Raw genomic sequence first — 144179 nt, 5'->3', positions numbered from 1 at the left:
AACATTCAGAAAAAATTTGTGAACATTTTAGGAGTTTTAAAGAGGAGGCATCCATCCTGGGACATCTCCTTCGACTTTTTTCCCCCTATTTCTTTAACAATTCATAACTACTATAAGGAAGCATACCATGGTGGAATTGTGGGCATTTTGAACACAACTACTGATCCACTTCATTTGTTAGGTGACTCAGAAAGCTGTGAGTTTAAAAAACAGTCCAGTCTAACACACAATCTTCCCTGCCACATACGCTATATGATCAAATGAATCCAATGATGTTAGGAGTCTCTCTGTTGGATCCGGACGCTATGTAGCAAGCCTGGGTAGTGGCAGTATAGATCGGGTTCCTGAATAAGGACATAACCTTATGCATTAAACAGTAAATATTCTCAAAATTTCTCCAGTAGCTCTGGCCACTATAGATTGTCACTAACTCTTCTGCATTACCACTTAGCAGAGATTGTATCTGGCCAGCATCTGAACTAGCCTTATGATGAATTGTACTTCCCACTCATCCCAAAACATGAGGCTCCATATAATAGGATAGCAGCCAGATATGGAAAGCATGAAGGATTGGAATGATGCCGGGACATACCACATTAACTACTTTTTTCATATCACTTCTGATTCTCGACCTCATCTGTTTCTCTCCAGCCCCCTCTGCAAACCAGGTCAGCACAACTTTGTGTAATCTCCTAGTTGATAGCGCTTTATTTCAAGTTCATGCTATACTCATTTAACCTCCTCTCTTAAGAGTTCTTGGCTGATTCTATAGTGTCAAATTGGAAGGAACTGATTCTGTTCACATGATGAACAAGTTAGAAGTACAAGAGAGTTGATAAGCCATTAGGCAACCATTTAAACAATAAAGGATAGTAGTAAGTTAGTAGAAAACTACTTTCCTTATCCCCCTCACCAAAAGACAATCCTGAAAACCATTTTGTATGGTTTTTCAGAACCCCATAGATTGACACAACCAATCAACAGAGACTATCTTGAAAACTCATTTTTGCAAAATTAGTAAAAAAAAAAAAAATACCCTTTTGGGGGGCACCTGTGGTTCAGTCAGTTAAGCCTCTAACTCTTGATTTCAGCTCAGGTCATCATCTCAACATGGTGAGATCAAGCCCTTATCAGGTCTCCACACTCAGTGGGGAGCCTGCCTGAAACTCTCCCTCTCTCTCTGTCCCTTCCCCCACTTAGATGTGCACACTCTCTCTCTAAATTAAATAAATAAATCTTGGGGCACCTGGGCCACTCAGTTGTTAAGCGTCTGCCTTCAGCTCAGGTCATGATCCCAGGGTCCTGGGATCCAGCCCCTCACTGGACTCCCTGCTTGATGGGAAGCCTGCTTCTCCCTTTCCCACTCCTCCTGCTTGTGTTCCCTCTCTCACTGTATCTGTCTCTGTCAAATAAATAAATAAAATCTTTTAAAAATTAAAATAAATAAACAAATCTTTAAAAAAATACACTTTAAATCAATTGAGAGCAAATTGCTGACATGACCTTCTATTATCCCCAAATGTTTAAATGAGGATTCTGTCAAACAATGACATTCTCTTACATAAGCACAATAGAATCATCAACACTGAGTGCTAAATATTGATCCATTACTGTATCAATAGTAATACTGATATACTGATACATTATTATACTGATGCATTACTTCATCAATATAGGGACATTTTTTTAACCAATTATCTATATAATTTTTTAATAGCAAAAAATCCACTTTTAGTCACCATGATTTTTTCCATCATCTTCAGTCTAGAATAGTTGGTCTTTCCCTGACTTATAACTTTGACTTGTTTAAATATTATAGACTAGTTATTTTGGAGAATGTCCAGCAGTTTAGGTTTGTTTAATTTTTCCTCATGATTAAATTCTTGTTATGCACTTGGGAGAGACTTTCATAGAAGAGATCTATTCCTTTTATTGCATCTTATCAGGTAGTACACGACTGTGATTTGTCTCATTGTTATGTTAACATCAATCATTTGATTAAAGTTGTGTTTGCCTAGTTTCTTCGATCTACAGTTATTGTTTTTACCTCTTTGTAATTAATAAGTCTTTTGTGGGAAAGTGTTTTGAAACTATGTAAATATCCCATTTATAAAAACTCTTGCCCCACTAGTCTTGGCATCTATTAATGTTTATTATGTTTATTATGACAGTTTCCTAACAATTATTTTCTAATTTTAATTCCATAATTTCTAGTAAAGGTACTTGTTAACTTCCAGTTGTAAAGAAAAATCTTTCTTCTTTCTGCCTTCCTTTCTTCCTTCCTGTCTCCCTCCCTTTCTCTCTCTCAGATTCCTATTTTATTCAAACGGTTATAATCCATTAATACTGTTATATATTTTAATGTTCAAATGATCCCAGATTTTGTAAGTGGGCACCCCTTCTGACTGACTTTTGTGTCTTTTCAGTATGTCTCATCATTCTTTTAGCAGTTTTTATTACTTCTTTTTAAAAGATTTTATTTACATATTTGAGAGAGAGCAAGCTAGAGAGAGAGAAAGAGCATGAGCAGGGAACCTGTGGGGCTCAATCCGAGGGTCCTGAGATCATAACCCGAGACAAAGGCAGAAGCTCAACAAACTGAGCCACACAGGCACCCCCTTTTAGCACTTTTTAAATTTCGGTCACAACAAGGTATTCCAGGCTCATGTTATACTTTCTCTGACCAAGCTTTGTCCTCCAAGAATTGCCACTTCCAAGAAATTTCATGGCATCATGTTCCGGTATCTCCATCTAAGTGCTCTATAGCTCTAGAGAAGAAAGTCATACTTTTCCCATTGTGGAAAAGTTGTTCAAAATTAAAATTTGCAAAGTATATGTTATTCAGACTTTTAAATTTACATACATTAAAATTCACACTGTTGTGTGAACAGTTCTATGAATTTTGATAAATACATGCATGCGTAATCACCACTATAATCAAGCTATGGTAAAATTCCAAGCCCCCTCCCTTGCGCTATTCCCTACATTTGAACCCTTCCTTTATTCTTAACTACTGGTAACTAATAATGTATCCTCCACATTTAAATTTTGCCATTTTTGGAATCTCATATGAAAGAAATAGTAGAATTCATGATCTTCTACTGACATCTTTTGCTCAATGTCATCAGTTCCTTTTCTTTGCTGAGTAACATCCCTTTATATGAATGTGCCACATTTTGTTTTTCCATTTCTCCCCTGACAGACATTTAGCCTGTTTCCAGTTTGTGCTATTACAAATAAAGCTGCTATAAATACGTGCAGGCAGGTTTTGTGTGAATGTAAAACTACTGAACGCTTTTCCAAAGTGATTATACTATTTTGCATTTCACTGGGAACGTAGGACAGTTTAAGTTGCTCTACATCCCTGCCAGCACTTGAAATTGTTACTTTTAATTTGTATTTTATAGTTATGCTATGAGTAACTCATTTTTTATTTAATTTACATTTTTCTGATAAACTGATATTGAACATAACGTAGCATAATTTCATGCAGAGCAGATGTTCTTCATGGTAATTATTCTCACTTAGTAATTTGATTTGGACCTGAAATATCAGTTTCTCCACAAGGATAAAGTGGACTTCTATTGTAGTTCTGGTGATTCTGATCCCACATGCCTTAAATGCGAACAGCATCCTTGCAATCTCCACGTTAAAAATCACTGGCCCCAAAAGTAAGAAAGGGGTAAAAGTTGGGTGAAGGTATAAATACACATGGAGGTAGAATAAAGGGGATTGCAAAAATTAAACTGTCATGACGTTTATGTATACTCTCAAGTAAAAAGTGGGGTCTTCTGTTCAAAATGAAATGTAAAGGTATTTTTTTTTTTTTATAACAGAGAGATTTTATTTTATTATGGAAATCCTTATCTATCCTTTGCCTTTCTTTCTTTAGTGGATGGAAGTGTGAAGTAACATCAGACAGAGCATTTTATAAGAATTTTATTGCTTTAGTACAATTGGATGAACCAAGATTGCCTGCAAACCCATCTATAATGGTAAAAGCAAGCCAGTTTCAGTCCACAGTTTTTAAGTGGAAATTTGCCAGTTAATTGTCTTCGAATGGTTTTGGCATTGGCTTTTAACCTGTTGGCTATTTTTTGTGTGAGAACAACTTCACAGGTATTGCTCTTTGATAGTATGACATATACAACCTATCCAAGATTCTGACGGGCAGGAATGATCTCAGCAGCCTCATGACCTTCTGTTTAAACAGCGAAGTTGTAGCAAAATGTGTTTGTTTTCCTCAGGAGCATCAAAGTATATAAGGACATTATTTTTTAATTAAATCTCTGAATCTCAAAAAAAAAATAGTAGAGGGAGCACACTTGATGCTAAAGAATTATCAGTAGACTATATAGACTTGTTGATAATGCAAATCTCACGAATAGGGAGAGCTGCCAATTTCCAAATAGAGAATAGCTCGTGTTTGGGACCAACTGGGTAAATAGTGTCTATATAGATGTTGACTTTTCAAGTTAATTTTAGTAATGGAAACTATCTTTGCATTGCAATGTCTGGTTTCCTTTTCAAACAATTTAACCATCCTCATCAGTGCTGACAGCCACAGTAGTATAGTTTCTATAGCAAATACAATTTTTGAAGCCTTGTTCATTTCTTCTTCTTGACCTATCCCTTTTTTTTTTTTTTTAAACTGTTACCTAACACAACTGGTAATTAGTAACTATATACAGCTTTGGTTTTGTTAGATGGTAGATATTGTTAACATTGTATTCTACTTGTGTTAACTATCATACTTTATTCTAAAATGGTGGGCCAGTTCTGGAAAAACAAAGAAAACTAGATAGCTAGTAAGATTTTATATCAAACAATTGTAGGTTAGAAAAACTGAATCACACCAGAGGAGTTTCAAATCATGGAAAAATAGAAAAATAATCTAGCAGCATGAATTTTTTTACGTATCAAGAATCATGTAGGAACAGGGCTCTGGCCAATGATTACTTCCCTTCTCCAAAGATAATGCAAATGACATCTATTTACTGACTGAATAAAATGTCCCCTTCAAGTCCTTTCCAGTTTTTGTTTTTTTCCCCCCCTTTACACTAAGGCTTATGGGCAAATTCACATAATGGTAGTGGAACCATTCGTCAGGATGTGAACTTAAATGAAGGAGAAGGACATCAGATAGGAACATGGCATTTCCTAATTCATCTTAATTATGAAATATAAGCCCAAACAATGCTTATTTGTTCATAATTTCAATCCCTGTTACTATCATATTTCCACTCTAGGTTAATTTCCATACATATATTTTTAAAGAAAATATTGCTTATAAAGTGTTGTCATTTTATCATGTTCAGTATTCTAGAAAGATTCAATGTCTAGAAAGTTGCATTAATCAGTGCAGCCATGGCTTTTCTTAGAACTTTGTGATATGTTAACCTTATACACAATTTGCACAATGTGGAAATGACATATCTTGTTCTTATTTCAATATTAATATGATTAGAATTAATTAAAATACTACAATTGTCTCGTAAGTTGTGCTTTTCACCTATACCAGGAGTCCAAAACACATTTTGTCAAAAACTTCCTCCAGAGAACAAAAAATATAAACACAAATCAAATGCATTATTTTAGAAGATTTCATGTGTTATAGCCAAATACACTACAGCAAAGTGATGCTTTTTCCTGCTAAATTTAATACAAATGCTGACCATCAATGGTGGGAGTCTACCTCTTCTGATGTATTATGCAATTACATTGATGGATGGTTAATTGAGTCACTGTGGCAGACCATATGTTTACTCATGACCTGAATGTCATTGGTCAGGTTATAGCTTCACATTGCTGACCTATAAGCATGTACCACCTTGAAAAATACCTGTTTTAAATTTAAATTACAGTTTTAAAATATCTATAGAAAAATAAATTAATAGTTTTATCATCAGAAGTTTGCACACAATTGTTTTCATCACCAAGATGACTTAGACTGTGCTTGTTACATGGCTTAAAACCACCAGTAAATGCAATAGGATTTTTGTGTGAATGATGAAATTGTCTCAGTTTAGGTGTTCCGTGATATTTACAGAAACTTCACTTGAACTTTCATGAATGTATATGTATGGAACTATTTAGAGAACATTCAGTTTTCTGGACAAATGTCTACTAGTAAAGAAAAAATGCTGGGAAAATGGACCTGGGTTAGAATTCTTGACCACTGAACTTCTATAAACTACTTAAGTCACCTTTCAGTGAATTTGATTCTGGGTTATGATTATCATCTATTATTGGCAATTTTGAAAAGGAAGAGAGAGTTCCAAATTCTCATGTATCCTTTACATAATTCTATGTGAATACTAATAATGCCCCATATCATTACACTTATCTTCTATCTTGGAAAGAACTATGATTTTTCAAGTCAATTTCTTAGACAACCCTTTATTATGTGCAATCTGTCTTGAGTCTATTAAGACAAAAAACAGAAAAAAAAAAAGCCTCTGTTTCATGGAATAATCAAAATTCATTTGTATCACATGAGGATGGCCCCCCGCAAATATTCACCCTCTAGTATATACACCCTAAGATTGTGAATTCTAATTCTAATTATCCATTCCGATAATTAGATTAATTTATATGTCACAGCTGACTTTAAAAAAGGGAGATATTCTGGGGTGAGCCTGACCTAATCAGCTGAGCCCTTAAAAATGACCAGCCTGGGCGGCTCAGTGGGTTAAGGCCTCTGCCTTTGGCTCAGGTCATGATCTCAGGGTCCTGGGATCAAGCCCTGCTTCGGGCTCTCTGCTCAGCGGGGAGCCTGCTTCCCTTCCTCTCTCTCTCTGCCTGCCTCTCTGCCTACTTGTGATCTCTGTCAAATAAATAAAATCTTAAAAAAAAAAAAAAATGACCAGGCTTTTTCTGAAGTCAGAGATTCAGAGTGTGAAAAGGATTTGATATGAGAGGGATTCTCTTATGGTGGCTGTGAAGTTACAGGGAACCATAAGAGAAGGAATGCAAACAGCTTCTATGAGCAGAGTGACCCCCAATAATAGTCCCCCCCCAAAAAAGTTCTTCAATACTACAAACACAATAAGTTGAATTCTTCCCATAACCCGAATGAAATTGAAAGGGATCCTACCTGAGACCCTCCAGATGAGAACTCAGGTTGGTTAATACTTTGATTTCAGCCTTAGAATGGATGAATTTTTTACCAGGACCCGTGAGTGAATTCTGTACCCATCACTCTGTGCCTGGATTCATTAACAAAAGGGTATTGTTTTATGTCACTAACTTTGTGAAAATTTGTCACACAGTGATAGGAAACTAATATAAACCATACTTGTAAGCAAGAGAGTCATTCTTAAAGGCTAGTGCAAATATAAAAAGATATACATGTTTATGAATAAAATACTCACAGGTCCTAGTTGGCACACGAGAGCTGTGTATCTTTATAATATTGCTGTGACTGGCAACTGTGGTAAGTATTTTAGTAAAACACTTCCTTGAACCATGATTGCTATTTTTAACTATTTGGATTTTGAGAGTCAGAATAAATACTTCTGCTTATTTATCAAAAGGACATAAAATACCTTCTATATTTGTGTGAGCTGTTTTGCATATTTTCTCTCCAAACCAATGATTTTTAAAGCTATTTAAATTTCTCAAATATTTTAAGGTAAATATTATTAGACTTTTATGTCGATGTGGTAGGACAGGTATCTAAGCCATGCTGCTTTATCCGTGACACGTCTTTGATGATTCATCCCGCCTGACAAGTAACTGTCTGCTTTTAAGCTCTTTGGTTTGCATCAACACTGAGATGAAATGAGACTTGAACAACGTACACTATTGAAGCAAAATATCATACAATCATTGCATTGTTAGAAAAATAAAGCTTTGTAATGGACAAAAAATAGCTAATGGAGCAGGATCTTTGATTCAATCATTGATTTTCACACAAAGTATCCAGAGTGAACTTAAATATTCTTTGTCCGATGACTTTGACCTATAACAAAAAAAAGAGGACTCCTCTCTGCTGTATAATTTTTAGGGCTACCTTGAGAAAGATTATGATAATGTACACACAATAAAATTGTCGACAATGGTTGAGTCTTGTAATTGTGAACTACCTTCAAGGAGGCTGCCTTGAAGATGAGAACTAACAGTGTCTTCATTTTGATTAGCTTACCTTTTCAAGTGTTCTGCTAGGAACCTCTATCACACAAATAGAAGCAAGAACTTTATTATCATCACTATAGCAACTGCAGGGAAATTTATTTCAAAACAGTCGGCTACCTCAAAATTTTTTCAGGATGGAAAGGAGAGCAGATGATAGGTAACATTTTAATTCATTTTAAAAATTGTTCAGGGATCTGAAATAGTTCAGTGTCTCTGACAAGGGCAAGATAGTCCAGTTTCTTTACAATTTGTTTTTGTTTCAGTAATAACAAGTCATATGTATATCTGCGTACATGCATAAGTTAATTTGAAATTGCTTTATGAATTAATTTTCAGCATCTCTTCCACAATTTTGAAAGTGGCTTACAAAACTGTTATAAGGAATAGTTTTATATGCATCATTCAAAATGTGAGTATGTCACTAAACAATACTTTCTCTGGGAATTATTATATTTTAATTAAAAACATACCAAATATTCTTATATGTGGGCAATTGGAAAAAAACACTATCTTCCTTGCCTTGTACAAGAATCATCACAATTCCAGGGCTGGCTTATTCAATATGCTGTGCTCCCTCTTAAATTTCTGTGCAAGGAAATGCTCTTGTTCTCACTACCATATCTTTGCATTTCTCTAAACTTTTTCAGGAACATGCATAGTTCAAAGTTGCTGACAATCTGCATTTAAAATAAGATGATCATAGAGTAGGGGCTGCCTGGGCAATTTTTAACCTTTATGTCTTCGCTGGAGCCAGAGTTCTGAGAACTTCCTTTATAATGGCCTTTTAAAAATGCCTTTCTGGACTGATAGGACTTACTTTTTAAGTACTCCTCTCGTACTTTAACTGAAAAAGACATGACAAGATTTCAGGATTTCCTGAAATGCATTGTTATGCATGAATTATGCACATTCGTAGGATGGCATGGCTGCCTTTGGGCTTCCCATTTCCAGCTTTACTCATGACCGAGGAAACAAGTCCTCTGCAAAATACAGGGAGGCTGGGTGCTTTATGAGACAGACTATGATATGCATCCATTCTCCAAGCTTTCATAATCTCTGTGTGAATGGTACTCGTGGAATTAAATCTTGTAAGTGTGTAAAATTATACTGTAAAGAACAATAAAAAGATAAGAATATGCTTGCAGTAAACCATTAAAATGATGCATGGATTATTTGTGAAAGAGCTTATTGGTACTTTAAAATCTAAAGTTGATTTTCCATGTTCATTACTTTCTTTTATTGTAGAATCAATTGAATGAAACATCTGGTGTTTATATGTATTTATATATATACACACACACACACATACACACACATGCATAAATACACTATAAATAGATATAGACACATATTTATGACATTAGAGTTATAAGTTCAATATTGAATTTATCTATTTAAAAAGAATGACTATATGTTTGGTAACAATGTGTTTTTAAAGCCTTCTCTTAAAAAACCTGATTAAGTCAATTAATTCTATAACTAACTATGGGAGAATTTCACTGTGCTTTTACTGCAGTCTTTTATCACAAAATCGGTTTTCAATAAAATTCTCCTATCTATGCTATATACAATTTCCATCAATATTCTTTGGAACTAGATATTAAGGTAAGAAGTAAATATGTGACTAATAATATTTAGAAATATTAAACCATATTTTTCCACTCTGAATATCGTTTTTCTTTAAGGGAGTGCTACCCCATCAAATTAGTATGAACATTGGGATGGCACTAGCTATTTGATAATTATATTATTTATATTACTTGATGAAAGTGGTTTTCCTATAATGGAAATAAATGCAGTGTATATGTAGAAAATACCTGAACTTTTAAACATGTGAACATTTATGTAGATGTTTATTTCAAACTCTAGGCCTTCTTCATTAAAATATATATATTTTTAAATTGATTAAGCATAAATTGTTTTGTTTAAAAGTTAAAATTTTGGCGGCTGCCAGTAGATGGCATTCTGGTTTCTGTAAGAGATGTTTATTTAGGAATGGGCTCTTTCTTTGGAAGAAGGAAAAAGAAACTGTGACAATAGGATTCTGATTGGAATGGTGATTAGGCCTTCTTGAGAATACAGTAGCCATTCTAAAAACAATTAAGTCTCAAACCATGTTTCTTTTATTAAGTTAGTTTACCAATCTCCACCAGTTTGTTAACTCTAAAGTTGTGATTTAGATAAATTTAATGTAATTTTACTGAATAAAATTTTAATTAAAATATAATGTTACATTGGTTCTAAGTAAACTAGTGATAATGGTGTTTTAGCTTCATTCAGAGCATTGTAATCAATGATTTAATTTAAGCCAAACTCTATTTTATTGCCTACTGGCCCAAACTCATACATACTAGCATCAGTTAGTCATGAATGACCACATGATCCAATTTTCTTTTTGTAAAAATTATCGATCTTAAATTAACTTCCTCCAAACAAAAAACATAGCCTAATATAGTCTCCTGCATACAGCAGATGATTATTAGGTGTTAAATAGATAAACAAAAAAATACATTTAGAACTCACTAGGGTAGTGTTGCTCGATTTATTTGTAAAATTACATAAATTGAAGGTCCTCAAAAACCTCTTTATAAGAAAATCAAATATCCAACATGGACAATGGATTTCTACTCTTTCCTAGGAAGATTTCCCTTAACTCTTACAATACTTAGAAGATAATTGAACTTATATTTATATAAGCAGCTTCTTTGTACAATATCATCTTCAGTAGTTACATGATTTGTCTCAGTTCTGCATAGGTGAAGAATTAAACCCCATGAGCACTAAAAAATAATAATAGTAAAAGAAATTATTTATTTCCAACGTGTTTAAAAATACCTAAAACCCAACAAATTTAAAGCCATTAAGATAACCTTTTTGCACACTATGACAAGAGAATAAAAAATAATTTCTTAAAGAAATTAAAAAGTGCAAAAAAGATCAGGATAGAAGATTATTCAAAATAGCAACCATCCGGGTGCCTGGGTGGCTCAGTGGGTTAAAGCCTCTGCCTTCGGCTCAGGTCGTGATCCCAGGGTCCTGGAATCGAGCCCCTCATCGGACTCTCTGCTCAGCAGGGAGCCTGCTTCCTCCTCTCTCTCTGCCTGCCTCTCTGCCTACTTGTGATCTTTGTCTGTCAAATAAATAAATAAAATCTTTAAAAAAAAAAAACAAACAAAATAGCAACCATTTTCTAAATACTGTATTATTCTTTAAATCTACAAATAAATATTTAATATAATAATTGCAAAAAAAATCTTTTTACCCAAACAGTCCTCCTTAGAAATATGCAGTAAAGTACTTTGGTAGTTTATATATACTGAGCAATTGAAAGGTAATTAAAGGGTTTTTAAAAAAATTTAGACATTTTATTAATTCTGAAAAATGCAAATGATATTCCATGTTAGGAGGAAGAACTAATTCATTCCACTTAATACTTCGAATTTCTGATGCTGCCTATAGAGTTTCCAAGGCTATTGATTTCTCTGAATCACTCTTAGATACTTCCACTACAGAAAGTTGAGAAGCATGGACATCTCTGGTTGTCTGTACAATTCAAAATGGCAGATACTTTGCTATTGTAAGTAAGAATCTATTTAAAACAGGATTATTTTAATTCATATAGTGTCAGCAAGTGTATCCATTTTTGATGGCCTTGCTTAAAAGCCATTTCTTCCAAAAATTCCCTGATACCTTAAGTCAGAAGTTACATTTCTTAGTCTCAATTCTCATAGCATTTTATGTCAATTTGTAATATCGTTCTATTTTTTAAAAAAGTTTGCATTATTTTCATGTATGTGTTTTCTATATCTATTAAATAAATTCCTGAGAGGAATTTTCATTAGTGATTTCCTCACAATGCCTTTTATGTACTGGGCCCTCAAACATTATTATCAAGTTTATAATGAAAACTTCTGCATAAGTACAATAATTTTTTTTAATTAAGTGTATAAAGTCAACAAATATGAATAAGATGAATAAAAGTACATAAATAAGGATTTAAGATAGCCTGTATGGGAACAATGAAGATTAAACTTATTCCCTGGGGAATGGCATATTACAAAGGTTTTATTTTTGGAGGTTCATCAGTATTATTTTCCCCGGTGGCTTTTGTTTCATTCTAGATCAGGATCTCAACAGTGAATGCCCACGTAGATATTCTGGTAGCTTTAAAAATCAGTATCAGTTCCTGTGATTCAACCCTAGAATTTCTAATTTGATATGTTTCACTTTGGCCCTTCCATCTAGATTATTTAAAACTGCCCCCTATGTGATTAAAATATTTAGGTGGAGGAGAGAGCCACCAGTAGAATAGTATACCAGACAAAGTCTAACTATGGGGTATGATCCTATGGATTCTTCCTTTAAATAGAGAGCTAGTTGAAGAGGATTTTTCAATATAATTATGTACCCAAGACAATCTTTACTATGAACAACTCTGAAATTTGTTATTTAAAAACTCATTCACACACTTCACAAGACTTGTTTGAATTGTGAGATAGTCTCTGGAGGAAATATTGCTTGAAATAGATATTTCCTCATACAGAGGGATTCATGTAGGGTTTAACAAACTAAGGACTTCATTTAAAATTCCTATTCTATATGGGGTCAAGCTTGTACTTAGGCAAGAGCACGTTTCCCCATTCATAAAGAGAGGGTTATCATCCTTTTTCATAGGATTGCTATGAGGTTTGTGTTACAGGGAATTGTTTGTCAAATAATTAGTTTGCAAGTAAGCCTTTCAGAGGTTCTGTTATAATTAGCTCTTCAGATTGCTAGCATTATAATCACTGCTGCCTTGGATCCTGCCTGGGATCCAAGGGATCCTGTTATTCTCTTATTTTGGTTCTTATTTAAATTTTATATCTTACCTTCTAAACTTCATCTTTGAAAATGTCTTGCAGTATTCTCCAGGGTAAATTAGAATCATCCAATCTGTTATTTTCTTTCATCACCTCTCTTTCAAGGTTGCTTATGGTGGATTGCAGAAGTGATCCAGTTCCCTGAACTTGATTCTATCTGCTTGCTTTGCAACAGAAATTCGTTCCAGTCATGGACAAAATGATATTTCTCCATGATCAGCACTTTGAGTTTTTTTGTATCTTTGACTTGCTCTGACCAAAGAACATGTATCAGGTGTTTGTGTCAGTCCCAGCCAAGGCCTTTAGAACCCTAGGAGCTTCTGACTGCTCTCTAGACATTCTTTCCTTGCTGGGAGAGAGAGCCCACACATGTGGGCTGTGAAGAACCAACATGGACAGGAGAAAGTAAATGCTGAGTGCACTTGGAACTCCTTGAATTATGAATGCACTTCTCAAATTGTTAAACCATGAAAGAAAAAAGCCCAAAAAGCCAATAGCAGAATGGGCAAAAGTATGAACAGATAATTAATTCATAGATATGCATTATTTTAAGTCCATGAAAAGTATTGATCCTCACTTATAAATTAGAGAAATGTGAATTGGAACTACACTCACCTATCATTTCTCATCTATCACATTGATGAGAATCAAAAAGTATGACAACACATTCTCTTGGTGAGGTTATATGGGAAGAGATACTCTCTTCTACTGTTGGGGGAAAACAAATTGGTAAATAAAATTAAAAGGAAAATTGGAAATATCTAACAATGTTACTTAAGCACTCACCTTTTAGCAAAGTACTTTTATTTCTAGTAGTTTATCCTGAAGATACATCTCTGAAAATACGGAATGCATATGTCAAGGTTATTCACTGTATTCTTTATAGTTTTGAAATATTGAAAACAAACAAAATGTTCATATAAAACAAAGTAATTGATTGAACTGTGGAAATATCATTACACTGAAAAAATGACAAATATTTTTTGAACTGATATGGAATGATTAATAGGATATATTATTAAATGAAGGAAGGAAGAAACAAGAGTATCTTCAATATGCTAGCTTTCCATAAAAGATTATGAGGAAGCTGATCCTTACTAAATTGTACACATCCTATAAAACCTCTATAATTAAAACATACGGTACTGGTACATGGCAAGATGAACATCAGTGGAATAGAATGCAAAGTTCAGAATTCAAACAGATACACATGGAAGTTTAGTAAGTGATAAAAATCATCCTCTCATAGATCTAATTTTTTTTTAAAGATTTTATTTATTTATTTGACAGACAGAGATCACAAGTAGGCAGAGAGGCAGGCAGAGAGAGCGGAGGAAGCAGGCTCCCCACTGAGCAGAGGGCCCCACGCGGGGCTTGATCCCAGGACCCTGGTATCATGACCTGAGCTGAATGCAGAGGCCTTAACCCACTGAGCCACCCAGGCGCCCCTCATAGATCTAATTTTTAATAAATTGCTCTGGGACATAGATTCTGCACATTCATACAAAAAGAAACACAGGCAAGATAAGCAACATGATTAAGATTTGTTCCCCACAGGAAGAAGTGGGCATAGAGTAGAGAAGGAAGAGGAAGGGAATTGAGTGAGAGATGGGGAAATGACACTTTTCTGAGTGTCCATTTTTATGAAGTTCTGATTTTTAGAACCATGTCAGTATTTTACATAGTTAAAAATAGATCCATAGAATGAGCAAAAATTGGAGGATGTGAAAGAAAAAATATGGAATATAAACTGAAATAAATAAGCCTACGGATATTTCAAGTGAGTATCTTCTATACCGTAAAGATGAGAAGAGGTAGTACTCGGGAAGAATGAACTTAAATAACTTTGGAATAGCATGTTGACTATGGAACTGAAGACTGAAGACAAATCAAATTATAAATGTTGTACTCTAGTCTATAGGTGTTTATCACAGGAGTATGAGTTGACAATTCTGAAACCACTTTTTGTGAACTCTGGGTCTGAGAAAATAAGTAAATACATTTGGATAGTAAGAAACAGGCTGCTTTCGTAGGGAAAGGAAGTTAGCACTAAGTAAAAGGGGAAGATGAGAATGAATCCATTGTTGTTGGAATACCAGTATGAACTATTTGACCTTTAAAGAATGTATACATATATAAGGAAATACTAAAGCTTGTCTTAAATCACTAATTAAGTTTGGTGCTGCAAATAATGACTTTAGATCCCACATGCACATTTTTAATATTTATGATAAAGCTCTCCTAGAATCTCCTCAAGTAGGGAAATGGATTAATATCACAAGGGATGGATAATCACTTACTCTTGTTCCAAAAGAGACCTACTGGGTTCAGATCTGTTCACTAGTACTTTGCTGCCTACGCAGGGACGCATGGACTTGTAGTTCGTTACTAAAGCAGAATCATGGGTCCTCTCCCCGATCTCCTAAATCAGAACCTCTATTCTAACAGTTCATACGCACTTTAAAGATGGTGAAGGATTGCTGCAGAGGCGGTGAAGCTCAAAAATCCACAGAAATAGTCTTATAGACTTAAACATTATTGATCATCTTTTACCTATTAGGCATATATCTTATATGTTCAGCCACAGTGGGCAACCTGAAGTCAACATGAATTAAGCACATTTTAGAAAGTCAACAGCATTTTATTAGCAACCATAATAATTTTCTAAAATCTTAATACTACTAATAAACAAAAACTATCTTTTGCTTCTTAAAAATCAGCAAATACACTACCCTCTGTTCTCCTGTCTTCATGACCTAGCTAAATTGTGAATCCAAGTTTGAATTATGATAAAATGTTTTGAAAAATATATTCTGTTAAAAATAATGTGATGCATCTCCTTTGAAAAGATTCTTCATTTGATATTAATACCATTATCTTTGTTTTTGTTTTTGCTAGGACGATACACACACACACACACACACACACACACACACATATCTATGTGTGTTTATATATATATGTATTTAGACAAATCGTACAAACCAATTTAAGGATTTTGACAGGAAATAGAGAGCTCCTGAGGTCTATTGACATTGATGGTAAAGGTTAGGTTGGAGTGTAGCTGTTGATTCCAAACTAGAGTACCCTTTTTCTCATTATCCATCTGAAGATGTGGTTTCATATTGACCAGCTGGTAATTGAGTCTGAGAAGGCTTAAATTAGTTATTTCATGTAATAACCTATGTTGAAAGTCCCTGTTACCAACTGTTTTCCTTGTGACTAGTCCTTCAAAACAATAAACCAATTAGTTGAGTCCGTAGTGAGGGCTGTAACTCAGTCTTTTAATATGAGTTGGTGACATAAAGCTCACTTACATATTTGAATTATACAGTTGATTAGTGGAGAAATAAATACATTTCCCCACATAAAGAGTGTTTTTTTAAGTGTTACTATTTTTGAATTCATACTTATACTTCTGATTATTTGGTAAGGTTTATGACCAGAATATAATTTCTAAGGGAATTTACCAAATATACTTCCTACTCTCCTTTTTCCAATCTTATCAAAATCATTAATTTTCATTGGATAGTTTTGTAAATTCAAGATTAAATAACCTCTTTTAACACCTTAATTTCTACTTGAAAATTGATGTCCTGGACTTTTATATCTAAGACTCAATTTTGCTTTTTTTTTTTTTTTTTTTTTTTTTTCTGAATCTCCAGACATCTACCCTCCAACCCTCTATGAGTAAAAAGAGAACACAAACATTCATTCTGTCATTTGATTTTCATAGATTTAGATGAGCAAATCTGGCTATGGAAGAGGTTATCAAAGGCCTTTTCTACCAAATGCTGTTTGCAGCTAACCTATGCAAAATTCCATTAAAGCCCTGGCAAGTAGAAAAAAATGTAATAATTTCAAATGAAATCTTTTCCAAGATATTCTAGTCCTTGAGGAAAGGGAAGTTTGTTACAAGCAGACTTTAGAAAGAAAGGACTTAAAACGCTAAATTTTTCAACAGCAAATATGTTGTGGCTCAAATGGACTGAAATTTTTACTGGGTCTTAATTAAGCATCAAATCTCAGTAGTGTTGTCATTTGTCCAGATATTTGTTTCTTGTCACAAATTAATTTAGGAAGACAATGGTAAATGAAATGCAAGTTTTCTGGTATATCAAAGACTTCAAGCTCTGTTCTTTTTGCTTCACATGCTAAGATCTTTTACTCCTTACCCTACATTAAGCCTGTAGACCTTTGTGCTAACACTTAGGACTTCTTTGTAATGAGAATTTTGAGTCATTTAATATGGATATAGTTACAGGTATGAATGAAGTAAAGCAAATAAGCATCCCTCATTTGAAAGACTAAAAAGAGAACATACCTACTTAGAATAACAGAGGCAAAAGACATGGAAGACAAGGTGAGATCTTTTGATTCAACCAGTTCTCCATTTAAATCCTGGTCCCAGAATATCTATGCTAAGCAACTTGGTATAAGTTACCAACCTTTCTGATCTTCAGATTCATTGTCAGTACAATGTGGATATTATCAGATGTGATACTAATCACTTTTGAAGACTTTGAACTTACGGACATAGGAGGCCAGTAACTCCTCAAGCCATTCTCAACCTTGGGCTGGAACAAATATTACTCCTGTAGTTGCTGCAACAGAAGGTGGTGTGGGAATCTTGGGAAGGTACCGGGGTATTTGAAGCAGTGGGTATTGGAAGTGGGTATTGGAAGCAATCTCCCCAATACACTGGGGAGAAATTTTGGAACAACAGCTATTTACCAACCAGTAAAAGAACTAAACCAGTAAAGAACTAAATAGTATTTAAATTGGTATATAAGAGAATAATGCCCCTTCTGTTTATTGTGATGAGCACATGGGGGTAACACATATATAAAATAGTTCATAAAAGTGGATTGATAAATCTGGGGTAAGAATAAAATGCCAAGGGACGCCTGGGTGGCTCAGTTGGTTAAGCAACTGCCTTCGGCTCAGGTCATGATCCCAAGGTCCTGGGATCGAGTCTCGCATCGGGCTCCTTGCTCGGCAGGGAGCCTGCTTCTCTTGCTGCCTCTGCCTGCCTCTCTGCCTGCTTGTGTGTACTCTCTCTCTCTCTCTCTGGAAAAAAAAAAAAAAAAGAATAAAATGCCAAATAAAATAAAAAACAGAAGAGAAAAGGAAGAAATTCATATTTAGTAGAAAATTCTAGCCAGAATCAACATTAAGACAAAATTCCTACACATTTTAGAGTCTATTTAGTTTGTTCATCAATGAAAACAAATCAATGGTAATATTCAAATATAAAGACTGTTAAGAACTGTGAAGGGTTTGAGATTTTGTCCTACTTGAAAGCCAATAAATTAAACTGCCACGGTTTTAGGGAGGCTGATGGTAGACAGGTGAGCACTGGGTCAGAGCACAAAGATATTATTACCCCTGGTCCAGTGAGCAGCAGGAGCACTGGCACGTTTGTTTCAGTACCCATTGTCCTGAGGTCACATGAGGAAATGTCGGGGGGGGGGGCCCTGATTAAAACCTACATGCCACATAGTTGCATTACAAAAGAATTCTGAGTTTAGGTCAAACGAATCTTTTAAAATGAGTAAGAAACTTACCGGCACTTTTCTCAGGAGGCAGACACTATCTCCATCTTCAAAAACTGTTCCTTATATAAACATCCTTGAAAAGATAATCTGGAATAAAGGGTAATCAGTTTTCCTGTTGACAAGATGTGTAAAAACAGAGATTCATGAAGAATTGGCTCCCCCCCAAATTGGAAATTTTCCTTCACTTATATTTGTTTGAACTATTGTAGATATGTTACAAAGTGATTCAAGGAAGGTGTAAAATCAAGTATATTGTTAAAGTCTTTATTTTATAAGCATTTTAGACTTGCAGAAAGAGAATGAAGGTAAAATAGAGATTTCCTGTATTCCCCATGCCTGTTTTCCCCTATTATTACTATCATCTAATATGATGGTTAGTTTGTTACAATTAATGAGACAATATAGATGTTATTATTAATAAAAGACTATATTTAATTCCGATTTCCTTGATTTCTACCTAAGTCTCTTTTTGTTCTAAGATCCCATTCAGGATACCACATTGCATTTAGTCCTCATGTCTTCTTAGGCAGCTCTTGCCTGTGATAGTTTCTCCGACTTCCCTCATTTTTGATGACCTTGACAGTTTTGAGGAGTACTGGTAAGGTATTTTGTTGAATGTTCTTCCGTCGAGATTTGTCTGATGTTTTCCTCATAATTAGACGAAGGTTACGTGTTCTTGGAAGGGAGACCACAGAAGTAAAGTGTCATTTTTATCACTTCAATGTACTCACTATCATCATATCAAGGAACATATTGTCAATCTGACTTAGCACTGGAGATATTAGTCTTGATCACCTGGCTGAGATATTGTGTGTCAGATTTCTCCATTGTAAAGTCACTGTTTTTGTCTTTTTTTTTCTTTTTCATATCATTCTTTTCAGAAGGAAAGCATTATGCCTAGCCCATACTTAATGGAGTGGAGAGTTATGCTACATCTCCTTTACATTAGAGTGTGTACATAAATAAATTTAGAATTCTGTAAGATTTGCCTATTCTCCCTCATTTATTTGTTTGCTCAACCACTTGTTTATATAACTATGGACTCGGAGATTTATTTTATAGTGAAGGTTATAACCCAATATGATTTCATTTATTTTTTTGCTCCAGTTTTGGCCATTGGTAGCTCTTTCAGTTGGCTCCAGTATCCCTTTGACACATTTCTTTTATTATGTGTGTGTTTATACTTCTTTCTTTTCTTATTTTTTTTTTAAGATTTTTATTTATTTATTTGAGAGAGAGACAGTGAGAGAGAGCATGAGAGGGGAGAAGCAGACGCCTTGTGGAGCTGGGAGCCCGATGTGGGGCTCCATGTGGGACAAGATCCACAGACTCCCGGATCATGACCTGAGCTGAAGTTAGTTGCCTAATCAACTGAGCCACCCAGGCGCCCATACACTTCCTTATTTTCTGACACTACGAGGGCTCCAGGCTTATTTTGTGTATCTCCCACCCTATTCTAGAAGTTCTCCAAGGAGCCTTTTTTTGTTTGTTTGTTTGTTTTCCATTGGAGAATAGTAATAAAAACTGTATCTGGGTACTAGGTGTGTTAATTATGAGGTGTAATATTAATATCTAGAGTTGTATCCAGCCATTCTCAGCTGACAGTTCAAGGAAACACATGTGTGTATGCCAACCCCTGTATATTCACAAATCAATAAGTATTTCTATATGTAACCATCTGAATGCATATTAAACAAAACATGAGTTCATACTATTGACTACAACTCTAATCCATTAAACATGGATCATTCTAACTTCATAGAACACTTGCTTATATGGAACCTCCCAGTGAATAATTTGACTCCCATCATTAACTACATTTACTTATTGTTCAGTTTGATACTTATATAGCCAGTGACAGAATAGGGAACACATACTTCTGTGGGAAACAACTTTTATCAACTGAGAGTTCAGTGCTTAGTACCCTTGTCTTTACCTTTAATCTTACCATTTCCAATTAATTCCAAACTTACTTTGGCCAACACCTCCCCTCCCCCCATCCTTTTCAGTGAAGGGTTTTTTTTTTTTCCACATATTTGTGATACAGTTATTTTGTTTGTCACATTTTTATTCCATCCTAGGAGCTCCTGATGTCCAAAATGATACTTATTTAAACTTGCATATATTAAGGTTCACTCTTTGTGATGAAAAGTTCTATGGTTGTTGACAAATTCATAGTGTCATCTATTTGACATTACAGAATTACAAAAAAAAAGTTTCACCAGCCTAAAAAATCATTTGTACTTCACCTATTTAAACTTTTATTTCTCCCCTAAAGTCCTAATAACTACTGAGCTTTTTACCATGTCCATTGTTTTGCCTTTTGCAGAATATCATATGTTATGTAGACTTTATACACAGGCTTCGTTCACCTAGCGATGAACACTTTAAGATTCACCAACATCTTCTTGTGACGTGATAGATCATTTCTTGTTACCACTGATAAATTGGTAAACTTTCAATGTAGTTGTGGCATTTTTAATTTCCACTAGCAATGAATAAAATTTCCTGTTGTTCTACATTTTCACCAGCATTTCTTTCCTTTAATTTTAGCAATTCTAACATGGATTTTTAGAGAATTATTTATTAACCTTTTAATATTTAGAGGATCACTAGATCAGTACTGATGAACCTTCTTTCATTCCGGATTTTGCTAATTTATGCCTTCTCACTTTTTTCTTAGCCTACCTATATGTACATTGATTTCGTTCTTTACTTCATAGAACAGATCTTGGTTGTGTTGATTTTTTCTTTTTGTTGTTGTTATTTTTTTTTGTTTTCAATATCATTGATTTCTGCTCTAATTATAAATATTTTCTTTTCCTTGTTTTAGATTTAAATGGCTAATTTCATTATGATCTGAGAACATATTTTGTATGATTTTTATTCTTATATATTTCTATAACTGAATTTTATCATCCAGAATGTGGCCTATCTTGGTTAAAATGCTTCACGTAAGCTCAAGAGGAATGCATATTTTTGTTGTTGAATGGAGTATTACATAAATGTCTCTTCCTTTATTTATGTCAATCTGAATTTTGGTGTATATCATTTTACTTCTGCCTGAAGAATTTCTTTTAACATTTTGCAAGGACATCTGGTGGTAATGAATTTTCTGTTTTTAGCTGTCAGAGAAAAGTTTTATTTTGTCTTCACATTATAGAATGATTTTTCAGAGTATATAATGTAGGTTGTTGGGTTTTTTCTTTAAATAGTTTAAATATTTTAGCTCTTTTTTTTGTTGCTTGTGTGGTTTCTGGTAAGAAATTCACTGTAATTCTCATTTTTGTTACTTTATATAAAGTAGTTTTCTTTTCCTCTGGATTCTTTCAAGATTTTCTTTTGTCTTTGATTTTCTGCAGTTTGAACATTTCCTTTTCTTAGAATTTCCATCTTTCTGCTTTCATTATCTATTCTAATGTATTTTCAATTTTTTTCCTTAGACACTTTAGAATTTAATCAGTTATTTTAAATTCTGTCTGACAATTTTATCATCTGTGTCATGTCTGAGTCTGGTTATGATAATTTTTTCTCTCTTTAGACTCCTTCCTTCCTTCCTTCCTTCCTTTCTTCCTTCTTTCCTTCCTCTCTCTTTCTTTCTCTTTCTCCCTTTTTGCATTTGGCATAACTTGAAATTTTTCATTGAAAGATGGATATTGTATATTGGGTATTAGGAACTGAGTTTAATAGGTGTTAGTGTGAGGATTTATTTCTGTCTGCTTAGGAGTTGAGCTGTGTTTAATATTTATTGTAGCTATAAGTGCCAAAAGCTCTAGCGTCCTTTCCATCTCCCCTCTTGTCTTCTCTGAGTACTCCCCTTCAGAAAGAATTTGTACCTGGAGCTCTTTCAGATGCAAGCCACTATTGCCATTTCAGAGCCTGGCTTATGTAGTGGTTATATATGGAAGAGGGGAAGTTTTGTATAATCTTCTGATTAAATCACAATTTTCTGTGGTCTTTTTTCTTTGCACTGTGACCTACAGAAGTGTTTCTCCATTCTTGTAGCTTTTTATCTCAGATCATGGAGGAAGCAAGAGGGGGTTGGAGCTGAAAAAGTGATTTTCCTCCAGGTAACAAATCTCTAGCAAAGGCTTTTATTCTAGGTATAGGCATTTATTATGGGGAATGTGCGGCCATATTTTGCAATGATTACTCTTCACCTTCTTCTGTCAGAGCCACAACAACATCTGTCTTGTATCTTCACTGGGAATCCCTTATTCCTAAATGGTATGGTGCCTGGATGATGAACCCCCCCAAAGTGTGTGTGCTGGGGGGGAGGGGGACAACACTATAGCTCCAAGGAGTTTCTCATTTTTATGCTGTTCTATAGTTACCAGCAATTCATCCAAATTGCCAGTTAAGTACTCCTAGTACTTTATGTTTCTAGTAGGTACTTCCACTTTAGATAAGCATATTTTTGCTATCCCTCTGAACCTATCTATCTCTCTAGATTGGGTAATGTTTTGCCCTACAACCTCAGTTCTCTGATTGGTGTCAGAAAAGTTGTTGATTTTCATTTAGTTCAGTTTTTTTTTCCTTGTTTTAAGGACAGAGTGACGATTTCTAAGCTTTCTACATGTCAGAGTTAAAAGGAGAAGTAAAATATTATATTTTTCAGATACAAGTATCAGCGAAACATTAGGTCACAGTTAACAAATTGTGATAGTATATGATATATTGATGGCTGGGGGAAGTGAGAAAATGAGGATCATCATCATCATCATCATCAAAACTCTACAGAAGAAGGAACTGTAATATGACTCTTCTAAATTATCATGAAATGATGAGATGGGGAAAATAAGTTAGAATAGCTCTCTTTGTGTCATATCTTTTCTTAAGTAAGAAGCCCTCACCTCCTGTAAAGGAAGACTTCTGAAAAGAAATGTCAGTCAAGACCTTCATAAAAGCAGTTCCTCCAGCCAAAGGAATTTTACAAAAGCATTTTGTATATTTTCTATGTATGTAAAACTCATTCTCTTTCTTGAAGGTACAGTTTTGCAAAGGATATAAATGAAGGTCTAAGTGAGTCTTAGGAGAGAATTTGTGAGCTTGGCATACTGGTTTTAATCATTGAGTTGAGATATGGTTTTCCAGTTCAGTCGAATTTGATTTTCCCCAAAACTTGGTTTTCATTTTTTATCTTCTCCCTCTGAGGTTTTTTTTTCTTTTTATCCTCTGAATCCTTATGTCTAACAATGTGCTATTGCTACCTTCCTTAATCATATTTGTCAACCCTTCTCTTGTATGTAATTTTTCTGTAGGTATTCCTAATGTTTATGTATTTATTTGAAGAATTTCCAACTTCCTTTTTGAATTTTCAACTCAGTGTGTTACCTAGCATACTTCATAAACTAAAGGTGTAAGATACCATTACATAAAAATTCTTTGGGTCCTCTGCCCATTATTGAATATTCAATTAAAAAACTAGCCCAAAATCCAATAATGTATAATAAGAATTATATACCATGACAAAGGGAGATTTGTTCCACATATATAAGGCTGGTTCAGGATTTAACAATCAATATAATCCAAAATATCAAAAGGCTAAAGAAGAAAAATCAAGTGATTGTGTTAATTGATACAGACAAAGCATTACACAATCCAACACACCATCATAATGAAAATTCTCAGCAAATTTGGAATAATAATAAATTTCTTGACTTGATAAAGAGCATCTACAAAAAGCCTATAAACTAACATCATTCTTTCTTTTTTTTTTTTAAAGATTTTATTTATTTATTTGACAGAGAGAGAGAGAGAGAGAGATCAAGAGTAGGCAGAGAGGCAGGCAGAGAGAGAGGGGGAAGCAGGCTCTCTGCCAAGCAGAGAGCCTGATGTGGGGCTTGATCCCAGGACCCTGAGACCTTGACCTGAGCCGAAGGCAGAGGTTTAACCCACTGAGCCACCCAGGCGCCCCAAACTAACATCATTCTTAATAGTGATGGACCATTACCATAATGTTAGTTGGATGTTTTCCACTAAATTGAGAACAAGACATGAATATTTTCTCTTATCTCCCTTAACATTGCACTGGAAATCCTAGTTGGTGAAATAAGATAAGAAAAAAAAAAAACATATTGGCTGAAGAGGAAGAAATAAAAATATCTTTATTACAGATGAGATGACTGTGTATTGTAATCTTAAGAAATTTACAAAAAATGCTGAAACTAATAAGCAAATATGTCTAGTTAGCAGGATACTAGGTTACTATACAATAACATATGGAAAAACAAAAGACATGGAATAGCTAACATATTATTGATGAAGGAAAGCTCACATTATCTGATTTAAAGATTTAAAATAAGCTACAGTAATCAAGACAATGTAGCACTGGTGAAAGAACAAGCACATAGATAACAGAACAAAATAGCACAGAAATAGAGTCATATAAATAGAGCCAATTGATCTTTGAAAAAGTAGAAAAGGCAGTTCAATAGAAAAATGACATTTTTTAACAAATGGTACAATTTTTCCAAATCCTCACTGACACTTGTCATCCCCCCCACCTTTGTATAATTGTATAGCCATCTTAGCAGGTACAAAGTAGTATCTCATTGGGGTTTTATTCACATTTCCCTAACGAGTAAGGATGTTGAGCATCTTTATATGTGCTTTTGGCCATTTATGTATCTTCTTTGGGGAAACATCTATTCAAGTCTGCCCATATTTTAATTGTGTCTTTGACCTTTTATTGAATTGTTAGAATTCTTTATATACTCTGGATACTAGATTCTTATCAAATATACAGTTTGCAAATATTTTCTGCCACTCTGTAGGTTGCTTTTTCACTGTCTTGATAATGTTCTTTCATGGGCAAAGGTTTTGAATTTTGATGAAGTCTCATTTATCTATATTTTTCCCTTGTTTTGTTCAGAAATAAAAGAAATAAAACCACAAAACTCTTAAAAGAAAACATAGGGGCAAATCTTAATGACCATGAACTTGTCGAGGAATTCTTTTTTTTAATTATTAAATTATTTATTAATTTTTTATTATTATTAACAAATTTGTTATTTAGATTCAGCATCTAATCCTCCATTTTATCCATCTGTATGCCATATTTTTAAATGAATATTTTTCTTTTGTTTATGGGATCCAACCAATAATTGTTCCATGGTGACACCAGTGTGGTGAAATAGGAACTTTCTAGAAATCTCAGATTTGCTGATTATGTGACCTCCACTAAGGACAGATATTCAAAGAAACCATCAGCCCTTAAGGAGTCAACATTGCCATAGGGCACCCAGGTAAAGGAACACTTATAAAACATTTTGATCAATGGTATAAAAGAGGCTTCTTCTAGTGTCTTTTCTCCCACCACCTACATATATTTTGTTGTGAACCCTGTTCTTTCCACATACTCCTTCTCTTCAGGGATTCCAATTTTCCCTGGTGAATCCTGCCTTCCCTGTCATTTGAAGTAACCAGGTTTGGCAAAGAATTCTTAGAGATAAATTCAAAAGCATGAAATTCTAGAAACATATTTCCCTAAATACTAAACTTTGCTTTCTTTACTCAGTGAGACTTCCAACTCTGATTTTCTATATTCTTCTTGTCCTGACTTGAGAAATTGTCTCTAGTCAGAGAATTAGGTTCACTTCACCTCAGAAAAAAGATTCACCTCACTTTTTTTTTTTTTTTCCTTTCTAGTTAGCCAAGGGAAACCAAATTGCACAACAGCATTTCTCCATGAGTGGAAGCAAGATTTATAATTTTTTTCTGTTGCTAAACAAATAAATTTTACAAAGAAAGTTTTCCTAAATTTTTTTCTGAAATTTAAATGTTCAGAAATAACAAGGAATTTTCTTTATAAACCAATTTAGAAATCAGTTCTGAATCATATTTTTAATAGTCAGAAAAATCCCAATTTTATAACTTAAAATTATTGCGATCCCATTATCACAACAATTATCAATACTGTCAGTAATGGTGTTTCTTTGGAAAACCTTAAAAGCTTTTCACGGTTTATATCATTTGTTACATTTTGCAGGTGAAAAACTTATAATACATAAGGTTAAATCAAATTATTGTTACAAGTACAAATGTAATTAGCCAATGGACTTCAAATCTTTCATGCAAGCCTCATAATTGATTCACCTATCCATTCAGCAAATATTTATTATACTTATTCAAACTTTCCATGAATAATCTCTACTTTTATTTCTTAGACTCAGATTTGCTTCCTACATACTGCCATTTTTTTTTTTTCATCTGGTTCCAGCAATTGGCTGGATTTGTTGCTTTTACCTGCTTTGCAAATCTCTGAGTGCTACGTGACTATTGCCAGCATGAAAAACTTTTAACTCCCTTCTTTTCTCCTCCATTATTTTTCTCCAAACACAATTACTTTTTGCTTTGACAAACACAAATACTTTTTTGCTTTGCTGTTAAGAAGCAATACAGGAGATTTCTTTTCAGTGGAGTAGTTATAACATTTGCTAATTTTATAAGCTAATTGAGGAAGACTCAAATTAGTTACCCATAAGAGAGTCATATTCCTTTCTTCTTCTTCTTTTTTTTAATAGATTTTAATTTATTTACTTGACAGACAGAGATCACAAGTAGTCAGAGAGACAGGCAGAGAGAGGAGGAAGCAGGCTCCCTGCTGAGCAGAGAGCCCGATGCGGGGGCTTGATCCCAGGACCCTGAGATCATGACCTGAGCTGAAGGCAGAGGCTTAACCCACTGAGCCACCCAGGCGCCCCATATTCCTTTCTTCTTGATTCGGTCTATTATGCAAACTGGAAAGTGGAAATATCAGTCTCAGAGTCCCTTACAGCTATACATTTTCTTATAGTTAGACATGTACAGTGAACTGCAAACACAAGCCATAAAGTGGCTCTTATGGGGAAAAATTTTTTTTTTAAAGTAAAGAGATACCATTGGAACTTTCAACCTTTGCTTTACTGATTGTCTTGTTTTGCCTGTTTGGTTTTGAGATAGGGACTTCATGCCTGGAGTGTGGCAACCATCCTACAACCATGAAGTAAGAAGCATTAAGACAATGTTTAAATTCCATGAGTGATGATTCAGAAATGTAAGACAGCCTGGATCGGATCACTGACCCTGGGTCCTTGAGCAGGTGTATCTTAGGGGCTGCTTACATTTGAGTTTTAAAGTGAGATGGATAATGATTTCAGCCATCACTACTTATATTCTTTTGCTTTCAGTAAAATGAATTTGTATCTGATTCAAATCTATTCTCTATTTCACAATTTCTGACTGCCTTATATAACAGAAGATCCTACTGGCACTTTTACTGTGGGAATAGAAATTTATTCAAACCCTCACTTCTAGGAAAGGATACATTAATTCATTCCCTTAAGTAGGAGACACTCAGGACAGAATAGATGAGTAACCCCATATGTCACAGAACTTCTAACAAGTTCAAGGAATAATACTTTTTAGGGTGTTTCTAATAGAGTGTTATCTATTTTTTTAAGGTTTTTTTTTTTTTTTTTTTTTTGAGAGAGAGAGAGAGAAAGAAAGAGTGGGAAGAGAGAGGCAGAGAGAGGGGAGGAGAGGAACTTTAGGAGACTTCTGTGCTGAGCACAGGCCCCATGTGGGGCTAGATGTGAGGCTTGATATGGACCTCGCCCGCAGGGCTCAATCCCAGGACCCTGAGATCACAACCTGAGCTGAAACCAAGAGTCAGACCCTAACTGACTGTGCCACACAGGCGACCCCAGAGTGCATCTTTCTAGACCACTAGTCAATAAAAATCTACAGTAAGTGTTTGTTGATTCGTTGCTGCCTTTCTCTTTCAAATTTTAAATATCTGAGATGGATTTGGTACAATATTGTTCCCATAGTTACCTAACTTATTAACTTTATTTAATTTAACAAATTTAGAAGGAGGAGGATTCTTCCTAAATTTCTTTAACATGAAGAGCTGTAAAGGGAATTGATGAACCATCATTTCTATTTCTTCACTAAGGGATTCTGTTTAAAAGACTCTCCAATCATACCATCTTAAACATACCATGCCAAGCTTTGATATTTATTAGCTCCGTGATTTTAGACAAGCAATTAAATTTTACCAAGTCTCAACTTATTTTCCTTTACCATGTGGGTAACTTATATCAGTGCCATAAAGTTGCAGGAATTAAATGGAGCAGTAAGTGTTTATGCTTAGTTCAGTGCCCAATACAATTTAGATTTTTTTTTTTTTTTACAAATTTGATCTTAATTCATGATGGCTATTGTTACTTTTAGTGTTAATTATTATTCAGCACTTTAGATTGTGGCGTGCTGTTATTTCAAATTACTTTCTTAATTTGTATTAGCCACCAAAGTCAGGTTGGTCAAAATTATATTAACCCACAAAAGACCTTCCCTTACATATATGTAGACAAAGCTGCATTTGTTTAACACAGTATGGAGTGACTATTTATTAATATCCAGCTAATCACATTGTAGATGACATGGTCAGAACAATATGCAAATCAGTGGGTACCAATATACTTACAGGATTTGGACCATGCACATAACTTCCACTAATCTGGCTCAGTTTATGATTATGATAATGATTCTTATCACATTTATGATTCCATATATGTGATAAGAATTTAGTTTTCACGAACTGAATGACAGACCATTTGAATAGCCTGATGTGGAGTCCCGTTATCAATCCATTATTAAAACCTTTAGAGGTATATGCATTAACATTAAAAAGAGGCTTGAAGCTTCCACATCTCAAAGTTTCATGTTGTTACGTTGTATATTAGTTTGCCAAGGCTGCCATAACAAAGTACTGCAAACGGGGTGGCTCAAACAACAGAAATTTATTTTCCTACAATCCTTGAAATTATATGATTTTAGAAATCCAAGATCAAGGTGTTGGCAGGTTTGGTTTCTTCTGAGGCCTCTCTCCTTGGCTTACAGATAACCATCCCCTCTGTATCTTCACCTGGGCTTCCTTCTCTGTATTTCTGCATCCCAGTCTCATCTTACTAACCACGTCTGTCATACTGGGTTAGGGGCCACATTAATGATCTCATTTTGTCATCTCTTTAAAGATCTTATCTCCAAATACAATAGCTTTCTGAGATCTAGATGCTAGGATTTCAACGTATGAATTTTGGGAGGATAAAATTCAGCCCATGACATATGGGTATTAGATTGTGAAATAGTGGATCCAGAATGGAACATTGCCTGACTTTATAGGTTCAGAACTTTGATTCATTAAGTGAATTAAATCATTATTAATTCTAATGGGTTTCTAATTGGAAAAAAATAAAGAAAAGATGGCATCGCTATAATAGTCGATAGATTTCCTTTGAAAGTATCTAATAGCTTGCTTTAAAAATCATCTGCAGACCTTAATTTTTAAATTAATGCTGTAATGCTTTGAGAATTCTTATTCTCTTTGCATGGTCACAAAATGGATAACAAATTCAAAAGTATGGCTTAGGTAGTTAGAAACACTTACTTTGAAATTTATGCAAAGCTGAGAACATTTGAACACCTTGTCTGTGGATTTGTAGAACCTAATGGAAACTGTCATTTATTTTCTTTAAGATTAAAGGTTAATTTTTTAAACTAAATTTCTAATCATAAGCTTGCTACTGTTTTATATTTTTGCTTAACTTTTTCTTCTCTTTTTATTGCATCTCTGAAAATGTGATTTAGGTAAATTCCTATTTATCACAATTATTATCATCTGAGTACCAGTAGAATTATTCTTTAGCAGATGATAATATTTATAATAATTGATTATGTGCCAGTTTATGTATACATAGTGTATGAGGAAGCCATTGAAAGCACAATATTTATTTTCCTTGTCTAATGTGCCATAGTGTTAACAATTGGAATGCTAAAAAAAAAAGAGAGAGAGAGAGAGCGAGAAGGAGAGAGAGAAAGAGTAATGTTTGCTGGGGCGCAGGGAACTGTTCCCCAGAGGCTCACACAGAATAGCATGTGATAACTTCCAAGGAAGCATTTGAATAGTAGCAAGATTTTCTTTAATGTCTGCGCAGTTGTAATACAAATTAGCTAAAAATAACAAAATGTATAAATGTATTCTAGACTCTCGTTGCATCTATTTTCTCCCATACGTATTTTTTGGAAAGTTACTTTCCTCTAGTAGATGTGTACGATGCATAATTATGTATTTATATATTTGTTGCATAAGCATGCTCGGCTTTACAAGTTTTCACATTAGCTGGTTATGTAACACAGCATGCCATTTTGTCCTTTGTTGAAAATTTCCAGAGGTTTATGTTGTTTTCCATAAATGAATTAGGAAACCCCAGAAAATTGGTTACTGAAATTGAAATGGGATTGGTAGGATCCATTCTGAACCCTGCCTTTCGGTGTTTACCTCAAAGCGTGCTTGTGTGTTTGCTTGATTTACATTTAGCAATATCTAAGTGCAAATAGTAATCATACACCAAAGTAAACGGGACTATACGCAATTGCTCCCTCCGTTTCTTCAATTGCAGCGGCAATCCCATAGATTCCCATCTTGACAGGTAGCATAATTAGAAAATTCTCTTTGTCTTATTAAATGTGACTCTTCTCAATAGAATTCACTTCATTGCCAGCAAAGAACAGAAAATATACTTCAAATCTAAAATGGGAAATCAAGGGGGACTGTTTTATTTTTATCTGTCTTTGTGCAAGCGACATTATTATCAAAGGATATTGTAATGCTGCAAATGTACTTTGGGGATTTAAATCACGCATTAGCCTGGAAAGCAAAAAGTGCTGTAGGGCCCATGCAATATATTTTCTCATTAATCTGATTGAAAGATTATCCTTCCTATAGCTATGAAAAGTCTAATACTCATATATCCATCTTCTCTGCTAGTAAAATTCAGCTTTGTGCAAAGTCATTGTCTCTTGTGTCGGGGGTCCAGCACTTTTCTTCTCACGGCATAAGCCCATCTGTATTAAAATAAATTCAGAGCAGGCCGCCATTTCATGCACACATTTTGATTATTTCATAAGCTGCTGTGGAAAATGGAAGTATCAGCAAGTCATGCAGTTTCCTGGTAATGTAATGCTGTCATTACCTCAGTGGTCATGTGAAAAAGTTTAGCTGTACTGTCTTTGACAAATGTTCAGCAAGTCAAAACAGTGCATTTAAATGAAATGCAGATATGAATGAGCCATTATTGCAATCACAACTCTAGCTTTGAAATTATCTTATATGAATATATACACTTCCTCTGTGACCTGACATTTGCAATACATAACTAGCTGCGCATTTGCTCTCTTGCCACTCGCCCCGCCTCCTTTCTCCACATACATCCTCCAGATTCAGAATGGAGGAAGGGGGTTGTGATCAGAGGCTGCGTGCGATAGTAATTGAAGACACTCCTGATGATTTCATGCAATCAGAGAGGCACATTATTTGTTATGAAAATTAAGTAAAGAAACAAAGCAGATTTATAGATTGCTTTGCTATGGTCAATACCTCTACCAAAGATTAGCAAATCTTCACGAACAAGCCCATCAAACACCAAACCAAAACAGAAAGAAAGAAAGAAAGAAAGAAAGAAAGAGAAGGAAGGAAGGAAAGAAGAAACCCAAGCACTTATGTGCTTTTCCACATAAGAGACTCACTGGAAATTTTGTATAACCTTCGTCGTAACTTGCAGCACTTTGTGATTTCAAGTTTTAATGAAACTACAGAAAATGTCTTAAACTGAATGATTTTTATTCAGAGCACTTTGAGTGCTGATACCATGAACAGTATAGATGGCTCCAGCCATAACTGTCACACAGATAATATTCTTTTATGCCCCAAGACACCAAGATGTACTGTAGATAACCAAAAGAAATAAGCTTCACCATCACTAATCTGCAGCTTTGAAACTATAGCTTTTGCATGGTTAAGAGAAGGTAAAATCACCTACCAGTGTAATAAGAGAAGACATTTCAAAACTGAACAGGACCTGGAAAAATTAAGGCTTTCATATTTATTTGTAATCCATATGCACCATGGATCAAATCGTCCATATCCTATTTTATGTGTTTATGTATGACAATTGGAAATGCAAAATGAGCTGGGGCCTTTACATTCCCCCAGGACACTTTTGCTAATGTAGTGAAATGAAAATCTAAGCAGTATTTGGCCTTGTGTTTCCTTCAGAGGTTAACTTTGGAGATCTTAAGTGTGTTCTTATGACTGGATTTGTAATGTATGTAGCAGATTAGAGGGTATTATGATATTCAGATGCACCACCCGAACAGTATTAAAAAAAAAAAAAATGCTGTCTGTATTTTTCTGACCCAGCAAATATTTCTTGAGGGCTTTTTACATGGATAAAATTGAATCTTACATTCTCATTGCATAATGTGACTTATCAACTACTTTCTGTATGTGTGAGCCTGGGGTTTGGTGAACACAAATCATAACCAAAGTTTGATGAACACCTTCTATAAAGCTAAAATACTGGATCCATAAAAAGAGCATAATTAGTTTTATGTCTCAAAGTACATTTTGGGGTGAAATACATCATTTCATATCACAATGGAATGCATGTTTACTGGCAAGAAAAATAGTATTCCTTGGTACTCGTTCATGAGGAAAAAAATGAAATATAAAACCAAAATAAATTTTGAAATACCCAACGTATTTATTCTTACTTAATTTAAATGGTTGTTTTGCATATTCAGTTTGGAAATCTCAAATCAGAAATTCTTGCATTTGAGAATACAGGCTGACATTCAAGACTCACGGAAACAGAGACAAAAATAATGATAAGCCAAATATCTTGAGAATTGGACAGTACAATAAAATCATTTTCTCATTATTTGTTCTAAGAATGTGATGGGTTTCTAGGGAAAAGAAAAATTCTCCTTGAAAATGTAGAGCCAGATACACACTTTTTTTAATCGAATACAAGAACTATCAATACTAATCTGTTAATTTGTGCCCCAAAATGCAATCATATTGTTGGGACAAAAACACAATGCATTCAGGAAGCTATTAAACGCACAGCAGTATTTGAAATCGAACCACAGTGACTTGTTGTTACGGCATGCTGACATTATTGGTTCTTGTATATAGTTACATAATGATCTCTGAAGCCGGCTTTAAAAACTGTTCTATAAAACCAGTTAACAGATGTCAAAATCTGACTACAGAGTCAACTTTCTAAGATACCTTAAAACTACATTTAAGAACCCTTTTCCAGGGTAAAAAATAAAAATCCAAAACCAAAATGTTACAGTATTTTCTCTCTCTAAAGTTACTCTGTGGCATAGTAGACCCTTTTGCCTTTTATTTCCAGTTTATTGTAGATGCCATCATCAATGGTCATTGACCTAAAAAACATGCACCACTGAAATTATGTCCATGTCAGAAACACACATGCACACACACACACACACACACACACATTCTTTGTTATGATTTTTCTCTATCAGCATTAACTGATACAGCATACATTGTTTATTCTGTGTGAAAAATTATATCTTGTTATAGAAAGTCTGTAACATTTCACATATGCAAAAGACAATTTAATCAGAAATCACTTTATCCATAACATAATCATTCTTTTATGGACATATCTCATATCATACTAGCATCTGCTGTGAACATCATCTCATAGTATAAAAGAATACAGCATGTATGGTATCAGGGCATCCGGTAATATTGTGGACAAATATTTGTTCATTATTTGCTAACTCCAAGGAAACTCTGTGGCTTCAAATTGCACAAGGATGAAGTGAGAATGAAATTATGCTGAAAATAATTAAACATTCTCCTCTCCTGTCCAGTTTCTATATAAAACAACTTGCACATCAGTATACATACAGAAAAGAGTCATTTTCAATGCTTTTGCATATTTCTCAAATAAAGAAGATGGCATCTAGCAAATGGAATTGCTACAGTAAAACCACTTTTTGTTCTGCAAAAGCCTTTGCTTTTGTAATTGTAAATGAAGCTGTTTCATCTGGTTTCTATGCTGCTGTTCCTACTCTTGCAGCTCAGGGCAATACAAATGATTAGTTGCCTGATTCCAGATTCATATAGGCTCAACTATGAGAACTAGACTCCAGCATTTAAATGACTGAACTGATGTGAGCACATAAACCATTCCAGACCATTTATACAAATGGAACCGGCCAGGCATTTTATCAAATCTCCTATTACAGAGAATAGCCCTGTATCAACGCCATGCACTTTTGTTTTTTGCTTGCACAAAATATCGGGGTGTGCTCTCTGGTCATTTTTTTTATTTTTAAAAAGTTTTGACATAAATATCCCTGCAAATAATATTTTCAGATCCCAGTCTCAAGTGGTCAAAGCTCCATGTTTCAGTCAGTTGCCCTTCAGTGAAGAGGTCTCTATAAGAAACGTTTCCCTCAAAGGAAACCATCCTTTCCTGTAAATTAAGTTTCTGAGGAGTTTCCCTGGAATACAAAAAATGTGGACTTCAAATGAGCTCAACAGATAGAATTTACATATAAAAATCAATCATTCTATTTTGGGATGAACATCCAAATTACCTGCTTAAGCTTTCACATTTGTAATTTCATATTCCTAAAGAGTTTGAAATGTCAGAGAATACTCTCCAAATCCTCATTTCTACCTTTCACCAGAAGGTCTAAGATGTCAGTTTGAAAAATTGCAGGAACTGTATGAAGTTTTGCCAAAAATTTTAACACCTAATTTAAACAGCCTGCTAAATTAGCACTATTGAAATTTAGACGTTAATACTATGGTTTATGGGCTTGAGATTCTGACTCCCTGAAGTTACAGAATAGTAACTGAGCAATAATATACGTAGACAAGACTAGAAAGAAGTAACGCTGAGTTTTGTAAGCCACCCAGGCAAATCAGAGTCCCCTTCCTTGTGAAAATAAACACTGCACAACATGAATAACAATGAACAACCACACAACAATAATAAAATGGGGAGAACTGCTCTTATGAAGGTTTATAAGAAAAAATAAGAATGAGGCCTGATTTTATTAACTGAGATGAGATGACAAATAGTTCCATATTTGGAAAAGCTTTAAAAAAATTATTTTGAGCAGGTTTAGGTTCACAGCAAAATTGAAGGAAAGGTACAGGGAATTCCCACATATTCCCTACCCCTTTCCTCCACATCTTAGCTTCTTCCATTACCAACACATCTCACTAGAGTGATACATTTGTTAAAATTGATCAGTCTACATTGACACATCATACAGTCCACAGATTAATCAGGGTTCACTCTTGGGGCTCTACCTTCTATGGGTCTGGGCAAAGTACAATGATGTGTGTCCATTATAATATTTTATAGAGTATTTTCCCTGCCCTACAATCCTAGAGGTCTCAGATAATTGTTCTAATAATCATTTTTTCACTTTAACTGTAGGATCATGCCTAACAATATTATGCAACATGCCTGTGGGTGGTAAGCTAGAATAATGGACAACAAGGCTCTTCCTTGAAGCTTTTCCTGGTACTCTGTCTAAATTTAGACAGTTCTTTGTGCTTCCATAGCATCGTCTACTTACTGCTAGCATAAAAGTCATCACATTTGGAGTATTGGTTCCTGCCTATGCCACAACTCACCATCCTCCCCAGCCCCCAACCCATTAACTAGGCAATAAAACCATTGACTGTAAAGTTTGTGTTCTTTATCTCCGTACCATGCAAACTGCACTTTGCAGTTTGGGCTTAGAAGGGCTCAGTACATGTCTGAATCAATCAATAAGAATTGATTGTATCGAAAGTATTGAAAATCAAAAATTCACTGTGCGACCTTATGCCTGTGTTGTCCTAGCTATGGCTACAACCTGCAATCAGCTACATCTTTCTTAGTTTAGATACCTATGAAACTTGTAGGTTTAGTGTAGGATTTTTACATTTAGAATAGAATTTTTAGATTTAGTTCCCAAGGTAAGTCTCATATACAAAAGTTTATAAACTTTCTCTTCCATACAATAAATATTTAAAAAGTGACTTATAAAAGAAGAAGGCAACTTAAGCTGATTGAGTGCTTTCCAATTCCCAAAACCCTGCAAGGCAGATATTAGGGCTTACGGAGTTATTTGGGGGTTATTATTAAGGGGTAATAGCCAGAAGTTCAGAAATGCCTGGACCATGTCTCCTTCTAATAGAGTTCCTAGGAGAGTAGTATAAACTTATTTTTTTAAAATAGCTAACTGAGAAAGAAGAAATGACTTAAGTAAGATTTCACACAAGTTTCTGAGAATGTAAGCAAAGCTTGAATAAAAGTCAAACTGGTGCAGAATGGGAGAAGATATTTGCAGAGTCTTTTCAGATAAAAGGCTAATATCCAAAATCTTGGTAGGACCTGAGGTAGAAATATGTAAAAGGGGGCATTTTCTCTTGACACAAGGTCTCTAACCAGAGATATTTTTGGTTCTTCAGTGCTTGACAGTCTGGCCAAAATAAGCTGGAAGACCCTCACTCTATAGAGTAGATATTATTAACATTTTATGGATGAATAAGTGAAGTTTAGAGAAGCCAAGTGGCTTGCCAAAAGGTACAGAAGTAGGGAAGCTAGAATTTTTACCAGATTCGCCATTCTGAAATCTGTGCTCTGATTTAAACCCAACGGGAGATATGCAGGTGATGCCATTTGGTGCACAAGATCCACCCAGCCAACTGTGTCTAAATACTTACCTCCCCAGAACTGTCAGCAAATAAAGTGGCTGCTATTTCAGCCATTAAGTTTTAGGGCAGTCTAATATGCAGCAATAAGTAGCTGAAATGCATGTGTTCTCTGAGATGCCTCTTACTTAATATTATATACTTTAATAAAACATGCATGTCCTTGCTGTGTAAGAGGTTACATGGAAGGAAGCCCCACTTAGCTTATTGTTGCAATCTGTTGTAGACTCACAGTTGATCTGAGATCACTCGTAATGGTCTGGAGTGCTTTCCAGTTAGCTAAAGTCTAAAAATTTCAATGAGCCAAGATTGTATTACATACCTTTGCCAGAGAAGTAAGTCCTGGCAATCACTGAAGAATACTCTATTGACCCAACTTTCAATAAACATATAAACTAACAATCCTGTATCATTTATTTAAAAAAAAAATCAGTGTTTCCAAGTTGGGAGCCCATCAAAACCAGAAAAAAATATATTCTTGAACATTTTTGTTCTCAACATGTAAACGAAGATATGATCATTTGGTTTCTCCACATTCTGCCAATGGGCCTCCCTTTTTTTTACCTTGGGGTAAAATTTATGGGGTGCCCTGAGTGGCCAGTCAATTAAGCATCTGCCTTCAGCTCAGGTCATGATCCCGGAGTGCCTGGATCAAGATCCATGTCGGGCTCCCTGCTCAGTGGGGAGTCTGCTTCTTTCTCTGCCTCTTACTCTACTCATTCTCTCTGTCTCTTTTAAATAAATAAAATCTAAAAAAACAAAATAAAACAATTTATGAATTCAAACATTTATCAGGTATATAAATTTGGCTCTTTTCAAAATGCTTTTACATAAATGACAGTAGTAGCAAACACAAGCGTTGTGGTTTGTCTGGCTGATTATTACTGTCATTGGCGCGTCCTTGTGAAATATAAGATTTTTAGCTTAATTGTTGAGAGAGACTCTATGGAATAGTATTTTCAAGCATATAAATGATTGAAATAAAGATTTAAATGTCTTAAGTAATCAAACATTTACATGTTGGTCAATGGAAGTCATATTTGTGAATGTGAATTATGCTGGAAGTTAACATTATTAAAAGCGAGCAAGACTCATGCTGATTAATAATTCATTAGCATTCTTTCACCTTTCTTTAAAATAAGCTATTACCTGCATTGTGGGAAGGCAGATAATAAACTATAATTTATCACTTTTTCAGGAACTAGAAGTGGTCCTATATTTTAAACCCTTGTTTTAATTATCTAGCCTGCTATTTTGATAACCAATATTATAACATCAGGAGGTTCAGAAGATACCGTGGGAGAGATATTTTGACATATTTAGTCTACATTTCTTGATTTCATAGTGAGATTGTAATGAGGAATTCCCATTTACTCTTGAGCTCAGCATCTAGATAATTGAATAATAAACCACAATCAATGGGGACCTTTAAAGATTGTCACTCTATGTTCAGATTGAACTCAAAAAAAAGAAAAAAAAATAGCTTGCAAACATTTTTGGCTCAGCCCCATTTGGTATTCAGAATGTAAATGAGATTTGTTATCAGGCAGGAAACCTGAAACTGATTTAACCTAGATATTAATCTTCATATTAAGGACATATTTACATTTCTTGCATAGCACAGTAGGTTAGCACTATGGAGGATCTGCACTTAATTTTTTTTAAATGGCTTAGCCCAATTGATGCACAGTGCATATTTCTCATTTTAACTATTTTGTTTATTTCATAGATTCTTCTATTTTCCCATGGTTGTGTTAAGGTTTGCTGGGTAGAAAATATGCTGCAAATAGAAGCCAAACCACAGTAAAATGACTCTGCCTAACCCTAAGAGTTCCAGCCATTTCCTTTTATATTTTATAATAAGATATGACAACTCAATTTAAAGAAAATACACAATACTTGCTGACTACAGTGAAAAGTTTATATTAAAATAATGTGTTGCTGTGGAGAGGTGGATAATTGAGCATACAGTAGGTAATTTCTGGCAGGGCTCCTGAAATAAGCAAAAATAATATCTGTTAACAGAGGATAAAGGCAGATAATGTTACTCTACTCAGTAATTAGGATTTTACAGATCCCTGTTTAAATGCTGATGCAAGAGAAAATTAAGAAGAAGTCTGCATTTAGTCATTAAAGTTGAGCTGATACAAACTCTCTCAGTAAGACCTGACCTTTGATTGGGCCCTATTCCTACTGATATGTGACTCTACCAGTTTTCTTCTGCATTTTAATGAGGACTGAGGCTTGAAAAGTCTGAACAAAATCTAACTGAGACTGTTCATTTCAAAGAGTCACCATTGGGGATTTGAAACACTAAAGCTCTAACAAGTTTCCCCTGCTTTCAAACAGAAACTTTGACCATTTTTTCTCCTTCTGTCATCTTATTTTTTATTTTTTTATTTTTTGAGTCTGCAGACAGATCCTCAACTTTTCTGCCAATTTATTTAATTTCAGGAAATAGACTTTAGGTCTTTGGCATTGTCAAGGAAGAGAGGTAAGGTGATCAGGTATTAACTTTCTTAAAGAGATAGTTCTTAGAAAATTCCAGTTGACTACTCTCTTCTTTTCTCCAAGAGGACTTATAAAATCAACATAGGACAAGAAGATTGTGCATCTTCTTGGGCAACTGTGTTCACCAAAACAATAGTAACTTGACAAATCAAGTTAGTAGGAAGAATAGGAAAGCAGATATTTTTCCTCTAGAAGGAAAAATACTTTTCCTTCTAGGAAAATTCCTAGGACCACTACAAAGTAGTATTTGTACAATGAATACAGACTTACAAATGAAAATTTTAAACCCAAACCTGTTCCCCAAATTATGAGCCAAATAACTCCTCTTCCTTTCCACTTTGTTGCCGGAGATGATTGTGAGGTGCCAGTAATGGTCAACCTTCATCTGTTACTGTTTTTGTTTGGGAATAATTATAGGAATGCAGACATGATTAATATGGATCACCATCCTCCCTTGCGAAAAAAAAGAATTGGGGACTTAGGGGTTATCATCACTTATTGTGCTTTGAATAATTTCTGTCACAATGTTTCCTTGTTACTTGTCCCAGTGAGGAGGTTTTTGCAAGCATAAGTAGGATAGATTAAAGTGGGGAGAGAATAGAGTTAAGGAAGCAATTAGCAAGGTATTTCAAAATGTATTGGGGTGAAAGTCTCCATTATCATTTATCAGTGTTCCTTTAGTTGGGACCGGGAGACAAGCCTCTAATCAAGCATTATTGTAAATGATAGACACTTGAATCTCTGTAATCATAATCTTCTCCATAGGGTTGGAAGCTGCTCATTCCATTGCTACTAAATCCTTTTTATCCACTTCATCAAATGTCCTGTCAACCCTTGCTCTTTTACCTGAGGTCCTCAGGGATGAGTGTTGACTGCTTTCTTCTGTTACTAGTCTATGCTTACCTTTGGGTACTACCCTTAGATTTTTATTTTTATTTTTTTTCCTGTAAGGTCTTAAGCACTATAGTTCTGTTTTTTTTACTTGAACAGAGGGACCTCCTTGACCCCCAACACCAAGGTAAATCTCTCTGTTATACTGTTCCATAGGACCTTATATCAAACTCATTCATTTTCTTGTTTAAACATTCAACACAGACCTGTGGAATGGCTATTCTGTTCTAGGTACAACAGTTGAAGAGGAGACAAAAATTCCAGGCTTCATGGAGCTTACATAATACTGTTACATGCTGTTTAGTGCCTTCAAATCTCCCCTAAAATAGAGCCCTTTGAAAACCAGAATCACAACTTTTTTTCCCCCCATTACTCTTTCCCCAACACTTTGCATAGTACCTGGGATATTGAAGAGTTGCAATAAGTATTTATTGAATTAATAAATAAATAAGCATTGCAATTTTACAGAAACATGGGTATTTTATCTGCTACAAAGCAAAGACCAGATGTATAAAATTAACAGTGAAAAGTACCTTAAAAAGTGACCTAATAGAACCATTAGGCTGAAATACACTAGTACATGGGCACTACCGATATAACTATGAGACTACTTAAAAATAACAGATCCTCTAGAAAAATATTTGGATTTGTTTCATATTCTGTCTCTTCAACATACATTAAGGCATTGTTAAAGTGTTTTCTAGCACTCAGTTTAAGTATATGTAGTACAATTCACATTATTTATGTGTATTAAAGTGACACCAAAGACCCCATCTTAGAATTATAACAGCAAAATATGTGACATAAAATTAAAGCACAGACTGTTTTTCACCTTATAGTACACACACACACACACACACACACACACACACAATCTTTGCAAAATGCTTTGAATGAAGACTGAATTGAAGTATTTTTGTTGTTAATAGGATATTTTAAAATATCTGAATCCTTTTGACTCTGATAATGAGGATGGGGAGTTCCTAACGATGAAAAAGTTAGGGTTCAATGCCTGCATGAAGGTGAGATCAATTGTCTTAGTTTTTGTTTCCAGCTTTATTTGCGGCCAGTATTAGGTAGCAGAAAAAGGAAGCATGCAGGGACATAAACTCTACCCATTTATTTGCCATGGGTTTCAGCCAATGAGAATGGTTAAACCACAGAAAAAGTGCCATGAAGCTACCCCACACATCACATATGATTCTTTTAGTTTTGAACCATCAAAAATAAGCCCTCAAAATAACTTAGAAATGAAAGGAAATTATTTGGTCATTTAACAAAAACATCTAGAAATAAGGCTGGTAACAGCTACCACTTAACTGAGGGTGCAGATGATATTACCAGAACCCATTTTACCACTTGAGCTGTTCAGAGTTGGCTTCATTCTCAGGGACTCCCCAGGATAGGAAGAAAGCAGCCCAGTCCTACAGGCTCATTTTCATTCCAGCAATCTTGGTTCAATGATCAGGAGGGTGTGATCATTGGATAGCAAATGTATTTTTAAAGTTTATTACAGAGTTCATATGTCTGTCACATGAAGATGTTTACAACTTGTCCCAATAAAAACTTACTCTTTCTGCTGAAGAAACAGTAGTAAATAGTAGTAAACAGTAGTAAATAAATAAATAAAACACAAACCTCATGAAGCCAAGTTTCAACTATTCATCAAACGGAAGCATGAACAGAGCTGGGTTTCTCAGTCAGTACTGTATGGATGAAGAGGGAGGGTTAGATGTAAGAGTTACTATTTTAAAGATTTTATGTATGTATGTATGTATGTATTTGAAAGAAGGAGAGTGTGAATAGGAGAGGGGCAGAGGGAGAAAGAATCTCAAGTAGACACCACATTGAGCACACAGCCCAACAAGGGCTTAAACTCATGACCTTGAGATCATGACCTAAGCCAAAACCAAGAATTGGATGCTTAACCAACTGAGCCATCCAGATCCTCCAAGAGCTACTATTTTAAAAATAGTACACAGATAATTAGAAAATCCAAGTTGGGTATTTGGTAACAAAAGGGACCATTTAAATTCTTCTGGAAATTCTTTGACATTTCACTTTTACTCTTTGTTCTTATTTATCTTGTCCCCAGTTGAAAACACTGTCTAAATTTTAACCCTAATCCTTAGAGCATGGTCTTCTCCTTTGTTCCATTCCCTTTGCATTTCTCAGTGATCTTAACCACTCCTGCAAGACATTGCATTTTACCCAAATGACTCCCACTGTGATTTATCTGGCTATGACCTCTCCTAAATTTCTTCTGATAATTTCTCTAATTTTTTAAATATTTCACTTAGAATGTTTCACTGATTTTCCCCATTTTAGGAATTAAAAACTCAACTGATCAGTAACACTATTCAGTTCTTTTTCTCACCTCCTTCACGACAATGATATTTTCTAAGTATCACTATGCTAATTGAGCAAAGGTGGTTACAAAATATTAGCTGAATTTACTGGTTGTTTTGTTTCTGCCAATTCCACACAGGAACACCTATTCTCCATGTCCTCTCCTCAGGTCCTAGACACCTTTCCTTGCTACCTAGACTCCTGTCAAGAAATCCTGACCTTCTAGTTCCTGACCGTATGCCATGTGTCCTAACCAAATCTTGTGGGTCCTTTTACAAAATTAATTTCACCCACTAAATTCTTGAAAATGCAACCCATTTCACATGACTTCATAGCTTAATGAGCAAAGCTTCATTTACTCTGATTACCGCTACAAATATATCAATCAGATGAAGGGAGAAGATGCAAAAAGAAAAATATTTCCAACACGCTTGAAAACTGAAAAAATGAGAGTGGGATGCAGTGCAGTGGAAAAGCCTAGGTGCTGGTATGCTGCTATGAGAGCAAAACCTGGATGTAAAGAATGACTGGTTTTAAAAAATTGAAAGCCTGGATTCTTCTCCATCACTTCTATTTGTCTTCCCAGGAATCTTTACAACAAATTCTTATTGATCTCTTTTTCATTACAGACTCTGATAAGTCACCAGACCTTCTTTTAGCTTTGTTCCCAAAAGTTGTTACCATTACCTGGCTCCGAATGAAACTCTAGAGAAGAAAAATCTAGCTCAAGATATTGTTAGTCCATTTTTAAGAATAAACAATTGATAGCTTTTTTTTTAATATTATTTTTTCAGTGTTCCAAAATTCACTGTCTATGCACCTCACCCAGTGTTCCATGTAATACACGCCCTCCTTAATACCCACCAGTAGGGTTACCCAACCCCTCACTCCCCTCCCCTCCAAAACCCTCAGTTTGTTTCTCAGAGTCCACAGTCTCTCATGGTTCATCTCCCCCTCCGATTTCCCCCAACTCACTTCTTTCCTTCTCCCAGTGGCCTTTAAAAAAAAAATCTCAGTCAGTTGGCAATAGGAAGAACAACAACCAACATGGCAGGTATTCAGAGTCCAGACTCCGGGTCTATTTGGTTTCCATAATTGAAAGGATAATATTGGGCAGTTAACTTCCTTATGACTCAATTTGCCCTTAAGGGTAATAACAGCACCTACTTAATTGGTTTCTTTTACATGATTAAATGAGATAATATACTTAAAGTGTTTAAACCTACAACTTGAACAATTGTTCAATAAATATGAGCTATTAATTATGAAGTCCTTATTCTCTATGAGGAATACTCTGTATCAGTGGAAAGGCTGTAATTTATGTATTTTGGCATTACCTTGTTGTCTAGATCTAGTAACTTTAAGCACTAATGCAAAGTTTTCAAATGCCAGTGATTAAAAGAAGATTCTGAAGTTTTCCACTTATATGACCACTCTAGATGAATTAGGTAGAAGAAACAATTATAGTTGTTTTGATTGAGTTGCTAGCAGGTCATTCAACTAGGGAAAATTCTTAATTTTTGTGAAATATCTAAACAAATGAGCATAAATGAGCATGTGGTTGAGAAATTGTATTAAAATCTTGATATTTACAAACTGTGCTTGTCAAACCAGGAATTATGTTAGACCCTAGTGAGGCAAAGATGAGCCAGATAAAATCCCTGACTTCATGAAACTTACAATCTTTATGTTATACAAGTCAGGTACAAGAAAGCAGGTGAGTCAGAGAGAATGATTTTTGTGTCAGAGAATTAGTAGTGAAAGGAGAAGGTACAATGTGAGGCATGTTTCTTAAGGATGCCTCATTATCCACTGTATGTGGCAGTGTTCTGGGCGTTTTTTGTTTTTTTTTTTTTAAAAGACATTTTCAAATGCATAATAAACGTGACATGTTAGAATATTCAAAGATTAAAAAACTCTAGCTTTCATATTTATATATATATATATTTAAAAATGCATAAATTCTCAGGCCTTCCTCAAAGATCACATATACCTATAGTTTCCCAGAGAAACTCAATGCCTATGTTACTAAAAAAGTCAGGCAGAGTTTAAACACCTCTCCCCATATCTTCTTTTCTCGAAGGACTTCAGCTGGTCACCATGTCAGCCAGGCACTGCCACGGCTTCAAACAGTTTTCCTCCTTTATTGAGAGGTCACCCACAGAGACCAGGGCAGGCGAAGGCAGAGTTCACCTTTGCCCTCTTCCTTGGCTGTGTCTTGTACCTGTGCAAATGGAATCCCCAGTTAGAGTGATCCCTGAGGCCAAGAAGTTCCATTAAACTGTAGCAAGAATTGGTCAGCTATTTGCTCCTGGGAAAATCCTACTGCTGTGACTAATAAGTATTTCAAAAGAAATAAATGAGCATGTCATTCATCCTATGATTACAGGATGAGCTGCAGCAGAGTTGCTGGCCAGCAGACCCTTTATGTAACCCCCAGTTACTATGTTCTTTCCCTAAACATTGCAAATTGTCCCGTGACAGGATTAAATCCTTTTCCAACCACTACTATGGCAAATCTGGTGGAGGATCACAGTATACAGTGAGACCAAGGGAATGTTTGATGCAAAAGGAGTATTTTTGCCACTTGAGTCAACAGGGAAATTAGTTATACTGAAGTGCATTTTAATTACATGAAATATAATTAAAATATTAAAGGGCAACATATGTAATGACCATTATTTCCCAAATACTAAGAAGATTTACAAAATAAGATTGTACCAGGTTCTCTACCAAATGAATGTATAATCATTGTTTACAACCACAACTACAACCATCACCAAACCTTCACCTCAATGCAATCATTTCGAAGTAAAATAGAATATAAGAATACACAACATTGGAGTGCCTGGGTGGCTCAGTGGGTTAAGCCTCTGCCTTTGGCTCAGGTCATGATCTCAGGGTTCTGGGATCAAGCCCCGCATCAGGCTCTCTGCTCAGCAGGAAACCTGCTTCCCCCTCTTTCTCTGCCTGCTGCTATGCCTGCTTGTGATCTCTCTCTCTCTCTCTGTGTCAAATAAATAAATAAAAATCTTAAAAAAAGAAAAAAACAGGTTTTAAAAAAAAAGAATACACAACATTAATGTTTTATCCTCATCTATACCTTTGACTTTCTATACATCATCTCTTTTTCAAGGTCTCGGACACCTATGATACCATCTGTGAAGACTTAACTGGAAATAACTTCTTTCTTCTTTCACCTTGTAGTACAGATCACATTTACCTTGGACTCTAGATATTTACGAACTTATCTAAATTTCTCTAATGAGTGAAAAGGACATCTCTAGAAGATTGTATCTATGTTTAATTTTCCCGAGCATAAGTGCCTTCCTTATGTTAGGTATTCAGTAGATAAACTTCCACGACTAAAGGAAAAGGGCAAGTTCAAGGATAGACAAACCATGTACATTTTCACCCAATTGTCTATAGGTTTTAAAATAAACCCCACTTTTTTTTTTAAACTGTTTTTTATATCTATGGTTTTCTTCTATTTTTTTCTATTTATGTTCCATCAGTTTTTCCCTTAATGGAATCAGAATGTCCATCATGTCAGAAAGAACATATGGAAATCAGGTACAAGTAGCATGATGTTTACCCTGGGGTTTTTTACAGACCTATCTTCTATTTGTTCATTGAGCCTCATTTCATTGTTCCTATTATTGGCCAATTGTGTTGTACTCTAATTCTGAAAACTTATAATAGAATTTTCCTAGTCTCTCTTTATGCTGATGATTCTTTGTACTCATGTACATACCTTCAACCTTCAGGCCCCTTAACTTGGACATAACCATAGCTTTAGATAAGACACGTTCCCTCAGAAAGCCCTGACGGGGGTGTCGCAGCTTGGTAAGACATCCTTGCCAATAGAAAGGAATCAACCATATATAACCTTTTTGATTTATGTTATTCCTGCCAAATGTAGAGTAATGATTTGTATAATAGCTATGTATTTCTCTAATGTATACCCTGACTGTTTTTAAAAAGAATACAATTAAAATAAGAGAACATTATCACATACAGAGAGGAGTTTAATTTTTTGCTCCACATCTATGTTAATTCAATTACTCTGACTGATCTTTAAGATTAGTTTTGACTCTCAAGGTAAAAAGGAAAACACAATGGTTCATATAAATATAAGATTAAAGGAAACCTATATTCCCAGTTAAATAAACTAATTTTATTCCTAAATTCTAACAGAATTATGAGTCTTCATGTTGAGGGACAGTGACAAACAACATATTTAGTAGAGGTTTTATAGAAGATGCAAAAACGTTTCTTCATTAAGATTTTTATGAACATAGAAATCAATGATATTATGTCAATGCTTAACTAAGTGAAAACAATCTGTAATGAGCTAATAATTGTAGACACTTACAGGGCTCAAATTCATACAGATATAAATGGAAAATCTTTAAAAACAAATGATTAATATGTCTCTTAGATCACACCTATCAACAAAAAATTGTGTCAACTCAAAATTGTTGATCTTGAAAAAATACTCTTCACACATGTGGGTGACATAAAAACATTTTCAGATAAATAAAGGCTGAACTAAATTTACTCTCCTATAAAATATGCTAAAGGAAGTTCTTCAGGCTATAAGGAAATGTCAACAAATTGAAAGTCAGATCCAGAGGAAAGAATAACAGTTGCCAAAAATGTGAGATATGTGTAAGTATACAAAATTTTTCTTTTTCCTTGCTTTAATCTTTAAAAATTATTTGAATATTTAAAACAAAAATAATATTGTATTGCAGGTCTTATAATGTATGTATTAATAAATTAGGTGACAAAAGTACAAAAAGGATAGAACTAAGTCTAATTATGTTCTTAAGGTTTTTATATTTTTGTACAAAGAATAATTATTAACTCTAGATTGCAGTATGTTAACATTTTATTTTGCAATCTCTAAAGAAATGACTGAAAAATAAGTCAAAGCACCAGTAAGCCAATAGTGGATCTTAAAATGAAATACTAAAAAATACTCAATCGATACACAAAGAGGGCAGGAAAAGAGATAAAAAGAAATAATTAAGATAGATCGAGTGATAACTAAATAGCAAGATGGTAGATATAAGTAAAATCATACCAATAATTACATGAAGTAGAAATGGACTAAATAAAAGAGAGATAGAGTCAGACTAGGTATAAAAAATTATCTATATTGGATCTACTTCTAAAGACACAGGTTAAGAAGAAAAGACAAAAGGCATATCACACAAATAAGCATAGAAAAGCTGATGTGACTATATTAGTATTAAATAAGTTAGACTCAGAACAAGGGGCATTACCAGAAAAAAAGAAAAAAAAAAAAGAGTGACTATTCTAAAGTAAATAGGCAATTCATTAGGAAGATATAAAAGCTACAAATGCCAAAAATGTGAAGCAAGAGCTGACATATACAAAGGCAAAATTAGCCAAATCAAAAACCATAGCTGAAATTTTTAACACACATTATGATAGTTGATATAACAAGTGGACAAAAATCAGTAAAAATATAAATTTGAACAACATGATCAACCAAGGTTAATATAAGATATATATGATAGTCCCACGAAAATCTATAGTCTACACGTTTTCAAATGCACATGGGTTATTTGTTAAGATAAATGTTACCTTGGTGCTTAAAATAATCTTCAATAAATTTTGAAAAATTGGAACTTTACAGTGTTTTCTTTGACCGTAATGAAGTTACATTAAATACCAGTTCCAATAAGAAGCTAGGAAAACTCCAAATATTTAAAAATAGAATAGCAAACTTCTAAGGAATATATGGCTCACAAAGAAAAAAAAAATTGGAAAATATTTCAACACAATGCTAGTAAGAAAAAATGTTGAAATATTTGGGATGCATATAAAGTAGGCCATAGAGGGAAATTTATATCTTTAGAGGTTTCTCATGAAGAGAGAACTAAAGTCAATGATATACGCAACACAATAAAGACTCTTTAAAACAAAACAAAACATGATGCCTGGCCATAAAAACCAGACACAAATAAATGCACACTTTTTGTTATTATTTATATAAAAAACTAGTCAAATCTTCAATGAAAACTGAAACAGTGGTTGCCTGTTATTTGGGTCTATATTGTTTGTGAATGTTTATTGACTTGTATTCTAAAAGTCTGAGCACTGAACTGTAAATTTTTCATACATGCATACACACACATATATACATACATAAAGGCAGGTGGTCAAGATGAAAACAAACCCTGAATCCCCAAGAAATAGTAGCACACTCTTTCAATTGACACATAGCGTTTGCACCTAAATTCAGAACTCTCCATTTATAATCAAATAGTCCCAGCTGGCTTTTAATTTAAAGCCTTCGGTCTCCAGCTAAGTTCAGTGCTTTGGTAGGAGAAACTGTTTTTTACAGTTATACATACAACTGGGGCCCACCTCTTGAAAAGTATTTTCACAGTGATTTTTTTCCCAATAGTTTATGAATCATAAAATAGCTTCACTTTGGCACCTGTCAGTTAATTAATTTCAAATAGTTTGGTGTAATGACGTTAAATCAACAAGACAGACAAGTGGTCCAAAACAGAGTCACTGATGCTAAATCCCGCATCGGCAGACTGGGACACGGACACATAATATCTAACCTGCTGGAAATTTCAGCTTCTCCTAGGAATGTGACTTTAAACCAGCCCATCTGGAATTACCAGATCAGCACTAGCAAGATAATATGCATGAGAAGACTGTTGCCCCTCCCCCAAGGAAAGGTGATCTTGCCTGAAACAAATGACTCTGTTAGAAAAAAAATTTTCCCCTACTGTCTGCCTATGAAAACCTTCCATTTTGCATAGCACCTTGGAGCTCCTTTCACTTGCCAGATGGGATGCTGCTTGACTCATGATTCATTGAGGAAAGCTAATTAGATCTTCAAATTTACTGTTAAATTTTGTTTTTTAACACTCCCAAATAATGACATAACTGGTCTGCAGGAAATGATTATGCAGTTTTGCCCATTTGAACACTGGCAAATGTTAGCCAAAAACAATTATTTGATTTTTGGCCTACATGATGTTGAACAGTTCGTTAGGGCAGTAATTTAAAGAGCAATTTCCATAGTTTTCTGGAACCCATTCAGAATTCAATAATATGCTAATATCAGCTAAAGGAAGATGCCTACATTCCTAATTTCTATGGCATGTATATACACAGTATATTTAAAAGCTAAATCAGCATTTTGATCTGGAAAATAAAATATTAAGATGCCTGGTTTATACCACTTAGAATATAAATTTATTCTGTCAACATACTTAAATTAATGAAGCTTTTTCATCATTCTTCCATATTTTCTTTCTTCCTGGCATGAGTTAACTGCGACATTTGCATATTGAATAAGAAACAATGTCTTGAGGTTTTATTGTTCAATGAAAGCAACACTAATAAAAATAACAAAAGGAATGTTGCCTGAATGGCATTAGTCTTTTTTTTTTTTTTTTTTAAACTGTTCCTGGAGCAACTGTGAAAAATATACTAGGGTTCAAATAAGGCAAGGACCAAGGGGGTCTCACTTTCTCACTTTTGTAAGATCACAATGCTTTTAACAGAATATTCTTTCCTCTCACACAGTAGCAATAACTACCTCAGGATATTTTAAAGTGTACATTATGTGTTTACATCTTAGAGTGTTTCTCATTTTCCAAGTAAAGTAGTAATCTTGGGCTTGACCTTGCTGCCTTTACTCTACAAATATTCCCCACAAGCCCTTAATGACTTCAGTGAGAGCTGTAGACTCGGGCCCACAAGGAGTGTTTCCATCTTTGTGCTGAGCTCAAGAGGATGTTCCTTACGAAGCTGAATGAGGTGTGTGTGAAACTACAGGCTGATAGCAGGTCATCCCTGTAACAAAAGTCACATTGATGTAAGATTATTTTGACCCACAAATCTAACTTTCACTCATAAATGTAGCAGAAGTAGGCACATACTGCATACCTAATAAGTGGCTAAGCGGTAACACAAGTGGTAACTTCAATTCAGTCCAGAGCATTACAACACTAGTGGATTGGAGTGAGTGAAGAAGAAGAAAGTCTCTGTGTCCAATCTCAAACAAGATATATTGGTAGCGCTCCAAAGCCAGCCTTTATATTATTTTGATATGACCAAAATTTGATTATATTTAGATATTCTTCTTCCTTAGCTGAAAGTTTTTGAAAAAACTGATGTCACACTGTTATTCATGTAATCCATGTGATTTTTAAATTTTTTTGAGTTTTTTTCATATGGCAGGAACTGTTCCAAGAGCTATGGATATAGTGACAAATAAGACAGGCAACGTTCCTGTCCTCATGGGATTTTTATTCTAGTAGGAGAGATGGGCCCAAAAAACAATAAATGTATAGTATAAATTCAGAGAGTGAAGGCATGTTTCATAAGGTGCTGTTTGTGGCAAGATATGAATAAAGTACAGGAGGTTGCAAAGATAGATCTGAAAGTAAAGCATTCCAGGAAGAGAAAATAAAAAGTGCAAACATCTTGAGATGAAACCTGTTTAGTATATTAGAGAAGTGAGAACACATCTGAGTGGCTAGGGCAGAGTGAACAAGGGGGAGCTTGGTAGAAAATGTGGTCAGAGAGGGAGGCACAGAACACACCACGAGCTGGTTTATAGGTTGGAGTAAAGATTATGGAATTAATTTTATTTACTTTTTTAAAAGATTTTTATTAATTTATTTGACACAGACAGAGAGCACAAGCAGGGCAAGTGGCAGGCAGAGGGAGAGGGAGATGAGGGCCTCAATCCCAGGACCCTGGAATCATGACCTGAGCAGAAGGCAGATGCTTAACCAGCTGGGCCACCAGGCACCTCAAGAATAGGGAATTAATTTTAAATCAGATGCAAGGTGATCAGAGGATGTTAAGCAGGGAAGTTGATGACTTGATCATTCCAGCTGCTGTGTAAAGAAACGACTTTACAGGACAAGAGTGAAAGGAGAAATGCCAATTAAAAGTTCTGTCAGTGAAGAAAATTAAACATGATTTTAGCTGTTTTAAGCATGAAAAAAATCTGATACAGGGAAGTAGGAGCTTACAAATTCCTCCGAGTGATTAGGGCAGTGAGCTATAGCCTTGTTCCTGCAACTCAGGAGTCAGGAAGCCAGAATCAAGATGTCATTTGTCATCACTCTTCATGCCACCGCTTCCTCCCCTTACCCGGAGAGCTGGAGAATGGAGCCCAGGATGCTGGTACAGGAGAAATCAACTTCCGTCAATTTGTTGGTGAGCAAGGGAAAATGAAAGCCGAAGTTTGGGGAAGATCACCTCCACCTTACTTTCACCGTTCCAATTTTGAGCAAGTACATCTAATTGTTAAAAAGCCCACGAGGGCATTCTTTATTTCTGTTAAGTTGATTTATCTCCAGCTTTTTTGTCGGGCTCGGTCTTATGGTTCTCGACTCTGCTTCTGTTGCTCTTCTGTTCTTGCATGCTGTCCACTTTATCCATGAGAGCCCTTTGCATGTTTACCATCACCATTTTAAATTCTGGTCTGATCATTGCAATATCTCTGGCTGACTCTGGTTCTGTTCTTGTTCTATTTCTTCAAGATGGTGTTCCTTGGTATGCCTTGTCTTATCTTTTTGATAGCCAGACATTGTGTATTAAATAAAAAAAAAAATACTGTAAATGGGCCTTTAGAAATGTGGTGATGAAGTAGGAGGGAAAGGAAGTGTTTTACAGTTCTGTGATTAGGTTTCAGTCTTTTAATGAGCTTATGCTACTAAACAATGGAGTAAGAATTAGATACTGGGTCTTCTGACTCCAAAGCTCAATGGCATTAATGTCTCTTTCTTATCTAATCCCATGTGTGAGTGGTAGTAGATATGTCTGAGGTGGGAGGAGGACAGAAGAGGGATATTTGGAATTAGATTGTCTTTAAAGGGCCCCTATTTAACTACATTTATCTGAATTTAGCATATTGAACCATTCTCATAAATGGAGAAATGGCTATCATGAGAAATTTTGGTAAGACATTTTTGAAAAAGAGAGTCAAATGTTGGTGAAAGTCCAAGGAAAAAGGAGACCAAAGACTGACCATTAGAGTCAGTGCATTGAAAAGTATTCTTGGTTGCTCTAGCTGTTCTTCTTAAAATGGAAATTTCATAGTCAACGTGATTCTCAAGTGATTTTGTGTTTGGCAGCACCCAGGCCTGAAAGCCGGACAAAATGAAACTCAAATATCTATTATAACACCAGGATTTTATGATCTCAAGGAAATAACCTTATGAATTAAGATAATGTATTAGGATAATGAGTTGTTGCTCTACAAAAGTACTTGGATACTCAGGATTCTGAGTTGGAGACATCAAGAGCTGAGAGAAAGTGTTGGAGGAAAAAAATTGAGGGTACTGTCTTTACTCTGGCCACTCAACATAAGAGCGTTTTCACTATTTCCAAGTAAAACTATGTTTTTGATATTTCTCCTCAAAGCCCAGAATGCTGAGGCTGAACAAAACAACCGCAGTGGTGCTTGATATAGTATTAACAACCTGTGTGGGTGACTACACAATCACATTTACTTCAACTGTACATGGTCAATTGTAGAAATACAAAAAAACAATAAGTTTTGTAACATAGCCAACTTGATAGAATTGACAACTATTTAAGGGACATATTTTATGACATTTATCATTTTCTAGTTACTTTGATGAAAATATATAAAAAACTTTTATCTGTTCTAACTTTTCTTTATCATTTACAAAAATCAGAAATATTTTATAGTTTCCAATAATCTATTTAATAAAATTCAGATTTTTAAAAATCTATGCCTCTCAAGTAATTTTGATATATGTTCATTTATTTAAGCATTCAACCAATAATTATGGAGCACCTATTATGTGTCAGATAATATACATTGTGTTATGGATAAAATGGTAGACAGATGGAAACCTGTAAATTAAAGCCTGTATTCCAGGTGGTATATGACAGGATTATTTTGAAATGTAGAGGTTTTCTAAGGATATCTTGTATATTTTTGTGAAAGTCATGGATTATTGGATATTGGATCTAGGTGCGAGGAAGAGGGAAGACATGTGAGTTAATGAGGGGTAAGAAAAGGTGGGATGATAAATTTCTTGTAGGAATCAATGAAATCAAAGAATGATTTGAGTGCAATAACAGAAGAGAATAAGCTAAAAAGATGACAGGTGGTGTTCAAAGAATGAAATCCTTGAAAGTGAAAGAAGGGATAGAAGAGGAGGATCTTTGCCAAGTTCACACAGACTTGGGCCCTTCTCCCTTCATATCTGCGGGTCAGAACCATTTATTCTTCAGTGTCACCTGACATGTACTGGGGTTACCACAGTCAATCTTCATTCCAATGACGAATATTGTTCAAATTATTTTTCTCAGGATAGCCTCAGAAACCATTAAATCCCACTAGATAAGGGGATGTAAATGTATGTTTCCATGAAGTATTGCATTTTTTATTCCTTTGAATCCAACTCTTGTACAGCCAAATAACTCTACAACTGTTGGGGTCCAAGCTGCCCACACTGATATCAAGTGGCAATGTGCCTACCATGTAATATGGATTCAGTAAATATTTATTAACTGTTGGCTCATAAGCAACTGGTATTTGAAGGTATTTCTGTAAATATCTGAAAATAAGATATGTGAAGAACTGCCACCAAAAAATCTAATAATTTCAATATCTTTTTGCATTCAGTTCATTTATTGCTGGTACTTTTTTGGGGGGAGTGGGGAGAGGAGGTCTGGTGATATAGGACCTGGTAACAAGAAAACTATTTCTTTTTGGTAAGAATAGAATAGGAGAAACATTTGTATTCATAGGTGGGGCTAACACAAATTTTCTGAAGCAAATGAGGTTATTATTACCTTAAAGTTTTGTTTATTTTTTAAAGATTTATTTATTTGAGGGTAGAAGAGGGACAGGAAGGAGAGGCAGAGGGAGAAAATCTTCAAGCAGACTCATCACTGAGCACAAAGGCCGATGTAGGACTTGATCCCGCAATGCATGAGATCACCACCTGAGCTGAAACCAAGTGCTAGATGTTCAACTGACTGAGCCACACTTTAATGCCTTGTTTAATTTAAATACATTTAATTTAAATGTATCTATATAGTTTCTTAGAAACTATCTATGTAGTTTCTAAGTATCTATATAGTTTCAATTTTTTATCAGTTGTCAAAGTGAAATTCAATATAAGTTCTATCGTGCGGCATGAAATTTTTCTATTATCAGTTAAACAGGAAGTTTTAAGGAGTAACATAAGCAGCTCTCATTCGAATGCTGCTGCTTAGAGTTCTTGATGAAGGAATAAGTGATAATAGATCAACTTGGCCTAGAAATGATTAAACTCACTCAAAAAGTTTTGGAATCTAAGAATAATAGTGAAAAAGCAAATGCAATAATATTACTATAAGCTGTATGAAAATACAAAATGTGTGTCAATCTAAAATATAGCCCACATTACTCAATTGACTAGGAGTGATTTTGTGTGATTTTAGATTAACACATATTTTATTAAAAAGTTAAAATATTTCCAATATTCAAGAAGTATGGGTAGCTAATTCAAAGTATATTTTTATAAAGATCTTTACATGATAAACATATGATTTCTAAGACTATAACAAGAAATATATTAACATATGAAGAAAAACAAGTTTATAGAATTTTCAAAATATTTCATTCTTGCTCAGCTTCTGATTCCCTTCAAGAAAACGAGGCCATTAAACCTAATTGTGACCAAGAGACACTGTGATTTCCGTAAATCTGGGCATGGAATTCAAGGGAGGTATATGCCATCTTTTGTCATTTGTATTGACTTCAGCATTAATCTCTCTCTTTTTCAAAAAGCTATTTAGGTGGGTGGAGAGATGCGTGAAATAGATAAAAGGGACTAAGAATACACTTATCTTGATGAGCACAGAGAAATGTATAGAATTGTCGAATCATTCTATTGTACACCTGAAACTAATATAACACTGTATGTTAATTATACTTCAATTTTTTAAAAAAGCTATTTATGCAGATGTTATTCTCCCTCATGACACTCCTTTAAGCAAAGGCCGTTTCGTTCACCATTTTACAATCCCTATGTCTAGTTCTGAGTACATCTTAAACAAATGTTGCGGGAATGGTATTAAATTCAATATTGTCAAATAAATGGTGAAATTCTGTGCTACCAATGAATGCAAAGAGACTCCAATTATTAACTAATAAGTCTCAAGTGATTCCCAACTAAGTGAAAGAGAGTAATTCATAACTGAACCTGAAATAAAAAGTTGGTAACATTCATGGATTGTTAGTAAAGTGATCAGAAAGTTAGGAGCAAAATTTGGCTCAGGTCATGATCCCAGGGTCCTAGATCTAGCCCCACATCTGGCTCTCTGCTCAGCAGGGAGCCTGCTTCTCCCTCTCTCTCTGCCTGCCTCTCTGCCTACATGTGGTCTCTCTCTCTCTTTCTCTCTCTCTGTCAAATAAATACATAGAGTAATTAATTAATTAATTAATTAAAAATGCTTGCTACTTGAAGTGCGTTAGTATCGCCTGGCAGGTTTTTTTTGTTTTTGTTTCTGTTTTTGTTTTTAATATGCACAACCTCAAGCCTCACTACAGACCTTTATTTTATTTTATTATTTTTTAAAGATGTTATTTACTTATTTAACAGATAGAGATCACAAGTAGGCAGAGAGGCAGGCAGAGAGAGAGAGAGGAGGAAGCAGGCTCCTTGCTGAGCAGAGAGCCCAATGCGGGGCTCCATTCCAGGACCCTGGGATCATGACCCAAGCCGGAGGCAGAGACCTTAACCCACTGAGCCACCCATGCACTCCTCACTACGGATCTTTAAATAAGAATCTAAATTCCCCTATGATCAGAGGATTTGTATGCCCATCAAAGTTTGTGAAGTATTATTTTTGACAGTCCTTAAAGAGCATGGGTACTTTACCCAGCTATACCCATTTGCCTCCAGCAGTGTTCTCCTTGTCTTTGCTTTCGTAGCAGGGAACACCACCACCACCACTATCCATTGATAAATTTTGTCTTTACCCAAGTCAATTCCTTCTAAAGAGAATCCTTATAGAAACTTTCTCTTGGGGTGCCTCGGTGGCTCAGTCATTAAGCGTCTACCTTTGGCTCAGGTCATGATCCCAGGGTCCTGGGATTGAGTCCCACATTGGGTTCCCTGCTCAGCTGGAAGACTGCTTCTTCCTCTCCCACTCCCCCTGCTCTGTCGCTGTGTCTCTCTCGGTCAAATAAATAAATAGATCTTAAAACAAAAACAAAACAAAACTTTCTCTTGGAAGTGACTTGGCATAAATATGTGCTGATTACTAAATGTGACTTAAAGTTTGAGTCTTGGTGCACAATTTTAAACTCTTCAGCTCTTAGCTGGTGAAGAAAGAAGGCTTGCCTTCTTAAGGTCTAGAAATTACAATTTCAAAGACAGACCTCCAGAAATCAAGTACCCATTCCATTTTTCAATAGCTCTACTAAATTCTGTTATTAGGCTAATATTTCAAAACATAGGTCTACAAGAAAACTCAGATAATGACAATTAATTACATTAACCAAACACAGTTTGATGTTAAACACCGCTAAATGTTAAGTTGTTAAATTTTCAATGTGAAGTAAAGAATAAGAAATAATACAGAAATATTTTCTCAGCCTGGCCAATAACCATTGAAGTATGTTTTTGGAAATGAGAGCAAATATCAAAGTATAAATTAAATTACTTTAATGAAATGTATCCATCAATATCAAAAGATAAGTAAGTTGCAATTTTATGCTTGTCTTCAAAGTGGATAGAGTCACAGATTAAAATTCTTAGAGATAAAAAGACATTGACAATGATTCAGTGACTTACATTTGAACATTATTTCAATATATACATTTGAATTCTGAATATATATAAGGCACTGTACTACTGACGTTTGTCAAATGCTGACTTTCTTAAAAGAGACTTCAACAAATAAACGTATTGATAAAACATAAAACAAAGGTAAGTTTATTTTTACCTTGATAAGTGAGAGTACTACCCTGACAGTGTCCTCCTAACCTCTTGGAAGAGGGAAAGCAAAGTTAGGATATTTATGAGGTTTTAGAGTCTGGTTTTATAAGGACCTTTCAGTGTGGGGTTGGAGGGAGAAGGGCTAATGAGAATTGAGAATGAATTAGCATACAGTAGCTTATATTACTGGACACAGCAAGGGGGAGGGTCTTGAGGTAAGACTTTACAGAGAATCTTGGAGATTAAATAATCGTATTATGATATCTACTGAAAAGTCTAACAGTTTGATGCTCATTTAAGTGGTTTTTCCAGGAAGTTTCTAAATGAACAATAGAGTTACTTGCAACTTATCTTCCTGAGCAAGTTTCCTGGAATAGTAAACTTATGTTGATGAAGACAGTGGAATAGTAAAGTGACACTGGTGAAGACAGCCTAATGGTTGAGTCCATTTATGTTAATATGGAGAATAAGCTACATGTGTAGAAGGTTTTAGCTTTTATTTTAGTGACTCAAAGATGAACAGGATATAGTCACTATTCTAAAAGAGTACACATTAGAATATGACAGTTTCTATTAAAAATAGGGTTTTTTCTGGTTATAAAATGTGTGGTTATTGAGAAAAAATAGAGAAAAAAATAAACAAAATAAAAATCACCAAGTTCTATCAACATGACAGAGCATTCCTAACATTAACATATTTGGGTGTTGTGTTCATATGTGTTTAGTTTATATGTATATATAATATATATGATAAAATTCATAAAATTCATAAAAATTCATAAAATTCCTAAAAATTCATAAAAATTGGGTCCATACTATCAAAAAAATTTATACATAGATTTTTACTTAATTTAAAAAGACCCTAAGCATTTTCTAATATTATTAAATGTTATTCAAAAACTTGACTTTAAAAATATATATGTATGTATTAATTAATTAGTTAAAACATATTTTAATGAAATATATTTATTTTTCTAAGCAGGACATTTTTAATTGTTTTGTCTATTTTTAACTTTTTATTACTCACTGCTAGATGTGGTGTCCTTTTTGAATGAAGCTTCTTAATGAAAGAAGGGCTGAAAAGTGATTTTCAAAGTGATTATCATCTTTGTATGGAAATATTATATGTATTTGTAATTACATCCTTATCAAAATTTCTAAATTTTGAAAATGACTATTTTTAATGATTATTCAAACAGATAATGATATACTTAAACTTAAAAACTAAGGAGACATTTTTGTTAATGCCTCATTCTGAAGTACCTTTGCTCGGAAGCAATGAAAATTGTTAATGAATAGAATTATTTCCAGACAGTTGGAATCAGTACTTCTTAGCAGCATCTGTCAATGATGTCAGAGAAGAATGAAAATAAACTTCTATTTCTTTGTTGAGCTTAAGTCAAACTTGCTGAATGTAATGACAACATTTCTTTAAAGCTTTATTTTTGCCTTTTACAAAATGTCTACATTTGTATTCTACAATAGTGTTGTCTTTTTTATACTAAATAATTTTCTCCCAATGTTTTGAGTTGAAATGATTGTCTAGAAGTTTCAAGACTTTTTACTCTTCCTACAATTGCAGCTGCAGTCCCATGGGCATCCATACTCCAGTTCGTGCACCAAAGTGACCATAATACAATTCATAAAGTATTAAGACAATTGTTCACAAAGTTGTCTTGGATTCTGAAGAAAAGTCAGTGAAAAATGAAACTGACTTTAAGTATTATATCTGAATACTGTATTCCAAACAGTTAATCTGGGAAGGAGAAAAAAAAAGGAAATAAAGATATTTCAATTAATTGAATACAGTTAGATTTATAAGCAGTAGCAAAAATACATTAATATTTGACAAGCCCAATGGAACTGCATTGAAAGGAATTAGGGAAAGAACCACCTAAAGGGCAAGAAGGAGCTAGTGTCATGGCAGGAAAAAATATCATAGTGGAATGGACATTTGTGTTCACTCTCACCCCATATCAGCAAAACAAAAAAAAAATCAAAGAAAAACAATGTTGTGGAGGGACAAATCTCCCAAAATAATTTAAGTAAGCACTAATTTATAGAGAAAGCTTTTTGTTACTTTTGGAAGCTTAAGTTCCAAGACTGCAAAATATCTGAAGAGGCAAGTGAGGAATCTTTACAATGGGATTTTGCAGGTACCAAACATGGTAAAAGTGAGAACAAAGATAGTATTCTTTCCCCAAAGAATTGTGAGTAAGAAGATCTCAAGAGAGGGGCACCTGGGTGGCTCAGTGGGTTAAGCCTCTGCCTTTGGCTCAGGTCATGATCTCAGGGTCCTGGAATCAAGCCCCACATCAGGCTCTCTGTTCAGCAGGGAGTCTGCTCCCCCCCCCCACCCCCACCTGCCTCTCTGCCTACTTGTGATCTCTCTCTCTGCATCAAATAAATAAATAAAGTCTTTTAAAAAAATAAATAAAAAAAATAAATAAAGAAAAGAAGATCTCAAGAATAAAAGACAATTAGAAAATTATGTAATAGTAATAGTAGCACAGGACCTGAGGTGGTCTTAAGATCCTGCTGAAATTAGAGAAATGACATCAAAAAGAAACAGGAGAATGGAATTGCCAATGTCATGGATTTTATTATTCTCATGGGGGTGGCTATCACTGGAGTCAGAGTCCACACTTAATTTAAGATTCTAGCCAGATAGGAATACAAGAATATAGAAAGATTTCAGTGGCTTATTTTACTATTGGTTGCGAGTTTACCCCCTCACCCCAAACCGCCATTCCCTGGTAACCCCCATTTTACTCTCTGTGTTTACAACTTCAACTTTTTCAGACTCCACATATAGATGATATCATACAATATTTGTCTTTTTCTGATTTATCTCAGTATAATGTGCTTGAGGTCCATCCATGTTGTGGCAAATAGCAAGATAGTTTCCTTTCTCCTTGCTGAAAAAGATTTCATTGTGTGTGTGTGTGTGTGTGTGTGTGTGTGTGTGTATTGCACATATTATTTATTCATTTTTTTTAACCATTGATGGGCATTTGATTGTTTCTATATCTCGGCTATTGTGAATAATGCTGCAATAAACATGAGAGCACATTAAGAAAAAAAGAGTATATGAAGAAATAGATTCTCAAACACATTAAAAATGGAATGGAAAATAAAAGGTGTTAAAATCTACTGAGAAAGAGAGACAGACTCCATTTGTAAAGTTTCCAGTGTTTGTTTGTTTATTTGTTTTTAAATAAGCAGTTTAGAATCTAGGCTCTAGGAAAGAAATCAGTCTGCACACTGGTGGACTTCTTACAAAAGAACCCAGTGACTATCATTGATTTTGAAGAGATATTTCTCTTCCAGTTGTGTTTTAGATACAATAATAAGCACTTGAAAACTGGTGTGAATTAACCGAACCTGAAACTGCCTCTCTCACCCTTACTTATCACTCCTACTTTCTTTACTTTTTTTCCCCCGGACTAAAACTTTGGGTTGGCCATGGGAAACTATTATCTCTTCTGTCTGTGGGCTTAAATTAGAAAGCCAAGAGCAGACAATATATTGAATCCCAGGAATTGGTTTATCTTATCTAAGATAACTCAATAACCATTAAACTGTAGGTCTGTAGAATAAGAAGGGAACTGGACATTAGTTTAAAAAAAGAGAGAGAGAAAAGAAATAGGTTAAGAAAATGCACTCCTATATACAATTCAAAAATTGTCAATGTTAGTATAATTTTTTGGTCACACACTAAAATAAGTAGTTTTTCGCAGATGTCTTATATTTTAGTGCAAAAAAATGATATTTCAAAATAGCTTGAAGAACAATATGCAAGTCAATGTAAATAATTAAAAGTAGCATGATGCGAGACTGATATTAATAATGCTCACCATACAATAGAGAAACTAATAAGTATAAATACTCCAGGATACAACAAATACAAAAAGAACAATGCATGTGGAGTTATAATCTGATGAAAGAGAAGCATATAATGAAAGAGGATAGAGCCAAGAGTACAGAATAATTTACTGCTGCTTCAGCATACATAAATGTGACAAAACTTCAAGAGAATAGAAAAATAAAGATGTTAAAAGAGATGGCTGTGGTAATTAGTATAATATGAATTATGACCAATGATCAGAATTTTGATTTGTAGTGGAAAAGGAGATGGAAATACAGGGAATGATTTAGAATATTCTGTGAAAGGAAGAAAATAAAACAAAACAACTAAGAATTAAGTGACGAAGGCTAAACAAAGCACAAAGAGGATTTATTATAATGGGAAATGACTGCAATTGATTTAAGGAAGGAGGAAGTAAAGGAGTAATGTAAGACCACAGAGTTGTATATGAACATCTACCGCATGCACCTTGACATTTTTTAAGTTGGTTTAAAAACAAGCAAAACTAAGTACTCTTTTGGAAATATAAGCACTAGACAGAATTGGAAAAACAAATATGTAGAATAATAGAATATATTTTTTCCTACTGCTATTAAAAAAGATTTCAGTAAAAATTATAGCATTCCTTGCTCGATTGCTTTGTTTATCATAATTCTTTCAGAGATGAATTCGTACAATGTGACTGAGCATATGTTTGAAAAAAAAATTGTGACTTAGATTTTTGGAGGAATAAACAAGTTGAGTTTTACTTTCTGGTTGATCAGCAAAATTGTTTTAGTGTAACTAACTTCCATTAGTTCAAGGCAAAGTGAAGTGCCTGTTGTCTAAGAAACTATTCTTCACATTTGGATATTAATATAACTCGAAAGGGTGTCTTTACAAATCAGTAAAAAGTAACAGAGTTCTCTTTAAAATGTCTTCAATATAAATCAAACTATTACTTACAGATTCCCAAAACCTAACACTTCTCTTTGACATTTCTGTAAAAATTATACTTCTAATTGTTGATTTAGATGATGTGCTCCAAATCATAGTAAGCACTATAAAGTAATAGTTGTTCCCAATAATAAATCAAACTACAGAGGGGACAGAAATATACATTTATCTGTAATAGCTTATCAAGGATCACTTTGCTTAAGCAGGTGGAAGGATAGGCTACAGAAAGGACCCAAAATTATAAAAATTAAATTTGTTGCTGAAGATCTTCTTTATAATTTCTTATTGTACCCAAGGAGAATGAAATAAATGTTAAATTTGAAACTTGAGGGTACTTATTGGCATAAGCGTGTCTCAAAAATGTAGGAAATAGTTTTGCAAAAATATGAAAATATAGATTTTTTTCTTTTTGTAAAAAATACATACATGTATGTGTGTATGTATTTGATACAAGGCATATATTTCTTTTTTTTTTAAAGATTTCATTTATTTGACAGAGATCACAAGTAGGCAGAGAGGCAGGCAGAGAGAGAGGGGGAAGCAGGCTCCCTGCCGAGCAGAGAGCCCAAAGCGGGGCTCGATCCCAGGACCCTGAGATCATGACCTGAGCCGAAGGCAGAGGCTTTAACCCACTGAGCCACCCAGGCGCCCCGGCATATATTTCAAGAATAAAAATTGATTTAACATGAGAGTTAGAAAATTATTAAATATTTCTTTCCAGAAGGAGAGGAAATTGGTTCATTCAAAGTTAATTAGGGCACCTTGGTTGTTCAGTAGGTTAAGTGTCTGATTCTTGGTTTCAGCTCAGGTCATGATCTCAGGGTTATGAGATCAAGCACTGTGATGGCTTCACGCTGAGTGTGGAGACTGCTTAAGATTCTCTCTCTCCCTCTGCCTCCCTCCCTCTGTTGCCTCGTGCTCACTTGCTTTCTCTTTCAAAAATACAACACAATACAATTAAATTAACTCTAACCTAAGAATCTATGGCTTTGAAATTTTAAAATGGACTATGATTCTTTGAGTCTATTCAATTTGAATGGTGAGTATTACAACATGTGAGTATCAATGTTAATATTTATATTTACTTTAAAAAGTACTTATCTTTTTAATTCTCCATACTCCCCCTTAACCAGGGGGTGCCTGGATGGCTCAGTGGGTTAAGGGTCTACCTTTGCCTCAAGTCATGATCTCAGGGTCCTAGGATGGAGCCCCGCATCAGGCCCTTGCTCAGTGGGGAGTCTGCTTCTCCCTCTCCCTCTGCTCCTCCTCCTGTTCACGCTCTCTCGCCCATTCTTTCAAATAAATAAATGAAATCTTTAAAAAAATTAAAATTTAAAAAGTAATTATTTTTGGCAGACCAGAAAAACCCTTGACAGTGCCCATAAAGGGAAATTTCCTCTGATAGCTTTTATCATGTTTGTCTTCAGACCTCTTGGCAAGTCTAAAGTCTTTAAAGGAGATTAAATGTATTCATTCAATGTCAGAACATTATGGCAAACATCAGCATCACTAGAAAAAAAAAATCACTAGATACAAGACACAAAAGAAATTCCTAGTGACCCGAATTGTTATAAAAACAGGCAAAATAAATATTTGGGAATAACTGGAAAATCATAAGCAAAACTAGAAGAATCTAAGAGATAATGGCATTGAAGTTCTTAAGTTTGCCTTTAGATAAGGTTTCCTCTAATTTTAGGTATCTGCCACATCGCAGCCACAGGAGTGAAAGCATCAAGTGAAAACAAAGAATTTAAATTATCCTCTGTCTTCGTGGAAAATAATTTTTCTGGCTGTACCTACAGTCCCCTACTTCCCTTGTAGTTGATCTTTCTCTCCATTGGTTTATCATTAATCAAATGTGGAGGAATTCTTCCTCTCCCTTTTAGTAGAAGTGAGAATTAATAATTTCATAAGAGTTTAGTGTACTTAAAAAAAAGAATATTCTGCTCCTTATATCCCTGCTTTTGTTCCTATCCAAAGAAATCTGCCAGTCTTCACATCTTCTTGCTCCCTTACCATACTATGTTGAAAGAACATTCTTCTTTTAATTTGAATTAAGTTTTTCAAATATTGATAACCACCTCTTATTTGAAAGCAGCCCCATATTCTCAATGTATACCTTTTTCAAGGATATATCTTGCTTATTTATTTTAAGGAAATTTGCATAATATTATGGTATCAAAAGAAGTAAGATAAATTTGTCACATTTTACATTAACGAGATAAAAAGAGTTTGAAGGCAGAATTCTGCTCCTCAATGTGATCTTTAAGACATTTACCCTGTTATATCAGTTGTTCTGTATCAATTAGGTAGCAGAACATTAAATAATTAATTATAGATATAAGATCAGTGATTGATGATCATAAGGCCCTTGTGAAATACATAACAGAAATTCATGAACACGAGCACCTGGGTGGCTCAATGGGCTGGACCCCTGTCTTCAGCTCAGGTCATGGTCCCAGGGTCCTGGGATCAAGCCCCGGATCAGGCTCCCTGCTCAGCGGGAAGCCTGCTACTCCCTCCCCCATTCCCCCTGCTTGTGCTCCCTCTGCCGCTCTGTCTCTCTCTGTTAAACAAATAAAATCTTAAAAAACAAACAAACAAACAGAAATTCATGAACAAAATGTTAGTAAAAATTGTATTTGTACACTTTTTTAATATAACATGAGCATTTTATGTAAATGAGCAGTTAGAGAAGTTTCCAATCCAAAAAGGAGATGTATGTGAAGATTCATATTTAAGTTTCCCAGTTATTATTTCCTAATAAAAAATACCAAGTTTGTAATATAACAAATATTCAGAAACCACTACTCTCAATTTTAACTTGATTTATTTAATCACATGCTGTATGGCATCCATTAAAATTATCAAAAAATTTCGGTGGTGCTATAATTATTTGTTAATGTTTTGTGCTGCCAAAATTGGTCCTGTGGACAGAAAGGACCATATTATCTTATACTATGTAATTTAAGAGGTACCAAAGACTGCACTAGAGTAAAATTGACATCCAATCATGACATCTCTCCTTCTATTTTGAAATTTCCACCATGAGGCATTTTCCTCACAGAATATCTTGCAAAAAACAAATGCTTCTGGGGAATCTAGTTGTTTCTGGTTAACATTTCCGTTTATCATTAGCATCAATTAGCAAAGCATCATCTTAAACCAGTTTTCATAAATGGACAGCCGAATAAGGAGTAAACCACCCTGCCCTTGAAGAATTTTTAGGAGCAGGCATAGTATGTTAAATCATACCATTCCTCATCCACTCTGACATGCTTCCCTTCCTCCGTGTCATGCACCCAATGCTCTCTTGATTCCAGGCTTTTTGATGTTCCATTTGTTCTGAGTTACCTTCCCCAGTTTCGCTGCTAAACTCCTACCCCTCTTCTAAGTCGTAAGTAACATTTCAGCTCAGAAATTCCTCTCTTACTTGAGGTTTGTAGTACAAGCTCTTGCTTCCCCATCAACTGAGAGGACGGGTGATATATTAATGAGCAAATCAGGTATGACTATCAGTAAGAATGTGAATTTGTACCATCTTTATATAGAACAATTCGGTAATATCTGCCAAAATACCCAAATATATTCACATAGATGTATGTGTAAGGTTTACTAAAGTAGTGTATAAAATAGTAAGAGTGAAAGCCACTAGAATATTCCTTAATGCAGGAATTGTTGAAGAAATTTTGGAATATCAATGCTTTGAAACATTATGTAGTCTTCATTGTACTGGAATGGAAATATCTCCAAAATACAGTGTTAACTAAAAAAAAACAGAAGTAGAAAAAATATGTGTAGTCATTTGCATGTATAAACTGTATATTATCTACGCCCTTGTAGATATATTGTGCATTAATGTACATTGTCAAAATCTAGAAGCTTGAAGCTGGCAATATTAACTGACTAGTTTTATGGAGAGTAGTGGGGGATGGCATTTGAATGCAGATGCCTTTACTTTACATAAGCCCGTGTTTGTATTTTTTCCAATGATTGTATATTATTTTCAGAATTAAAGTTAAAAATTGAACCTGTTTGGAAATTAAGCTTCAGCCAATGCTACAAACATGACAGAAAGAACACTTTAATAGTGGTGATGAATTTAAAGGGGGCATAGGAGTTCCTGAGTGTCTTCAACTAGTCAAAACTGTTTCTCAAATTTCAGCAAAAAAAAGGCTTTATAACTTGAAAAAGAAAATCGATACACTTTTTCCAGACAATTTTCACAAAGGGAATGGCTACTCTGAATTATCTAGGCAATAGACCTATTTTCCTACTTCCTCAGGCAGTAGGCAGAAGGTTATGTTGAAATTTAAATGTTTTTAAGATAGTCATAAAGGTTCTGCATCTTATATTCCATCCTTAATAGCAACTCTTTCTGCCTAAGTAATGAGTTATCTCTAGGTGATAGAATCATATGTCCCTTGGAATATCATTTCTGGTGTTATTATATCTCTTAAGAAGCTTTCATTCTATAAAGTTAAAATAGACAAAATGCAATCAATCTATTAATTAGCCAGTGTTACCAAATGGAAACAGTAATATAGGAACCAATAAGAGTCACAATTCCAGGAATCTTTTTGAATAAAGCAGATGGCTTCTTTCATTAGGAAAGGAGGAGTGTAAGAGTTAATCTTGTTTCTTTAATGGAAGTTAAGTAACCCGCCTGGTATGTCTGGTTTTTTTACTTTAAACAGTTAGGACAAATGTGTCAACATATTAAAGAATTGTTTGTAATGATTGCATTGTGATTTCCACTGTTATTTGATGCACTCATTTGTAAATTTAAAACATTTGGCCTTGTAACTACTTTTTTATAAGTATAGGGATAGCTTATTTTGTAGGAAATATAAAGCCAACTTTTACCATATTTTCTCTCCACCAAAAATACTTAAGTCAAAATAATTTATATATTCACAAGTTAAGCAAATATCCATCAAGGGAAATCCATTGTTCTGTTAGGTGTTAAAAGAGATACCAAGGGACAACCAGAAGAAGATATCCTGAAAATTCAGACATTAGTATCATGGAGGGTTGTTCCCCCCGAATTTGATCTATTGTAACCTTCCAGTTAATTTTACTTTTTGATGAACTTTTAACTACTGGTAAAAAAAGAGGGCTGGATAAACATTTCTGTCTCTAGGGTAACTATTACTAAGAGTGGATTGAGGGGGAAATGTGCTAGTGCATTAATCCGATAACCAGGTGAACAAGGGAAAAATAGAATGCCTTATCTTGCATGTCACATTTTAATAATATCTAACAATTAAGGCACTTGTTACATTTCAAGTGCTTTTAAAATAGTTTATAAATATTAATTCTTTAAAATACAGAATAACTGTAAATGTGTATTATTATCATCCCTTTTTCAAATAAGAAAATTGAACCACAGAAAAGTTAAATAATTTGCTCCAAGTCATACAGCTAGAAATTGGGTTTCATTCCCTAGATAGTCTAAAGGAAGTGTAGCGTCTTACTTCCGACTCTACACTGCAAATACTATGCCTTTAAAATGAGACTAAAATAATTAATTTGTGTTTTTCTTTTCCTGCTGAAAAAATAATCTTAATATTAAATTGTAAACTCTTAAAGCCAGCACTTTAGTGCTTTTGAATTAATACCATACAGTTATTCACGTAGTATATGTACATGGCAGCACATTAGTTAATTAATAAAAAGCACATTAGTTAATTAATTAATAAAAAGATAATGACTTTGTAAGCTAACATTTGAGAAAAAAACGTTCATATTTGTAACACTGATTTCTCACTAGGAATTACCCAGAACAACAGAAATTTGCAAGTTTCTTGTAGAAACTCATTTTCACTAACACTTTAACTTGGCTCATCTGAGTGAAAAAGGCTTGGATGTACAAGGGGGCCACTGCAAAACTCAGAGTTACTCAGCTTTCACTCAATGCAGAATATCTCCAACCAGGAGCAAGACAAAGCCAGGGGTGACATTCAGATCTGCTTCTAAGGTCACAAAAATCTACATCTTTGAAGAGTAGACCCGGGAGTCTGACTTTTTGACTCTGAACTTCTCCCAGTGCTGTATTTTGGAAAGGTTTGCCCCTTCCTTCATTTCAACCTCTCCTATTTACCTCCAGGTCTCCACCAATGTTAAATCCTTTCTCATTTAATGTTGTTTAAAACAAGACTGATAATATTTGCAAAATTTGCTATATCTGATTCAGTATGTTATACTGGATTCATTTTGAACCTTTCTATATCATAATCTGTCAATTAGTCATGTTATCCACATACATACACCATCTTTAAAATCAATTAGCGAGCAGGACCACCATTACACTGCAGGGTGCCGGCAAAAGATCAAAAAAGCCAAGGCATCGTTTTCTCCTAAATATCCGGTTCTAAATATTGTATATCTTATGAAAAAGAGATTGAGATATTATTCTGAAATTATTTAAGGATCGTGGCATTTTTGTCAAACGTGTCTTTCCTAAATGTGTGATGTTTGAGAAGATTATTTATGGAGGCAGTTCATGTTCACAATTCAAGACATCACTGCATAAAACAGTAAATATTACTTAAGGACACATTGTCAAATGAGCATTATGATCAGTTAGAGAGGCCTAAGGGATAAGCTCTCTGACTTAAAACGAAGATGTGAAATTTACACTTTCTAAGGGATGGCACAAAGCCATCAAACCAAAACAAGTACATTAGAGTATTCAAGAACCATATTCAAATGGTCTCCTTTTTAGATTTCTTTAAATAAAAATTTCATGACAGTAGAAAGAGCTCGGGTGAATTCAAAGATGAAGACTATTATTTGCCCTCTTCTTACAGTGTCTCACCAAGGTATTTAGAAAGCCTGGTGAGTGTGTTATCCAAACACTTTGTAGTCCCAGCTCAGCGGGCACGCACCCCCTCTGTGCTAGGTTGCCCTGCCTCTCCTGTCGCTATACTGTTTTTCGACTGTCATTTTTATTGAAAAATAAAAGCTAAATTGGAGTTTCTGAATACCTTCCATTTAACTCTTTTAATAAAATGGGAAAGATAAAAGCAACCTAGTCATAAGAGAAGTGTTTTTGAAAGCTATGCCTTGGATATCAGAGATGCAGAAATAAAAGGCTGCTTCAAAAATAGAGCCCATTGGCCTACCTCTGGCCCTCCGCAGCTCTTCTCCTGTACTAGATCTGCTTTTAGCTTTAATTTTTTATTCAAGAAGTTAAATGGGAGACATGAAATAGTTTGGATCAAATATCACAACAAATGAAAAATGGGCAGCAGATGATTCTTTTAAATGCATTATTCTTGTGTACCTGGGTCCGATGACTTCGTCAGACAATTTGGTACAGGTCTGTTGGAAAAGAGAATATTATTTATATTATATTTTTTCACATAGAGAACTTTTCTTTCCCACAGAAGGATTAGTATTTCCCAAAGTACATCCCATTTAATATGCTCATGAATATAATAAGGGTTCTGAGATATCCTATAGTAAAACACACCAAAAATTATTTAATTTTATGTTTGTTTAACTTACTTGCCCATGGAAATCTTTTAAACTTTACATTTATTAATCTGCCAGGGTGCTGATCTGGAGAAACTGTGATCCTGGTCCTCAAACATACCTAAAATTGTTTTGAAATCTTTTCAAGAGAGGGCAGCTACTTAACTGTGTAACTATAGCTCTACTCTGCATTTATGTTGATCATTGAATTAGTATCAACCGTAGATCAATAACCCTTTGGATAATAGTAGTATCTTAATACAGAAGGCTGAGAGAGATGAGTATTTGAAACAGTGTAATTCAAGGATGACTAAATTTGGTGTTAAATATATTGTTACACTAACAGTTACAACTAAGAACAACATGGAAGATAATGTAGTAACATTTGTGAAAGGAGAAGGATTGATGAAGTCTCTTAATTTTGAATAAATTTTTTATTTTACTATCAAATAGGTAGTGTAAATCTATGTTGTCAATAATATCAATGTTCTATTCTATTGTTCCTGTAATGTTCAGCTAATAATTGAATGATGGTGATTCAAAAATACCCCTACTTGTATTTTGCCACCTTAATAAAAGAATGACCCAATTTATGATTGTGATATCCTCTCTGACTCGTCTCCATCCAAATAGACATATGTATATTTATCCATATAAATTAAATATATATATGTTTTTAAAAGAACACTTTATTTCAGACATTTGATACTATTCTAACTAATCAAAGAGAAAAGAACAAATGGAAGCTAAAAGAAAATTGAATGTATTCCTCAGGATAAGTCAGGATGGAGGAAGACTGAATTGTGAAGAGACAACTCCTCTTCCCCATCGCCTGACGCGGAGGGGGATGCTAAAAGCATTCTAGTGGCCCTCAGTCAGAGCTGTCTCATTGTGGCCATAGTATTATCTTAAATTAGCTTTTTATATTTAATTAAATAACACCTAGTCTACAAAGTACCTCTTATTGTCCTTGCGAACATTTTGTATGACTATCTTCAAAATAAGTTTCATAGAATAGGCAAAGAATAAACAGAAAGCAATTACTTTTGCTTTATGAAGAAAAAGAAAAAGGAAGGAACATGGCTAAATTTGGCAGCCTGTCTTTTGATCCAATGAAACAATCTCTTTTTCAAGAAGTGTTATTGTACTTAATAATTACATAATTTTCCCTAGACGCCAATGAAAAGCAAAGAATGTTTCAGCAATACCAAAATGTAAGTAGCATTACTATTGTCTTATGCTCTTCAATAGAGTGTAACTGATCTGACCTAAATTGTGATCCTTACCAAATAATTTTGCCCATTAAGGGATTCACTTGCTCTCTTGCTTTAATTTTCTTTGGCATGTGTACTGGTCAGAGACAAAAGGATGATTTTGAAGGCCCTGAATACCATATTGCTTTTCAAGTATTCATAGAAAATTTCCTTCGTGCAATAATGTTGCTTTTGAAAATGTAAAGGAGATAAGTATATAATCATGGAAATTCTAATCTAGAGTGACTTAATCTGATATAAACTTTCAAACGGTGTGGTAATGTCTTTATTTGTTTATTTATATTTTTTAAGAGGACATTTCAGCCCAGATGTCCTGACACATATTATTGTCAAGATTTGGTAAAATTAATTTCAGTCATTACATAGTACAGAGGCTTGAAATGTAATGTGCCATCACTTGGTTAAGTTGATACATTTCCAGAATCACTGACATCTTTTTTATTACCCCTAAAGGGCTCTAAAGACAATTACTGTTTTTTATGCCTATACTAAATATGTACCACATGTCCAAAATGTCTTCATTAATTGAATAGGCAAGGATATATTTAGTGAAACTAAATACACATTGTTGTTATTTTGAAAACATTTCCTCACTGAAAAGGCAAGAGGAAAGTGTATGTGAGCTAATTGCAGGTTGATGATGCAAACTGGTTGTTTTATACTCATTGCTAGATATGTTTGGTAAGAATCAAACTCTTCAGCAAGGAATACACTTAAACTGTTATGCCCAAGTTTTCGTGTCCGAGAGACCACCAAGGAGCCAACACGGATGCAATCACATGAGGGTTTATTTGACAAGCTTAAGCTTGGGCCCAAGTATACCCGACAGAGCGGAGTAGGGACTTGGACCCCGAACCAGAGGACAGTCAGAGTTTTTAAAGGCAGAGTGGGAGTGGACTCGGCAGTAGGTAATTGGGCCACGACTGCTGGCTCAGCAGTAGGTGAGGACAAAGGGGATGTTCAGAAGGGTTATCAGGGTAAAAAAGACTGTCAGGATATTGGAGGCTTGGTTATTATCAAATCAAGGCCATTTCTCCCTCTGATGAGGCACTAACATGACGACAATTGGGAGTTTCCTGGTGGAATGTCACATTTCTCCTATCAAATGTTCTTGTTAGTGAGATTTAGGTTTAACTTTGTTTCCATTTTCTTGTGCCTCAGCTTCAGCCTCCTTCAGTTCTATGGAGGGGCGGGTGATGTTAGGGCTAGACTCGAGGTGGGGACAGCCTTGTTTTTCTTGGCCTCTACAAAACATTATAATTAGACAGTATTTACTTTTGGCATATGTCCATGTTAAATGACACTAAGCATTTAATATGGTAACCAGAATCTCACCATAGGAATAATCTGCCAATGCACTAGTGATACCAGGAGAAAAGTAAATGTGAAAGCTTTCTTTTCCACATTACCTGCATTTTGTATCACTTGAGATAATTTTAGATTCACATGTAGTTGTAAGAAATAATACAGAGAGATTTTAGGGCGCCTGGGTGGCTCAGTTGGTTAAAGCCTCTGCCTTCAGCTCAGGTCATGATTCCAGGGTCCTGGAATCGAGTCCCGCATCGAGCTCTTTGCTCTGCGGGGAGCCTGCTTCCTCCTCTCTCTCTCTGCCTGCCTCTGTGCCTACTTGCGATCTCTCTCTGTCAAATAAATAAATAAAAATAATAAAAATCTTAAAAAAAATACAGAGAGGTTTTATGTATGTTTTACCTCATTTTGTCCAATGTTAACGTCTTGCAAAACTATAGTCCCACATTGCAGCCAGGATTTTTTTCCCCCAAGTATTATAGTTTAAATTTATTTATTTTTTATTATTTTAAAAATTATTTTTATTAATATATATCGTATTACTAGCCCCAGGGGTACAGGTCTGTGAATCGTCAGGCTTACACATTTCACAGCACTCACCATATCACATACCCCCCCAATGTCCATAACCCAGCCATCCTCTCCATACCCCTCCTCCCCCAGCAACCCTCAGTTTGTTTTGTGAGATTAAGAGTCTTTTCTGGTTTATCTCCCTCCCGACCCCATCTTGTTTCATTTTTTTCTTCCCTACCCCCCATGACCCCTTCCTCCCCGGCCTGCCTCTCAAATTCCTCATATCAGAGAGATCATACAATAATTGTCTCTGATTGACTTATTTCACTCAGCATAATACCCTCTAGTTCCATCAACGTCGTTGCAAATGGCAAATTTCATTTTTTTGATGGCTGCATAGTATTCCATTATATATATGTATATATATACCACATCTTCTTTATCCATTCTTCTGTTGATGGACATCTAGGTTCTTTTTTTTTGGGGGGGGGGCATCTAGGTTCTTTACATAGTTTGGCTATTGTGGACATTGATGCTATAAACATTTGGGTGCATGTGCCCCCTCAGATCACTACATTTGTATCTTTAGTGTTAATACCCAGTAGTGCGATTGCTGGGTCATAAGGTAGCTCTATTTTCAACTTTTTGAAGAAACTCCATGCTGTTTTCTAGAGCTGCAGCCAGAATATTGATATTGGTATTCAGGACATGGAATGTTTCCAGCCCCTCAAGCATCGCTCATATTGCTATTTTTCACACACCCCAAATTCCTTCCCATCCCCACTTCTCTTAACCCCTGGCAACAACTAATCTGTATTCCTTTTCATAATTTTATATGAATGACATAAGACTACATATTGACTTTTTTCACTCATAACTCTCTGGAAATTCATCTGGGTTATTGCATGTATCAATAGTTTACATTCTTTTTTGCAACTAACATTCCTTGGTATAAATTTGCTACATTATTTTAAATATTCTCCTCATGAAAGAAATCTGAGTTGTTTCTATTTTTGGCAATATAAATAAAACCTCTTTTACATCTTTTTCAGTTTTTTGTGTGTAAAAATAAATTTTTATTTCTCTGGAATAAAAGCCCAAGAATGAAATTTTTGGTTTGCACAGTGGCTGTATGTTTAGTTTTCTTTTTTCTTTCAAATTATTGCAAATTATATAATATTTTTAATTTTGGAGTCAATGTGTTAATTGTTAGTATTTCTAGAAATACATATGATGCATAGGTTTATTTTGTATAGTGTGACATTGTTACTAATCTATTAATTCTTTATGGGTTTTCTCAGAGATTCCTTGGGATTTTCTACACAGACAATTATATCATCTGAAAATAAACTCACTTCTTATTTTTCCAACTTGTATACCTATTGTTTTCTTTTCTTGTATTTGCCAATATTCCTGAATAAAAGCATTGAGAACAAACATCCTTTCCAATCTCAGGGGTGAAACATTTAATTTTTCACTAAATAGGTGTAATGTTTAGCTACAGTTTTTGTTGTTGCTGCTCTTCTTTATCAATTTGAGGAATTTCTTCTCTATCCCTGTTCGTCTGAGGATTTTTGGCATGAATGCATGTTGAATTCTGTCGAATTTTTTCTTTCTTTCTACATATGAGTTTATGATTTTTCTTCTTTAGCTAGTTAATATAGTGAATTGCATTGATTGATTTTAAACACGGAGCCAGTCTTGCATCCCTTGCATTAAGGGATGCATCCTTGCATCCCTTAAATCCCACGTGGCACGGTGTATAATTTCTTTTTCATATTGTTGGATTTTTATTTGGTAATATTTTATGAGTTTTGATTCTATGTTCACAAGAAACACTGATCTCTTCTTTGGTTTTGGTATCAAGATAATACAAGCTTCAGAAGATTAATTGGAAAGCATTCTATCCTAGGTTCTAGCAGATATTATATAGAATTGGTATTAATTTCTTTAACACTTGGTAAATTTTTCAGTTACCCCATCAGAGACTGCAGGGTATTTTTTAGGTGAGATTTCTAAATTACGGATTCAATTTCCTTAACAGTTGTAAGTTTATGGAGAGTTTCTATTTCTGCCCGATTCTGTTTGGGTAGTTTGTTTTTGTAGAGGAATTTGTCCATGTTACCTAAACTGTTAAATTTATTATGTGTAGAAATGTTTGTAATAGCCTTTTGTTACACTTTCGATGTCTGCAGGGTCTGTAGTGATATTCTGTCTTCTGTTTCAGACATTAGAAATGTGTCTTCTTTTTTTTCTTCATCAGTCTGGCTAGAGGTTTGATAATTTTGTTAATCTGCCCAAAGAACTTGCTATTTGTTTCATTTGTTTTTCTCTATTTTGTTACTGTTTTCCATTTCATAGATTTTTGTTATCTTTCTCAGATCCTTCCTTTTGTTTGCTTTGGGTTTATTTTGCTCTTGTTTTTCTAGGTTCTTCAAGTAGTTGTTTAAAGTATAAGCTTTTCTATGACTTAAACTTCTCTCTCAGTACTGTTTTAGCTGTGTCTCACGAATACTGATATATTGTATTTTCATTTCCATTTGGTTCACTATATTTTTAAAAAGTTCTCTCCCTTTTGGGCTTAGTGTGTTGATTAGGTTTTGTTTGGCATCTTCCTATTATACTCCTGTAATTGATTTCTGGTTTGGTCCCTTTGTGGCCAGAGAACACATTATGTTTGATTTAAATTTAAAATTTGTTGAGGTTTATGGCCAACCAATATATGGACTATCTTGGTATATGTTCCATGGGCCCTATTAAAGTATGCCTGTATTGCGATTGTTGTGGGCAGTGTTGGGAGCAACACTGTTAGATACTCTTGCTTGATGGTGTCGTTGAGATTTTTTATTGCTTATTTTACATCTAGTTCTATTGGTTGTTGAGAGATGGGTATTGAGGTCTTTAATTATAATTGTGAATTTTTGTGTCTCTCTTTTTTTATTCTGTCACATTCTACGTTATATATTTTGCAGCTTTTTTTCTCAGTGCATACACATTTAGGATTATACTTCTTCATAATGAATTGGTTTCTTGTATCATTATATAATGCTTCTCCTTATCTCTAGTAATTTTCTTTAATACAGTCACTTCTGCTATCTTTTGATTAATGTTTGTATGATGTAACTTACCATTCTTTTATTTTAACCTGCCTATATTGTTATATTTAAGTTTCTATAATAGTAATTAACTATATATATGATGCAGCTATATATAGTTGCATTGTGTTTTTTTAATCAATTCTGACAATTTTTCTCTTTAAATTATTAAATTTAGATCATTTATGTTTATTTAATGATTAGTGTATTAATGTGTCAGTCTGCCATTTTATTTTTTCTCTTTGTGCTCTCTTTTTCTTTATCTGCCTTCTCATGGGCTATTGAAACTCTTTTTGTCAGAATTTCATTCTGATTTATTTACAGCATTTTTTTTTAGTGTAATTCTTTGCACAGTTTTTTTTCAGCTGTTTCTCTAAGTGTTTTTTTAAAAGATTTTATGTATTTATTTGACAGAGAGAGAGATCACATGTAGGTAGAGAGGCAGGCAGAGAGAGAGAGGGAGAAGCAGGCTTCCCACTGAGCAGGGCTCCATCCCAGGACCCTGATATCATGACCTGAGCCAAAAGCAGAGGCTTAACTCACTGAGCCACCCAGGCAGCCCTTTCTAATCATTTTATTATATGTATATAATTTATCATGGTTTCCTGGTGGTGTCATTTTACTAGTATGTAAAGTGTAGAAACCTTATCTCTTTTTCCGTCCCTTTATTTGTCTCCATTTATAATATAAAATTTCTTAAATATTTCCTCTTTATACATTTAGAACAACATCAAGTGATATTATAGGATTTGTTCCAACAATCAAGCATTATTTAGAAAACTCAAGAGGAAAATTAAAGTTGATTATATACACTCATAGTTTGCTTACTATGTTCTTTAATTGCTTTATGATGTTCCCAGATTTCTTTATTATTCCTTTCTGTTTACAGAACTTCCTTTAGCCATTCTTTTAATATAGATCTTCTGGCAAAAATATTTTTAGTTTCCTTGTGTCTAGATATCCCCTTCATTCCTAAAAGATATTGTCAGATGATATAAGATTCTGAGTTGAGAGCTTTGTTTTGTTTTTCAGCACTAAAAATGTGATACTTTTTTTCAGTTTCTATGGTTTCTAATAAGAAATCTGTGGTGCTTCAAATTGTTTTGCTACTATAGATGAGGTATCATTTCTCTTGATGTTTTCAAGTGTTTATTTTAGATTTAGTTTCAGAAATGTGTCTTATTTTGGGTTTCTTGGGCTTATCGTGTTTAAAGTTAGCTCAGTCTTTTTTTTTTTTTTTTTTTTGAATCTGTGAATGCATGTCTTTTGCCACATTTGGAAACTTTTTTTAAAGATTTATGCATTATTTATTTTAGAGAGAGATTGCACAGGAAGAAGGAGGCACAGAGAGAGAGAGGAAAAGATAGAATCCCCAAGCCAGCTCCACACTGAGCTCAGAGCTTGATGAGGGGGCTCATCTCACAACCCTGAGATCATGACCTGAGTCAAAACCAAGAGTCCACTCTTCATCCAGCTAAGCCACCTAAGTGTCCCATGGGAACTTTTTCAGCAATTATTTCTTCAACTGTTTTTTCTTTTTTTTTTTTTAAGATTTTATTTATTTATTTATTTATTTATTTATTTGACAGACAGAGAGCGCAAGTAGGCAGAGAGGCAGAGAGGCAGAGAGAGAGAGTGAGGGAAGCAGGCTCTCTGCCAAGCAGAGAGCCTGATGTGGGGCTCGATCCCAGGACCCCAAGATCATGACCTGAGCTAAAGGCAGAGGCTTAACCCACTGAGCAACCCAGGTGCCCTCTTCAACTGTTTTTTCAACTCTTCTTTTTTCTCATCTCCTTCTGGACTCTGATGACACAAATGCTTAATCTTTTATCATAGTCTCATAGATCTGAGGCTTTGTTTAGATTTTCTTTTTTTTTCTGTACATTTTCTATTTGTCTGATTGGGTAATTTCTATTGTTCTTCTAATTCTCAGATTCTTTCCTCTGTCCCTTTAGTCTCCTTTGATTACATCAATTTAGTTTTTATTTCATTTACTGAATTATTCATTTCCAAAATTTCCATTTGCTTCTTGTGTATATCTTCCTCTTTTTTTTTGAAGAAACTTTCCATTTTCCAAATTTGTTTCAAATATTTTTGTAATTAATTTTTTTAAATTCCTACTGAATGAATGTTATGATGGCTACTTTTAAATCTTTCCAGTTAATTCTGACATCTCTGTCATATTGATGTTGGCAATTATTGATTGTCTTTTTCTTTTTCATTTTGTTTGAAATCTTTTAGTCCTTGGCATGACAAATGATTTCATAATGAACCCAGAACATTTAGGTATTATATAATGATATTCTGGATCTTATATTTAAATAAATTTGGATTGGTTTATTCTGATACTCTGTAATAGGGGAAGAAGAGGGTGCCACCTTCTCACTGGCAGTTGGTGGTAGATATGGTATAATCCCCTCATGACTAGCTTTGACTTTCAAGGGACTGAATCCACGATACTGTCTAATGGAGGTGGGAATTCATACTTCCCATTAGACCTCCACCAGTACCTCTCTGGCTGGAAGAAGTAAAAATACCTTGTTTGTCCTTCCCACTTGGACTTCACTAACCCCACAGGGATGGGAATGTGGCCTTATTACCACTGAGTTGTGATGTAAAGTCTAATTTTCCTCCCATCCTCCTCTGATATAACCCCGTTGAGGAAGAAGAAGCATATATTTTATTGCCAGATGATGAAATTCCAGGCTTCCCAAGTGGTTTTTACAGCAAAAGTTTAGAAGACTCGTTGTCACCTGGCTTTGTACTTGGTGTTGTCTGATGTCGGTCTAGGCTCCTCATTCAGCCTTTACTGGCAGGACTAGGGGTGAGGCCTTGTTTTTTTCAGTGGTATTTGGCTGAACTGGAGTTGTTACTATCTAAAAATTTTCTTTCTTGCTAGGCTATCCATTTCCTGGTATTTGGCCAGAGGGAATAGTCTTTTGTTCCCTCTTTTTGGTTTGTGTTTGTTGTATTTCTAGGTCACCACCTCCTTCAGCTCCAGGCTTGCTTATATGGAGGAAAAAGGAAGGCCAGAAAACTCATCACTCTGTCACTGTTTTGGTCCCAAGTCACAAGCTGGTCTGCCTTCTTCTTTCTACTTATCAGAATCTATGTGGTGGTGGTGGTGTTGTTTTCAATATATAGTATCCAGAGCTTTTAGTTACACTTAGTAGGGAGAAAGAGGGAAAAGTATGCCTACTCCATCATTCCAGAAATATATAGTCGTCTTGGATTTTACTGGAGCTATCTGAATATGTGATTTTTTTTTTCCTAAAAATTTTTAACTCATTATTCTAAGAGGACGTGATATAATTCTATGAGGCACATGATGCCAAATATCTCTAGCTATCAGTGCTTAAGGCATCTCCACTACTCATAACACTACAGCTTTCTAACTGTGTACCATCCATCTCTGGGCACTGCTTACCACCGCCCATAGATTTTCTCCAGACACATCTTCTATTTCACCCAGAATAGTTGAGCTTTCGTCTGATTTCCATTGTAGCTTCAACATGAAATTTTATTTAAAGAAGGGAAAGTTCAAAAACTTCTTTTTTTTTTTTTAATTTATTTATTTGACAGAGATCACAAGTAGGCAGAGAGGCAGGCAGAGAGAGAGAGGAAGAAGCAGGCTCCCTGCTGAGCAGAGAGCCTGATGCGGGGCTCAATCCCAGGACACTGGGATCATGACCTGAGCCGAAGGCAGAGGCTTTAACCCACTGAGCCACCCAGGTGCCCCAGTTCAAAAACTTCTTAAATTCTAATTTTTCTTAACTGGAGTTTTACAAAAGATTTTAAACCTTACTGGGTATGATTTGAGTGACTATTTTGTCAGCTCTGCCAAGAATGTATGTTGCATGCTAGACACATAGAATTTCATTCATTACACGCAATGAATATCTTAGGGCACTAAGGATTAATTCTACTATAAAACTGAGAAAAGTTCAGCTATCATATATTGAAAAGTTTTTCCATGGTATGTTACAGAGAATGAAGAGCTTAAAACAGTAGCTGGTACACTATTCAAATATGAAAATGTGTCAACTAACTTGAAAAAAAATAAATTTATTTTTGTTCTAAAAGAGGAAAAACTAAGAGCTCTTGAGTGTCTAATAAAATTATGCTCTACCACTTACAAAGACAAACTGACTATATTAACTGCCAAATATTTACTTAAGGCTTAAATACGAAGGATGAAGATAATATCAAACTTGTGAATGTCATGAAAATATTTTGACCAATGGATGTAGAACGTATTAAGAAGATCAGAATTTATCCTCAAACAAAGCTGGAAAACAACCAGATTCAGAGTACTCATTTTTCTCTCTGCTCACAGATGAAAAAGATATTTTTCATCCTTTGTCAAGATTTTAGTTCATCCCACATAGACCACTATAGCTATACTGCTCAAGTGCATCCCCCCTGCAGGCAAGATGGTGTTTCCAATGTCCTATGGTATAAGAGTGGGTGCTGTGTTTACTGTGACCCAGAAGACATCAAATGCACCCCCTTCTGTATTCTTCTAGGAAGTCTAATAATACAATGGAAGAACCTGGAGATTTTAGTGAAATGAGCTACTCAGAACAGACTTACCCAGCCTGAAACCACGGCTTTTCCTCAGCTCTTATCATCAAAAAGCATGTGGATGAACATAGAGAAGGGAAAAAGCAAAATATATTAAGCACAGTAAAAATGTCTGCTTCAATGAGCTTGTCAACATTGCCTGAATGATGAAACACAGATATTTACCCAGAGGGCTCTCTAGCACTATTAAATGTTCTGGGGACTAGCCAGTCTCTAGGTTTCAATACTGAGAACAATATTTTAACAGTGTTTTCTACAAATCCACAGCAGTGCAGATTCTCAGCTAGTTAAAAGCTACTAAGATGAATATAACTCAGTAGCATAATATTTTGACATATTTTTTAAAAGTGTAATTTTAAGTGCTTAAAGAGCTATTTTCTTTCAGAAGACAAAGAGCTTCCCTATACTTGTTTCACAAATGATTTTCTTAGTCATCAAGAACCAGCTAAGACAAAGTCTACAGAAAGTAATAAAAACTATCAAACATCATAGTTTTCAGTGTAACCAGATTGATACAGAAAAATGTAATAAATCTATTCACTGAAATAAAACAGAAGAAAGTTTGCATACAAAATCTGAGTTATCAAAGACCAGTTGATGACAAATGTTCTTCCAAAGGGCTTATAGCAATCTCAAGGACTTGTAGTTAAAAACAAAAATAAAAACAAAACCTGATTTTTTTTGAGGGCCCCGATAACAGAAGAGAAGATAGTGGGTAATTGTGTATCCACTAGAATACCATAGAGAAGAGAACTATCTTGTAATGTATTAATAAGTTTGGGATGGGTAGAGTAAAATCCAAAGTATTTCAATGATATTTCTTTGAGTCTTTTTAGCGTTTGGTCTCAGTTAAGTACCTCCATGATTATGTTGAAGATAGTGTGTTGTGGCAAAATAAATGTTGCAGTTGTGATGAAGCTGTGTGTTGGAAACAGTTTACCTTCTACTTGTTTACTGAAGCCCTAAACAGCACCCACACCTCATTCTGCTCAGATCCTAACCTACCCCAGTTTCCAGTTTGTACGAAGACCCATATTCTTTAAATCCATAGCCCTGGATTGACAGAGAGTTCTAAACATTTTGAAATAGAATTGAATTATTGATTTCAGTTGTACTTTGATCTTTTGAATAACTATATATTTTTTAAAAACTTTCTATAGCTTTGAATTTTATGATTTTACAATATGGGTAAAACCACAGGAAAAAATATTTATGTTCTTTGCTGAGTTCTTGATCTTCACTATTCTCTCTCACCCTCAAGTGGTAGTGAAAAAATAAATACAGACTTAGTGTCCCATTTCAGTTATGATGAACTCCTTCGATTCTTTGGGAGTTAACTCTCTGAAGGGCACATCTATTTGTATCATGATAAAGTTATAATTGTTTGTAATACTAGTTGGAATTCAAATAATAATTTATAGGAAACCTATGGAAATACATAAAGCAGTAGCACAAGAAGCAGAGTCAACAATATAAAACCAATTTTATGTCTGTATGATACTGAGCTAGACTACCCCTACTCCACCCTGCCCCCCGGCCAAAAGGTGATATGGAAAGAGATTGGAGAGAACAAAATCTTGGGTTAAAATTTTTCTTATACTATTACTCATTAGTCTGTTGTTTAGAGAAAAATTTTTTAAAGAACCCACAGGCCTAATGATGTAACTGTTATGTCTAGTGAATCATCAAGATTTATAAAGAAAATATTTTGTTGAAAAAAAGAAAAAATGTCTTATTAATAACACTGGTGAATAATTAAGTACATATTAATTACATATAAACTCGAATCCAACATATGTTATATTGGACAAACAAATATCCATTAGAGGCAAATAGGGATCCTACATTCAAAATAAGAATTTTTTCTTCTTGGAGTCTACTAAAAGAAAATAGTGTTAGAAAATAAAATTAAGTAATTGTGCTGTGTTTAGGCTATGGGGAAGAAATAAATAAAAAGCTAATTGGACAGAAGAGCAGCAAGAAATCAGGGAAACCAGATTTCCTTGTTGCTTGGGGTGCTTTGCTTCAATAAATTGGAAAGGTGTAAATTACACTCTAAATTGAAATTCAATTCACCACCATAAATAGAAAAAAGCAAGTATGTATCTAACTTTGCATTTTCATCTATGGGGCTTTTAGGCCTATGAGAAAGGGACCACCTCATGTCAGAGTTCTTTCAGAAAATCACTTCAAAAGCACAACGCTTTCAATAAAACAAGAGTGTGACAGAGATGGAGTCTTGTTTTAAATGAGGATAATGATGTCTTGTTGATATCTGTCTTAAAATTGCTGTTTAAGGGAATGTTGAAAAAGTGAGAATTGTTCAAGAATTTGGGAGAGAATTAGGGGATAGCTAGAATTTATTATAAGCTAGTTGCTAAGGGGTAAGTAATTGTAGATTAGACAGAAGTGAAAAACATTGGGAAATACTGGAGTAAATTATCAGTTCTGATACTACGCTATAGCCCCAGTCAAAATTTCTTTATATTTTTATTGTGATTCTAAAAAATCACCCAAATTTGAAACTATCCCTGCATTTAAATCCAAAAGCTTGTGTAGGTAGCTAAGATCACTTTTAGCTTTAATATTAATTAATGTAGGGGTGCTTGGTTGGCTCAATCAGTTAAGCCTCCAACTCTTGATTTGGTCTCAGGTCATGATCTCATGGTCATGAGATCAACTCCTGTGTTGGGCTCTGTGCTCAGCAGGGGAGTGGGCTTGAGATTCTCTCCCTCCCTCTGCTTCTGTCCCTCCTCCCACTCTCCCTCTCAAATAAATAAATAAATCTTAAAAAAAATAAAATAAAACTTATGGACACTCTGGGGAATTTGGTTTGATTACCTCCATTCAGCAAGCTATCAAATTTTCATTTGTATTCTAGGCCCGTAATTTGGTGAATATTCACAAAAAATAAAAATAAAATAAAAACTTTTAAAATTTCGTTAAGATAAACTCAAAATCATTATAAATTCCTATGCTTATGCAAATAAGAGTAACATACATAGCTTTATATCAGTTGACCAAACAACATTGAAAAGAAGGTTATGCCAAGTGTTGGTGGAGGTGCGGAGAATTGGGAACTCCTCATGTAGTGCTGATGGGAGCATAGGCTTGCAAAGCCAGTCTGGAAGCACACTGGACTGGTAAGGGAAATTTAGCATTACTATGTTCTGCAAAGAGTAAAGCTACTCCACCCAGGGTATTCATATCTGGAAGAAATGTGATGCAAGCCCAGATCATGTACAAGATGTTCATGAGCATATCATTTATAGTGGCAGAAATTGGCAACAATCTCTGTGTCCATCAGTATGGGAATAGGGAAAATGTCATGAGCACACACAAGTCAACAAAGGCAGTTGAATACATGAATACATAACCTTGATTTAGGAGACTTTGTACCACATAGATTGATGTTAAAAAAATATATTGTGTGTGATAGGGCACCTGGGTGGCTCAGTGGTTAATCCTCTGCCTTCGGCTTGGGTCATGATCTCAGGGTCCTGGAATCGAGTCCCGTGTTGGGCTCTGTGGGGAGCCTGCTCCCCCCTCTCTCTCCCTGCCTCTCTGCCTACTTGTGATCTCTCTCTCTCTCTGTCAAATAAATAAATAAAATCTTAAACATATATATTGTGTTATAAAAAAGTAAAAAACAGATTGTCGCATTACATGAAACCATTTAGAAAACTTAAAAATGTATGTAAAAAATGCAACAGGAAACCATGTTGTTAGGATACATGCACAAAACATAACATGGTTTTCTTTGTGACAGAAAGAGGAGATTGAAGTATGGGGATAAAAGAGAATAAATAAACAACAGTAATTGATCAACACCTAGCATGGTGCTCAATACTTAGTAGGTTTTCACCAAAGTCAGATGAAATAATTTCCCCCATAATTGCAACACATCATTGCTAGTGTTATTTAGAGTATCTACTTCTCAAGGTCTGTCCTATATTGAATACAGTTTTATGTGCTTGTCTTTTCTCTTTGGTACACGGGAAAGAAGAAAAAAAAATGGGTGGCAGAAATTATAAAGTTATATAATCATTACTGAATGACAGGTGAAGAAATCCTTTGAGGAGTATGTTTTTGAATATGTCTATTCAATATGATTTGTCATCTTTATTATTCATCATTCCCAGGACATGCAAAAAGACCCATAATAATTTTTGGTTTTCTGATGTAAAGCAAGACAAAACTAGTTACAAAAATCAGTTGAATTTCAGTGAAAGGCTATTAATCACCTTGATATTTTCAGTTATATAATCCAAGTTTACTGGGCATCTAAAAAGTGTGCTGAACAGTTATTCTCATTTCTGTCATCTCTTTGATACAGTATTTGCATGAATTACCAGCATATACAAAACATTTATCAACAACTATTACTCTTTATTTGTATTAGCTATTATTTTATAATAACATATATTATATATGAAGTAACAGATAATATATGTTATTTTAATATACAATAATGTAATGCATTTATGTCACCTATGGTCTATATAACTTCTTTTGGGGTTCTGTTTGAAGTTAATGCAAATGAAATCTACTAATTTTTCTATCATATTATGAAAGTAAAAATGCATATTTTACACAGAATTATTTTCCCACAAAATAGTTCAGCATTCTACTGTAATTTACTTAAATATAGTAATTTTGACAATTTGAAACTTATTTTGAGATTAATTTTTAAATTCAATGGTATTGCTTCTTTTCTACAAATATAGTCTCTAAAATAAAACATTTGCATATGTGTTATATGTAACACTTTTGGAAAGGTACTAGAGAGCAGAACATAGATAAAATCCACAGGATTTTAATAAATCCATATGTATACTTAAAAATTTCAACTTTCTTTTCCCAAAGATTGATAGAAAAAATAAACCAAAAAAATAAGTATATAAATGTCTCAAAAAGCACTAATAACCAATAGTATCTATTTGATATTCACAGAGTTTTATGTAAAATATAAATTCTTCTTTAGGTGCAGATGGAACATTCACAGAGATAAACCATATGCTAGGTCATAAAATGAGTTTCCATCAATTTCTTTTTTAAATTAAATCATACAAAGTATGTTCTCTGACCACACAGAATCAAATTAGAAGTCAAAAATGGGAAAGTATCTGGAAAATATTTTTGAAAATTCTTATATATTTGAAAATTCAACTACATGCTTTCAAATAAGACATCACCTCAAAAATATCATCATGGAAATTAGAAAATATTTAGAAAATATTTGGAACTGAGAAGTATTATACAACTCATTTTACAAAAACCTGTGGGATATTGATCCAGCAATGTTGAGAGGGAAACAGTGCATATGCTTACAGTAGATAAGAAAAAAAAAAAAAAAAAAGATAAAGTCAGTGTTGTAAGTATTGACCTCAGTAAACAAGCAAAAGAGAAAATTAAATCCAAGACAAACAGAAGGAAGGAATTTGTAAAAATTAGAAGCAGAAATCAGCTAGTAGAAAATTGGCAAGTAAGAAGGAAATAAATAAAAAGGAAAATAAATAAATAGTTCTTTGAAAAAACTTTTTTAATGATCAATTTTTTAGCAAGCTGATTAAAGAAAAAAAGAAAAGTTTTATGTCAATAATCTCTACCACTTAGATGAAATAGATAAATACTTTGAAAAATAGAAACTATCAGCAGTGATTCAAAAAAGCAATAAAAAGCTGAATAAACATAAAAGTACTTTAAAAACTGAATTTGTAATTGAGAAGTTGCACAAAGAATATCCCAAGCCTAAATGGCTTTACTGAAAAATTCTAACAAACATTTAAGAGGAAAATTACACTAACTCTACACCATCTCTTCAAGAAAGTCAAGGGACATTTCACAACTCAATTTTAGAGGCCATAGTCATCCTGATATCAAAACCAGAGACCCCGGGTGCTTGGGTGGTTCAGTGGGTGAAGCCTCTGCCTTCGGCTCATGTTATGATCTCAGGGTCCTGGGATCAAGCCCCACATCATCGGGCTCTCTGCTTCCCCCTCCCCATTTGCCTGCCTCTCTGCCTACTTGTGATCTCTCTCTGTCAGATAAATAAATAAAATCTTTAAAAACAAAACAAAACAAAACAGAACCCCCAATATATAGTTCATATCTATTTCATATATATGTATGTATATATATGAAAACTATAAAACAATATCCCTCAAGTACATTAGCAATAAAAATCTTTAATAACATCATAGCAAGTAAACTTAAGGTATATGAAAGTATAATACATCATGACCAAGTGGACTAATCCCACAAATCAAAGGTTGGTTTAAGGCTCAAAACTCAATTATGTATTTGGCTTTAATAGAAAAAAAAATAGAAACAAAAAAAGAAAGAAAAACATACAATGATTTCAAAAAGAGCAGAAAAATAATTTGACAAAATTCAATGCCAATTCAAGATAAAAACTGTCAACAAGCAAGGACAGAAAGACACTCTCAGTTTGATAAAGGGCATACTTATTGTGAAAGACTGTGATTTTCCCCTAAGACTCCAAATTAGCCAAAGCTGTTCCCTCTCATACTCTGTTTAACATTATACCAAACGGTCTAATGAGGCAGTAATTAAATAGATAGGTGATAAATAAATGATAGACAAATGATAGACAAAATATTTACAGATTGGACTAGAAGAAGAAAATTTCTTTTATTTGTGGATGAAATGAGCAGGTATATGGAAAACTGAATAGTTCAACAAAAAACTACTATAACTCATAAGTGAGCTTAACAAGTACGTAAGATAAGAGCTCAATATAAAAGTCAATTTTTTTTCTCTATACTAAAAACAAACGAATGCAAAATAAAAATAATGCCCCTTACAAGAGCATAAAAAGTGTGGCGTACTTTGAAGTACATTTAACAAAAAAATCTAAAAACTATAAATGGCTGAAACTGAAGAAGACATAATAAATGAGGAGACAGACCATCTTGTTGATTTGGAGGTCACATTATTGTTAAGATGTTCATTTCTCCACAAGTTGATCTACAGAGTCAAGGCAATTACATTTAAAATCCTGCACACTTGTCTGCAGCAAATGACGAGGTACTTCTAAAATTCATATTGAAAGGCAAGGAAGAATTGCCAAAATGATTTAAACAAAAAGAACATAGTTGGAGAATTTCCTGTACATGATTTCTAGGTTTACTGTAAAGTTAGACTAAGAAGGGAGTGAATAAGGATCAATGGAACAGGACAGTGTGTCCGGAAATAGCCCCACATGTGCATGGCCAAGTGATTTTCCACAAAGGTGCTAAGGTAACACAACAGAAAAAGATGAAGGAAGAAGAATCTTCAAAAAACAGTTAAATAATGGGATATCCAGACAGGCACAAAGCAACCCCAAACATATACACAATACTAATGTAAACAAACACTATACACAAAGTTAAGGTAAAGTGTATTACAGACATGAAAGTGAAACTAAAGATTGACAATAACACAAGTTGGACATGTGACAAAACACATGTGAGGACATAGAGCAACTGGAGCTCTTGTATAATGCTGGGATCATTAGAACTGAAAAGCTTTGAAAAACTGTTCAGCAGTTTCTTAAAGTCAAACATACATTTAGCATATGATCTTGCAATTCCATTCCTACATATATGATGAAAGAATAAAAACACATGTTTATAAAAAAGTTGTAAAAAAATTTCAGAGCACTTCTATTCCTAACAGTCTCAAAGTAGAAGCAATAGAAACATCCATCAATGGGTGAATGTATAAACAAGCCGTGGTATAGTCATATAATGGAATAAGAATCAGCAAGGAAGTCCCCTGATACATACAACATGGAACATTTCAAATTATGTTGAATAAGTAAAATCAGATACAGAAGAGCACCTTCTGTAGTATTAGACTTACATGAAATTCTAGAGTAGGCAACACTAATCTGTGAAAAGAAAGAGATCATCCCTGGATTTGGGAGTGTCTTTGTCCATTAAGGCTGCTATTGCCAAAACAAAACAAAACAAAACAAAACACACAAAACAAAACAAAGCATAGACTTGGATGAGTAAAAACAATATAAATTTTTTTCTCAAAGTTCCAGAGGCTAGGAAGTCCTAAATTAAGGCACTGGCAGTATCTGGTGACAGCCTGCTTCCTGGTTCATGGACAGTGTTCTCACTATGTCCTCATATGGTAAAAAAGGGGAGCTCTCTGGGGTCTCTTTTATAAGGACACTAATCCCATTAATGAGGACTCTACCCTCATAATCCAATCACTTCCAAAGTTCCCATTTCCTAATTGGGGATTAATTGTCAACATAAGAATTTCAGGGGGACACATTCAACCTATAGCAGTGGTAGCTTGGGAACCAACTAGGAAGAGACCATAGGGGAATCTGGGGGCATGTTGAGGATGTTTTTGATCTTGATTTAATAGGGTAATTACTTGGTATTACTTTTTTATATTATCTGTCAAAACTCATCAAACTGAACACTTATTTTAGATAAATTATACCTTGATAGAATTGCTTTTCAAAGTTTTCAAACTGTTTTTGTGATACAGTAACATAGTACCTACAACAATCTGATCATCAGAATAATTCTTAAGAAGCCGAATAGAGGTTTTTTAATAAATGTCTGTAGCAAACACTTTTTGAGAGGTTTAAATAAAATACATTTGAACTCGAATTTTAAAGTGTTTAATTAAGTGGGGGAGAAAAACTAACATGTACTGGTTATATATTATCTGGAGAATTATTTCCATATTTTCTTTCACCAGTTTTTTTCCTACTTTACATGTGAAAGAAATATTGAGACTCTGATGTTAAAAAAAAAATCGACCAAGACATTCATCTCCTAAAGTGACAAAGCTACTAATGCAGGAGAATCTGTCTGATTCCACAAATCATTCTTTTTGTAACTCCATGTTGAATTCATTTTTGGAGACTTAGAATCTTTATGAATATTCTCTATGCTATGAAGTGATGTTTTGGGTTCCCAGGATTTCTATGAGACACTTGGGCAGTGGCCATAGTTTTAGAAATATTTAATGTAACATTTTCTTCTACTTTCCTCTGGAGCTATTCCCGTTTGCCCAGAATTTCTGAGTTATTCTAAATTTCAACACTAAACCTCACTAAGTTGGATCAAAGAGAATGATTGGGATAAATGAGTGAAAAGTCCAAATTATAAGATATTCTTGAAGAAATATAGCTTCATCACTTTTAGGTAGAGAGAGTAACTTGAACTGTCCTAGTCAAGGCCAACAAATAGAAGTTCTGTGGTTGAACAGATTAGAATGATTTCCCATTAACATACCAAAGCACTCTTCAAAATGCTGTTGATTGAAGCTCGTATTGTGGATTCCTTTCACGTAAAATATATTAAAATGTTCTATGTAGTTTATGTCCCTAAACTGATAAATATTTTCACTTTATACCTGATTATTTTTGAAACCCTTATATGGAGAATAAAAAGAATAACATAAAACAAGTAAATAAACCTCTCTTAGAAATGCTTAACCAATGTCAAATTAGGAAAAGCAGAAATGGAGAGGTTTGGCTGCAACAAACATTGTTTTCGTTTTTTTTGTTTTTTTTTTGTTTTTGTTCTTTTAAATCAGAAGTAGTTATTAAAATGTCTAAAATCTTGAGTGATGCCAAAAGGCAGGTATGAAAGTTAGCTCCTTTGGAGTTGAGAGAGAATTCATATGTATGACAAGTTCCAAGGATTCCTCTTGCAAGAGAAAATATTTGCAGTAGGGGACAGGAAAGCCTTTTTTATATTAATTTCTTGAGCTGCTTGTAGCAAGAACCATCGCCTCTGCTGTTCCCTGTCACTTTTGGAGGTCTTTGAGCCAAGCCCAAGCTGCACGCCTGTCCCAACAGCGGTGTTTTCTCTTCAAAGGACCATTGCTACAGCCTCTCAGTTCTGTGCAGGAATTGAAAAGCCTTTGAAATCGGTGCAGCCTCACTGCACAGCTAGTAATAAGCATTAGAGAAAAACACGCAGCTCATTTGTTTAAAAGTTCATTCGCTTCAGTGTGATTTAGACAGATGTGAGGTGGGTTTTGCTTAGTGCTGCTCAGCCCCATGGCAAAGTAGAGCCAGGTCTCCTTTCAAAGAGCTCCTCAGTCCCTGCCCATTGCTGAGCTTCGGCAACAATGGGGCTTTGAAAAGGGAAGAGGGAAAAAAAAAAAAAAGGAAAAGAAAAAGAAAGAAAGAGAAAAAGAGAAAGAGATGACACCAGTGGGAGAGGCTGACAGCTCAGTCCAAACTCAAACAGCCCTTCTGGTGTCCAGGACAGAGGTGCACATCTGAAGGTGGGCTGAGGTCTGGGTTCAGAACAGCCCAAAGAATTAATTTAAAAGAATTTCCCCGCCCATTCCCTGTAAAGGCAGCCGCAGCGGCTCTGGTAAAATAACTTCCCAGATCACAGGGCACTTAGCCATGTAGATTCTGGCATTTTCCCCGAGAATACTCTCTGGGAAATAAATCGGAGGAAGAGCGGATTCTGGGGTTATTTTCTACCAGGCACAAATAACCAATAAAAACCATTGATGTTTCTCACTGAAGAGGGGATCTGAACAATCAACACACATTACTAGTGACAGTTTATTTCCTCCAGAAACAATGCTCTTTGCAAAGAGGCGTGTGTTCATTAGTCACGATGCATGCAAAGTAACAGTCATTTTGAGATGTGGAGCGTTCCTCGCAATCAAGATATGTTTTTGCTAACCTACATAGACATATTGATAGTGTTGAGGTATGATGCTAATTCCACAAGCAAATGGAGCTATTGTTATGATCTTGCTGAAAGCTTAGAAATTGCTTTTATATTTAAAACCTTATTTTGAGAGCTGTCAGCCTTCAGATAATACAAATCCAGTTTTTAGAGTGTGCCGGAGATTTTTCAAGTCAATTCAAACAGGTACAAATGATAAAATATAATGTTTATAATATGGGTTTGAAGTATTTAAAAGGCACATTTTTAGGTCATCTTTTTCAACCACTAAATTTGTGTGCACAATTAGAGCAACTGTACAATTTAGCTGCTTGTAAGCTAAAATACAACTTCAAAGAAATGAGAAGGCTAATTAGAAATGGGACCATGGAAAGACAATAATTTAATTAGGACTGAAATTACCACATGCCTATAATTAGGCAGTTGCGTGATAATTTGAGTGTGGCTAAGTCCAGTGAAAATTTAGTCATCCACTGAAATGCTTTGTGAGAGGATAGAATTTGAAACTATCTTGAAGATTCAATGAAAGAGAATTGTGCCCTGTAAAATGAGAAGACTCTGTGTGTAGAGTAGAAGTAGGAAAGCTGGCTTGGAGATCTGTAAACTTGAGTTCGAATCCTGTCCAATTTATCTGCGGGCTCAAACCTGGGGCAATAAGGAGCCGACTTCAAGACAGATTGCTCAGAAAGCAGACTATGCAAGAGTCTAGCATTCAGGACACTTATGGAGGTGTGCCCTTGGAGCTAGCACTTGTGGAAAAGAGGGCAACAGAAGCCAGAGTGAAGAGAAGGGAAGAAGTTGAGTTGGAATGTCTGACTTGAGCCCCATATAGAACTCTGGAGCTCAAACAGCTTTTCTGTGATGGTCAGATCTTGACATTCCAGTGTCAACCAGTCATTGGATGAGGACCACTGAGGAAAGGAGTCTAACCTTGCATGAGTTTCTCTCCATAGCTGAAAAAAATCCTTGGGGGACTCACAGCTGCAGGCTGTCTGCAAATATCACTCCCCACAGCATGGGATCTGGCCAGTGTGTGACAATGTCCACCAGAGTAATATCTGTAAGCCACAAGTAGTTCCCTATAAAATGGAAGTAACAGTACCTACAACTCATAGATTTGCCCTGTTGGATGGTGCCTAATACATGGTTGCAATTACTACAGATGTCAAAATGGACATCATCTTTTGAGTCACAGACTAAGAAATCCTACAACTGATTACATAAACAACATAAAAGTAAAATTGTAGTTACTAAAAATATGTTGAAAGTGTACTACCTGCATCTACTAAGTAGTAACTACTAATCTCTTTATTATTTATAAACATGACAAAAGGGACTAAGCAGTAAGTGAATAGCATCTCAGGACATTTAAAGGGATTAGTTTCATTTTACTATTAATAGGAAAAATGCAGCTAATTCCCAGCCCTCAGCAGTTCATACATGCAGGCTGCCATTTAATCTGTAGTGATATTGTTTGATATCTTTAGAGTAGCTTTTTCGATGCTGTCATATGCTGTAGCATAGACAGTAGCTACTGTACCCGTGTGAAACTTGTTTCTGAGATTTTATTAAATCAAGTATATAATACCACTGATATTTTTCTGAAACACTCTAATATTGCACGTCCTTATACCTCAGATCAAGTCTTAATGAAATTTTTTCTACCCATAGTTTAGTAATGCAGGGATATTTGTTGTTTATTTAGCTGTAAGGAGCTGATTCATTTTTTAATGGTGTTGTTATTTCTTATACAAGCTCTGTTGCACAGTTTTTGATTACAGCCATAACATTGATAGAGACTGAATGTTTATGTCCCCTCAAAACTCATGTTGAAAGCTAACGCCCAATGTGATGATATTTAGAAATCGGGTCTTTGGGAGGTGGTTATGTTAGTTATGAAAAAGTGCACTTATAAAAGAGACCCCAGAGAGCTTCTTTGCTCCTTCTGCCACACAGGGACATGGTGTATGAATCAAGCTCCACCAGATACCGAATCTGCTGGTGCCATGATCTTGATCTTCCCAACTTCCAGAACTGTGAGAATACATTTCTGTTGTGAGTAAGCCACTCAGTCTGATATCTTGTTATAGCAATCCAAATGGACTAAGACAAACACTGTGTGAACTATAAGTACCGTATATTTTCCTAATTATCTCATACTGCGGACTTTTAATTGAAGCAAAACTTATTCAGAAACAAATGTCTATAGAAAGTACATTATTAGTATTCTCCCCTAGTGCATCAGTATTTTAAATTCCGTGAGAATCCGAAATCCTTGTTTCAATTTTAGATTCTTAGAATTATCACTTAGTTAAAAATATAAAGCCACAAAATGAAAACATGTCACAAGAAAAGTTCTGTTCTTTGCAGATTCAGAGCAAGGGTCTAGAGGTTTTCTTAATTCCTTCTAGTCCTTAGAATGTTAATGAACATAAAATAAAATCAGTTGTCCGATGAAAAGAGTGACCTTAAATATTCTATTTTCTTCATCAATGATGAATTTTAGTTTATTAATTTCAGGAAACAGCAAAATTATCACTGATACACATGATAGCATATTGTTGGTTTTCAATATTGTCACAGAATTCATTAGGCAGAATAAATTGTTGGCAATGATGAGATTTTCGTGCTTTGTTGTAGCTTCATGGGAAATAGGTATTTTGAGTATTTTGCAAGGTATAAAAGGTTGCTCATTCTTTCAAATGATTGTAGATGCTCAGATATATTTCACAGTATTTTCAGTTGCCTTGCGTGGAGTCTGTGTAATTACTGTTCTCTTGATTAAACTAAACAATTTTATGCCGAAGTCAGAACAAAACTATTTTTCAACTAAGTCATTATTAAATTAGGTCTACATCATAATGATCAAAGCAATTGCCACAATGAAGATGAACTTGTCTTGAATGCCAAAGTTTAATAATAATGAACATTTAGGGATGGGGGAAGATGATTTATCTTCAGTATGAGGAAACAGAAGGAAACACATATGACCTTAATGAGGGTGAAAGCATGGTGAGAAAGCATAAAACATGAAAAAAAAAGCATGAAATAAAAAATAAAATAAAATAAAGCATGAAATAAAAATAAAGCATGAAAACAAAAGTGTATGGCAAGAATGTGACCATGAATGTGATGACCAGGAGAGTGTCAATGGGAACCAGAAATTCAGTCCCACAAATTTATAGGGAACAGCTTCTCTGTGGAAGTCCCTGCCCCACATAAGACATGTGCATTTTGTGGATGGTAGAATGATAGCATTAGAATGATAGATGCAGGAATTTTAACTGAGAGAGTAGCTCATTCACTTTACATGATGATAGACAAAGAAGCTAAGAAAGCTTAATGATGTTTCTAAGGTAATAAAGTTACTGAGCAGATTTAGAACCAAAATTCCTGCCTTCTAACATCCCAGTTTTATACTTATTTTCTTCACCACTCTGGTTTCTATTACTATGAATATTTCTAAAAATTAAGTGTAACATTTTCTTCCATTGGCTTTATGTAAGACATGTCTGAAGAGTCTTTCTTATAATATACTCATGTTAACTTACTCAGATTCTAATTCATCCAACCATATTAAGATTGGATGCAAAAAATAGTGAGAGGGATTTTGTATTAGAAAATTTTTGAGGATTTTACAAAATCATACACAGAGAAAATATCTGCAAGAAGAGGATTAGAGTTGCAGAGCGATGGAACTGATTTCAAATGAAAGTTGTAATATTATTCATGTATGGTAAGGACAACAGATCAGAAGAAGACTGGCATTGAAAAAATACTGTGTACTTCGCATTTTCCAAGAGGAAGTGACATGCCATGCCACTCAGGGTCACATGGGATAGCACCAAGATCAATCAAGAGGCAGAGGGAGTGGGAAAAAAAAAAAAAAAAAATGTGAGCAGGAGTCTTTGTTGTGGTTTTGATGGGAAGGAATAGGCAAGGCAGGGTAAACAGACTTAACTTTGGCAGGTTTTGGGGTGTGGGAATGACCCCTCGTTGATTGGTACCTAGTTCTGGGGAGATTATAACAGGGACTTAGTGGCTCAAAGAGTCCTATAAAGGAGGTGGAATGGTGGGCTCTAGATTGGTTTGCATATGAAAGCCCTGCTCCCAAGCAAGTGTCTCCAACTCCAGGAATTGGTTAGCCCTAGGAGGAACAGTGCCTCTAGGGTTAGCAAGGCACCAGATGTCAAAACATCTAGATCAGAAACACATGGTGAATATAGGAACAGAACTGAAAGTCTGGAAACATACCCTAAATACCTGTGTATTTAAAAAATTGGCACAAGAAGGGCTTTGAAAAATGTAGGATTTACTTTACACATAAACCTGCATTTGCTTATAGTATTCTAGATTCTGATTGGTAAAAACATAATGGTTCTTGTCTTATACCTTTCCACAAATAAATTATAAATAAGTATTTGTTCATAACTTTTAAAATCTATTAGAAAGTACAGCAGAATAATTTTAAAATGTGGGGTTGAGAAATAAATATGCATATTTTATTTTGGCCATATGTACATCCATATGTCATGTATTCAAATTCATCTACTTTTTCACTATAGTTTTTCCATTTTAGGGCATCCCTAGAAAATGTACCATCGTTCTTAGATATTGGTATTTGCTTCCTGAATAAGCAGTATAAATTTCAAATTAAAATAAAGAATTTTATTATAATTTTATTATAAATAGAAGTATGTCAATTATAACTCATAAAAATAAGAAAGCATCATTTCAAACAAAAAATAGAAGACTTACTTGTAAGGTTTTCTCTCCCTACAAAATAATTTGTTGATATTGACAAATGACTACATATAACTAGTATTGTTGCCAATGTTTCTAATATATGTTATTCAGACCCTACTTTAACTAATTAGTCCTTAAGTTGTTTACTTTATATATTTGTTGTTATAATACAGAACATTATTACATACCTGATATCTTATTTCTTTCATCACAAAAAGTAAATCACCAGGCAGCTTCAACCTCTCAAATGAACTACTTTAGATTGACTCACAGTAACAGTCTAATATACTCAGTTTTTCCTAGTTAGTCTTATGGACTGTTAACATCTTTATGTTTCAAGCACATAATGATTATACAAAGTCCTTAGATAACTCTTTTCAGTTTCTACCAAAGAAGGCTGTGTTTGGCCTCGATGAGATGGGAAGTAAGTGTGAATTTCTCCAGGTAACAGCAAAATGCATAATCATGACAGTTTTCCATTAGGCCAAACATGTTATTTTAATCTAGAAGGAAATCTGATGGTCTTCAAAGCTTAGACAAGAGCAAGTTTATTTTTTTTGTTTTGTTTTGTTTTTAGACAAGAATAGTTTTCATTTTTTTCTGAAAATGGTCTCATCACTATAATTGATTTCCAATTACTGCAGGATCAAGAGATATCTTGTCCTGATCACTCCAGTAATTCAATATCACTTTATCATTCACACAGCTGTAGAGTCTACATTGCCTAAATCCAAGGAATTAAATAATAATAATAACAAGTCCAATTCTCAGAGATTTTCATGTAGTATATTTTCTTAAGGTATCCAGCTGTGATATAAAATCCCCACATCTTTGAATGTTTTCTTGAAACATTAAAGAACTCTTTATAATCCAAGCAGGAATAGTAATATAAGGATAGACCTATAGGGGTTCTGGTAGAGGAAAGATCCCAACCATCTGATGATAATTTGTCACCTGCCCACCAAAAACAGCATCTTCATATGAATACGTTCCCATATTTCTGGAGAATTTTCCTGGGCCTTTTAAGATGTCAGATTTGGTTCCATGGGCATAACCTAAAGGAGTTTTATGACCTACCTTCAAAGAAAGGCCTCATTACAACAGTGGGCACCAATCCGTCCCCATTAATCTATATTGCATTAATTTATAAATTTCTTCAAGAATTAACACTTGCATCAACTGTGCTCATTTTGGATGAAAAAAAAAAAAGAATGAAAAGACCTTACCATTTATTTCTTAGGCAATAAACACAGAAGGCTTTTCATCAGATATTGTTTCTTAATTTTGGTAGCAAACTTCTATAGTCTACACTAAAATTGAAAATCTAGAAAAATTTTCACTTCAAAAACTCTAGAAAAATTCTGAAACACTTTTAATTAAGAAATTGGCCTTCAAAATAAGCTGCTTTTGAAATTTTTATGTCTTTTCTATTCCACATGATGATTCTCATTAACTCACAAATGGTATTAAACAGCTGTTTTATAAAATTCAGTATCTTAGTAGCAATTAAGGCAGATTACATACTAAATAGAATCAGTTCAAGGTACTAAATTAGGGGCAACCCCTTTGCTTCAGAATGAAGTAGATGAGGAAGTTCCTGGCCGCCTGACAAGACTCCATATGCTACTAAATATGCAAAGCTAGATAGGGAGATATTTCCTTTTGGATCTGCAGGCAGTGGCAATTGAGGAATATTTAGCACTAATGAACAACATCAGATCAATTCAAGTTAATTAGCATTTATCCTTCCTCATTCACAGACTCCTTCTATCGTGCTTTAGTCAACATTAAATCTATGCATGTACTATTAGGAATAAAACTGGGGACTGAATTACCTATCCTTGGAAAAAACTGGCAGCTGAACACCAGCTTTCCACATTCATTTGTTATCATCAATGTTCACTTTGCAGTGGCACCAACTTTGTTTTTCTATTTAAAAACAGAATTCTTGATTTTACACATGAAATTTATATGCAATAACATTTAATGCAGAAAACAAACTATCCATATCTCAATGTACCAACTGATGAAATAAAAGACATGATCTTTTGTTTTTCTGTTCTTCTTCCTCAACTTTTTAATATATTATGAGTATATAACAAAGTGTTCTTAAGGTTACCGTTCATATAATTATTTAAGTTGCTATATTTGTGTCTTTTTTTATGGATTGGAAGACTCCTTTGTGGTATGAAATATATTTAGCACTTTCCAAGAGGAGAAAATTATTTCCATCAGGGTGGTATGAATTGGGACCAAAAATGTTTGTGTACTTAAATTTTCTATTTCTGGACTCTAGTTTGAATGCTTACCTGAATAAATGAATGACGTTTTTTTAGCAGGCTATTATTCTGTGCTTTAGAGCCTATGTAATGTTGTCTTCTCCAGATCACCCTGTACTGTTTTAGGTACAAGAAACTCATAGCCTTAGAAACTCTCCTGACATAGTGCTGCAATGAGTGGATGGTTTCATTCGTTAATGATGTAATTTATTCATTCTTCAAATATTTCTGAGTATCTAATATTCATTATGCAATGTAAGAAAAGATTTCCTTGGCAGTATGTAAGTCAAACCAAAGCTTTTCAAAAAATTATGTATCTTTTAGTTGTACTCAGTTATATTTGAGGAGATTCCTTTCTCAACTCCTTTAGTCAATGTGTGATTCGTGAGATGAATAAATTCACTTAGGGAGCCTCAGATTTCTTTCAGAATTGATATGAGGACTTATAAATGATGCATGTAAAAGTGCTATCAAATTTTAAAACAAAACATGGAGACAATATTATGTTATTGTTATTATTATTATTATCACTAGATTATTATACCCAGTCAAAGGGATAAGAATTATTATTATTATATCAATGTCACCATGATGTATGTAATCATGGATACCAGAACCCAAGGTTCTGTGAATTTAAAAAAAAAAAAAAAAAAAAAAGTTCCCTGCTAGGTATTAGAGGAGAAGAGAAGGGATGGCAGGAGAATACACAAAATTTATTGTGATAGTAATCAGTTTCTCCTGATCAAGGAGCAGGTACTAGTAGTTTCTGCTTCCTTGTTAATTTCTACAACGGAAACATTAGCAAGGTGATATGCACAGTCTTTTAAAGCAAAGAGAACTGTAATTTACATTTTTCAATTTAAGTAGCTTATTTTATATTCTTCATGTTTCGTGTTCAATCACCTTCCCGACAATGACAATATATTTTTCCTCTGGGAATTACACTCCACCGGAACGTTATGTAATAGTATGGACAATATCATACATAATTTGAAGGAGTTGGATTATCAATACTGAACTGAGTTTTATTCATCTCCAAATGCTAAGAATGCCAAAGTGATATACTGGAAGCCTGGAGGACAGCAACCCTGTGAGTATAGGGAAAGAGTTCAGGCTTGTTTCCTTCTTTCCTTCCTTCCTTCCAAATAATATAACCTCTAATTTGATAAATCTATTTATACCCTTTGCTTCTTCATTCTTTTTATCTAAAAAAAAAAAAAATCCATTTATTCTCAACCAGAAGATGTCATTCAAACCTCTTTTATCATTGAATTGGGTAGGTTAAAATGATCTGTTCTAACCCACTTTAAAATATGTGTTATTGTCCAGGCCAGAGAATTTTCCCCTCATTACCACCTCATAAAACAACTATGAGAGGAGACTAGACTTCTTACCCTAATGCAGTTGTAATGAAGTGAAAGTTTTCTGGTTTGCTTTGGATTCTTCCTCCTAGAATTTTGCAACCTAAGCCAGAACATACCTTGGCTCATGTATTAGTGCGTTTTTTTTGTTGTTTTTTTTTGTTTTTTTTTTCTTCTCCAGAAATTAGAGGTTAGAGACTAGAGAGTTTAAATGAAAGCAAAGAATTCTTAAACAATTTGTGGTTAGTCATTTACTGTGCAAATTAATGAAAATCAGAAAAAGAAAAATTGCTGTTAAGTTTCAAGAAATCATTGTAATACTGAGAGCTTTTAACAGATTTAATATAAACATTTTAGAGGGCACTAATGGAAGCCCTGTTACCATCAGTGAATAGTGGATTTTCAAATTCAGAGAAATTAATTGTGGCCTCAAATATATGTATATTTTAGTGAAGTTTTAATGAACTAGAAACTATTGAAAAGAGAGATTGAGTATTTGTGTTATAAAATCTACATCTATCTTATTTTAAACTATACTAATTGAAAATCATTACTGGTTTAAACCCCACTAGAGAATTCTAATTGGCAATAATGAAATTTTCATTGGATTTATCCTAGAATCTTATATCAACACCTCAGTCTAAAAAGTCTTATGAGTTAACGATAGTTTCTAGGAAGTGTTAAGAAAGAGAAGGAAGCAACTCCTAAAAGAGTTGTGCCCCTCTACTTCATGCTCTATTTCTGTAGTACAGATTTTATAAACATGCCCCTTCACTATTCATGGAAAAAAATCTGCTTTCTTAATAACTACCACATTATGAGCTGCTGAAGTCTTTCTTAAAAAAAACCACACAACCACATACAAATGTAGCATATAAACTATGATTTTTAGAGTTATTTCACAGAACAATTTGTACAATAGTGAATGCACATACTTTTCTAATTTGTGAAATTTAAAGAAACGTTTGGCTGTACAAAATTAAGAAACAGTTTATTCTTTATTTTATCATTTACAAATCAATATTTGGGAAACAAATGGCAAAAGCAAAATAGAACAGAGTGCAAAAAGGTGGGATATTTTAACCATCCCCCCCCTTTTTTTTGCTTTTTTTTGGAAAATGATATAGGTGAATTTTCTTTTCAACTTTTTAAAAAAGATTTTATTTATTTTTCTGTCAGAGAGAGACACAGCGAGAGAGGGAACAGAAGTAGGGGGAATGGGAGGGAGTAGAGGGAGTGAGCAGGAAGCCCGATGCAGGGTTCCATCCTAGGACCCTGGGATCAGGAACTGAGCTGAAGCCAGGTGCTTAATGACTGAGCCACCTTGGCACCCCTTCTTTTTGATTTCTTGAGGAAAGGCCACTTTGTCTTTGAAGATCCTTATAAACTCAGAATGGAATGACATTGTCTATTTGTCTAATAGCCATTGTGCTTCAATAATGAATATGGTATTTATTGAATTAAGGCAATTGAAAACTTTTGTGAAAACTTCCAAGGATTTTATATATTTCAAAATATTGTCCTTTAAGTAAAAATAATAATAATAATAATTCATAGGTGTCAAGTTCAATATAATAAATAAAAATAATAAATATAATATAATAATAAATATAATATAATAAATAAAAAGTGGTGGCCTTAATATTAGATCAGAATAAGCTGTCTAATTTAGAAGGGATAAAGGAAAATACAGGAAATTCTTCTCATCTCTGGAATTATAGAGTTTTAGACAGGAAAGCCACACCCTCTGATAATTTGTTCATGGACGCTACCACAAGTTGTTTCTTACATGATATTTTTGAGTATTACAGATTCTTTCTAAATGTGGGAAAATGAAGCTAACACTGAGGATCTGGTCATGCATTCATATATATTCAATGATATTTAGAGGGCAGCTTACTGTAGAGCTAAACTAGATAAAACATAGCATTAAATATGTAAAATAGTCATTTGATGGTAAACATGGCTGAAACTGATGTTTTCTTTTTGTTCAAACTTATGTCTATAGTTGAGGACTAAAATTCTCATCAGAGATGTCTCTTCATTGGAGGAAAATTTTAGATACTTTCAACTTGTGCTGAACATCAAGAGGGAGAAGTCTGAGGGGAAAATGAGCCCTACTGACAGTGAATTTAAGAAAGAGAAAGGTACAAAGCAACACTGCTTTATGAATCACAGTTACATGAAGGATATTCATCCCCTTTAGTGTGGCAGTAGGAACAAACTTATAAAAATATTAATGAGCTAATTTGTATAATTCTTTTTATATTTTATGGGATAATTAATTGCTTTTATGGTTATTTACTAAGCCATTCATTAATTCTTTCAACAACAAATTTGACTCAACAAATATTTATTGAGATTCCACTGTGTACCAAGAAGAGTGAGAGATGCTGGAGACATACTTGGAAACAAGACCTTAATTGTTTTTTATCATACTCTACACGGTAACTCAAAGAAGGAAGCAAAAATTGTAATATAATGTGAAAATGCTATAACAGGGCAAGTACACAACATTAAATTCTCCCTCCCTCTCCCATGATTGCTAGTAAACTCAAAACCCTTCTACATGCAATAAAAAGGGACTGATGAATCTTATGTATGATTTTGATTGAATTTCCTACTTTAATTCTCTATCTGCTCAAATTTTCTAACTTATTTGTTTTGGCGGTTCTATCATTTTGGAAGGAGGGAGATGCTAAATGAATAAATAGGAAACAGTACTGCTAATAAATAGATGTTATTATGCTCTAAGAACCAGTTAGTTTTCTACTCCAAAATAAACTATTGGCTTGAATGATAGCCAGATATAGTAGGAAAAATACAAAGCTTGAAGTCAAAGAGTCTGAGTTCAGTTCTGAAATATTGTGAATCATTTACCCTTCGTGAGAAAAGCAGGGGCAGGAATCGTTGTAGGGATGAAATAAAGTGACATGCTCCCTTGTGGCTGGTATGTGGTGGGCCCCCAGCATATGCTTGTTGAAAATGACTCTATCATGCCTAAATTAAAATAATCATGAGACACCCTTGAGCTTTTCTGTTATTAGAATCACCACTGGGGGCCTTGTCCACTCATTCGGATTATGATATACATTTTTATTTTACTCACTAGATTTGTTTTGAATCATGAAAAGAATAGCCAGTACTCCCAAGTCTTCAACAAAATGACTCACTTTTCACCTCTCCTTTAGGACAAGTACTTGGGACCTCTGACAAATGTGCACTCCACTGCTCTCTTGGACAGGACTGCGCATGACCTACATATCACCTACACATGGCCTCAAAGTGTTTTCTTTTTAGGAGAGCAGCCCTTACTGACTTGCTACCCCTTAGTCTCAGTCCTCATTCTAAACTTCCCGGAGAACCCAATTACCGTAATCCTAGTTGGAAGACCAATCACCTGATTGAGGGATAAAGAAAACAATGTCTAACCTAATGGAATGTCTAAAGAATGTATATGCTAACAATGGATAGCATAAAGAAGATCTTATTCTACTATTATCATTCTGCCTATTGTTATCAGATTTCCTTTATTATTGCCTAGATCTAGAACCAAGTATTCTATTAAGCCCTCTTTTACTGATATTATCTAAAATAAAACCCTCACAAAGAAAGGAGCACAACTTCAGAACCCAATATATAAAAGTAAATACAAAAATCAATGGATCTAAATGAGTAATTAACTCTTTAGTGCTGATAAAAGCAAGAACATTTAGATATAAGGTGCATTTATTTAATTTTTTTTAAAGACTTTATTTATTTGACAGACAGAGATCACAAGTAGGCAGAGAGGCAGGCAGAGATAGAGGAGGAAGCAGGCTCCCCACAGAGCAGAGATCCTGACATGGGGCTCGATCCCAGGACCCTGGGATCATGACCTGAGCCGAAGGCAGAGGCTTTAACCCACTGAGCCACCCAGGCGCCCCAACATTTATTTAATTTTTAAAAAGATTTTATTTTCAAGTAGCCTTTACACCCAACATGGGGCTCAAACTCATAACCTCTGAGATTAAGAGTTGCACGCTCCACTGACTGAGCCAGCAAGGTGCCCCTATAAGGTAAATTAAAGGCATCTGAAGAAGGGGTTCCCCATGTGATTTGGGGGAAACCCTTGCCCTATAAAATGCTCGAGCACTGAGTGAATTATTTTGGACTTCTACCTCAGAAGCAATGACCCACCTTTTTGGCAGAAACTGTTGGAACCTCCCAAAAGACCTACCACTTCCATTTTACAAGGTCACTTCTAGAAGTACAACCCTCCCCTTTCTGTCTTCTCTTGAAATCTGGTCTGAACATCGGTTGCGCCAGCCTTCTAAAAATTTCTTCTGTAGTCAGTTAACATATTTTCACCTTCATCTTTGCCACTTCTTCGGTTTAACTGAAACAAGATGTTTTTTAAGATCACTGCTTCTCTAGTAGCCCTTTCCAATGGAAGTAACTTTTCTTGCTATAGTCCGGGAACTTCACTGCCAGAAGATGGAGTGTTTTTTTTGCTCGTTGCCTGGCGCTTTTTCAAGACTAGATTCTGCAAGACCTCCTTTGAGGCTCATACCATCAGATGTGGCATCCTTTCTCTCTCCTTATCGCTGGTCATTAACTGTCACTCACTGAAAATTCTCCCTCTTGGCTCAAAGTCTTTCTTTAGAGGACATTAAATTTTACAGCATCCCTGGCAATCTTTTGTGCACCTACTTGGTTCCATCCACTTTCCACAAGAAAGGTAGACTAATGACTGTCAAAAAATGAATGTGTATAGTCACATGGCATACATGAGTCCTAAAGGCTGAAGGTGAGTCTCCACAAAGACATAATGCTGAACTTGATTAAAATTTGTTTTCTATCTTTGTGCTGGAATGGAGTGTCAAAAAACTCAGTCAGTGTTAGATTAGTACAAGTAGTTCTACCTTCCCACATGACTCCTAATACTACACATCCTTGCTTTCTCCCTCACCTTGCCCCTTCTTTCGCTCATCCTCCAAAGTGTGTAAGTCCAACTTCACTAGTATATTCATTAAACACCCGTAGCAGGGTTCATTATCTTCTTGTCTCTCACAGTGGGTGACCCATTGCCTTGGTGACACGGGAACATGCCTGCATAGGAACCTTACTGTCAGCTCCTTCTACCCACTCAGAGTGCCAGGTAAGGGCATTTGAAAAGCAACCTATTAGAAAACCATCAAATTTAGAGTAAGACTTGTAAAAACTTACATTTTATCCTGTTTTTTTGGGTGCTTTATCAAGGAAGAAATGTTGGAGTTTAATGGGCATGGACAACTAATAGTTAGTTCCTGGCAAGGGTAAAGAAAATGGCAGGTGTTTCTGTTTTGTTTGTTTCAATTATTATGACCACTTAATGTATTAATGAAGACTTCTAGACTCCTATTTTTTTTCTACTCTAACTACTTCCATCATCCATGAAGGCTTCAAAGTAGATATGAAGGATACATCTGACATGTACCTATTCCTCCCATGGCCTTTTCCTCCATCCACCTCCACTTCCCACAGCATAACTTTAGACTCCAATTACCCAATTTCCAAAATCTCTGATGCTAAAACCCTGGTCTCCAAAGATAACCTCTTTCCTTCCTACTCTGCTTCTTCCAGAAGAATCTTTCATCTCTATGCAAAATCCATTGACCCCACCTCATTCTCTCCATCCCTCAATATGCTTCATTCTTATTTTTTTTTTCCTTTTCTTCAGCTCAAGTTGTAATGAATTTCATTATAATTGCTCTCTTGCAAACAGCCTCAGCTTTCCCATCTTCCTCAGTTGCATTTACTGATAAAAATTCTGACTCTGGATGAAAATTAAGACAATATTTTATTTATTCTCTCACAGATAATCCACTTCCTGTCTACTTAATCAAATAGGAACAGAGATTGGGTAAACTCCTATTTTCAAGACTGGGAACTTCTGCTACTGCACCTGCTTCCTGTTTCTTTTATGCCATCCAAATCCCTACGTTTCCTTCTGTTGAAGTTGCAAGATTTGCTCCCTCAAGTAGTAATGTGTCATGCTGGAGGTGGTTTCTTTTTGTTTTTTATTGTTCCAATCTGGCTTTAGCATCTGCTCCTGCTTAATATCCTATCTTCCCTCTTTCTCTTTCAAGTACTTCTGAGGACAGCTCTGGGAATAGTTCAGAGTATTTTAATTTTTGGCAAGATTAATACAAATATCACTTACATAAATAGCATTCTTTCCATTTTCTTCTTATGGGACAATTTTAGAAGCTCTGTAGTACTCCCCCACCACCTTTTTATTTTCTTTCTTTCTTTTTTTTTTTTTTTTGTTGAAAGGAATTTCTGATCCATTTCTAAATGAGCTTTTTAGCATTCAGTTTTTACTAAAAATAAAATTGAGTCAAACTGTGTTATAAATATAACATTGTGTAATTTCCATTACTCATAAATATGTGAAAAATGTATTACTTTATTGAATCTTAAATTTCTTATTTATCCATGTCTTTCAAATATGATTTTAAATCTATTGACTCTATTCAGTAACACAGGTGAATATTCCTCCTTGTTGCCCTCACTATGATTCCATATTCCATTGTGTTTTTTTGCTATATTTTGATATCTTCACCAATATCAAGTAGACTCAAATGAACATTTTTTTTAAAAATCCTGACTCTTGAGTTGTAAGTATTTCTGGGGGAAAGAAGCATTTACAATGTTTACACTTTAAATTCATTCTAGCCAATTTTAGTTGGATTCTAAAAGCTACTCTCAATCTTTACTCCCACTTTGCACATCAACTATACCAGTCATCTTGCCCCAAGTCCTCAAACATATACTTTACCACATTTCTATGAGCAGGTACATTTAACCCCTACTGTACTGAAAATTGGGATAAGAATTAACTTCAAATCTTTTTTCCTATTTTTTCAAATTCTTCTTATGCATAAATACCAGTATTTTTGCTCTTTTCCCCCAAAATCAGAGAAATCAAACGAACAAAACACATTTTTTTTCCCTCACCATAGCACATATCCTCTCCAGTGTCCATCACCCAGACACTTCAACCCTCCTACCTCCCTCCCTTCCTGCAACCCTCAGTTTGTTTCCTGAGATTAAGAGTCTCTTATGGTTTGTCTCCTTCTCTGATTTCATCTTGTTTCATTTTCTCCTCCATTCCCCTATGCTCCTCTCTCTCGTTTCTCAAATTCCTGTATCAGTGAGATCACAAACCACTTTTTTTAAGACCAACTTTCTGTCTGTGATAATTAATGCCCTGCTATTCTCTGGAATCTTTCTTCAACAGGTGTCTCACCTATCTTTATATATATGCATTCTATCCAGTGCTTTCCCATTAGTCTTCAAGTATTTCAGTTTGTCCTCATGGTAACACTTCCTATATTATGATTCTTCTTCAGTCAATTGCCCATTGTCTAATTTTCTGAATTCTTGTTGGCATCACTGACATAGTTGGACACCTTCTCTTCTCAGTGATTCCTCTTGCTTGCCTTCTGCAAATCTGCAATTTGATCATTTTCTTAAGTCTGTGATCTTTTCTCTCACTCTTCCTGGCATATTTGCATCCACTCTTCTCTCTCCTTACACACTTTGGTAATTTCAAATACTTGCCACCATTTTAATTTTCACTTCAGTGAAAAAGACTATGAAAACTATTTTTAGGTGTGTCTTATTCCCTAACCCTCTGACCTGTGTTTTCACTCCATTCTGAAATATCTCTCATAGGAGGAGTTCTGGAGCACTTTCAAGTTCTACACATCTCTCCTTCAAAACTGTTCTTCCTGGGCACCTGGGTGGCTCAATCAGTTAAGCATTGGACTCTTGATTTCAGCTCAGACCATGATCTCAGGGTTGTGAGATGGAGCCCCACATCAGGCTCTGTGTTTAGCATGGAGTCTGCTTGACAGTCTCTCTCCTTCTCCCTCAACCCCTCCTGCTAATTCTCTTTCTCTCTCTTTCAAATAATAATAAAAAAAACCCAACAAAACAAAACACCTGTTCTTCCTGTTTTCCTAGTCTCTCAAGCAAGTACAACTCTCTCTTTCTTCAAGCAATTAATTCCTTGACACCATCAGTTCTACCTTTGCAATATCTTTGCATTCATCCTTCTGGTTCTTCAATTACATAGATTAGGATTCCATTATCACTTGTAAATAATATTATACCTATTTCTCAACTAAGAGCCTTCAATGATCTACTAAAAACAAACAAAATGCACTAAAATAAGGTAAGGGTAAAACACGATTTCAGCAAAAGATCATATATCAGTCAGAAATGTTTTACTTCATTCCTAAACTTCAAATTTCTTATCACTCTTATTATTTCAGAAAAAAATTTGAAAAAATTCTAATTCTGAAGAAAGTGACTCAATATTTTCCCATGTAAAACACAGGTCAATTACCTAAGTGCCATTATAAAAAAAATTTAAATGGCAGACAACACAAAGCATTCTGAGTAAAAATGTTCTATTATTTATCTCCCAAGAAAAAAATCCTTTCTGAAACTTAATTTTCTTTATATAAGTTGATAAGAATGGGCATCCTAGCTCTTCCTGTTTTTCTCTTTCTCTCTCTTTTTCTTCATTCAGAGTTTAAAAGAAAGCATATTTTTGGTAAATTGCACTTATATTGAGAATGGAAAGATTAGAGTTTTGAGAGCAGACATATGGGATGCTTTCCTGAGACAGGAGGATAGAGAAGGAGAATCTCAAAGCTCCTCTAAATTGTCAACTCTCACATCTGTGCCCCACTATAATTCTGTGTCTGAGTGCACCCCTCGAAATGTAGAACTTTTAGAGGAAGAGAAATTGCTGTAGTTCATCTGCTCAAGAAGGCTAAGAATTCTGAACCTAAGAGGTAGAAGTAAAAGTAGAAGCAGAATAAGAGGCAGTGAGAGCAAAATAATCTTCTCACAGTGAAAAGATGTCACGGACATGTCCCAGCGTAAGTACAAAGGGAAGAGCCAATATAAGTGAAGAGCCACAGCAATGATACTATGCATTGAATTCCTCCTGAGATGTCACATGACACATGAACTTATGAGTGTGAACTGCAGTAAAGACTCAGAGATCAACTTTCTTTGTTTAATCAATAGTGGGGGGGGAGGGACCTAGACACAGGAATGTCTGTTAATGAGGGAACTCCACTACCACAGAGTTTTTTTCCGAACATCTTTTACCAAGAATTCAACAAGGGAAGCATTCGGTCAACAAAATTGTTCTAAAATAATAGTTAATTGGTCATCCACTTTTAATAAGAATTGGCTATTTTTTCTTACACCTGGTTGGAGTGTAATCTGTCAAATTTTCACTGTTGATAGGAGATATAGCAGAAGGCCAAGCCAGTAATGTCTGTGTCTCAAATCATTGATCTAATTGTATATATCTCTCCTTCCCTCAAGATGGGGGAATGCCTTAATAACTTATTTACTCTTGTATGTCACCTACAGTGCCTGGTGCAAAGTCTTGTATTAGCAATGAACTCATAAAAATTTTTAATGTAATTTTTTGGTGTTCTTAAAATTAGAAAAATGAATTTTACTCATAGGAGTTGCTGCATAAATGAAATTCAAAACACAAGTTCTTGAAATGTTGCAAAGTATCTTCAAAATCTCAGTTTCTGTGTCATTGTATATTTTTGTTTCACTGATTCCAGTGTTGAATCTTTAGGTAGGAACACTTAGGGATGGGTTAGTTAATTTTATCCAACACTTTGTTGCTGCAGTATCTGAAAACAGAGGATGCTACTACCCTACTTTGGTGTGTCCAACAAGTTCTTTAAAAAGTCCAAGTTAGAGAATTCATAAAATAAGCCAAACTCAGATACATAAATATCTTCATTATTTAGTTTGTAAAATATCAGACATTGATAGGCATAGTTTATAAAACCTATTAAGCATACACTGAATAAATATAAGTGAAGTGAGTTTCTAGTGGCCTTGGGTATTTTATTTAGACTAACACCTACTCCATTACTCTAACTTTTCTTTTTATTCTTTGTAAATCCACTAACTTTCAAAAATTCTAGACATTTCTGTTTTCTTAAATTTGGATCTGATGGTGCCATTTCAATCAGTACATTTTTCTTGTGCATATTATTATTTTGTCTTTATTTGCTACTAGATTTATTCACTAATTTATTCAGGGGGCTGAAGGCTGAGAGTGCATCACAGGCAAGCTCATACTTGAACTGAGACTCACATAAGTAAGATTTTGATAAACTTATTGCAGGCAAGGTATCACAAATAATTCTTAGACAGGTGAAGTTCCATGTAAGGGCTTCCAGCCATGGGGTAAAGAAAAAAAAATAAGCCTGAAACATAGCTCTGTCCATTTGCAAGGCCATCTTCCCTGCAGCATGGCTGGTTCAGATCAAATAGAGAAGTCCTGTTTTGCTAATTCATTTGTTCAGTGCAAATGCCTTATTGTAATTCATCTGCCCAGAGGGGGCATTTTAAAATAATGTGCACAAAGGCAACCTCTGTGCTATCAACCTCTGACCAGCAACCTCTGACCAGCTCCTTACAGGAACATATCAGGGCAGGGAAAGGCAGCAGAAGCTAGTAGTCTGGTGAGTGAGCAATGGTGAGGGAGAGACTGGCAGTACATGATGGGAAATGTGGCAAAGAGGTTAAGGAATATTGGAATTTTTAAATACCCATTGCATGTTGTGAAAGTGTTGTGATTAATTAACCGAATTAGTATAGCAGATTCAGTAGAGTGGAGAGAGGTAAACCTGGATATAGCAGATAATGAAGTGGTTGTATTAAGACATCAAGAGGGAGTAAATGCAGTTTAAAAAAAGAGAGATGGAGCTCTTGGGGACAGGCTAAGTGAATATGCGTGTTTAGATATGCATGTGCAACAACCACCTAAATCCTCAAGACAGAAAATTTCCAGCACCCCAGGAAGCTCTCTTATGCCTCCTCCCAATCATACGCTCCCAGCTCCACGAGACAACCACTCTACTGATTCCTATCATGATAGATTTCATTTGCCTGTCCTTTAACCTCATGCAAATAGGATCATGTAAAACATACTATTTTGTGTCTAGCTTCCTTTTCTCAAGTTTTGACTGCAAAATTTATGTTGTTGCATGTAGCTATCATTGATTTTTGTACATTCCATTATATTCCATGATATGAATATACTCAAAATTTTTAAGCTGTTATTTTTTTAGTCATATTGGTGAAGAGTTTTTGGTTATTACAGTTACTACAAGTTTTCATTTATTACAACCATTGCTGTCATTAACATTCTTATACTTATATTTGGGAGCTACATAGTCATGACTCTTTCATTTCTAAGAATGAAATTGTTAGATCATAATGCAGGCATACATTTAGTTTTAATAAGAAGACACCAAAATTTTCCAAGGTGGTTGCACCAATTAACCCTCCCATCAGCAAAATATGAGAGTTGTTCTGTATCTTTGCCAACATTTGTGTTTTCTACCTTTTTTATATTTGCCTGTCTGACACTTTTGTTCCGTTTCATTGTGATTTTATTTTGCATCTTTCTGAAACCTAATTTTGTTAGCATTCATTTGTGAAATAAATTCAAAATGGATGAAAGACCTAAATGTGACAGGAAACCATCAAAATCCTAGAGGAAAGCACAGGCACCAAACTCTTTGACCTCAGCCATAGCAAGTTCTTACTAGACACATCTCTGGAGATAAGGTTAACAAAAGCAAAAATGAACTATTGGGACTTCATTAAAATAAAAAGCCTCTGGGACACCTGGGTGGCTCAGTTAGTTAAGCGGCTGCCTTTGGCTCAGGTTATGATCCCAGCGTCCTGGGATTGAGTCCCACATTGGGCTCCTTGCTCAGCAGGGAGCCTGCTTCTCTCTCTGTCTCTGCCTGCCACTCTGTCTGCCTGTGCTTGCTCTCGCTCTCTCTCTCTCTCTCTCTGACAAATAAATAAATAAAATCTTAAAAAAAAAAAAAAACCCTCTGCACAGTGAAGGAAATAATCAATAAAACTAAAAGGCAACCTACAGAATGGGAGAAGATATTTGCAAATGACATATTTGAGAAAAGATTAGTATTCAAAATCTATAAAGAGCATATTGAACTCAACACCCAAAAAATAATCCAGTTAAGAAATGGGCAGAAGACATTAATACACATTTTTCTGAAGTAAACATACTGATGGCTAACAGCCACATGAAAAGATGGTCAACATCATTCATCATCATGGAAATACAAACCAATACTACTATGAGATACCACCTCACACCAGTCAGAATGGCTAAAATTAACAACACAGGAAACAACAGATGTTGGCAAGGATGTGGAGAAAGGGGAACCCTGTTGATGGGAATGCAAACTGGTACAGCTAATCTGGAAAACAGTATGGAGATTCTTCAATAAGTTAAAAATAGAACTACCTTATGACCCAGCAATTGCACTACTAGGTATTTATTCAAAGGTTACAAAAATACTGATTAAAAGGGATACATGAACCCTGATATTTATATCCTGGTGGAAATAGTGTTTGGCATATAATTTGTTTGAATTGGTTATTTGTGTTACTCAAATGAAGTTTAATCTTACTAATACATTTTCTGCTGCTCTTTTACAGTTGTTAAAGTAGTATGTTTCACTCTAAATAGAATTGTAGATTTGTCTAATTCTTTTGTTGCTATAATTTGTTTCATAAATTTTGTCACTGTTGTAGGTATATGCGTGAAGGATTACTATATATTTCTGTTTAATTGACCTTTTTTAAAATCAAATGTTTCCTTTTGTATCTTATAATATTTTTGCCTTAAATTTCACTTTTTCTAATATAGTTACCTAATATAGCTACCCAAGCTTTCTTTTATTAGTGTTTTCATATTTAATATTGTTCTTATATTTTATTTGTCTTTATATTTAACATATGTTTCCTATCAACAACATATATTTGAATTTTGCTTTTTTTTTTTTCCAGTCTGGCAACCTTTGGCATTTAATTGAATTATTTATTCCACTTATATTTCATGTAGGTATTAACATAATAATTAAAAATTTTTGTTTGCTTGTTTTCTGCTTCTCCCATCTTTATTTTGTCCTATCATGTCCCATTATTTACTACTTTTGGATTATTCAAGTATTTTTGTTTTGTTTCTCTTTTATTAATTGGCTTACTGAAAATTTACTTAATTTTAATCGTAATAGTTACCTGATGAATTACAACATGCATGTCATAGCATGTAAACACTTCACTTCTTTTTATTGCCAAGTAATATTCCATTTCTGGGTTTAATCTTTTGCCTGTCCTTCTCTGTAGGATTTCCTCCCTCAAGTACTAGCTGCTTTGACAGCCCCTGACTCCACCTTCTTTCTCTTCAGCCCAGAGAGGCTGTTTTGAAAGAAGTCTATTGTCTCTAGCAAGAATTGATGAATCACTCCTGGTAAAAACCAAACAAACAAGCAAACAAAAACAAAAAACAAAACAGGTATTAGAGAAAAACTCACTTCTGTCTTCTTCCTTGTAGATTTATGGCTCCTCAGATCTTTTTTGCATTGGTTCTTCTGTGATGCTTCTATAGTTTTGTTATGTATTTTGTTCCACTTTTGCATTTGTATCTGGTGAAAAATTAGCCTGATAAAAATAATACTATTTAGGCTGGAACCGGAAGTTTAGCTACTCTTTCTGTAACTCTGGTTCAAAAGCAGAGCTATATGGAGGTAGTCAAAGAGGAGAATGAGTTGGGAAGTGTGTGGAAGTAGCAGATATGTAGCATGCTTGGGTGCTAAAGGATTCGGTGGAAAACGAAAGGTTGAGGACTCAGGAATCAAGAGCTCATATGAATAAATTAGCATTGCATTAGAAGAGAAACTTTATATAGCAAGAATTTCTGAGATTGGTGCCAATGCTAATAGGTATACAAATGGAAGGGCAGAAAATTGAAGTAGTTCATGGAACTTCCATTTTCTATGTGAAATAAAAATAAAAGGCATTGTTCTGCATAAAAAAAAGGAGCAGTAGAAGAAGGAAGTCTCAAATAGTAATGAAACTCTAGAATACATGCTGAGATGATTACCGTGGAGTACAGCCAGGGTCATTTAGCAGGATCTCTGAGCTGCACTGAAGAGCAAGCCAAACAACATACCATAAGTTAAAACATCTTCTGCCTTCGCAGGTTAACTAAAAAGGCAGCTCTTTGGCCCCAAGGACAGGACCATAGCTGTCCTTTTACTTTTGTTATCTCATCTCGAACTTAGACTATGATTATATGGGAATTTATCCTGAGAACACTGGGCATTGAGACATACCAGTTTTCGTTCTTGAGAGTCATTACTGGAAGATCTATGAGTTAGCTAGAAGATAGAGTTAGAAGATAAAGAGAGTAGTGAATATGATTTTAGTGTCCCATTTGGGTCATGTAACTTCACAATATTGATTCCTTGTAAAGGATCACTTTAAATTTAGTCTCAGTATGTCATCCTTAAAGGAGGGATGTTATATACTAGCACACTAATTCATTAGAATGCCTCTTTCCTCCTACCTCCCTGCCTCTACTACTACACCAGGATCCCAGCCGGTTCTTCACTGACCCAGAAGTTTGTTATGTCAGAAGTAGAGGATTAAATCTGATCAAAAAAGCATATTTCTACTTATCATGAGCTCCATGACTTTATCTTACTTAACAAGATAAAGTTTAGAAAAATTAGGAATCAAAATATCATGGTGACAAGGTCTTAATGACTGATACAATCCTATCTTTATTTTATTTACTGAATATAGTAAGCACTGAACTAATGCTAGCTCAACGTGATTCTTTCCTTATGCATGGTGAGTGAGCCACAAATATTGTTGCATAACAAAGCACCTCAAAACCCAGTGGCTTGGGACAACACAGTCTATTCTCACTTACATGTCTGTGGTCCGGCTGGATTTCAGCTGCTCTGGGTTGTATCCAGTTGGGAACCTTTGCATTGTATCTTCCTGGGACCAACAGACTATCCAGCTAGCCAGCTAACATATTCTTCTTATGGCAATGACAAAGATACAAGACAGCAAGCAGAGACGTGTGAACTCTCTTACGGCCCCAGCATGAAACCTGGGACACTATCACTTGTGCTTATTCCTCATTGGCCAAAACTCGTCATATACCCAACCTCAAAGTCAGGAGACAGGGAATGTATACGCTGCCCATGAGTAGGTCATGGCAAAGGATTTATGAATGGAAGAGTAAAAACTGGGATCAGTAATGCAAACTACTGCACATTGCAATGTACACTCCTGTCTTTCCCCGCCAATTTGTCATACAGGGCTCAGGAAACTTCTCAGAAGTTACTTAGCCTATGTGTAGAGAGGACCAAAGTGCTCAGGCTTGGTTTGTTGTTGTTTTGTTTTGTTTTAATGGACAATCTAGAGGGGAAAGGCATCTCTGACATAGAGCGGTATTTATGATTCAGATTACCCTTGAACTGAATCCATATGATTTCATATCTAAAGTGATAAACAACATATAAGGATGATTAAGGAGAATGAAATCTTCAGTTAGAAATATCTAGAGCACAGAGCCAACTCCACTACTTTTCAGCCGATAACTTTGCATCTTTGCCTTTAGTGAGTCTTCCTCATTGTGAAGTGAGAACATCAATAGTGCTCATCTCTACGTATGAGGTTGTTGAAGCAAATGAGACAACACACACATGCCTGGCACAGAGTCAATGATCAAGAAAAATAGTTTATTATTACTTCCATAGAAGCTGCCACAGAATGTAGGGGAGATACTGGAGTACAGAAGTAATAAACTAGACTTGCAATGAGAGTCAGAATATTTCCAGTGGTATTGGAAGTTTGAGAAGGATTTTTCTAGTCGGTGAGGTAATTGAAAACTAAACTGAGGATTAACTGTTACTTTATCAAATGAATGAGAATGATCAAGTTATCACGATAACAGAAGACTTACGAATTTCTAAACATTTTTAGAGATGTTTACATGTCTTATACTCCTGCTCATGAAGTGTGGTAGGTATAAACTTGTATCAACGCCCATGTGACATCCATCCACATTTTCAGTTTCCCTCAAAACCATATTCTAAAAAGTAAAATAAGGCCAAAAGAGACATAAGATTTGGGTCCTTTGTAACTAGCTAAGCTGATAAATTGTTCAGTCACTAGAAACTAAAGTGTAGCTGCAAGTAGCATTCGTTAAATTAAACTACAAAGTAATTTTCCTCAAATGCTATTACCCTATAGGTTTATTAAAAAAATTATGTATGCCATATAGATAAACACAGTCCGTAATTTTTTGTTGTTGTTGAAGAAACAGTGATTGAAGTTCTGAACCATGAAAATGTTAAGTTACAATAAAAGGCCACTTTCAACTTTGCCATTTAGAGGCTCACTTATTGTTCGTAACTCTTATAATTGAAGCCTTATTATATTATCTTGCTGCACAGCGTGATTTCCTGTTATTTGTCTAATGTTTTTTAAAGAACAGTAATTTAATAACTGTAGTGATATTCATCCTCGGCTCCCAACAAATGTGCTATTTCATAAAGCCTGCTTACAAAACACAGTTGTAGTCGATGTGTATTCCATGCTTGCCATCAGGCAACTTTGAAAACAATGCAAAGCAGAAAAATAATCCCAAGGCCCTGTGATGTTACTTTTAAAAAGAAAGGAACTTTAAATTTTAGGGCATTACAGTTTTATTTCTCTTGAAAACACTTTCAGTTTATATTTGCTCCTAAGAAAATTGATTTTATTTCTTTCTCATAGAAAAATCTGAGCTGGGTATTTCAGTTCCAGAGAAACATTGTTAAGTTTTATTGTCTACACAACACAAAAATATCCTAGCACTGTACTGCCCGACGAAAAACAAACAAAAGCTCCAAAGCTATAAATAACATATTTTGGTTTTGTTTTCATATTATTGAAAATATAGATCAGATATAATTTTTGAAGAAAAACGTGAGATTGTTACACTTCTATGTCAGACTTGGCAATGAAATTGATGCATTTCAATAATTAATTACTTTACTGAGTAGGGATTGGATAAGGAAAAGAGACACAGAATAACTATTTTATCTGTACTATCTCCTTAGTTATATGCACAATGCAATTTGAAGCTCTAAGAGGATAACTAAGATAAGTAGATATCAGAACCCTAAATTAATATGTTGCATATTTTAAAAATGTCCTTTTTAATCCTTGAAAGCAACACATCAGATTTAGGGAGTTTTGTTTTATATCTTTTTTTAAATATTTTATTTATTTATTTGACAGACTTGTTTTATATCTTAATGCTATCCTTACTAAGCCTCAAAATTGAGATACTTTGTTTAACCATGGGACTTTACTATGCCCAAGTCCTCCTTTTTTTAACTTTTACATTTATTCTGCTTTATGTAATTATGGAAACGAATAATCTGCCATCAAGAAATATAACAGAATGCCTTTATCAAGTCTTCAAAATGTAATATGAGATTTTGGAGAAGAGAGGTTGTTATGCTACCAACACCAAGCTGGGAGAGTTAAGTAGGGACCCTTCCTGGAGATTAAAACAACCACAGTTTCTCTTATATCATAGTTTGATATATTTTTCTTTTACTTCTAAATGCACTTTGTGATCCAAACTAGCCCCTTACTGGTTATTTAAGGCAGAAAACATACCTGAACTTTTCTAAACACACTAAATAAGTCCTTTAATAATAAAAGTAGTTATTTTGAAAAAAAATTAAATAGGATTTAAATTTATTCAAATTTTGAGTTGTCTTTTTTTTTTTCCTTCAGATTTTATTTATTTCTTCGACAGAGAGAGAACACAAGTAGGCAGAGTGAGAGGGAGAAGCAGACTACCCCCCTGAGCCAGGAGCTAGATGCAGGACTCAATCCTAGGACCCTGGGATCATGCCCTGAGCAAAAGCAGATGCTTACCAACGGAGCCACCCAGGCGTCCCACATTTTGGGTTGTCTATCAGGGAATGAAGGAAAAATCATATTTTTAACTTTGCTGTATTTTCTTTCTCAAAGAACTAGAATTCAGACATTTCTTTATTGTATTATTTTATTTTGCAATTGTCTTACAATTCTAGTTGATAGGATCTTACTTTTAATGAGTTTAAGGAAAGAATTCATGACACTTAGCTGAACCAAGTCAGATTTTTTTAAAGTTCACATTTCTGGTCTACTGTCTTTTAGCTGGGAGCTGTTTTTTCTTATGGAATTCCAGGGTGGTGGCTCCAACTTCAAAAAGATCCATTTTCTTGTTTTATATTTGATGGCCGAGACATTTAATTTGGTCTGTTTGGTTTTTGTAAGATCTCTGCGTCAACTATTTAAAGCTCCATTATTCTATCACGTGAAGGCGTCTAGCTGGAGAGTAAGGGGGCGTTCATCCGGCCCATTGCCACCAACGCCAATGACACGTAGGTGTGTCGCCACGCATCCGCTGCTTCCCGAATGAACACTTGTTCCGTGATCACCTTTGAAACAAGGAGCATTGGCAGGAGTTGCGGTTCCCGCGGCCTCACTTGCTGGTAGTGACCAACGGCCGAACCAAAATCAATCTCTGTCAGGCATGTAATTGAGCACTTCCCTAATTTATGAGACGGTTTTCCCATTAACAACAAAATCTTGAGAATTAAATAAAAACAGGCCTTCACAAGTGCTGCCGCGTAGGTGAATGCGGGATAAACGTTGATAAATGCGCGTGCCTTCTGCAAGGCTGACTTTGAAAAATTCTGTGTCAGAGTTTTAGGTCACATTTTGACAACAATTAGGACCACTGAAATAAATAGTTGGCAATTCTTCTTTGTTATGACAGGAGATGTAAAGTCATCTTTACCAAGAAAAAGCTTATTTTATGAATATGAATTGTACTGCTGCAGAGCTCAGCCATCTTGCTGTGACTTTAGGCACTTCTATTACAAACCAGATCTGTAGGCACTTCTATTACAAACCAGAGTGGAATCCTTTTGAAGATTTGAAAATTTTGGTTAAGCTGTTTTCACCTCATTATTTGTAAAATTCCTGTGCCGCTACAGTTCCTTGCTTCATACAGAACTCACAAAATGGTTTTTTTTTGTTTGTTTATTTTGTTTCTTTTTAAGTTCAATGTCGAAAGTCTATTTTTAGGAGAAAAAAAAAAACAGCTATGTTTTGTGAACTGTTCTGAGAAACCCTAAAGGACAGGCTGAAATGCTAAGTCTTTACAGTTTATTCTAATTGTATCTGTTTTATAAACTTCAGAGACTTACCTGTTGGCAGCATAATAATGAGTTCATTTCTTTGATTATATGCATCTGTGTATGCCCATTGAGCTATAGCCCATAACCTATAAGAAGTAAGAGTGATATTTAATGAGCTGGGCTGGATCTCTATGGGTACAAACTACTAGCCCATCTGGTAAGAAATTTAAACTGTCTGCAGCTAATTGATTATTTGAGCTGAGTTTGTCAATTTATTTAAAAACTGATTAGTAACCCTGCAACCCATACAGTCATTGCATTTGTCTTCCCTGGGACTTCTCTGAAGAACACAAATCAAAGCTAAATAAGTAAGTAAGTAAGCAAATAAATAAATAAGTAAATAGCAGCTTTTAAAAATCTATTTAAAAATAAGAACAAAAGTACTGAAAATTCTGGAAATTGAAATTTAATATGCATAATCTCTAAAATTAGCACTAATAATAAATATATATGTGCGTACACACACACACACACGTGTGTATGTCTGTGTGTGTGTGTGTGTGTGTGTGTGTGTGTATTGCATGTATAGCCAGGCACTCATAACATACTGTGCTAATCTAGGTGGTCTGGGTTACAGTAACAATCATGCCTGTCTCATACAATCGTATAGCGCCTCATATGGTGTTTCTGGTTGGTGAAAACGCAAGTTTAGGGGAATGGCTCTTCACGTGATGATTTGTGGCCTTCAAGTACCTTTCATTCGGTGGTTTTACCACCAACTAGGGCCACATTATCCAGTCTAGGAAGAGCAAACAGACAGCATGGAAGTACATTCACATCCTAAAAGCCTTTTCCTAAAAATGGCATACGTCCATTCCTCTCTCAGTGGATTGACTAGGCAGCAGTCACATGGGCACAGCTAACTATAAGTCCAGCTGTGATATCTATGGGACAACACAGATTTGTTCTGCTATATTTACATCATGATCAAGAATTTTCCTCTTTTTTCTCTTTCTTTCCTTCCTTCCTTCTTTTTTATTCTTTTCTTTTTTTCCTTAAAACAATGGAAAGTTACTCTCTCACAGTTCTGATGGCTAGAAGTCTGATATCAAGGTGTCTGCAAGACTATGCTCCCTCTGAAAGCTCTAGAAAAGAATCCTTTCTCACCTCTTCCAACTTCTCCTGACATTCCTTGGCTTGTAGCTGCACAGCTCCAATCTCTGCCTCTGTCCTCACACGCCTTCTCTCTGTGTCTTTTTCCTTCCTTCTTCTTATATATTTTTCTTCTATTCTATTCCTTTCTTTCTTCTTCTTCTTATATTGAATTTAGGGCCTTACCTAATCCAGTATGATTTCATCTTGATCTTAACTAATCACATCTACACAGACCTGCTTCTAAATAAGATCACATTCTGAGGTTCTGGGTGGACATGAATTTCGGTTGGGATTCAACTCAGCCTACCCTGCTCTCTCTTCACAAAATCATCCCCTGGCTGCCAGAATTACCTTTTTTCAAAACCCAGATCTGACTACAACCTTCTCTGCAAGAAAGCCCTTGGTGCCTCACCATCAGACCAGACAACAGAATAAAGCCCAGATTCCTTAACTTTAGGGACTACGCTCAAAAAGAGTTTGGCCTCTGTCCTCATGGAGTTTACCATCTATTTGGGACACAATCGATAACAATACAGTGGAGTCACTAGAATGTTTATCATTTAGTTGTATAACACACTGCATAATAACAAATGCTTACAAATAGTGCCTCTTATGTGTCATGCCTAGTTTTAAGCACTTAACCACTTACTATGAAATATCAGTCCCATTAGCCCTAAGAAGAAATTAGTAGCCCCATTAGTCCTCACAGACAACTTTATAAGTTAGCTGCTATTAGACAACCTTATAAGATAGCTGCTATTATTACTTCTATTTCCCATATGAGGAAACCGGGGCAAGAAGAGCCAAGACCTTATCCAAAGTCATATACTAAGGAGCCAAGGGGAGTCCTGGGATTTAAACCAATAAGGCCAACACCAGAGAATGTGCTTCTAATTTTTTTATTTTATTTTTTACTGAAGTATAGTTGACCAAAAATTCTAATTTAAATTTCTACTTTATGTACTCTATTTAGCAAACTCTTACAATTAGAATGCAGTGGTAATTAAGAAAAGAGGTGCTCAGTGTGTCTAAAATAGATACAGTAAAGTACATGAATTAATGTACTTGCATGTTACATGTAACAGAGCCATTAAAGTGGTCACCCAGATTCTAATTAGCTTTTGCTCCTTGTGTAGTTCTGATGGGTGTTACTTGGCTTTCTAGTCTACCGTAAATTAAAAGAAATGAGAATGAGAAAAAAATAGATGTTGCCATTCACATGTTCACTGAAAAAAGCCTTCTATGTAAGGAAGGCCATATGGTAGATAAATAAATACATCAACAAATCAACTGATCAGCCAATCATTAAGAGTTTGAAGCAATTTTGTATATGGCGAAACTATCTATATATCTTTCAAAACATAGCTGCAATATTATGCCCTTCTGTAATCTTTCTTGACTTTATTAAAATCATCACTATCTCGTCTGGACTCTAAATTAATCTCAATATTTTTATTTACCTCCACTACAAGATTTATAACATTTTCTCTTTTTCTAAACTGTAAGCTTTTGTCCAGTAGGAATGGTTTATTCTTTTTGTTTTTGAATCTTTCCTCACTCTTTGTTCTTAGAGCAACACCTGCCATAAAAATAGGAGAAATGGATGAATCAAACCATATTCCAGTAATATTAGATGAACTCTTGTATTATAGCATGGGGAAGTACAAAATCTGACATACAGTTAAATCTAGAAATGGATGTTCACGTTACAACTTAATTTTCCTAGACGTAAATTAGGAGTTAACAGAAAATTTTACCAAAATTACTATATCCTATATAATATATATTAGTTATATATATTCAAATGCATATGTAATATTATGTATATTATCAATTTCTTACAATGTTTTAATACATAAAAATAGAAAAAATTCTAGGACCAATTTGACTATTACACGAGTTTCATTTTCACCATAGTTTAATGAGAGCTTGTATAGCATAAATACAGACATGGGAAAATTAAAGATTTCACTTTGGATCTTAAGCACCAACTTTCATTGCTTCCAAGAATGGTCAGGGAAGGGACACCTGGGTGGTTCAGTCAGTTGAGCCTCTGCCTTCAGCTCAGGTCATGATCCTGGAGTCCCAGGATGGAGCCCCACATCTGGCTCCCTGCTCATGAGGGAGTCTGCTTCTCCCCTCTCCCTCTGCCCCTCTCCCTTCTCTGTCTCACACTCTCTCAAATAAACAAATAAAATCTTAAAAAAAAAAAAAAGATGGTCCGAGAAAACACATAAAATCTGGTAAAGAAGTTTCAGTATGTTCTGAAATTTATATTGAATTTGAAGATCCTGGGATACAATGTCTCTGTGAAATGTCCACCAATAAACATTACTAATGTCCACTAATAAACAGAATGCCTAAAACACATATCCAGAAATTAAGAGTCGTCTGTGTTCAGATCACCCAAATCCCAAGTTACCATGCTGCTTTTAAGATAAGGCAGCTTCACATTTTTTCAAATCTACAAAGTACAAACCAGATTTTAGTCAATTGTTTAAAATCTTCTGTATGTCTTAAATTTTGCAAAGTGAAAAAATTGTCCTATATGAGCTACATTTCTTTTTTTTTTACATATTGTGCTATCATGTTTAGAAAGAATTCTCTTATGAGTATTTCATTAAAAGATCATCTTGGTCATTTTTCCATTTCAAGAAATATTGTTTCTGTCAAATACTTATCTGTTTGGTGGATAAACATATTTATTTAATCTTTGGGGGCTGGGAGTCGTCATAACTTCAGTAGATGAAAACATAATCATATGTGCTAGTCATAAAATATTTGGAATATAAAAAACACCTCTGTTGATACCACAACTGAACGACATGTCAAATTAGTTGCTAAGTCAAAGATCCCATAAGAATAGAAAAGATCATTTGTTTTCTTGAAAATGTCAAAAATTATGGCAAGCACAGAGATTTCAGTTTTATTAACGTTTAAGGGCAGAAATGTGTGAATCTTGGATGACACAAAGCCAGCCTTTTTTTCCTTTAAATGTAAATTAAAACTGCTAATATATATACTCCCTAAAGATTGAGGTTTATAATAGAAATAGAAACTGACCCTTAACTATAACGGCACGACCGGATGCCGTTATAATAAGCTCCCCTAGATGCCATGGTGTAAATGTATTAGCTGTACTAAGAGACCCACTCCTGCTATAATTATGTTAGGAACCAATAAGACAGCTCAGAAATCAATATGCTAAGACAGATAGAGTAAAGGACCATGGCCAGCCCACTGGGAATAGATTAGTCTGGCAGGTCCCTAGCTGAGTCATGAAGAAGGGGATATCTTTGCTGTTGTAGAAAGCCATTAATTGTAAATTTTCCTGAACAAGGAACTTGAAGGGAAAGCTTAGACTGCGTTGTTCATACCACTCAATGAAAACTGCAACTCTTATTGATCAAGAGTTAAGCTTTTTACTCTTATTTCAAAATCCAACAGTGCAAAAATCTAAATGTTCAGAGGGATTTTTGAAGCTTTTCTCACAGTGCTACTGAAACTCTTTCTTGGTTATTAACTTGTATGAATATTTTTAAAACTTCTAGCCTAGATCAATGAAATCATATTTAGAAAGTGGCCCTTCACACTGATAAGTTTACTGATGGGACATCAATTATCTAGACAATTAGTATATACATATCATTTAATATGATGAGAAAAGATGCATTCTTTGCAAAATTTTCCACAGGTTGGCAATTGCATGAGTATTAAATATTACTGGGTATAATAATAATAAGTTTGAAGAGTTACTGTGACTTATTTTAACTGTATCTCCTTGACTTTCCTTAATACTGTTAGCCTTATCTGAGTAATTTGCTTAGTAGACAGAAGCAGTCTAAGTTAGTAGTATTGCTAAGAGAAAGAAATGAGCAAGAAAGAAAGAAAGAGAGAGAGAGAAGGGAAGGAAGGAAGAAAGCAGGAGGAAAGGAGGAAGGAAAAAGAAAAAGAAGGAAAGAAAGAAAGAAAGAAAGGAGAAAGGAAGAAAGAAAACAAAAGGCCAACCTTTTGTGGTTACAGTTTGGCACATCTGCTCATGTCCAATCAAGCTTTCAAACACAGAGTAGTAAACAAAAGCAGCGATCAAGCAAGGACAAAGTCAGACACATAAGTGGTTTGAATGAGTGTGCAATTTCTGCCCATATGACCATCCTGACACAATTGCTCTAATTTTCTTTCCAGAAATGACTGATAAAAGATTTAGGTAATTGCTATGGAGACAGACTTCCTTCCATCACTAGGTATCTTGAATAATACAGCCTCAGGGTCATAAGATGGAGTGTCAGTTTCTGCAGAGTCCTAAATTAATACTTGTCCCTGCTTTAGCTACACTTCCTGTACATCTAATGAAGTGAATGTAATTTATTTTGACAACGTATTGAAAATCACTTGATCAAATGACTATTCTGTAATGAACACAAAAGGCAATATAGCCTTGGAAACTATAAACTCCAAAATAACATAAATACACATCAATTTCTCAAAGCACATTTTTTTCTAAAAAAAAAAAACTGTATGCTGTCAGAATAAGTATGAAACAAAATAGTTTCTAAAAGCATAATAATTCATGCAAATGTAAAAAAAATGTGCATTTTGCTCTAATGCCTGAGATTGACCCATCTCCATTCAGCACATGACCTTGTCCCCTCTAATCAAACTTAATTTATCTGGCTGATCTTTGCATTTCTAACTATTAAGTAGCACGCAGAAAGAAGACCAGAGAGCCGTGAATGGGCTAGTACTTAGAAGGAATTTTTGAAAATATTATAGATCAGTACTGCCAGAAATTTTATCTTCATACATACAGAGTCAATTTACAGGGGCATCTTTAAACACCTCCACTAAAACCTTCATAACATCAGACAAACTATAATTTGGAGGTCTCCTGAATGTTACGGAAGTTTTCAATAGTTATTGAAATCAGCTGTGTGCTAATGAAAACTGCTTATCCTGACATCATAAATAAATAGGTTACATAATTTGTTAAAAGTCACACAACGCTAGCCTAATGTACAAGAGAGTTTCTTTAGCAACATGAAAAACTTTCTTAGGTCTTGGGATGAAGTTTTTATTCTTTCCCTGGTGGAAAAAATTACCTAAGATTTGAAAATATTAAAACCCTTGAATTATGTGTATCTTCAACTGTACCAGAACCAATTGCATGAGTTTTTTTTTTTTCCTTCAGAATACTAGCAGAACACCTTAAAAACCGACAGAAGTAATAAAATTGAAATGTTTAGTTTTCAGTAAAAGGAAATGCCCTTGGTACCATCTTGGCAAGACGGCCAAAGCTAGGCCAGTGTCTGTACAGTGGCTCTGTGAGAGTACAATGTAGTGTTTAAATACAGCCAGGCAGAAGCCAGTGGATAATGCTCAGTAATGGGTTAATCAATACTTATTATGGTTTTATTGGTTCACTAAAGAGAGAACAGAACCTAGTGAGCACAGAGTCGAAAAAAATCACTGCATCTGATCTAGATAACATCTACTCTCCCTAAGGGATTTCCCTATTCAAGAATCCAATTTACCATGCCTGATTGACAAGGATTGGATCCTAGGGAATCACATAACTCTTTTTAGGACCCAATAAAATCCTAATGGATTTGTCTGACTGGCCAGAAGACTTCTAGTTTTACTAAACTGAGGTGGTTTGTTGCAATTAGCCTTTATTCCACTTGCAGTTGAAAAACTAGGCTATTAGGAATCATCCCCCCCTTCACGAGCACTGGAGTCATGCTGGGATGTGCCCACTGGAAGGAGGTACCGTGCTGTATAAAAAGAAGGCTCTTATGATTGACTGTGAACATTTGAAAGCTTCTGAAAACATTATAATCAAACAAGATTCAAATGAAGAAAGGAAAAGTTCAACGAAATTACATGCTTAAAATCCACTTATTGGTCAGTTAGCCCTTACAATGCATTTCTCATTCAGGTAACGGATGCAGAAAAGAAACTCTCTGTTTGAAAACACCTTTGAAATGTGTACCTTTTGCTATCTGAGCTTCCCCTTTAATATCTGAAGTTTGAAAAAAAAAATCATTCTGCCACAACAAAAATCTCGCAGATGGTTTTCCCTGTATCTGTTCTTATTTTTTTTTTCTAGAGATAATGTTTTTACTAAGCAGTTAACTTGTTCAAGCACACTAGTTTTTGATCATGGCATACTATCTTGGTGGTTCTTAAGAAGTCAGAAAACAGTGGGAGTGTGATGAGACTTGAAATCCGGGCTGAAACATAGCTGAAGAAGAACTTTTAAATAACATAAACCATATTTTAAAGCAAATATTCCTTTAATATAAAAATCACTGGTGCAACCTATTTCCCTCTAGAATTGTGCCTGCTCTTTCACAGGCATAAGTGATGCTTTAAATGTGTTTAAATCGAATGGATTTCATAATCAGACATACATTCACTTATGAAATGTCTTTGAATAGACGTCATGATTTGCTCTGTTCCCTTTCGATGTGGAAACCTTAGTGATGTTCAGAGAGCTCACATGAACTCACATGATCAGCCTGCTAGATCAAAATTTCCAGTAAAAAAACAATGCTAATTGTATATAAAAGATCCATTTCCAATAAGAGATGCACAACTCTATGATAATTAATGTTTAAACATATGGAAGGGACACATAAACTGATATATTTCAACATATATAATTATTTAAATATGTTATTTAAATATATATATTAAATATATTATTGAAATATAAATGTAGAATACTATCACATTTAACTACATTTAACTACACAAATTTTTTAATTATGATATTCAAGCCCAGTGACCGAAAAAGACAAAAAATGGTGTGTATGATAATTATAGAGGAAAGGTAAGAAAGAAGGGGAGAGATAAAAAGAAGATAAGGATGTAGAACAAGAAAGCAATTAAATAAAAGGACATTGATAAAATACTAACATGTGATTGTTTAAGTAAAAGTATAAGTAATTTTAATTTTTTTGCTTTATTCTAGTTTTTACAGAAGACACTCTTTGAAATAAAAATGTAAATTTCATTAATAATTAAAAAGTGGTATGAGGTTAAATATGATGATGTGAAAATTATATTTGTAAACATCATAATTCTAAGGAGGCTATAGATACTGTCAAAAGTGTTGGAATGATATTGTAGATGAGGATTAAAATTGGTCTTTCCTTAATGTACTAGATTTATGTAAGGCTAATTTATGTAGGGTTCAAGATTATTTTATAAGTATCTTGTTACAGTTTGTAGGGTAAGTTCCAAATAATTCTGATGATCTAAAAATGAAATACCTTATCTGGAGCTAATATATTTCCATCACCTTGGCACACATTGAAGTTTTTCTAGGGACCAAGGAATAAATTTAAAGATATCAATAGAACTAGATTAATTTTAATCAGAATATGGACAAAATATTTTTGAAATGCTATCAGAATATGGAGAGGGTTTTTTACTGGATGGTTAAAATTTCCCTCATTAGGATTTTTTGCATTTGTTCATAATTATGGTCCCTGTTGTTGTCCTAGGATTTAAGTGATGTACTGCTGCTTGTTAAGGGTTTAGCAGAATTTTCTTATTTTAAATAGCATTGATTACATGACTTGTTAATTAATAGTATTCAATTTTATTTTATCTATAACCTATAGATAAATACAGATAATCTATAATCTAATTTTATTTAATCTATAATACAACTAGCTGTATTCCATCCATAAGTTACTATAACGTAAGGAGCAATATTTCTAATTCCATATGCTGTTACCAAAACTTTGCTATCCCCCATAAAATGACAGTCTATTATCTCTACTTTGAAATTGTGTGGATCTATTTCACTGTGTGGATATATAGAATACGGGAGATCTAATGTTATGTAAACCTGTAAGACTCAGTTATAAAGGTGATATGGCTTTTGTCTGGCTCTCAGAATGCTTGCTCATGGAACCTAGCCCCCACATTGTGAAGATACCCAGGTCAAGTGGAAAAGCAACGCGTAGGTATTCCAGACACCACTCCCAGCTAAGCTCTCCACTGATAGCCAGCATCAAGAGGCAAATTCATGAACATGTAAGTCTACGGGTGAGTTCAATCCCTAACCTTTGCCCTGATTGATGCCAAATGGAACAGAGAGATGTTATTTCTGTTAAGCCTTCACCAAGCTGGAAAACTGTGATCAAAATTAATGCTACTTTTGTTTTAAGTCACAAAGTTTTCAGGTAGTTTTTAGGTAGTAATAGATAACCAGAACCAATTTTATTAATTAGAAATAGGACGCTATCATAGTGAAATAGAGAACATGTTGCTTGGGGGCCAGGTAGTGAGTACAAGCTGAAAGGACTTTGAGAAAGGTGTTAGGGAAAGATTAAACGGCTTGAAGAGAAAATTCAGATATAGAACTCAGGGAGATTGTTAGTGATGGTTAAAAGATATGAAGAAAGTATTACTGGGAGCTGGAGAAACAAAACCCTTATTATGCAGTGACAAACAGCATAACCACACTTAGCCTTTGATAATGTGAAAGATAGAAAGCAATCCTAATAGACTGGATGATTGAGCTAAGGAGCTTCCTAGGCAGACTACTTGCCATCTGGGTCCTTCTCTCTGATTTTAATAAAATAAGAAAGTGAAGAAGTGACTTAAAAAATTATTGTTTCATTTTCAAGTAAAATTAAGAAGAGATATAAACTCTTACTGAGTTCAAAATTTTTTTTTTAAATAATGATAATATTATTGCCTTCCCCAAGTTCCTCAAATGAGAATGAACTCCAGAGCAAATACTAAATCCAAGGTGGGAATATGGCATTTCAATGCCTCTGAAGATTCAGGAATTGCTTTAGAAATTCACTCAGTCAGATAATACCCTTTAATAATCTTAAATGTGCAGATCACAATGTTCTCTAATAGAAGTCTTATAAGAAGCCAGAGATGGAGGAGTACTTACCAAACAGTTGTTGGTTATGACTTTGTCTGGATGAACAACAGTAAGACTCATTTAAAAACCCACTGAATTTTTAAGGGAATTGTGTGGTTGAAAACACTGCTGCATTGTACTTAATTGAACAGTGACAGTACAAAATGAAAAATGACCTTTAGGTCCCTGAACCACTATAAGATAAAGCAAGCTGATAAAACTACTCAGCAGCATATAATAACCATTCTTTATGGAAAGGAAAGGATGACTCAGAAGGTAAAACCAAGAGCCTAAAGGTCAGAACAAAAATCTATGAAGAATCATTCCTAGGCAGGAGTACTAAGCCCTAATAAATGAACTGGAATATGTGCCTAGATAGATTTCTGAATTATTATGGAACAGTGAATATAATGTGCTGCTCACTACCCCCTCCTTTGGTGGTTGACACAAAAACTGCCAGCCACTTGATGGAACCCATCTTGGACCTGGGTCCTGAGCTCCATCTGAGCTACTTCAGCTGATGCTGTGGACATAAGAAATTAGCCATCCATGCCAAACCTGGCCCAAAATGTCAATTTATGAATAAGCAAATTACAGTTGTTTTTTAAGCCATTAAAATCTGGCATGGCTTTTTTATGCATCAATAAACAACTAGAACAGCAATTGATAATGAGAACATATATAACAGAGTGGGGAAAAACAAGGCATTTACCAAAAAGTAAGAATGAAATTGACTTTAGATTTCTCTTTAGTGTACCAGATTACAGAATATATTAGATCGATGCTTTTCAAGTTCTGAAAGAGTAATTTTGAATTGACAAAGCCCATACGTATAGCTTGTAAATTCTTAATCTACTTATTTTCATAATAAATCTTTGAAGGATTTTCAATGAATTCAATATTCAATCAAAAATTAATATTTCATATCTTCCATGTGTTTAATATATATACTCTCTTTTAGGAGAGTATGAACAATCTTAGTGAAAAAAAATTCTTTTTTTTTTTTTCCCCAGCATTGATCAGGTAAGACAGGGTTAGGTGAAAAACCTGTACATCTCAATGTTCTCTTCACAGAAACTAAACCAAATGATAACACATGATATGTAATCCATTAATTTGCCATTGTACTACATTAAAGATTTATTTCTTTTTCTTTGGTTCCTTGTTAATACTGTAAACCTATGGATATTTCAAAGCTAATTCTGTGTCTTTAATATTATTTTCCTTACAGATCTCGGTGCTCTGCTATGATAATAAATGAAGACTATAAAAAATAAATAACAAACTAGGGATAAAGTAAGGAAGGTGATTAGAATTGGAGAAGGGGTAGAATTTCCTCAGACTATGTCATGCTTCTGCCTATTTGCCATGTTTTGGATTGCTCAGAAAATGACACTAAGGACAGCATCCCTATCAGAGTTGCAGAAAGATAGCTCATTTCTGAGCTTTACTTATGGTTAAACCAAAGCACAGCTGCCACAATACATTTAATTACTGCAGTAATTAAAGTTCTTACCTTACCTGTGTAGTCAAGGACACAAGGACTTCTAATGGGAACAAATCTAGATATAAAAGCTTGCTGTCAATTAGCCCTGATGGCTTGAAAAAATAATGAAGGACAATGAGGGTTGAGTTACAGCTCTGTACAATAACAAATATAGTAATTCGGCACCTCTTTCTTTTCTTGGATTCTACCCAAGAGTTTGGGAGAAGAAAGACAAGATTATCTTGGTAATATGATCTTAAGACTATCAGTGGATAATGGTATCCTCGGTCAACTTTGTACTAGTGCTTACCTCTAACAAAAGATGGGACAGCTACAAATACAAGCCCTTCCATCTGGGAACAACACAACTGTTCAGTTTCTTGTCACAGATTCTGTCAATAGAATGCAAACCAAAAAAGGAGAAGAGAAATGTGACTCTGCCATGCATAGAGTTTTACACTCAGCCCTCTCTCAGCAAAATCACTTTTCCTGATAAACCTGGGGTTTCACGCAGGCAATATGTTGAGAATACCTTTTTGTCACTGTTGTTGTTTTAATCATCGCATTTCTGCTTTGATAATGAAATTACCTGTAATAAATGGTGGGGGAAAAAAGTCTTAGAAACTTTTCATCCTTAGAATATCCTGAAAGGATTGTGTATTGATCTGAAAACACAGATACAATATATATTATGTAGAATGTTGTTTTTGTGGTCTTTCGAACTTGCTGCTGGATGCTAAAGGTCATCTGCATACCTGTCTTCTCTCCTGGGTTATAAAGTCATTGAGACTACATTATGGATGAATCCCAGAGCCTTTATGGCTAGCAAAATGTATATGCCATGTCTTGATCTGAACTGAACTTGGCCTTTGCATTTATTAAATTTTCATTCTACTGATTATAATGAATGCAAGCATTCCACTGAAAACAATCACTTCTATTTTTTCTGTTTGCCCTGTTCTTTTTCCTATTTTCTCACTTTTATTGTACAGAGAAAAATGCATACTATGATGGTTAGTTTTATACATCAATTTGGCTGAGCTACCATACTCAGTACTTTCACTGAACACTAATCAAGGTGTCCCTGGGAAGGTATTTGGTAGATATAGTTGAGATTTGCAAGCGATTGGCTTTAAAGGAGATTGTCCTTGATAATCTTGGTGGGACCTCATCCAAACAATTAAAGGCCATCAGAACAAAAGCTCAAGTTTCCCAGAGAAGACATTCTGCCTCAAGACCGCAGTGTTACATCCTGACTAAATTTCCAGCCTTCTGGTATGTTCTACAGATTTCATCCTTGCCAGCTCCCACAATCACTTGAACTAATTCCTTAAAGTAAATTTGTGTGTGTGTGTGTGTGTGTGTGTGTGTGTGTGTGTGTTTCTGAAGAATCCTGACTGATGCATATGTTCAGGACACATGGAACTTTATACTATATACTTGAAACTATATAATAGATACTTCAGAAAATACCGTGGATTTTTTTTTCTATGTCTTCACGTTTACCATTTCTTGTTTTATGTTTTAATACCACATCTTTGTAGTCACTAATAGAAATGAAACCATGTATTTCAAAACTACCAATCTAGGGTGCCTGGATGGCTCAGTGGGTTAAGCCTCTGCCTTTGGCTCAGGTCATGATCTCAGGTTTCTTGGATCGAGCTCTGCATCAGGCTCTCTGCTCAGCAGGGAGCCTGCTTCCCCCTCTCTCTCTGCCTGCCTCTCTGCTTACTTGTGATCTCTGTCTGTCAAATAAATAAATAAAATCTTTTTTTTTTAAAAAGCTATCAACCTAAGTACTTTAAAAGAGCAATATGAAAAACCTGTAAGTTAAACTATTTATCATAACAATTATTAATCAAGTTGCAATATTTTGTGCTTACATATTGCCTCATAATTCTTCAGTAATTTTATATATTATTTCCTACCAACTGAAAAGAATGTATTTAATCACCATACTATTTATTTTGTTATTTTCAGTGGCTAAAAGGAAATATACAGTAAATATTCAATAAATTGTCCTTAAAATAAAATGAAAAAGACTCTTAACAAGAAAAATTACTACATCCTGTTTTCTGGAAAATGATATGCAAGAACTGCACTTCCTGGCTGTGGATAGCAGCAGGAAATAGCACATGGAATGAGCATATTTTTTGCAATAATAATTGAGCAGGTTAAGTTCAAGATTATGAACAACAACAACAGAAAAACACATGGTTAATTAATTTGAAAATGTTAATCTAATTGCCTGGAGAAAACTGAAAGAGTTGTTAAATACAAAGTATGGTTATTTTTAATAGAAAAGACATAAAAAATAAAAGAACTGGTCATTTTATTAAGAAAGTATCTAACATAGAGGCTTATAAATGTTTGGATCTTAGAGTCCTTGTACGTTCTAAAGAATTATTGAGGACTCCACTTTTGTTTATTTGAGTTACAGTTCTTAATACATACCATATTAGAAGAAAATACCATATTAGAGTACAGTATTAGAAGAAAAAGCAGGCACTTTACAAAGATTTTTAATTAAGCTTAAAACAGCAATACAAAACTCACTTTATGTTAACATAAATAACATACTTTATTAAAAAACTGTTCTCCAAAATTTAAGAAAAAATAGGGGGTTTTTTGGTTTGTTTTAAAGTATCAAGTATCTTCAATATCTGGCTTAATAGAAGACAGGTGGATTTTTATATCTGCTCTGTGCTCAGTCTGTTGTGATAGCACAAATCATACATAGCTTCTGGAAAACTCACTGTGCATTTCTGAGAAAATGAGTGAAAAGGCAAAAATACCTCATAGTATTGTTATGAAACTAATATTATCAGACCCACGTTGAGAAGCACTGACCGCAGTGCCTCTTTCCCGTTTGATGCTAAATCCATTCAGGCCATGCTGACGGTGGCCCTCATACCCTGATGACCAAACTAGGGGCTGCCTCCTTCTCTGAGCCAAACCATGCATTAATATATATTTAATGGAAGTCAGAGAAAAATACTGGATACAAATATGGTCATGCCTTTTCTTTTGCTGTTCAAGTGTTGTCCAACAAAATCCAGACAGAAACTGCAATGCCTCTAGCTGACTACCTGCAAAAGAGACCATTTAATACTCTAAGTTTTGGGACAGCAGAGCAGGTTTACTAACCTTGGGGTCAGGAATTGTAGTAGCTTCCTCCCTCTGTTCTCCTCCTGAAGGCCCAAATGGGACGCTATTCCGTGGAACAGAACTGCACTGGCCACTTTTACGACTTATTTTAGCAGATGCTGCAACAATGGCAACATCCAGCAAAACTCTTCAGGCCACTTGAGGAGCACTTGGGTCCAGTTTTCTTTTCTTTTCTTTTCTTTTTTTTATTTCTTTTCAGTGTAACAGAATTCATTGTTTATGCACCACACCCAGTGTTCCATGCAATACGTGTGTTCCATAATACCCACCACCTGGCTCCCCAACCTCCCACCCCCGCCCCTTCAAAACCCTCAGATTGTTTTTCAGAGTCCATAGTCTCTCATGGTTCGTCTTCCCCTCCAATTTCCCTCAACTCCCTTCTCCACTCCATCTCCCCATGTCCTCCATGTTATTTGTTATGCTCCACAAGTAAGTGAAACCATATGATAATTGACTCTCTCTGCTTGACTTATTTCACTCAGCATAATCTCTTCCAGTCCTGTCCATGTTGCTACAAAAGTTGGGTATTCATCCTTTCTGATGGAGGCATAATACTACATAGTGTATATGGACCACATCTTCCTTAGCCATTCGTCTGTTGAAGGGCATCTTGGTTCTTTCCACAGTTTGGTGACCGTGGCCATTGCTGCTATAAACATTGGAGTACAGTTGGCCCTTCTTTTCACTACATCTGTATCTTTGGGGTAAATACCCAGTAGTGCAATTGCAGGGTCATAGGGAAGCTCTATTTTTAATTTCTTAAGGAATCTCCACACTCTTCTCCAAAGTGGCTGCAACAACTTGCATTCCCACCAACAGCGTAAGAGGGTTCCCCCTTTCTCCACATCCTCTCCAACACACGTTGTTTCCTGTCTTGCTAATTTTGGCTATTCTAACTGGTGTAAGGTGGTATCTCAAGGTGGTTTTAATTTGAATCTCCCTGATGGCTAGTGATGAACATTTTTTCATGTGTCTGATAGCCATTTGTATGTCTTCATTGGAGAAGTGTCTGTTCATGTCTTCTGCCCATTTTTTGACATGATTATCTGTTTTGTGTGTGTTGAGTTTGAGAAGTTCTTTATAGATCCTCGATATCAACCTTTTGTCTGTACTGTCATTTGCAAATATCTTCTCCCATTCCGTGGGTTGCCTCTTTGTTTTGTTGACTGTTTCCTTTGCTGTGCAGAAGCTTTTGATCTTGATGAAGTCCCAAAAGTTTATTTTCACTTTTGTTTCCTTTGCCTTTGGAGACATATCTGGAAAGAAGTTGCTGTGGCTGATATTGAAGAGGTTACTGCCTATGTTCTCCTCTAGGATTCTGATGGATTCCTGTCTCACGTTGAGGTCTTTTATCCATTTTGAGTTTATCTTTGTGTATGGTGTAAGAGAATGGTTGAGTTTCATTCTTCTACATGTAGCTCTCCAATTTTCCCAGCACCATTTATTGAAGAGACTGTCTTTTTTCCACTGGATATTTTTTCCTGTTTTGTCAAAGATTATTTGCCCATAGAGTTGAGGGTCCATATCTGGGCTCTCTACTCTGTTCCACTGGTCTATGTGTCTGTTTTTATGCCAGTACCATGCTGTCTTGGTGATCACAGCTTTGTAGTAAAGCTTGAAATCAGGTAACGTGATGCCCCCAGTTTTGTTTTTCTTTTTCAACATTTCCTTAGCAATTCGGGGTCTCTTCTGATTCAATACAAATTTTAGGATTATTTGCTCCAGCTCTTTGAAAAATACTGGTAGAATTTTGATCGGAATGGCATTAAAGGTATAGATTGCTCTAGGCAGTATAGACATTTTAACAATGTTTATTTTCTGATCCAAGAGCATGGAATGGTCTTCCATCTTTTTGTGTCTTCTTCAGTTTCTTTCATGAGTGTTCTGTAGTTCCTCGAGTACAGATCCTTTACCTCTTTGGTTAGGTTTATTCCCAGGTATCTTATGGTTCTTGGTGCTATAGTAAATGGAATCAATTCTCTAATTTCCCTTTCTGTATTTTCATTATTAGTTTATAAGAAAGCAACTGATTTCTGTACATTGACTTTGTATCCTGCCACATTACTGAATCGCTGTATGAGTTCTAGTAGTTTGGGGGTGGAGTCTTTTGGGATTTCCATATAAAGTATCATACCATCTGCGAAGAGAGAGAGTTTGACTTCTTCATTGCCAATTTGGATACCTTTTATTTCTCTTTGTTGTCTGATTGCTGTTGCTAGGACTTCTAATACTATGTTGAACAAGAGTGGTGAGAAATAGTCAGCAAGCATGCTTTCAAAGCCACAAGAGACTTTAGACATACTATGTTCTAATTCCTTCATGAAGATACCCAACCCCTCTTCTGAAAGGAGCACAGTATTATTATTATAGTCGGTTATAGTCATAGTCTGCTAGTATCATTTGCAGCATATAAGAAAGAAGGAAGAATTGTTATAGAACAGCATCCCATGTCCTCCTCATGTCAATTTTTGACAGTTCTAACCAAAGTTTTAGCTGTCTTTCAGTGTATCTCTTTTTTTTTTTCTTTCAAAGAATCAGAGTGTCTATAAATGCATTTAAAGCAAAAAGAGAGCTTACTGTAGAACTCCGTGGAATCTAGGGACCCGTTGCTTATTTTTCTCTCTCATGGACCACATGATACTCCTTCTGTTTCCATCTAAATGTATGCTGCCTTGGAACTTTGATTCGCAGTGATTCCTTTTTGTCTCATGACTCTTTGAATGCTTACCTGCATCTCTGTTGAACTTCAGAATACTAAGGAATTTTCCAATGTCCCTTTGGTACTTAAAGGATAGCATTTCTCTATGTTCTGACTTCCAGTTTTGTTGTTTTTGTTGTTGTCAAGAAGACAGGTGTGGAGCTAATTTTTGTTCTTTTTTTTACTTATTTTTTTAGAGATTTATTTATTTATTTGAGGGGAGGGGGAGGCACAGAGGGAGAGAATCTTTAAGCAGACTCCCAGCTGAGCACAGAGCCTAACACAGAGCTTAATCTCATGACCCTGAAATCATGACCTGAGCTGAAACCAAGAATCTGACACTTAACTGATTGACTGACCCAGGTGCCCCAAATTTTTGCTCTTTTTAAAGTAATATATATATACATGTTTTTTCTGTAGGTACTTTTAGCATTTTCTCTCTATAATTGCTTATTTGGAGTTTTTCTTTAGCTTTCTTTGTATTTATTCTGCATGAGGTTCACAGTGATTCTTGAAGCTTGATGTCATTTATCAGTTTCAGAAAATTCTCATTAGCATTATATTTTCAAACATTGCTTCTGCCCCATTGGCTCTCCCCTCTCTTTCTACAACCCTTATTTCATGTATGTAAAATCTTTTCAGTGTATCATCTCTCTTTCCTGCTCTTTTTCAAATGTGTTTTCTATCTTTGTGTTTTTCCAGGCTTCTGAATATTTTTCTGTCCTACATTTTATGCAAGTAATGATCTCTGTATCTGTGTCAAATATAACACTAAACACACTGAGAGATTTAAATTTTATTCGCTGAATTTTTTAGTTCCTGAAATTTCAGTTTGCCTTATATTTGCATATTCCAATTCTCCGTCAAAATTCTCACATTCTTGAAAATCCTTAAACTTAACGAGTTCGGCCATTTAAAGTCTATGACTCATGACTCCATTTCCTGGAACTACCTAAACCTGTATTTCTCTTCCATTGTTTTTCTAAGGTTCTAAAACACGTACTCTTATTATACACCTTGTTGTTGTAAAAAGGCACTGGAACTTCTAATGTCTAGAAATAATTTGAGGTCGAGAATAATTATATCTTCCTTCAGAGAGAATATATTTTTGTTCTTGAAGATAGCTAGGGACACTTAAAATTTCAGACAGACAGCCCAGTCCAAGGCAATGAGTTGAAATTGTGCTTCAGTCTCTGTAACAACTAAACTATTTCTGATTAACTCTTACTCCTAGTATGTAGACTTGTAGGAACTAACATAAAGCCTGAGGGCCCTGAATTTCAGATTTTGTCCTCCAGATCCATAAAGTTTCAAAGCATTGTGTTGTTTCCCAAATTCAGCCATCCCTACAGCAGTCCACAAAATCCCCCTAGTAAAAAAGTCTTTATGTGAGAGTAGCCTAAATTGGCGAGTTCACCTTTCAGGGTTCCTTTACTCTCTAATGCACCTAGATCTTGGCTCCATAATTCCTTCTTAGCTTTTTAACTTTCCAGTGTCTTTAGATTTCTTTTGTCAGACTTTTGGGTGAGACTTTTATCTGAATTTCTAAATTTCCACTATTACTGGAAGTGTCATGTCTCAAAGAAAATTTTTGAGTAGGCAGATCACCAAGTAAATAGACCAATAAATAACAGGTAAGGTACAACAAAAATATAAGCTAAAAATGTGAATCATAATGATTGCAAACCCACCACGCATTAAAATAGAGAATTTTTAGCTGTGCAATGAATCATTGTTGCTATTTAATGTAATTTCTCTAGAAGAAAAGTTAAAATGGACAATTAAAAATTCTTCTAATATAATTAAGGCTGGAATCTGATAAAGAATTGATTTTATAAAAAAGCTATTGAAAATGAGAAATTTTTAGTCTCATTATTTTGTAAGTATTTTATGGAGCTATCCAAATTCAAATTATCTTATGAGATAAACAACCAAGATATTAAATTAACTAATGGTAAACATAGAAGCATTATACATCAAACTGAAAGAATAATCAGAGGAATAACTGGAATTAGAAAGAATCTTTCTAAGAGACTTGAAAGACCTGAAGGACAAAATCATGGAAATGGCCAAAATAAGTTATAGGTTATTATAAATGGTCATTTTTTCAAACTATTGGGTGATTGACAATTTAATTCCTTATAGATAAGAAGCTTCAAAAGATGACCTGTAAACCAATCACTGCAATTTCATAGTTGGTAAATTTCATGGGGTTATATTAAGTAATAGGGTCTTTTACTGCAAAAACAACTCAACCTTTTGGTACATTATGAGGTTTCTATAAGCGGAAATCAATATTTGCTAGAGCTAGATAAGGAAGAAAGTATGTATGTAAGAAAAGACTCATTTATCTTGACTTAGAAAAATTAAAAATATAATACTTGCCCCAGATTTCTCTGATAGTATGATCTTTACAAACAAAAATAATTACTGGAATTGAATAATAAGTGTGAATGTGTATTTTCTTAGTGTGATATCAAAGGCACATGTTAGAGCAACTTGATGTGCTGAAGAACCAGCAAAAAACAAAGCAACAGCAATAGCTCAGCCATGTTTATATCTAGTAGTTCAAACTAGGATATAAATTTTGAATCTAAAGATTAATGTGATGAAAACTTTCTGTTTCAAGAGTTCAAAATTAGATCGGATATCTGCTTAGGATGAAAGCTGGGAAGAGCATCACTCTTATCCATATAACAAAATAATGATGCAGAATATAAGTTCAGAGGGTTTTTTTTAAGTCCATCAAAACTGAGGTTACAAGTCAAATAAGTACCTAAAACTTTAAAGAAACACAATGCTCCAAAGGCGATACACAATGTAAGCACTTGTTACCTGGTGTAGACGATGCTGGACACCACGCAAGTTGCTCAGATTTCCTTCACTTAAATTATTTTTTAACAAATTGCTAAAGGGGTTAACATGACAATTAGAAGCCCTAATAACTGTAGACACAAAGGAAATTCATACCCACTCTATAGGCTCTTTTCCACTGATGTCACTGGATATTCGCAAGAAAGCTTGAGGGCAAAACAAAGGTCCCTATAAAAAATGTTCCTTTTCATGTAGTCTTGGGAAAGAATTGTAGTCACTGCAGGAAAGGGACAAAGCCCTGCCCTGATCAATTTTCCCCATCTTTCTATGAAGCAAAAGACTTCTAGAAAAAGCAGACAATTGTGTTGTTCTGAAGGCACAATAAAATGAATTGAAGCAAAAGGAAAGGAAATAGAGAAAATTTATTTGAAAATTCCTTACCCTTCTGGAGAAATATGAATTTATCCTTAATGTAGACCACTGGTACTCTCCTATAGTAGTCAACCAGAAAAGATCACTGATAAGACCAAAAACCAAGGGCACCTGGCTGGCTCAGTGGGTTAAAGCCTCTGCCTTCAGCTCAGGTCATGATCTCACGGTCCTGGGATCGAGCCCTGCATCGGGCTATCTGCTCCGCGGGGAGCCTGCTTCCTCCTCTCTCTCTGCCTGCCTCTCTGCCTACTTGTGATCTCTGTCTGTCAAATAAATAAATAAAATCTTAAAAAAAAAAAAGAGTGCAGTCACATTTTATGTGACTTCTCTTTCTGCCTGCCTCTCTGCTTACTTGTGATCTCTATCTGATAAATAAGTAAATAAATCTTAAAAAAAAAAAAAAAGACCAAATACCAAAGACCCAGGAAAAGAATATATGCCTAAGATGAATACATATTCTTAAATCAGAACAGAGGACATTCTCCCCCACCTTTGTCATGATGCCAGCAATCACTGAGTTAACAAGTAAAGGCAGGCTTCTTCTGGTAATGGGGCAAGAGCATGGAAAGACTTATGCATAAAGGGAAAACTAACAGTTAAAAGCAGATTAAAATTTGAGAAAATTCCTCCAGCAAAGGAGCCCCTACTCTAATACAAAATAACACAGAATAATTTAAATCTGTAGTGTGCTAAGGGTAATCATAGCACCAACAAAAGCCATACCCAGCTGGAATAACTATATCAGTATTAGACAAATTCTTCAAGGAATATTACCAAGGATAAGAGAAGGACATTTTTATACTAACAAAAGGTCAATATTCCAAGATTATACAACACTAAATATTTCTGGACCTAGTAGGGGAGCTTTATAATATAAAGTACAAAATCTGATAGAACTGAAAAGGAATATAAACAACTCTACAATTGTAGACAGAAATTATGACTGTTCATCAAGATAGATAATATTCTGTATCTTTGGGGTAAATACCCAGTAAATGTGGAATATAAGGAATAGGGAAGAAGACCATAGGGGAAAGAAGGGAAAACTGAATGGGAAGAAATCAGAGAGGGAGACAAACCATGAAAAACTCTGGACTCCAGAAAAAAAACAAAAAACAAAAAAAACTGAGGGTTATAGAAAGGTGTGTGGGGGGAAGGATGGGGTGACCTGGTAATAGATATTAAAAAGGATATGTGACGTAGTAAGTACTGGGTGTTATATGCAACTAATGAATCATTAAACATTGTATCAAAGACTAATGATGTACTATATGTTGGCTAATTGAACATAATAATTTTTTTAAAAGATAGATAATATTCTGAAAGTAAAATAAACCTTAACAAAATTAAAAGAATTGAAATTATGGTTCAGACCATGATAAAATGAAACTAGAAAATTAATAACAGAAAGAATTAAGGAAAGTCTCTAAATATTTTGTGTGATGGTGTGAATTACATCATGACCTGAGAACATAATTTGTAGTCAGAAACTTCAACACTCCTCTGTCAATAAATGATAGTATAAATGGTCAGGAAATCAGCAAAGAAGAAGAAGAAATTAGTAAAAATTAGAATAGGAAAATAATAGAGAAAATTAATGGAACCAAAATCTGGTTTATGGTAAAGATATTTAATAAATTTCTAGCCAGATTGACAAAGGCAAAAAGCAAGAGAAAACACATATTATAGATATAGGGAATGGAAGAGAGGACATCACTATAGGCCCTATGGACATTGAAGGGGTAATCAAGGAATGCAATGAATATGAATACTGTGTTATACCCATAAATTTAACAACTTAGATGAAATGCACTAACTGCTTAAAGAACACAAATTATGTTAGATCTGTTAAAGAAAATGAATTGATGATTGAAAACTTTTTAGCAGCCAGATAAAGAAAATTCCAGGTAAGATGGCTTCACCTAGGTAGTGCAATAAGGCAAGGAATAGAAATAAAATGCATTCAGACTTAAAAGGATGAAATATAAATATTGTTATCAGACAACCTGATTGTCTACAGAGAAAATTCCACAAAATATGAAAAGTTGCTAGCTTAAATACAAGAAGTTTAAGCAAGGTCACAATATATATGGCCACTATTCAAAAGTATCTTCTTCTGAAGTATTTCTCTAATTAATATTAAATGGAAAGGAACTTCAGTTGCTCTTTAAAATAGTTTTCTCCTCTCCCAAGCTTCCAAGTAAATGTTACCATGACATGAGTTTGGATTACCACATAACCCGTTAGCAAGTCCATGTTTCTACCTCCAAATATTCTACCCTTTTACCTCCATTTCCACTGATACATCTCAGTCTAAGTAACCATTAACTCTTTTCTTATGTTACTGAAGTTTTCTCCTAATTGATCTCCCCACCATGTAACCCTTTTCCAATTAGCAACCAGATTGATTTTTTAAATTTTTAAATAAGATCATATTACTTCTCTACTTAAACCTCTTTGAAGTCTTCAAAATGCTTTAAGAATAAAATTTAAACTTATCTTGACCTGTGTCATAGTGTAGCAGTTCTCAAAATGTGCTCTGTAGACCCTTGGGGGACTCCAAGAGACAATTCCAATGCAATGGGGTCTGCAATGTCAAAATTATTTTAGTATAATACCAAGATGTGATTTGCCTTTTTTATTTTGCTCACATTTATATGGATGGAGCAAAAATAATGGTAAGTAAAATTCAGAGCCTGCTCATTTCCCAATGCATAAAGATGTTTTTAATAAGAGAGGGAATTGTATTAATGACTATTACTTTTTTTTTTTACTATTACTTTTTAAATAACACACAAGAAAGTGGGTCAATATTTGAAGGATGTGCAAAACTCAGTGAACTGTTATTTTCCAAAAAGGCAATGTGTCATAGTATAACATAATGCATGGGTAAAGATTCATTTATTATTATTATTTTTTAATTTATTTATTTGACAGAGAGAGAGAGCACAGATAGGCGGAGTGGCAGGCAGAGAGAAGAAGCAGGCTCCCGGCTGAGTGGAGAACCCAGTAGGGGGCTCGATCCCAGAACCCTGGGATGATGACCTGAGCTAATGGCAGACACTTAACTGACTGAGCCACCCTGGTGCCCCTAAAGATTCATTTAAAGTGCAAGACAGACCAGTGGATTTTAACAAAATACAATAAGAAGAGTTGACTGGTACAGCTTCACATTCTATACTGCAACTAACCGTTAAGGGCCTACAACTTAGTTTTGATGGAAGGCCAAAGAAAAATATCCACAATTTTCTGAAAGAATACTAAAATATGCCTTCCTTTCCAACTTTTTATTTGATTTTTCTTTTATATATGTTAACCAAGACAATGTATTACAACAGATTGCATGTAGAAATAGATATGAGAATTTGTTATGTACAGTTTTAATTGAGGTTTGAAAGAATGTAAAAAATGCCAATCTTTTTAACAATTTTATTTTGTTTGGTAAAACTTAAATTTCTAAAATAAAAATGTCTTATTTATGGTAATATATTAAATGCTTATTATTGTTACTTCTGAAGTGGATTAATAAGTAGATATTTTTAGAATTCAAAGTTCTAATTTATAGTATGACAAGTATGTATTATATATAGAGAGAGATAACCCACTTACTCATAACTTTAGGAGTACTCAATTTTAAGAGTTTTAGAAGTTTCTAGAGACACCTATGTGTCTCAGTTGCTTGAAAATCTGCTTTTGGCTCAGGTTATGATCGCAAGGTCCTGGGATTGAGTCCCATGTCAGACTTCCTGCTCTGCAAGTGGTCTGCTTCTCCCTCTGCCTCTCCCCGCCACTTTTCTCTCAATCTCTCTCTCTCAAATAAAATCAATAAGATCTTTTTAAAAAAGAGAGAGATTCTAAAAGCAAAGAGTTTGAGAGCTGATCTCCTACTGAAATCTATCACCTTGACTGATCACTGTGGAATCATCTTTCATGATTTTGTTTGGATGAGTAAAATATACAAGGAATACATACTAGTTCACAAAATGGTTGAGCAGACTTTGTTCAGTGCTCTTGGGTTTAATTCATAAATTTAGAAAAGAAAAGATATTCATATCAAAACATGATATTTTTAAAGAAAACTCATGACATTTATTGCTGCTACTTAGGAAATGTAGGTGTTTATTCAACAAATTTTATAAAAAGGTTTTTAAATTATTTGCCTCCTATTATAGTGATAAGACAGTAAGGCTTGAAACACACACACACACACACACACACACGAACAAACATACCAGTTTACCCTTTTCTCTTGCACAGTCTTTTCCTGTATGATCCTGTTTATATTATCATAATGAGATTGAGAGAAAAAATATACCTAAAAGTTTACATTTTTGCAGTCTAGAGCATTAGAGATCTTTTCATGGTCATATAGATTTAAGTCTATTCCAGTACACTTATTAAAATTGAAGAGCC

The sequence above is a fragment of the Martes martes genome, assembly GCF_963455335.1.
Source record: "Martes martes genome assembly, chromosome: 4".
In the NCBI taxonomy this organism is placed as follows: Eukaryota; Metazoa; Chordata; class Mammalia; order Carnivora; family Mustelidae; genus Martes; species Martes martes.
The sequence above is the reverse complement of the archived record's forward strand: the minus strand, read 5'-3'. Positions refer to the sequence as shown.